This window comes from Dipodomys ordii, unplaced genomic scaffold, assembly GCF_000151885.1.
Source record: "Dipodomys ordii isolate 6190 unplaced genomic scaffold, Dord_2.0 Scaffold97, whole genome shotgun sequence".
Taxonomy (NCBI): Eukaryota; Metazoa; Chordata; class Mammalia; order Rodentia; family Heteromyidae; genus Dipodomys; species Dipodomys ordii.
The window spans coordinates 837246-981424 of NW_012267313.1; the positions used below are offsets into that span (position 1 = coordinate 837246).

The following is a 144179-nucleotide window of genomic DNA, read 5'->3' on the forward strand; positions in this document are numbered from 1 at the left end:
TGTCGAGTTATATTTTTTCTAACAGGTTGAGCTAAACAAATTTAAATTATGCATCATTTATATAGTGATTATTCATATTTTCTGTAACTTCATTAATGCATGTTAACATTTAAACTATTATTTTAATAAGGACATGGTATCAACTCATTGTTTATACTATTGAATTACAGTTAACATTAATAATTTATTCTGGTAGTCATGCTTTAGTTATTACTCTGTTTTTGTCATTAGTCCATTTTTCTATTAATACTATTTTGTTCATTTGATATTAGACTTTATCTTCATTTGCTGAAAATGAAATTGTTCATTTACATAAAATTTATTCTTCAGATGACAATCAAAACAAAACACATGACAAAAAAGAGAAGAAGATGGTGGTTCAGAAGCCCCATGGTACCATGGAATATACTGTAAGTATAAACAAGATTTTATGAATGTTGTTAATACTATATCATGTAAGCAGAATGCTTCTCCTTGACTTAACTTTGACTGGTAGCTCTATTGTTCTTGTGTACCCATCAAATAATGAAGACTTTTAAGACCTGTTCTAAGCCATTTCTTTTCCCTTTATGTCTTCTCTCTGGGAAAACTTTCATTAACCAACAACTTCAAAGGATGGATAGGAGGATGATCTGGCACACAAACACACCACACTGATCACTAATAATGTGTAGTGTGTGGATTGTTCTGGCTGGCTAGACAGGTGTCCACTTCCCTTATCTGAAGCTGGGTTGAAGAAGATGATCTTTCTTCATAGAGAAGACATTTTCTTTCAAGGGTGTCCTAGTAACTCTGCTCCTCTGCTAGGGCTTCCAAATCAACTGATGACTATGACTTTATATGAAAGTAACTACTGATCTGGGCACTGTTGGCTCACACCTGTAATCCTAGCTACTCAGGAGGCTGAGATCTGAGGATTGTGGTTCAAAGTCAGCCCAGGCAGGAAAGTCTATGAGACTCTTATCTCCAGTAAACCACTAGAAAACTGAAGTGGCGCTGTGGCTCAAGTGGTAGAGCGCTGGCCTTGAGCTGAAGAGCGCAGGGACAGTGCCCAAGCCCAGAGTTCAAGCTCCACGACCAACAAAAAAAAAAAAAAAAGAAAGTGACTACTTTCTTCCTATACCTCTGACATCTTCTTGGGTATAGAGCTCCAGATTTTTAAATAAATACGAGTGCTGTATATATACATCCATTACAAGAACCACATACTGTGTGTTCTGTACTTACCTTTCTCATTATAACAAGGGCTCCTGGAATCCAGGATATCTTATTTATCCTAGACTTTGCATAAAGTGACTACTGAGTGATAGATCATAGTTTTATTGTTTAATTCTCTATGAAATAATGTTGATGAATAGTCCCTTTAACTTCTAAGAAGAAATGAAGTGCTGTTGTCATTTTGAGTCTGAGGATAGTGGGTTTATAATTCTATTCTAATATCTCTACCTTCAATCAGTCTACATTCTCCTTCATCTATCTCCTCAAATCTCTACATAGTCAAGGCCTAGATGCTGGAGCCAGTTCTGCATACAGGGTCAGCCAATAGTTTCAACGTAGGGCCAGAGATGGGAGCTCCTCGTGCTACTCTTCCCAGTGACTTCTATCCTACATTCCATCCTGTGAGACTCTAGATCATCCTGAAGATGGATGTGACTTGAGCCTTCTGTTGTTGTTTAGGTTTTTGTTTTTTTGTGTCTGTGTTTCCCCCCAGTCCTGGGGCTTGAACTCAGGGCCTGGGCACTGTCCCTGAGCTTCTTTTGCTCAAGGCTAGCTCTCTACCACTTGAGCTACTTCTGGCATTTTCTGTTTAGGTAGTACTGAGGACTAAAACCCAGGGCTTCATGCATGTTAAGCAAACACTCTACCACAAAGCCATATTCCCAACCCTGGGTTGAGCCTTTTTACTGTGAAGTTTCTTCTTACTTACCTCTCTTCCTGATTCTCTTCAAGTATAGAAGGAAGTGGAAGTATACACATGGAATATAATGTGGCCATAGACACTTAATATTTTGATGACAGAGAACATAATTTTTTAAATTATGGTACTGGGGCTTGAAGTCAGAGCCTCTCTTTCTTTCTCTCTCTTGGCTTTTATACTCAAAGCTAATGCTCTATCACTTAGTCAGACCTCCAGTTACAGCTTTTTGCTGGTTAATTGAAGATAAGAGTCCCACCGTTTCACCTCAGTCTTCAGATCTTCAGTCTTCTGAGTAGCAAGGATTACAGACATGAGCCACCAGGACCTAGATACAGAGAACAATGTTGGATAGCAAATATGAATTTCTTTCAGAAGGACTTGCCCTCTCCTGTATTTACTTGTTAATGACTTAAGTAGTATCTGTGTCTTGCACTTCTGAGCACAGGGAACACTGAAGAACAAGCCATTGGGCAGTATTGATTGTATAATGAAGTGAAGGAAAATGGAGAGAAAAATTGGAGAGAAAAATTGTAGCTCTGTTTCCCTGTGGGTGGAAAGGGTGTTATATCTGTTTCTATTTAGAATTGTTCCAAAGGGAAAATTAGACATCTACTAACAGACAGTAAAATTTGAAGATGAGGGAGCCCAGAAATGAATTGTATTTAAGACTTCTTTTATATGGTTTTATTAAGAACTAAAAGCTTATTCCCTCTTTTGCATAGTACATGTGATGTGGATGGAACTATTCATTCACTTGTATTGTGATAGATTAATATTTCCTGAAAAGAGGATATTTTTCTGCTTTATGTACTAAATCTTGTTTGTTTGATTGTTCTAGGCTGGAAGTCAGGACACACTAAACTCCATAGCACTGAAGTTTAACATCACTCCAAACAAATTAGTGGAATTGAATAAACTTTTCACACATACTATTGTTCCAGGCCAGGTAACTACTTTCCTGGTTAATATTACCTTAGACATTTTGCATTTATCTTTTGTTGTCATATAAAATGCCTGCTAATGCCTTACTATTAGCATTATAGTTTTAGAATCAGTGAGAATGTATGTTGATTCCATCTCTTATTTCCCTTAGAGCCAAGAATTGCAAAATCCTCTTAGTAGTTGTAAACTGTTGAGAGATTAATACTTCACAAATGATTAACACAGTTCATTATCACTACTATTAACTTAATTGAAGGTATTTCCTATAGCAGTAAGAACAATTCTGAAGTAATGTCATACTTCTTTTTATTTACGACACAGATATTCTTACAAAACTCAGTTTGGAATTGTAAGTTACAGTTTAGCCTACTCCTCTGAAGTGACTTACAGTCATTCATTGTATTTTAAATTAGGAAAAGAAAATGCCATCCTTGTCTCAATCAAAAACTAACTACCCCAGTTTTATTGTAAGTTTTTAGTACCAGATTTGTTCAGTGGAATGAAATTGACAAACAATACAATTAATACTTTGAGTAAAACGTTTGAGTAGCTTTTACATAATAAGGCACTTTAATATTTTTATTCTAAAATTTTATCCAGTCCGTAAATTTAAATGTCTTAGTCATTCAAATCACTTAACTGAAGACAAATATCCAGTCTCATCCGTAGAAGTGCATGGCTGCCTTGGTCATATTTAGGTTCCATTGATGATACTGTCTTGTGCATTTCTTTTAAGAATAGCATGTGAAGATAGCAGTGCCACAAATTGGCCACTTAGTGTTTATCATACTTAAGGTCTCATGAAAAGGAGAAATTAGTATACTTCATTACTTGATAGTTAGAGAGAAAAATCTTAAGTAAAACCTTTCAAAAATGTATACATTTTATTTCCATGAAATAGGTGTTAATGTCTTCATTGTTAGGCCTATTTATAATTTGGTATGGTGGACCCACAGCAGCGAGTCTGAGCAAGTATTTATTTAATCCAGCTAGAGATTATATTAGTAAAATACTTTGGGGGGTGATTATTATAGTATGGCAATAAACAAAATAGTTGATTCATACTGAACCAACAAGGCCAGTTGCTAACACATGAAAAGGACTATTTTGAAATGTTTACCATGCTGGTTATTGAAAAAACAAAACAAAGAAATCTCCACTAGAAATGGAAGCTCACTTGTCTTTTTGGATCTCAGTTTCCTAATATGAGAAGTTGGCCAACAAGTTCTCATGAATCCTTTTTAGTCTCTGTACTAAAAGAACTAATGGAGCTTATATACTGCTAATAATTGTTCTAGACCCAAATATACTGGATTTTTTCCTGTTATTTCTGGCAAAAACAAGGAATTGAAAAGAGTAAATAGGTTGAAGGGCTTTAAAACTTTAAACCTGTAGATAACTTTTTGTTTTCAAGGACTTTTAAATACTTCATTTTGGTACTTGGGTGGGTAAGTATCTTGCATCTCAATAGATTTTATAAATCAAAGCTATGGATTAGTTTGCTCTGGTCACAGAAAATTTGAGATTCTTTCTAGAGATTGCTTGATAATCTGCTTGAATGGGGTTTAAATAACTAAAGTTAAACTAGAGATTTAACTGGAAACTGGGGAGATACTAAAAAAAGCAGTATTGGTTTGAGATCAATTGTTTCATGAAAAACTCTGAATTCACTTTTATAATATTAAACATCATTTTAAGATAATATTTGATGTATGCCAAAGTATATTAGTCTAATTAAAAGAACATTGTAAGGCAATATCCTAATAGTATTTTGGAAACTAGTATATTTTTCAAAAGGAGACTTTATACAACTTGCAGGAGTAGTTTTATATAAACCAGACACAAGTGGAAGAGAAAGGATTATTATAGTTATTACTTTGTCTAGTTCATCATCCAAATACCTTACTAATTTGAGGCTGAAGGCCTGCTAGAAGTAGCAAACCTAGATTTGTTCCCTTTTTACCTGACACAGTTCTTACATTTAGAACCGTGCCTGCATCTTGCTCCTTTATTCCCATCTGTCGCGGGCTTATCATCTGCAGCATAATCTACAAGTCAAAAAATATGAAATCTGAAATGCCGTAACATCTGAAATAGTTTGATGCATTTGAAGCACTTCCATATTAGGAGTGCTCAGTGGGTAAAGTCTGTGTAAATATTCCAAACTCAAAAATTGTGAATCAGAAACATTCGTGGCCTCAAGGATTGCAGGCTACAGACCTTCAACCTTGTATTCATCCTCATTCCTGAAAGGCTCTTCTCTCCTGCCTATCTAGTTCTTATTGATTTAAAGCTTCACTTGGACCTTATTGCTTCACATAGCTTGCCAATAATATTCACTCTCCTATTCCCTCTTTTGTGATCTCCTTCACTATTTAGAGGTATGTTCAGTACCCTGTGCACTATTGTTGATATTGTTTACAAATGAGGGGCTTCATGCTGTATATGAATTCCATGAAGGCCAACTAGGTCTTCATCATGCAGCAAGCATGGTGGTGTGCGCAGGGTGACCTCTCTGAAAACAAGGTAGGGGCTTGTCTACTTGTCTGCTCAGTCCCTCTTTCCCATTCCCAGGTTCTTTTTGTGCCAGATGCCAACTTTCCTTCCAGTACCTTAAGGCTATCATCATCCAGTCCCGGTGCTACTGTCTCTCCTTCATCATCAGATGCAGAATACGATAAGCTGCCTGTATGTATGTTATTCACTTCATTCACTAAAGTTCATTTTCACTGAGAGATTGATTGCAAATTGAAGAATGCAGTGTTTTCCTGTACAAGATTACACACCTGAAATTCTGCCTTGAAGGGGCTAGTTAGGCAAGTTATCATTAGTTTAAAAAAATGTACCCTCTCTAAAACTTGCCTGTTTGTAGGTAAGTTTCTCAAAGGTAAAAATGCATGCTTTATACAAAAATATGAAGCTAATTTCCACTCATGTGGATAGATCATTTGTACTTCTTTTTATTGAGAATCTGAATCAGGGGCCTAACATGATTCTTTCATTTAGGTTATTTTTGAAGGCATTTAGTGAACTAGTTTCGTGGGTTCACACATAAATGCTTTTCTTAAAAGAAACTATTTTATTTAGATGCCTATTACTACATTTGTGCTAGTTTCAAAGGAAAAAGAAGATATGCCTTTTTAATGTTTAAGTTAAATAGCAATAGTGTACATACAGGGGAACTTGTGTGGCTTGTTTTATACATCCAAATTTGTTTTTAAAATGTGCTTTTATTTAGTTCTGGAATTTTTTTTTTTGCTTTCAAAAGGATGCTGACTTAGCAAGAAAGGCCTTAAAACCCATTGAAAGAGTATTATCATCTACTTCTGAAGAAGATGAGCCAGGAGTGGTTAAATTTCTAAAAATGAATTGTCGATACTTCACTGATGGAAAGGTATATGGCAATATTATTTGTTTCCCCCGATGAAATTCATGGAAAACTAAACAAGGTTATACATTACTAGATAGAAGGCTATGTTGGAGGCTTAGATTGAGAGAGAATTGAGATTCTAGGCCAGCCCAGAAATAAGACAAGTGGGTTTACTCTGTTTACCATCCAGAACCCAGCACCTAGCACTGCATTCTTTCAGCTTGTTCCGCTTTCATAGAAAGTGATTATCACATAGGATACCATGATTCACAAAGCCATGGAAGTAGCAATATGAATTAATTAATGCCTTTGTGGTCGTAGCAGAAAGTTTTTATGCCTGGAGTAATTCTGTCCAATCTGTTTCTTCTGCAGGGTGTGGTTGGAGGTGTCATGATTGTCACTCCTAACAACATCATGTTTGATCCTCACAAGTCTGATCCCCTGGTTATTGAAAATGGGTGTGAGGAGTATGGCCTCATCTGCCCCATGGAAGAGGTTGTTTCCATTGCCCTCTACAATGACATCTCCCACATGAAGATCAAAGATGCCTTGCCATCGTAAGAGCTATTCCTTTTCTTTTGTTTTTAATGAGAAACAAGGAGCTGTTGAGAGAATTAAGTTAGATTTAAAACTGAGGACATTTGTAGGAGCCAAGGGATTCTTGGGGATATGGATTTCAAGGCAGAAATTTTGTGTAGTAAAGTTAAAAATAAAAAAAAAAACAATGAGCAGTAGAAATGATAGCATCAATGATTTAAAAAAATCTGAACGGGAAAGAAAGTTATGGGAGAAATGAATTACAGCGCATAGAAATTTTGAGAGATAGTGTGCATAAAATCCCGGTTCTCACCTTTAGGTTTTGTATTTTTTTATGCATGGAATATTTTGTGACTCTAGCTGCCACAATCAGTAGGAACAGAGCAACTGAAGAGAGTATTGATCATCATTAGGTACTTTGCTAAGTGTAAAAAAACATTAGTAAACATTGCACCAGCTGACATTACTCTGTACTTTGCCCTAGCAGTGCCTGGCAGCTGCAATGCAGAAAAAGCAGTTGGTTAAATGAGTCCCAGTTAGGGAACTGGCAACGTGGATTAGGTAGCTGAACAAAAAGGGAGAGGTAGACAAGTTAACCGATAAGGCTAATAACAACTAACTGTGAAGAATGCATTCTTTGTAGGGTCAGGCTCCATCATGGAGGAAGCAGTGAGAAAGGGGCTCTCAGGTGCTTGTGGAAGACAGCTTTGCTTATTAATGAAGGCTATGAAGCAGAACTCTGAAAGCCTCGAATATACCAAATTACATTTTAATTCCAATATGGAGATTTTGCTCCATGGGATTAAGTTATTTGACTCTAGAGCCAAAGCATCTTTTCAATCTCTGGGATGTGCAGGGTCAGGCAGAACATTTTCTTTTTTCTTTTTTTTTTTGTCGGTCATGGGGCTTGAACTCTGGGCCTGGGTACTGTCCCTCAGCTCTTCAGCTCAAGGTGAGCAGTCTACCGCCACTTCCAGTTTTCTGACTGGTTTATTGGAGATAAGAGTCTCACCAACTTTCCTGCCCGTGCTGGCTTTGAACTGTGATCCTCAGATCTCAGCCTCCTGAGTAGCTAGGATTACAGGTATGAGCCACCGGGGCCCGGTGAGGCAGAACATTTTGATATGAAACACCTTTGGAGAAATACTTAGTCACAATGATATTTTGGAATATGGCTCAGTGAGTATTTGTTGAACAACAATGAGTGATAATTTTAAAGAAGCACTTTAAGGCCCGTATGAGAGTCTATCAATTGCATAGATTTTTACTTAATATTGGAAAAATCTTAGATATTCTATGCACATGAAAATAACTTTAGGGAACTGACATGAGAAACTGCCTGATGCTTCATTGTTTTGCCTGATCATTTATTTTATAGTCAGAATAATAACATAGTTCTTGAAAATAATCTGATCTGAATAGAAAATAAAATGGTTTATGAAATTGATTTGTTATATTTCAAAGGTGATCTTATATCTCTCTGAACCAACCAACGGTAAATGAAAATGCAGGGTTACTCCTGATACTTCCAATCATGGTTTAAAACACGTATGTTCTTGACAATTTATTTTGACCATTTTATTTGGAGCTTGGAAAGGTGTGTTTATTGCAACACATAATTCACATCTGTGTTACTAAGGAAAAATGATGGATTGTCTCCTAGTAAGAAAGTGATAAATCAATTGTCAAAGTAAAGTAGTATGGTTATAAAATTTTTTAAAGTTTAAAAAATTTAAACTCATTATTATAGGTAAGAGCTTTTTAAGATTTAAGATTTTTCCCTAAAAATTTCCTTAAAAGCTAATTCTCCCATCTCTGTTGGGAATAGTGGGCTTTTTATCCTAACTGCAAGCATCCAGTTGTAAGCCAGAAAACAAAAAATATAGCTAGAAGTAAGTCATTTGTAGACAACAAATAAGTAGTTATGAAGTCTTTAAGAATTAATCTGGTTGGCGTATACAATAATTTATAAAAAAGCAGAGTTTTGAATACCTAATGAACTGATATATTTCCTCTCCTTTATCCTTTCCTTCATAAAAATCAGAAACATTATTGTCTCATATTGAAAAGTCTTCTGGGTAACATCTGCATGTTCATATATCATGTCCAGATCTCCACTCATGTGCTTCTAGTAGAATATGCAGTTCACCTGGTTTGTTCATTTGCCATTTCCTTTAATTGATTTATGTTTCATCTTTAATTCAACCTTTAGATATCATTTTTTATTCTTAAGTCATTATAACATAACTTTAAGTTGTTGTGTATTTTTGTTTTGTTTTGCTTTTGCCTTTCCTCCATCTTGTTTTTTATTTTATTTTAACATTCCATGTGCACCCACCGTTTTTGCCCCAACAGTGACCTACCTCAGGATCTTTGTCCTCTGTACAGGCCTGGAGAATGGGAAGACCTAGCTTCAGAAAAAGATATCAACCCATTCAGTAAGTTCAAATCCATCAACAGGGAAAAACGACAGCAGAATGGAGAGAAAACCATTGCTTCAGATTCCAGATCTGCAGGCTCTTTGGAGGAGTCCACAGAACACTCCCACACAAAGCCCTCAAGCAGCCCTCTCTCAGGGAAATTAAAGAAACGGGAACCCTCTAGGGAGACCAGGAGTGGATCTCCCCTAGTGACTCAGCTCAGTAAGCCACCTTCAGACACACATACCGCATTTGATTCTGCACCCAAAGAAAACTCCCTTTTGGGGGAAGATGATGACTTTGTAGACTTGGAAGAGCTTTCTTCCCAAACTGAGAGTGGAATGGGCAAAAGAAGCACTTCAAAGAAACTCCTTGCAGTTGACCCAGAAAAGCAGAAGAAGTCTGAACCAGCACAAGTAATCAATTCGGCTGTAGAACCACAGTTACAGTCATCCCTGGACTTTTCAGGAACAGAGAGTGATGCTGAATTGAAGGGGACCTTAGACATAGAAACCTGTGAGAAGCAAGACATAATGCCAGAAGTGGACAAGCAGTCTGGATCCCCAGAAAGCCAGGTAGAAAAACCACTGAACATACATGAAGATCTAGATAAAGTTAAGCTCATTGAATATTACCTAAACAAGAGTAGAGAAGGGTCTCAGTTACCCGAAAATGTTCAAAAGGCAGAATTAAGTGATGGCAACAGTGTGGAACCAGTGGGAATAGACATCACCCTGAGCAGTTCTCTTCTCCAGGCAGGAGATTCGCCAACTGAGGGCAATAAAAAAACAGAAAAGGCCTGCCTGAAAGAAAGAGAACCCCTGCCACTCAGATTGGACAAGGACACAGAAGACAATGTGATCAAAGATAAAGAGTCTCTAGATCCGCTTTTGGAATCTGCTCTGGATAAAAGTTGCCAAGGTGCCCAAATGGATAATAAATCTGAGATTCAGTTGTGGCTGTTAAAGAGAATTCAGGTTCCCATTGAAGGTAAGATGTCCTTTAATATTTTTAGATTCACGCTTCTAGAACTTGCACATGTAATAATAAAAGTAGTATAATTATTTGAGAACAATGTTTTCTCACTCAATAGGATACAAATTTATAGAATGTATCTATTCTGGAACTTTTATTGTGATTATAAAATACAGAATAATAAAATACAGAATTGAGTTATAAAACTCAGAACTTGAATTATAAAATACAGCTATTTCAGAAGTTATTTCTCCTCCTCCTCCTCCTCCTCCTCCTTTTCTCTCTCTTCTTCTTTTGGTGGACCTAGGGTTTGAACTCAGGACCTTATGCTTGTTAGATAGAAGTTCTTCCACTTGAGCCATACCTTTAGTCCTGACTTTTTTTTAATCTTTCAAGTAATTTTTTTCCTAGTTTATTTTTACCTACTAGAGTATGAGCTCATGCTTATTAGCAAATACTCTACTACAAGTCCCCACACCTAGCCTTTTTTATTGCTTTATTTATTTTTTTAGATAGGAACTTTAGTTTTTGTGATTTCATCTGTGTCTCCAAGTAGCTGTGTTTACAAATGTTTACTACTGTGTCTAGTTTGTTGGTTGAGGCATGTAGTTCTGTTGGTTTTTTGCCTGAGTTGACCTTAAACTGATTTTTCCCATCTTTGCTTCCCAAGCAACTAGGCTTGTAGGCATGAGCCACCCTAACAGGCTTTTTTTTTGTGTATTACTAAGTTAAAAGAAATATCAATTGCTTTTGAAAATTTTCAGTTCTAAACTAAATTTGATTATGGTGTTTGGGGGTCCTGGTTGCTGTTCTTTTAATATGTACTTGTGAATTGTCTGATTTCCACCTTATTGCTGTTGCATTGATTTTTCTGCTTATTTCTAGTATGTAGTATCTTGTGTGTTACATGAGATATAGACCAATTGGAAATAACCAAATCTTTTTTTTTCTACTGTGCTAAAGAAGGTCTAAAAAAGTTATTAGTAATGTAGCCAAAGGATGTTGCTCCGTAGTTTTGAACTTTCTATCCCTGGGAAAGGCTAGCTTTTACTCTTTGTGAGTTGAAATTTCCAATGTCACTCATGCTGTTGTTACTGAGGAAGAATGTTCATATGCTTCAGATATACTTCCCTCAAAAGAAGAAAAGAGCAAGACCCCACCCATGTTTTTGTGCATCAAAGTTGGGAAACCAATGAGGAAATCCTTTGCTACCCCAACTGCCACCATGGCCCAGCAATATGGTAAACGAAGAAAGCAGCCAGAGTACTGGTTTGCTGTTCCTCGAGAGAGGTGAGTGTCGGCGAAAAGAGAATATCTGGGGCTGGGAAGGTGGCTCAGTGGTAGAGCACTTGCCTTGCATGCCTGAGGCCCTGGGTTCAGTTCCTCAGCACCACATAAGCAAAAAAAAGAGCCAGAAGTGGTGCTGTGGCTCAAGTGGTAGAGCGCTAGCCTTGAACTGAAGAGCTGAGGGACAGCGCCCAGACCCAGAGTTCAGGCCCACAACCGGACCCAAAAAAACAAAAAACAAAAAAAAGAATAAGACTACTGGCCAGGCACCATTGGCTTATGCCTGTAATCCTAGCTACTCAGGAGGCTGAGATTGAGGAATACGGTTCAAATCCAGCCTGGGAGAGAACGTCCATGAGACTCTTCTCTCCAATTAACGACCAGAAAACCAGAAGTGGCCCAGTGGCTCAAGTGGTAGAGTAGTAGCCTTGCGCTGAAGAGCTGAGGGACAGTGCCCAGGCCCAGAGTTCAAGCCCCATGAACCGACCAAAAAAAAAGAAAAAAGAAAACTAGGAAGAAATTGAGCTGCAGATTTAAGACATTGGTATGTTTGTGTTGCTAGGACAGAATACCACAGACTAGGTATTTATACAAAAAGAAGCTTTGTTTCTCATGTTTCTAAGAAGCTGGAAACCCCAATATGAAGGTCCCCACCCAGTTTGAAGGGTCTCTTAGCTGCATTGCCCCAAGACAAGAAAACAACAGAGGGGCTGGGAAGGTGGCTCAGTGGTAGAGTGCTTGCCTTGCATGCCTGAGGCCCTGGGTTCAATTCCTCAGCACCACATAAGTAGAAAATGCCAGAAGTGGCACTGTGGCTCAAGTGGTAGAGTGCTAGCCTTGAGCTGTAAAGCTGAGGGACAGTGCCCAAGTCCAGAGTTCAAGCCCAGGACTGGTAAAAAAAGAAAAAAAATTTAAAAAGAGAATATCTGCTGCCTAGATGAATTAAAGTTGCATTTGGATATTAGTTACCTTAAAATATTTAATTTTAATCTTAAACACAAACATTTTGGGTGGATATTGGATTACTTTGTGATGTAGCAAATAAAAAATTCACAGTACAGTCTTCTGAACCATTCTTTTGTTGCCCAACTGCTTTTTAAATGAAAGATTTAGATATTTTCAGATGCCAGTAATAGGAGGTACTCTTCTGTTGAGAATAAAGGAACATTGTGGAGCCATTCCAAAGCGATATAAGTGCAGAACAGACTACAGAGGCATGATTGATTGTAATTTTTAAAGTGCTTATAATAATAGGAAACTAAAGTCTCTTTGACCTTATGCGTAGCATCTGTGACTCAGCAGGGTGAAAAATGTGGCATATAAGGCTGGGAATGTGGCCTAGTGGCAGAGTGCTTGCCTAGCATGTATGATACCCTGGGTTTGATTCCTCAGTACCACATACACAGAAACAGCAAAAAATGGTGCTGTGGCTCAAGTGGTAGAGTGCTAGCCTTGATCAAAAGAAGTTCAGGGTTAGTACCCAGGCCCTGAATTCAAGTCCTAGGACTGGCAAAAAAAATGTAAAAATGTGGCATGTTACACCCTGGGGAGGTTGGGGGCTTATATACTTTTAGAGAGAATTATATTGATTTTAGCTTTTTATTTTATTTTATTTTTTTATTGTGAAAATACCATATAGAGAGGTTACAATTACATGGACAAGATAATGAGTACATTTCTTATCAAGCATTGTAGCCTCCTAGCTTATTTTTTATTGTAATAATTGTACATACTAATGAGGTACAGTGTAATATTTCTGTACATGAAAACAATGTGCAATGATCAATTCAGAGTGATTGATATATCAGCTCAACTATTTGTCATTTCCCTATGTTGAGAGCATTCAAAATCCTTTCTACGCATTTTGAAATGTACAGTTATTGTTTTTATTTAACCTATTATACTATAGAACACAGGACTTACTTCTTCTATCTGGATGTAATGATAGACATGTTAACAAACCTCTCACTAGCTAAACTCACTTCCCAGCCTTTTACTCTTTTCTTCTATGACATTTACTCAATTTTCTTTTCTTTTTACAATTTTATTCTTTTCTTTTTACAATTTTATTCTTTTCTTCTATGAGATCAACCTTTTTAACTTCCACATATGAATGAGAATATACAATGTATATGTATATAACATATTCTATATATGTGTATACAGAATATACAATGAACATATAATATATACAATAATTGATTTTCTGTCTCCCTCCCTTATTATAACATCCTCTGGGATTAGTTGTGGTTGGAAGTGACAAGATTCCTTTCCTTTTATGGCTGAGTAATATTACATTGTGTGTATATACCACATTATCTTTACCCATGTATCTTTTATTGAGAACGGGAACTCATCTAACACCTTGGCTATTATGAGTAATGCTGTAATAAACAAGGAGTACAAACGAAGAGATTGGTAAGTTTTGATTGACCGAAGAAAATACTTTTTTGATTATGCAACAGCTTTGGATAGTCCTGCATGGAGAGAATACCTGTACCATAAAAATATCTTAGGGACAAGCACTAGTGGCCCAGGAAGCAGAGATCTAAGGATCATAGTTTGAAGCTATCTTAAGCAGGGAAGTTCCTGAGATTCTTATCTCCAATTAACTGCCAAAAAAGCCAGATGTGGAGCTGTGACTCAGCAGTGGAATGCTTAGCTTTGAACAATGAACAAGAAATGCTCAGGGACAAAGCCCAGGACCTGAGTTCAAGCCCTATGACACACACACCACACACACACACACACACACACACACACACACACACACACACACACAGAGGATAATAATTAGGAAATATTCTTTTAGAAAAAATAACTAGGAAATACCTTTCTGAGAAAATAATTCATTTTCCTTTTGAATATATAGTAGAATTAAAAATACTTTTACAAAGGACTCAGAATTAATTTTGACTATGAAACCCACTAATTTTTCCTTTTCTTCACAAGTCATCTGTTTTCATTTCCAGGAGCAAACTCACTATCAAGTTTTCCCATATGAATTCTCTCAAAGCTAGGTTAAATTCTAAGCCAAGGGCATACCCCTCTGGTGATACTACCCAGAATGATAACTCTCAGGAATTATCATGGCTTGTTTTAATTATGGTTTAATAAGGAAATAATTGAATTTATTAATGGTAATGGATTTCCTTCTCTTAGATACCTACCTACATCAATCTGGACAGAAAACATGATTTGTTTTTCATTTATGTGATGCTCCCCTTTACCTGTACCTGCAGTCCCCACACTAACTCATGGAAATTTTAATCTCATAATAAGGAAGAGAGATGTGTATCTTTTGTTATTTTTAAAAAATATTTCAAGAGAAGCAATATAAATTTCTGAAGTCCTGTTAAGATTGGAATACTATAACTGGAATTGTACAACTAGACAATACCTTAGATTTAGGTTTATAGGTAAGAAAAACAGCACTGAAAACTTATAGCCACATTGTGGTTGGGTGACTTTCATCCTCCATGATAAAAAATGGCTTGTTGTATGTATTCCCTTTTCCTTAGAAAATGGATTGTTTATAATAGTAGCAAATGGTGGATTTGTTTTTCAATGTATTGTCTTTAATTGGACTGGGTGTTCAAAAGATTCTGTAGAATAATTGTTAGCAATCCTACACATGTAAATTGTTTTACTGTCATTGTCTAACCCAGATGAAATCTTATTGCTGAACTAGGACTTATCTTTGACCTCTTACATAAGAAGTCGTTTTTTAGTGCTTTTTAAAGTAGGTCATTTGTTGAATTCTATTATATGGTATTTTATAGTGTTCTTAACATTTTTGTCTTTGAGACATAGTTTTCATTCTTGACTAGTTATTAATTAACCAAATTGTTGGAGGCAATACATTTTGCTCTGTTAATGATGATAGATTGTGTGTGTGTGTGTGTGTGTGTGTGTAGAGATGTTATGAAACTTTGGGTATAATTGTTTCCTTTTGTATTTCCATGTCACCTTTCCTTACAGTAACCCACATGTTAGCTTGAGAGGGGATAGATGGAGCAATCCTGTAGTTAATTCACACCAAGACTTCCAAGTGCATAGAATAGATTTAAATTCATTTTTTTGTCTGTCATGGGGGTTGACCTCTGGGCCTGATTAAATTCAATTTTTTATTCCAGTTTGTGAAATTCTTCAGAACTGAAGGCTCAAGAGAAGTCTTTAAGGGGAAAATAAGATGTGGCCTGTAATTCTTTTCTTATACTAATGATGTTTTCTGGATTCCTTTGCTATAGCACACAAAACTCTCCTACTTGCTCTACTATGGACTGAATCCATGGATCTGTAGGAGTTTCAGCTGAAGGGTGAAAGCCCCCTGGTGTAAAATACCTTCCTATTAGCCATACAGAAGTGACAGATGCTCTTTGAGGTACATTTAATACATCAAAGCTCCTTGTCACAAGAAAAATTGTACCTTGATGTTGACAGAACTTAATATATGTTTTGCTCTTCCTCTCTACTTTTTTGAAAAACATGTTTGTGTTCTCCTTCTTTAGTATTATTCTGAGGAAATTTAACTCAACCACATCCTCTCTTTCCTTTACAATGTGTGCCATGGCTTACTTGACTCTGTGATTGAATGGATAGTTTACAAGTAAGAAAAATGGAGAGGGTGGAGGGCAGGGGAAGTCTATGCTGATCTCTTTTGTTTGTCATGCTGTTTGTTTCCTCCAGCAATTCTTATTAAGTTTCAGATTCTATAAATTGGAAATATGAAGTAATTAAAAACTGTTTAAATGCATTATAAATCCAGATAAGCTCGCAATTTCTTCTTGAGCAACTGCACATCACTACTTGAAGCATACTCAGGTTCACTCAAGATTAAGTGCTTATCAGTCTAAATCCTCCTGGCTTTATTGTAGCATCTGCTAGAAGAAGTATGATAGAAGGATACTTGAGAGAGTTACAGAGTTTCCAGAATTCAGCTTACAGAGTTCTGTCATTTCCTCCTCTCATTCTTAAGGCTAATTTAACCATGACAACAATGTATAATTCCACTCTATTTTAACACTCTAGTACAGATGGGAAACCAATTGTCTGAAATGTTTGGGATCAGGAGTGTTTCAGATTTCAGGGCTTTTTGGATTTTGAAATAGTTTGTCTAGACTTTACAAGATGAATATACTTAATCCAAGAATCTGAAATGTGAAATGCAATACTTGAAATCCAAAACTTTTAAAGTCCTGACATGACATTCAAAAAGTATCACATTTCAAAAATTTCAGATTAGCAGTGTTTAACCAGTGTAGGATTTCTCAACTTTGGTACTGTGGACATTTCTGATTGCATGTTCTTTGTTGTTGGGAGTGAGATGTCCAATACCTGTGGCTTCTACCCAGTAGCCACCAATAGCTCCTCCAGTTGTGACAAGGAAAAGTGTCTGTAGAATTTGCCAAGTGTCATTTGGTAGACATGATCACTTCATACTGACAGGTAGTGGTTCAGTGTTGGACTTGAGCCTCTATGCCATACTGAACACGGCTTCCAGCCACAGTGCAATGTAATCTTTTTGAGTTTTTTGGTTTTTGTTTTTATTTTTTTTGATGCTGAGGTCTAAACCCAGGGCTAATGTCCTGTACCTCTGAGCTACACGCCCTCCTGTCCCCCAGCCATACTGTAATCTTATTCTGATGTTTCGAAGGTGAGAATGTTGCTGGTAAAAAAAAAATCCAAAGGGATTCGTCATTCTCTCCTTATGCTCTTCTTCCCCCTCTTTCTTCCCCTTCCTCTTTCTCCTCTTCTACTTCTTCCTCCTCCTCTTTCTCTTCCACCTAGTGAAACTACTAAATGTTATATGTTAGTTATTTATATCAATCTTTATTTATATATTTCTTTATATTATTTATTTATCATATAAATGTTTTCAGTTCTACTTTTTAAAAAAATATATCAAAGGTTTTAGGGTAGTATTACTTGATCTTTGTTCCTTTCATGGTCACTAGATGTTTGTTTCATATATTGAAGTTCTAGGAATCCATCACCCTCCAGATGCACCTTATTATATAGCCATTCTAGAATAACTTAGGTAACTAGCCTTGAAAAATATCTTCAGTCATTTATTGACTGTACAACCAGACTTGCACTTATGAAAAAGAACTTCCTTTGTAATAAGCAAGCTCTTCACCAGGGTAGCTATGCTTTCTAGCAGAGGAGCAAGGTTAGCACTTTGGAGCATAGCTTGAGACTCATTTGCACTGGAGGCTACCAAATCTCTGCTAATGAATGCTATACGCAGTCTTTGGGAGCAGGTATACAGAAACAGGAACGTCAGTAATCCACCTTATATGTGGCTTTTGCCTTCCGTCTTCTGTGATCACAGCTACCTGTTGTTAGCCACTGTGTGAAAACATCCTGTAGTTCATATGGTACTTAGAGGACAGAGTCAGAAGAAGGGAGGAAGGAATGAAGGGAAGGAAGGAGGGAAAGGAAAAGAGAACATTTATGTAACCTTCACTATAGTATATTGATCATTCTATTAATGCTATCTTACATTTTAGACATCCACTAAGGATCTTACAGAGATGGGGGAATTTTTCTCCTGCAAACCAGGCTAAGAAATATGTGCAGGGGAGGCATGGAGTTAGGTCAACTTTAGAGCTTGGGCTAGGAACAGCTCTCATCAGCTCTCATCAATCTCTGTACCTGGATGGAAATATGAACCCGATGTTTGTAAATCTTGTTGCACCATCTTTCTGTCTCTTTTCAAAAGAAGCTGAAATGTGGATTATGTGTGTCAGATCTCCCGAGCCAATGAACATAGTCTAAGTCTAGGTTCTAGAATGCAACCTGAGGGCTCCATCATTGATTTAATATAAACTTTGAGGTTTTTCTTATTTTTGAGGGACTTCTTTTTATATAAATACACTTTTGTTTTAAGTAGTCTCAAAGACCTTTGCTTCCATTTTGGCAAAGCAGAAGAATATAGTGTATTTTCCCCAGATTTGTTGAATCAAGCATTAAAAATTGTCTATCTTTCAGATGTGCAGCATGCGGATTTCACCTTTGTGTACCTTGTAAATATATACTTCAGTCAAGCTGCTAATATGTCTACTCCATCACATATTAAGCTTGGTTTTTTCTCTTTCCTCTGACTCTTTCCTTTGTATGTATAGGCAGAACATTTACCAAATTGCAAGTATTGTAATATTCCTTTATCTATATTTTTACGTTCCAACATTTGTTAACTGTGGTCAACTGTGATTCTTAGCTATTAAATGGAAAAACTCCAGAAATAAACCATTCATAAATTTTAAATTGCATGTAGTTCTGAGTAGTGAAAGGAAATCTGCTGCCCCCTGCTTCTCCTGGCTGGAACACGAGTCATTCTTTTTCCTAGCATATTTGTGTATGTTCTACCTTCCACCTCCTGATTACTTAATTGTTGTCTGAGTTATCAGACTGACTGTTACAGTGTCTCGGTTCCTGCATTCCAGTAACCCTTACATGGTAGCCTGTGTTATATTGAAACACCCATGCCATTCATCTCACTGTGTCTCATGACCTAGACTTTGTATCGTTTCACATCATAAGAAGAAGAAGCCTCAGTAGAGCATAATAAGGCATTTTGAAACAGAAAGGGGGAGCACATTCATGTAATTTTCATTATAATACACTGGTATAAAATATAATATTTACTAGTTATTATTGTCAATTGCTTACTGAGCCTAACATAAATTAGGTCTTAGGTCATATGCCTCATGTATGTGGAGAACATTACTGTGTTTAATGCAGTGTTGTTGACTACAGTCACATGGTTTTACAGTGGATACAAAGAAGTATAAATAAAGTTTTCCTTTGATAGACTGTACCTTTTAAAAAAATGAAGAAAATACCAGACCACTACTAACCTCTGCTCTAAATTGGAGCTGTAGAATATTCAGACTAAAATGGACCTTACAGAACAAGGAAAATTATCATTGTCTGTTAAGGACTTCTGATTGGGCCATGGTAGTATTTTTCCAGCAACAAACTCTGTGGTGAGGAATGCTTTATCTTACTGGGATCCTGGTGTTCTGTGTAGAATGGAGCCTCTGGAAGATTTAGACTAAAGTGCATTTGAATAATTTATAATCGACAGTACAGTGAACAGCTCATTTATGAGCACATGTACCTCAGCTTTCTAAGCTACAGTTTTTTCTTCCTTTCTTCTTCCCTGCCCTGTAAATTCTCTTTTAGTACCCATTTTCCAATCCTTTTCCTGTTTGTCTTTGCCATAATATACTCCAAAGATGTTTTAGTATGATAGCTACTAAATTATTTACCACTTCCTTCTTATAATTATTTGTGTGTGTTTGGTGCTGTGGATTGAACTCTGGACCTATGCGTGCTGTGCACTTGCTTAAGCACTGAGTTATACCTACAGCCCCTCTCACTTCTGACTTTTAAGTTGAGTAGTTTATGAATTATATTTTGCTGCTTGTAGCCCCAGTTTCTTTCCCCAGCATTCAAATGGCCTTTAGTAGGAGAGCAGTGACTGAACTGCCTGTGAGTTACTTTGGTCAGGTTTATTGGCTTATGTGGCATCAGAAGAAAGGATCTAGGCACAAGAAATATCTAAAAGCACAATCAACTTCACACTTAAAATTCTTGACACCAATAAGGGAACTAGGTTTTCTTACTTCATGTTAGAAGCTGAGAGAGTTTGAGGAACTTCTCAAACCATGCATCTAGAGCCAGTTTCAGAACTAATGTCTTTGACCTAGAATCATGTTCTTAAAAAAATCATTTACCTCTGTGTTTTGGGTTTTGTTTGTTTTCTTTTGTTTTCATAGTAGGAGAACTATGCAGTGGTGAATGCCTATATAATCAAAACTACTTGAGTGGCTGAGGTAGAGGAAACACTGGGCCCAGGGATTTGAGACTACTTTTTGCCCTCATTCCATCCCTCCCTCTTTATGGTATCATAAAGAGGGAGGGATGGAATGAGGGCAAAAAGTGGACATGGAGAAAGCCATCTAACAATAAAGTAAATCTCATCATAAATAGTTGTCACTCTTGTTCAAGAAAATAGATTGTCATCATACCTAAAGTGCATGTTCCTTAGGTATGAATGGTAGAGTGAAACTTGGTTCCAAAGATCAGCTCCTCGATGGCCCATCAGGTTTTCTATCCTTTACTATACTGCCTTGTCAGAGACAGGGTACTATGAACTAATAAAACTAGGACAAATGGCCTGACCACAAAGGAAATGCCAAAGTGTATTAGTTAAGACTATGAACTGACCTGTTGCTGATTGTGGGTCTGTATTTGGTGTTCTTTTGTAACCTAGGGTCAGCTGATCTGTGCAGTGTATCAGTATCTTCATCCATTAAATAGGAATGATAATTTGGGATTATAATGAAAATAAATGACTTTATCCATACACTAAATCCATACACTAAATGCCATTTCCCCTTCCCATTGTAATGGACTTCCTCCTCCTTCCACATGTAGTTTGACCAAGGCTATAAAAATCTTTCCCATAACCCAGCCTTAGACTTGTCTCTGCAAGGCTTACCTTTCTCATCACTCTTACTGAGGCAGTAGGTGAGGGCAGAGACGGAATGGCTGCTGAACCAATATGGTGGAGCATGTGGCTGGAACAAGGGGTACAAAGCAAAACAAAGCTCTCAGTTGGTTCTGCAGAGTCCCCCCTATGGGGGGACTTTAGAAGGGTTTTATGCAGTTTGGTGAAGTGATCAGATGTATATTTTATAAGATCATTTCCACCACTCTGTAATTTTTCTTGGCCTCTTTGGCTACTTCCTCCTTAAAGATTAGCCTTTCCTAGAACCAAGTACTTGACCTAGATTTCTGCTAACACATTATAGCACCCATTGTTCAGGACCATTTAGAAGTCTGGGTGGTGGTAATTACTGAAATTGTTCAGTTCTGGCTCTGCCAGAGACATTGGACAGTGCTGAGGCAGCTGATTCATCTGAGACTACAAAGTGAATCACTAAGGGAATTTTTTCAAGCCATTAACTGGCTTTTCATGGTCAAGATTGATGGTAGAGATACTGTTGATTTGAATAATTGGTGACTAGAGAAAATCAGTTTTACTAAAATGTTGAAGGAAAAAACAAGATTTTAAAAACTGCCTCCTCCAGACAGTATCTGAGCCAGGTTTTATTTAACAAAGGGCATATACTAAAGGTTAATAAAATCAGAACAGAATAATTCAGGAATGAAAAGGAGTTAGAAAATATGCTAGCCCAAATGTTATCCTCTGAAGAAAAAGTTAAGAATAGAAGGGACTTTAGAAAGAAACAAAACTCTAGAAACTTAACGATGGGGACATATAAGCAGATTTATATATCAAGATGATGATGACAAAAAGAGGGAAAGGATGGAAGAGCCAGGTAAGAATAATGAAAAATTGCCAAGGAATAGGATTATCCACAGTACAGAAAGAAGGGTGAAGCTAGGTAAGAGAGGAGGGTGTTCTGTAGAATTAGAGGAGCTACTAATGACTGGGAATACACAGAGACTTTTCCACCAGAGTTAAGTGTCTTGGCTTTGTGGTGGATTCATAGAAGTGGATAAACACCCAACAAAATCACCCCAAAAGAGGAGGTAGAAAAATGACCCTGTCTGTTTTCATTGAAGTGTTTTGGGAAGGGCAGTCATAGAGCAATCCAAGCCATAGGCTGCCTGTGGGGTACCAGCAAGGGTGAGAAAAGATGGGCCTGAAAGTTCTTAAGCCTGCAGGGGTCAAATGGTTGGAGAAAGCAAGAGAGGTCAAGACAGGAGCACAACAGATCTAGTCAGAAGGAAGAAATAGGCAAGATATGCCAAAAGGCAGAAGGGGGAATTTCAAAAGCTGAAGGTTTTTTTATTCAGGTCTTTCTCCAGAACCTGATGTTTTTAGAAAGCTGGAAACTACCAACTAGGACAATCCCTTTAGCCAAAGAACCGAAACAATCCTTTCAAGAATTTGGCAAAGTAAACTTAAGGGCAGTTATAGGCTCTTCCTCCCCAGTTAAATAGTACAATAGTATAAACAAGGGTAGAGAATTGAGCCAGAGTAGAGTTGGAAAGAGAGACACTTATTCCTTCCATTTGGTTCCCAAGGGACCTTTGACTTTAAGAAACTACAATCCAAATGAATTCTGATTTTCTCTTATGGAACAGATCGTTTCAATTCTTTGTTTCTTCTGCCTTCATTCTCAGAGAAATGAGGGAATATTGTATAAGATGGTAGTGTTGAAAGACACCTTGGTGTGTTAGTGCCATGAGTGTTTAAGAAAAAAATGACATGACTATTTCCTGTCAAGGTGACCTATTGTAAAATCTGCCTTGTGATTTCTCTGAAAGGGGAACCTGAGCCTTCCCAGGAAAGGGACAGCTCTGATAGTGGATGAAACAGAACCTTCTGCCCACGAGAGGAGGAAAGCCATTCTCTAAGCATGGAGCAGAGTGCTGACTGAATAGTTCCAGGGGTTGAAGGACAGTGTTGTGAACCTACAAGATGCAAGAATGAGCACTGGACATGCACTCTAAGGGCCAGTTGGGACATGTTGCTAATATGTATCTAGGCTTCATGGGTAAAACTCAAAGTCAAGGAAGCAATTGGCTCATACTAAGATGTAAGACCTCTAGAAATGGACAGATAAAAAAATATACTTGTCCCCCTGCAGTTGCCAGCATGTTTTTTAAAGACAGTTTAACCTGACTCGAACATTTCAAGGGATATGACATATATTTGATATCCCAAGACCTCAGTATCTCAGTTTCTGATCTTTACATTGGGTCTGATAATTATTGTCCCATAGAGCCATTACGGTTTTAAACCTTAAGTTTTATCCAGCTTTACTTTTATTTTCTTATTTTTAATTTTTTTTTTGGCAGTATGAGCTTTTCTGATTCAGGTTGATGTTCTGCCATTTGAACCACAATTCTCCTTCTGGCTTTCTGGTAGTTAATTGGAGATGAAAGTCTCGTGGACTTTCCTGTCTGGGCTGGCCTCAAACCCTGATCCTCAGATCTCAGACTCCTGAGTAGCTAGGGTTACAGATATCAGCTACCAATGTCTCTGTGGTTTTCTTTAAAGGTAACCTTATATTTTATTAGCATTGGTTAAAGCAGAGGCTGTTTTTGTATTTAGTAGTAATATTTTTATGATGGTGAACATCTATTGTATGGTCTGAGAACGTCTTTCCCTTTTCTAGGGACTGACTAAGCACAAGAAGCAGTGTTCAGTCACTGTTTAATGGGCCCTGGCTGCTCTTGACCATTGGTTCCTGCAGTGTAGGCACTTTAGGTACAAACAAAGATTTGATTTACCACTCACTGAAAACAGGTCCCCAAAGGAACCTGTAATAAATTCTCTTACCTGATCATCCCAGATTGTTGCACAGGCTGAGCTATCCCTACTAGAGAGACTGACATTTGGTAAGCAACAGTGTTTTATACCAAAATTAACCATTTAACCCCACCTCCACTTGTTATTGCTCCCAAGAAATACACACATACATATGTAGCCATTTCCTTCCATAGAATGCCCAAGTATCAGGAAGCTCAGTCTAAATTGCAGCATTAACAGCATAGCATGACCAAATTTAGCTCTGACAACAATTATGACCAGACCCGAGCACTTCTTCCACTCCCTTAGAAAATTTCCACTTAGGAATGATGGGCAGAGAAAGGGATATTATCCTTTACCATAGCGGGCTTACCTTTCTTAGGACAACTGGAATTTATCAGTGAAATTCTAGTAATATTGAACTTCCAAAGAAAGGTATTAACATTAGATTCTTCGTTAGGAACTCATCTAGACCTTACACAAATCATTCTCTCACCTTCTACCTCATCTGCCTTCCCTTTGTGTTATAGGAGTTAGTTATCTTCATAAAGCAGGAAACATCCAATTATGTTCTTATTTTACATTAGTAGATGTAAACAGGACAGATCAAATTGTGTCCCTAAGCACTTAATATCTTTGTCACCAGAAAGGGACAGTTAGTAAGATAGCATCTTTCTGTTAAATCTATATTGACTCATGTATTTTTTTTTACAATTGACATTTTCCTATGTGTAAGAAGGATTGAAATCTAACTCCAAATCTGTGAGTCATTCTCATTCCCTTGCAGACATGCACAAGAATGTAAGATAACACAAGCTTTTAGCATTTCTCAAAATGTTTGTTCCTTTATGTTAATCCTGAGTGATGACTTCCCTTTGAGAGTAAGATGTTAAGAGTTCAAGTGAGTAATGTATCATGGAAAATAGGCCCAAAAGTAATGAAAGATACTTGTGTCATCAATAGGAAATAACCTGGAAATGGTTCAGAAATCATTGTGGGGTGAGGAGAGAATTTTGTATTCTGGTCAAAAGAATCCTGATTGACAATCCTAGGAGGTCTAGTCCTGCCTATGATATGGTTGGTTTTCCCCCAAAGCCCTCATTTCTTTATGACTAAAGAAAGTCAGTTAAATTAAACAATATCCATCATCCCCACCAGCACTTATATTCCAGAAAATAAGCTTCACCAAGACAGAGGCTCAGACACATGTAGATTCCCAGGAATGATTATTAAAGAGCTGGGCCTTCCAGCCAAAGACCACCATGGGCACACTGAAATTTAATTAGTTGGATTGTCTCAGTCAGTGAGGAAAATGCCGTCTTAGGAAACCATGGCCGGCTCAGTAAGAAATTGGTAAGGGGTAAGGGTACATATAAGTAGTAGAACCCTTGCCTAGTCTGCTCTTGGTTAATACTCAACACTAGGGTAAGAGTGAGAGGAATCAGTAGTGTTAGCAAGGAGTTATATGAACTGATGATGGTGCTACATGCCTGTAATCTAGGGAGCTGAGAGGAAAATCACTAGTGATCTTGGTTACATAATGTGTGAGTTTCAGGCCAGACTGCATGACATTATAGGACTCTTATCTCTAAAAGAAGAGAAGATAGGAGAGAAAGAAGTTACAGGAGTTAGGTTTGATGGTGTAGGGGAGCACTTTGCCCTAGCTGGTATACTGTTTGGCAGGATGGATAATTCTGGAGTTGGCTATCCAGACAGAGGAAGACTAGTAAGATGAATGATGGAATCATTCATAATACTCAGATGAGGGGGGTTGTTTGCTCTTTATTGTAGCTGGATAGTGTTTGTGGTTTTATCTGTGTTCACAAGACTGGTCTTGTTTTCATCTTGATTCATGATTGTCAAAGGTTGGCCTCTTCTCACGTTTGTGTTCCATGAAATTATTTATGTCCAATAGAAAACATCAGAGCCTAGCTGCAAATAGCAGGCAGGCTTCTAGCAGTACAGAGGCTTGTCAATCGCAGCAGGTTAGAATGCAAATAGTGTCTTTTCTCTTTCCATAAGTAAGCTAGAAATTAGGAAGCCATTTTTGTTTTTCACATTTGAATTTTCCTAATGTTAATATTTATGTCGTGAATGTTGTGACTGGAGATAACAATTATCTACTGTATATCTCAAAAAGCTAGACGAAAGGCTTTGAATACTTTTGCCTTAAAGATATGAGACATGTTTGAGAACATAGGTCTGCTTACGCTAATTCAACATCATATATATATATATATATATATATATATTATGTATGCCTGTATAAAAAAGTAACATAATATTCCATGAGTACATACATCTTCATGTTTTTCATATCACTTAATTTTTTAATTTTATAAAAATAAGCTAATAAAAATAAAGTCTCCCATTCCAAACTTTAGAGTGACATATATTTAATTCTCAATTCTGCTCCAAAATACTCATTAGCAAGTGGACTAAATATTAATTATTGAGAATAATAAGAGTTAAAGCTGTGTACTTATTAAACCTCTCTGGGGTAGTGATTTACTTTGTTTTCTCAGTTAATTACTAATAGGGGGCAAAGATCATCCTTATACTGAGAAATTAGTTAAAATATGCCTGTTTACATAATTGTATAATTATAATTGTATGAGATTGTTTCTTTGAGCTTCACAATCCCAGTTTGGGGGATGTATTCTGTAGATCTACCTGTATATGTGCAAAATGACACATCCAAAGTCAGTTCATCACAGAATTATTTATTACACCATAATCCCAGAAACAACCTATGTGTTACTACAGAGAATGATGATATAACTTACAGTAAATTCACCTGGTAAAGTACCGGGTGGCTATAAAAATAGAATGAGGAAACCATCTATATACTGCTATGGAACTGTATCGAAGATACTTTGTTAAGAGACAGAATACTGGAGGATAATAAAAGACTAAAGGGGAAAAGTTATACATTCATGTTTATACCTGTGTAAATAATACCACAAAGTACACATAATAGTCATCTTTTTTTGCAAAATGGGTAAGAGCATTTTCCCTATATACTTTTATAATATTTTTTGAGCTGGGCAGCAGTGGCTCATATCTATAATCCTAGTTACTCGGGAGGCAGCAGTCTGAGGATCACAGTTCAAAGCCAGCCTGGGCAGGAAAGTCTGTGAGACTTTTATCTCCATCTTGAGTTCAAGCCCCACAATGAACATAAAAGGAAAAAGGAAAAAATGAGACTCTTATCTCTAATAAAACACATAAAAATGCTAGAAGTGGAGTTGTGGCTCAAGTGGCATGTAGACCACTAGCCTTGAGCAAGAAAAGCTCAGAGACAGTACCATGCCCCGAGTTCAAGCCCCAAGACTGTCAGCAACATCTAGATAAGTAGAGATAGGAGAGAGAGAGAGAGAGAGAGAGAGAGAGAGAGAGAGATTTGAGTCCTTAAATATACTACCTATTCTAAAATTAATTTAAAAGTATATGTGATGGAGACTGTCTTTATCTCACTCCATTCCCCAGAGGTAAGCATTTTGATCAGTGCCTTACCTGGTCTTTTATTGTTTTCCTCTGAAAGAAACAAAACCAATAGGAAGTAGCTCATGTGATTGTGGGTCTAGAAAGAACTAAAATTTCAGGGTAAGCCAGTTGACTGGAGACCTGAGAAGAGTTGTTGTTGAGGTATCAAGTCTGAAGAGGGTCTAAAGGCAAAATTCCTTCTTCCTTTAGATCTCAGTCTTTTTCTGTTCAGGCCTCCATGTGGTTGAATAACCCTCACCCCCACCCAACCCCTCACACAGAGATTACAAAGTGTAAACTGTTTTACTAACACCTTGTGATTTAAATATTTTTAGAAATTACTTTAACATAACTAGGTTAAGTTGGTTGATCCGTGTAATCCTAGCTAGGCTGAGATCAAGAGGGTTGCTGTTCAAGGCCAACCCAAGCAGCATAGTTTTTGAGACCTCCATCTCAACCCATAGCTGAATGCAGTAGTATGTGCCTGTTACCCACGCACCTACAGGAAGCCTTATGTACACAGATCATGGCTCAGTCATGTGTATATAAGGAGGGTAAGACCTTACTCTAAAAATACCCAGTAAAAACTAGGGCTGGAAGCTGGGCGCTGGTGGCTCACACCTGTAATCCTAGCTACTCAGGGGTCTGAGATCTGAGGATCAGGGTTCAAAGCCAGCCCAGGCTGGAAAGTCCATGAGACTCTTATCTCCAATTAACCACCAGAAAACTAGAAGTGATGCTGTGGCTGAAGTGGTAGAGGGCTAGCCTTGAACTGAAGAGCTGAGGGACAGCAGGCAGAGGCCCAGAGTTCAAGCCCCACAACTAACAAAGAAAACAAACCTAGGACTAGAGACATAGTTCAGTAGTAGAGTACTAGCCTAGCAAGGATAAGGCTCTGAAAAGTATAAGGTGCTTGAGTACCTCAAAAGAAAAAAAAATAATAAATTACCTTCACAGAAACTTGAGGCTAGTTTTGACCAAAATGGTATGCCATGCTCAACCAAGTTTAACTATAATCATCACCATAATCAGCAAATCTCTGTTCAAATCATAGTGTATCAATATGAATATAAATTTTTAATAAACTGGTAATATATAGCAACTTTGGTACACGGCTTTTCTTGGATAACAACTTTGTATGATGTATTGAAGGAGACAACTAAAAGGAAATATCCTTTAAAAAATATAAAGACCAGTGGTTCTGTACTATGAAGAGTAGGAAAGGGAAGCAGTAGCTTCAAAGAATATGTGATTTTAGTTAATAGTTACGTTTCATGAAAGCTCACACAAATTGAAAAAGGAAATATTGATACCACAAATCACAGATAGAAAAATCTACAAAAGAATGGCTCCAACCAGGAAGCATCCATTGAAAATGTTCAACTTCAAGGAAAAACAAACTGACCCAGGTTAAAAAAATAACAGCAAGCTTGTTTATTTAAGAAAAAAAGATAAGCAAGATTGTTATGAAACCTCTATACAATCTATGGTCCTGGTGTTAGAGTATACTAGTCATCCATTCAAAATTAGTTTGTCACAGTTAATCTTAAGTTGTAAAATCATGCCCTTTGGTCCTGAAAGCCCTTTTCTGGGAACTAATCTTGAAGACATAATTCAAAAGATGCTACAAGGCATAGATTGACATGTTCTTGTAACATTATTCATGTAGTCTAAGAAATCTACAAGCTAAATATCCTGATGTCATAAAAGGACTTATTACTTCATTAGAATGTAGACATTAAGGAGGAGTACAAAGACTAGCAGTGAGGTGAGTATTATATATTGCTGTATGTAACACAATTATGACTTAGCTTTCTGATAACATTGTGTAAGTAATGTGAAAATAGTCAAGAACAGATAGAAATGTGGAAAGCTACAAACACTTTGCTCCATTGGTATATCAGAATTGTTGGTTCTCATTAATATTGTTATAATATTTTTATATACTATTAAAAATTAGTAAGCTTAACATTGTTACAAATAGTAGCCACAACAAGAATTATTATTTTGTAGAAACAAGAGACTTCAAGAATCATGTGATCCTACCTATTTCCCTCTGCCCTGCTATGGTGTTTTCGGTAAAGAAAGGTCAGAGTGCTTGTGACTGTCATACCTGGGGACAGGCACCAGCGAATAGGAATAGAGGTTTCCAACTCTCTGCTCAGCCATTTCCTCTGTTGATTAAACCTGAAGAGAGGCCACAGAACCTCCATAGCCTAGATATGGAGACAAGAGAATTTGAAGGTCAAGCACATTTCAATGTCAATAAAATTAGATCTCTTTCTAATATGGAAATAATAACTAGTATTGTTACTGATACTTTTTAGTTTCCAGAAATGTTTTATTTAGTTATTATATAATAGCACTATGCCTTGTAGCATCTTTTGAATTATGTCTTCAAGATTAGTTCCCAGAAAGGGGATTTCAGGACCAAAGAGCATGATTTTATAACTTAAGATTAGCTGTGACAAACTGATTTTGAAAGGATGACTAGTGTATTCTATTACCAGGATCATAGATTGTATAGAGGTTTCATAACAACCTTGCTTATCTTTTTTTCTTTAATAAACAAGCTTGCTGTATTTTTAAAGCTGTAAACTCCTTTTGGATTGTAGTTCATCTTTGTGCCCAGCTGAAGCATATAATCTGTTTTTGTTTTTCAATGTCCAGTAAAGGAAAACAATGAAGAGAAAACACATCTAAATTTTTCATTGTGTTTTTCAGTTTTATTTCCCATTTCTTGATCTTTCCCTCAGATAGGACTAACAATTTCCCAGTGCCTAGGGGCCTGTGTTTTCATTTATCAGTTCTCATTTTCTAAAATCTGGAAGCTACTCATAGACAGATCTTGACAGGAGAAATTTCCTCATTACAAACTAGATTTGCCAGGGTGGATACAAGTGCTGTTATGGACTCAGATCCCTTGTTAATAGTGCATGTTAGGAAAGGGGACTTGGTGCTAACTGCTCTCTGGAACTTGCTTTTTCAGGGTGGATCATTTGTACACCTTCTTTGTTCAGTGGTCTCCTGATGTCTATGGGAAAGATGCGAAAGAGCAAGGCTTTGTGGTGGTAGAAAAGGAGGAGCTGAATATGATCGACAATTTCTTCAGTGAGCCAACAACCAAGAGCTGGGAGGTGAGCATTGCAGCAGAGGGGAGGCTGTTGTGGCCCCTAAAATACAAGACACAGCAGAAATGGCCTTGTATGCAGATTCTAATAGCTGGCTGATAATGATCTTATGCACCTGCAAAATTGCCAGGGAAAGTAACTTCATTTTGTTTGATACTGGTTTTGAGTATCCATACATGCATACGTGTGTGCCATTCATTCTGATCTCACTCAAAGGATCCAGTGGTTATAGTAAATCAGCAAACTTTTCTGTAAGGGCAAGATCATAATGTTCTTGACTTAGCAGGTCAGATCTTCTCCACAACAACTACTCACCTCTGTTATTGTAGAGTTAAAGCAACTATAGACAACACATAAGTGAATGGGCATGGGTTCGTTCCATTCATAAGTTACTTTGTGTTACAAAACATTATTCTTGGAGCTGGGTGTGGTTTACAATCATAATCCCAGCGACCCAGAAGAGAGACATAGTAGAGTTGTGGTTTGTAGCCAGACTAGTTAAGAATAAGCTAGTGAGGTCCAATTTCAAGGAAAGCCAGGCATAGTATAATGCAGCTGCTTGAGAGTCTGGCCCAGGCAGGGGAGAAAAAAAAGGAAGGAAGGAAGGATTGGAAGGAGAGGACTGGAGTTGTGGCTCAACTGATAGAGTACTTGCCAACAAGAGCAAAGCCTGGAGTTCAAATCCCAGCATGCCAATAAAAATAAAGCATTATTCCTTTGGAATTTTTTCCCAACGATTAAAAGTACATTTTAATTTTTTCTTACCTTGTGCGCTGTACAAAAATGGATGGGGGTGGCATGGTGAGTTAGATTTACTTATATGGCAACCTACCATTTCCTAATCTCAAGTTAACTTTCACCAATCAGACAAGCATATATTAAGTACTCTATTGAGACAGGGCCTTGCAACAATGAATTTGGTGAGACAAACACTGTTTAATAAGGCTCCAAAACCAAGAGATAGGCTTATTATCTCCTGCTAATGAGCAAGTTCTTCCTTCCCACAACTGCCTTTAGTGTTGATTCCATGCCTCCTTTGAGTTCTGTTTCTTTCCTATACTCTTCAAGCCTTTATCTCCAAGCTTACATGGATAGCAGATAAATTCATGAACATCCTTCTTAGGATACATAAGATGCTCAGTCTTTCTTCCATCTCCCAGTACCCATCTAGCTGCTTGCTGCCCTGGGAAAGCACCCATTCATACTTTCTCTGCTCCCAGGAGGCCATTCATTACCATAGAAAACATGTCAACCAAAGGTAAGCATTGCAACATGTATGCCTGTGGTCATAGCTACTCAGGAGACTGAAGAAGAAGGACTGTTTGGTCCCATGACTTTGAGACCAACCTAAAAATATAACTAGAGCCCATTTCAAAAAGCAAAACAGCAACACACAATAACTTGTACCATCATATTCACATGATTTCTTAATTCATCTGGATCCTCACACATGATTAGAAATCCCTTTTTGGGTTGGGAATGTTGCTTAGTAGAGTACTTGCCTAGCATGCATGAAGTCCTGGGTTCGATTCCTCTGTACCACAAAAACAGAAAAAGCCAGAAGTGTCACTGTGGCTCAAGTGGCAAAGGGCTAACCTTGAGCAAAAGAAGCTCAGGGACAGAACCCAGGCCCTCAGTTCAAGCGCCAGAACTGTAAAAAAATTTCCCTTTTCATACCTTTTAAGTTCCTTCCTTTTCTAATCTCTTACACACATTTAAAGCTCTCTGGCACACTTCAGCCTCAGTGAATTTCAAAGATTGACCTTTTTTTCACATTGCAAGAGGAGGCCATTGGACAAGTTTTCTCATCTACACTTATTTTTTAAAATTTTATTTTATTGTAAAGATGCTATACAGAGGGGTTTCAGTTACATGAGTAAGGCAATGAGTACTTTTCTTGTTGAGCATTGTTACCCCCTCCTTTGTTGTTCTCCCGCTATTCCTACGCTCCCCTACCTCTCTCACTCCTACTCCCACCCCTGAAGTTGTAAAGTTAATTTCCAACATAGTGTCTTGTGGGTATCATTGTTGCAATGGGCCATTTTGTGTCCTTGTTTCAGTGTTTTGGTATTCCTCAACCCCTCCCCAAATTAGATAAATGTATATACAAGATGCAGGGTACCAAATCAAGTAAATTGACAACAAGAGATATACCATAGGGAGAAGAACATAAAAAGGAAACAAAAAAAAACACATAGTTCATTAAAAATAACAACAGCAAAGAAAGACTTCTTGTGTCCATATCTTGAGGTTCATTTTGCTTAGCATCATCTCATATGGTCATCTGTACATAGCTTTTGAGCTTCTCTGCTCATCAGTTAAAATTATTCTAGACATATAATAATTATTGCAAATGAGGGAAACCATGGGACCTATATTTCTTTGGTTCTGGATCACTTCATTTAATATGATTTTTTCCACTTCTTAATTCACCTCTTATCGTACCATTTATTTTTGGCTCTGGGAGCGAGTATCTTTCTGCTCACAAAGGCTGACTATTGTTCTGTCATTTTTGACTATCCTTACATATGTCACTACTTTCTCTTCCTTGATGGTTCCTTATGTTTCTCGAGGGTGATTTAATAATTTTCTCCCCTTTTACCTTTCTTCTTTCTTTTATTGTACAAAATAATGTATTTCAGGATGGCTTTCATACGTGTACACAATACACTTGGAGCATATTCACTGCCTTCATTATCCACTCTTGCCACTCACCTTACCTGATGGTGCCATCCTGTTCCCAAGTGGCTTCCTTTCTACTTTCATGTTAAATATTTTTGTTTGTTTGTTTATTTATCTATTTATCCTTAGGTAATTGTACAAAGGGATTCAGTCTCTCAGTTTATGAGTACAAGGCAACTTCCTCTCTTTCACCCCTCCTATCATTCTCCCTCATCCACTGCAATCCTACCCATTCCCTAAGATTACCTGATTTTTCCAAGTTGTTTCCTACCTTCTTTGCTATCACCATCAAAATTCTTGATTAAAAAATGGAAGCATATTAATTGTCTTCATTTTCTCAGCTACTCTTAATTTCTTACCATGTGGTAGTCCAGTTTCTCCAATCACTATTGAAGTCACCTCTACAGTCTCCATGGACCCCCCAATTTCCACCATCATTCTGTATGCATGTCCATGTACCCCTCTCTCCCAAGGTATGGTATTCCACAGCTCATGATGGGCCCCTTTGGGCCCTCAGGCAAAGGTTACATGACTGACTAAGGGACACCAGAATGTAAACTCCTGTCCTCACCTAGTCATTCCTGCCCAAGAGCCTCTCATGAAATATGAACACTGAGAAATCCAAGCCAGGGAAAGTGTCTTTTTTAACAGAGATGTGACTTTTACCCCAATACAAAATTCTAGAAAAAACAATTTAGACCCATGGAGGATTTAATTGTTCCCTGACAAGGCCTCAATATCTTCAGTCAGAGCAGCCTTTTGAGTCATATTTTGCCATGACAATTTCTGTGGGAGATGAGGGCCATACACACCAATGTAAGGGCAGAGTGAGAAGGTCTAGAGAGAATCCAGAAGTCTACCCAAGACCTTCTCAGGGACAGCCAGGAAGATGAAAAAGAAGGCAAAGTCTTCTGGAAGGTAAGTGTCTGGGCTTGTAGATGAGAAGAGTTCAGAAGGAAGAATCAGTGAGTTGACCTTTTCTAAGTTCCTGGTGCTCTTGCCAAGGTTTATAATGTGGGAGAAAAATACCAATACTAGTTATATAGGGAAAGATATCTGGAAAGAGGTGACTGGACTGGTTAGGCCACTTATCTCTGCTTTCCTTCCACATGGAAGACAGAGTCCAAAAGTGCTGTGAGTGGGAAATGCCGTCCACACCCAGGTAGAAGCAAGCTCCACCCACTGGCATGCTTGAGTGATCTCAGCATTACAGTATTTTCTGCTTTAAAAAAAAATTCTATTTGGGGGCTGGGAAGGTGGCTCAGTGGTAGAGCGCTTGTCTTGCATGCATGAGGCCCTGGATTCAATTCTTCAGCACCACATAAGCAGAAAAAAACCAAAAGTGGTGCTGGCTCAAGTGGTAGAGTACTAGCCTTGAAGTGAAGAGCTGAGGGGCAGCGCCCAGGCCCAGAGTTCAGGCCCCACAACCGAAGGCCCCCCCCCAAAATTGTATTTTATTTTATTGTAAAGATGATGTACAAAACAGTTACAGTTACATAAGTAATGAATGAGTGCATTTCTTGTCAAATAATGTTACCTCCTCCCTCATTTTCTCCTACTTTCCCTCCCTCCCTCTGATTTTTCTATCTTTTGTAGGTGAAGCTTTGCCTAGAATAACTTTCTTCTCTTTATGGGTTTATTTCTATCCTAGAATCTCAGGGATTTTTCTACAGGGGATAGCTTGAAATTTCAGCTCTTAGATCTCAGCCTCCTAAGTAGCTAGTATCGTAAGTGTGAGCCACAGGCACCCAGCTTCTATTTTGTTTTAGGATGCTTTCTAGATGTTGAGAGAACATATCTTTCTTTTTATTTTTATAAAATGAGATTTTGCTCTGTGTTGTGTACCTGGCTTTATGCTAACTGATATGTTTTGAGGATTGTATCATTTTAAGGATTTTTTTTCATGATTGCCTTGTATTTTTATTTTAGTTTATTTAACAATGGCTTGCTTTGAATCATTAAGTGGGTTCACACTTTTCTCAAGGATGAAATGATTTACAATCTTTTTTATTCCATTAGTACCCTGGAAATGAGTGTTTTAAGGCTCCAAGTTTTTAGTATAATAGCAGCTTAATTCAGCAGTAATGTGAGGGAAAACCTTCTATGTCTCTGCTGACAGTAAGTGTTATCATTACAATTCCCTTCATCCACCCTAAAAATGTTTGCTAATTTGAAGTGAAAATGTGATAACTTAATTTTTATATCCTTGACTAGTTTTTATATCCTTGAAGACAGAATGATTGTAAATATATACATATGTATGTATGTATGTATGTATGTATGTATGTATGTATATATATATATATATATATATATTAGTCACTTGTGTTTTTTTCTACTATGCTCTTTTCAATTTTATTTATGGATTTTATTTAATTTTTCCATTTTTTTCAGTACAAAGGATTGAACCAAGGGTTTCATGCTTGATTGGCAAAATCTTCTCAATATAAGCCACACTCACAGCCCTTTAGTTTGCATTTTGTTTTTGAAATAACACTGCTCTCTTTGCGTGGGCTAGCCTCATACCTGCAATCTTTCTACTTCTGTCTCCTAAATGCTAGGGTTATAGGCATGTGACACCACTCCTAGCTTTACTTCCAGTGGTTTTATTATAGGTGGTTCTATAATCTCAAATTAAACAGTGCTCAATCTATAGTTGATTTTCTTTTGGTGTTTGATAAGTGATTAATTTAATAGTATTTATCTCCCACACTATTGATTAATTTCTGAGGTTTCCAATATCGTATTAAAAGGTCTTATGTGTACTATTCTATCTAATTTATCGTTTAAATATATAAGTATACTCATATATTTCCATGCTTAATGCCCTTAGTACCCTTATCCCTTGACTATAGTAATTACCTACCTAGTTCATTTGTTAGAATAGACGATTTATTTTTAAAACTGAATACTTGATTCTTATCAGAAAAGATTAATTCAGCAGGTGTGTAGGAGAAATGATGGAATTTGTATTTTCCAAAGTACCCATCTCAGATAATTTTGAAGAACAGATGCATTTTAGACATTGTGAGCAATTAGACAAGTTCTAGGCCTCTTCTCTTACTCCTTCAACAGATTTTTTTCCCTCTCATACTGGGGTTTGAGCTCAGAGCCTCATGCTTGCTCTACTTTCTTGTTCATGGCTGGTGCTTTACCACTTCAGCTACAACTCCAGTCCAGCATTTTGCTGCTAATTGGAAGTGGAATCTTGTGGACTATTCTGCCTGAACAGGCTTCAAACCTTGATCCTCCAAGACTAGCTCTAGAGTATCTAAGGTTACCAGTGTGAATCAACAACAGCTCAACTTGTCCTTCAACAGATCTTATCCCTCTGTCTCATTTCTCTTCCTTTCCTCTCTATTTTCCCGCCATATCAACCCTAGAATCTACCTCTGAATTCTAGCTATGCCCTCCATATCGCACATCTCCCCACTTCCCATTCCCTCCTTACAATTCCAGCCACCCTCTTCTCCGTGAACAAGCCATCTTGGCACACCCCAGCTGTCCCCAACCTCTTTTGTGCTTCTGGAGTTTTCAGCACCTGTATCACCTGGAACGAGATTCACTTATTTCTGCTTTCTCTGTACTGTTACCCTGTCAGCCATGGGAGACTGTGGCCTGCTTTGTGTCCCAGTATCCCTGGCAAAGCACTTGGTACTCACTATCATATAGTGTGCTGTTTATGCTTTTTCTTGACAAAGAATGCCAGTGATTCTGCCCCAGGCTCCTGCCAGGAGGCTCAGTTCTGGCAGATCTATGACTGATGATTGAGTCTGCCAGAGACCACTTTGTAACTTACCATGCTGGCTATGCAATTAGTACTGTGATCTCCCGCATGGTGCTGAGAAGGAAATGACACTGAGATCTAAAAGAATTCTGGGGAGATGGGTGAAAATTGATCTAGCACGGATCTCCGTTTCTTCCCAGCATACTGACATCTGAGCTGAGGAGGCGAGGAGGGCTAATCATGTTCATTATTTGCCAAGGCTAATTTTAAAATGTAAAGAGACAAATATTAGTTGGGCAGCTGTTTTTGCAAGATGCATCTAGTATGACAGCTTTTACATCCTCATATAACCAGATGTTCTCCTACCCTTTTATGTCCCTCACTCAGTAATTCTGATTGATATTGAAAGCGTTCACTGTGATGAACCTCCCTCACCTGAAGTCTGTGTTCAGTCTTGACTTAAGAGTCAAACACATGCCAGGCACAGAAGAAGCATTTTAAAATGGAGCTTCAGCTTTAAATTATGGTATACGTAGAGGATCCCAGTGGAGTAACTCCTTTGAACAGTTAACTTACAGGAAGCTGAAACATGTTGTTGTTGTTTTTTAATCTTTAGAGTGGGTTAGGGATTAAGTGGAGGGAGAAAGACACATGGAAAGAGGACGGGTGGGCAAATACAACCGTAATATTAAGTATACATATGTGAAATTGAGCCAGGTAATTTGAGGAAATTGTGATCGAAGAGGTGACATTGATCAAGATGGATTATACACATAAATTGACATGTTAAATACAACCCTTTTGTACAACTACTTAAAGAGAATAGTAAAAATTCTTACAAGGGGGGAGGACGGGAGAAGGGGGAAGAGAGAAGGTACTGAAAGAAAAGTGAAAAGGCATGGTGAGACAAGCGAAGTTGCCCAGAGGGCAATAATGAGGAAAAGCACAAGTGTGGGGGGAGCAAAACCCTCAAACAATAGGGTTTTATTGTACTCTTAGGAAACTACCCTGGCAAAGGTGAAAGTGTCATTTTACAGCCTGAGGAGAGGCTGTGTCTGACAGGAAGTGTGTTGGCTCTAAATCCTAATTTGGGCGTGTTCCTGTAGAAATGCTGAACCAAACCTCCCTCCTGAGGGAAACAGAAACTCAATCATGCAGGAAGCGAGATACTGAAAAGCAGTTGTAGCTCAGCGTGGCTGCAAGTGACTGTGGTGTGGGGAGCAGCAGCTAGAGCAGAAACCTGTTCCTCATTAGAGAGTGAGCCAGTAAGCGGACACTTCTCTCCGGTCGCAATGAGAGGCCAAAGACTACCATTGGACACTCAGATTCTCTATTGTGCCAGACCTGACCAAGAGCCTTTTGTGAAGGTATGTTGGAGTGTGTCCCCAGGGATGATAAGGTGCAGTGAAGGCTCAGCAAGCTGGCACTCCATATGTTTTGAAATTCGTTCTAATTGGACTGAACTGTGCTAACATTTCAACCAGAGCAGATTAGTGTATTCATTGTGGAGATGGATATAATGTGGTTGCCCCTTCCTTTTGGAACTAGAATTGTAAATTCGGGTGCTTGCTTGCTTGCTTTCTTCCTTTCTTTCGTTCTTTCTTTCTCAGCTTCATTTTGTCCTTTAGCATGTACAGAGTTTGCCAAACACACGTGACTTTATTTAATACATTTAAAAACTAGATTTGTGATTCTTCAAGTTTTTCTCTCTCTCTGTAAGTTCTCCATCAGAAGAGGGCAAAGTTTATAAGCTAGCTGATTTCCCTATCAGTAATCTGGCTCAGGTGGCAGTGGATTCTTTGTGTGTGTCAGTGTGTTCTTGGTAATTAACTAATGCATTTATCTAATAGCTTTCACTAATTGTAACTTAAATACGTTTTATTTTCTGTGTGTTATAGAAGTCATTAGTAATGGTTCCCAGTGATTTTGGTGTAATTAGTTGCCTTATATAGCAAAATTTCAAAGCAGTTCAGTGATATATTTAGAGTCTCTTAAAGATCTAAAAATGGATTTTAAGCTGAAGATTTTGTTGGTTTTTTAACATAGCTGCAGTTAAATGATAAATATTATGTACAATTTAATGTCTGTCGGCCTAGAGAGAATACTTTGGCTATTTCTGAATCATATATAAAGAATAGCTATCCAGTCATAATTTAAAGCTCCCTTCTCCTGTTATTACTCTTGGTAGCTGTTATCAATCATTATTTCTATTAGATTTAGTTTCTAGGTACACAACCTTAGGAGAAAACACCAGAAACCTTGATTAAAAACTATCTTCATCATTCTAAACTCCCTATTTATAAAGACTTACCAAGCAATCTCTGATTACTTCCTTGACAACTCAAATTTAGATGTGGGCTAAAGGAGAATAATTTAGAGCATTTGCAAGGGTATAAATTGCTTGTGGAGTTATAAACAGTTCTCGTGCAAGGATGGAGCAATCAGCAGCAATAGCAAAACTGGAAAACTGGTGACTTTAATTCATGCACATTCAATGCCTTGGCTGTCATGTGTTAAATTCTCCATTTTTTATGGTTTAAAATTTTTTTTAGCTTTTTCCAAAAGTCTTGCTTGATTTATCTCCTACTACTGAGGTGGATTTTGTAGCAATTGAGGAAAAGCAAACCTCATTGTTTCTCCTGGATTGTTCATTACCTCACCCTAGATCATCACTGTGGAAGAGGCAAAGCGCAGGAAGAGCACGTGCAGTTACTATGAGGAGGAGGAGGAGGAGGGGCTGCCAATCCTGCAGCCCCACAGTGCACTCCTGGAAAACATGCACATAGAGCAGGTGGGTTTTCCTGTGTCTTAGCACAGGTGTCTTCCAGCCCTTACAAAGTGTTCCCCATCCTTGCCTCAATTTTCTCTTGTCACTCAAGGTGAAGGGTGAGCTAGATTAGAAAGGAAGAACATGGTCACCTAATCAAGGGCATCTCTCCTCTGATTCTGTTACACCAGCTCTCATGGGAATAGGAGGAATTGATCAAACAGTATCATCTATCCAGAAACCTAAAGAAAAAGCCATTTCTTAAAAAAAGAAAAAAATGATGGTGCATATCTATAATCTTAGCCCTCAAGATTCTGAGGCAATAGAGTGGCAAGGCAAGTTCAAGCCTTAGTTACATAGGGAAACCTTATCTAAAAAGGAAAGGAAGGAAGAGACTTCCTTTTTTTTGTTTGTCATTTTCTTTGTATACCTTATATCTTCTGAAAATCTCTCAAATAAATTTGATGAAGTAGCATGTGATTATATCTGAACCCTAGTAAGAAGTTTTTGTACTTCTTATACTAATTAGCTTAGAAATCTGAATTTCAGAAACCTAAAAACAATCAGGTTCTGGCTCAATTTACCAATGAGTAAGGGAAGACCCAGGAAGGTACTATGGCTTGACCATTTGGCTATTGAAATAGGATCCATGCTGCCAGTGGCTATAGCTGACTTTAAGCACTCTGAAGATTTAGCCCCTCATAGCTTCCTCTGATAATATTTTTGAAGTGATATAAATTATTGGTATTTATGACAGCTAAGTTTAAGCTAATTATAGCTATAGATGACAAATTCAAGATAGTCTGATTTCTTACCAAAAATATATTTTTTTTGTTCTGTGGGAAGCTGTAGTTGTCTCTAGCACCTTTGAACCTATAAAGAGAAAGAATTGAAATAATGTGAAGTGTTTGGCAAAAGTCAGATTAAATATGAAGAAGTATATGTGTCTAATTCATAGGACTTTCACTTGATCTTTATCTTCAAATGTATAGTCACAGGCTGCATAATGATATTTTGGTTAGTGAAGGATTGTGTATATGGCGTCATTACATTCCTTAGACTGAAGTCATGGCTCAAGTGGTAGAGCATCTCTGTTTTGAAACTTGAGGCCCTGAGTCTAAACCCCATTATCACCCCCCCAAAAAAAAGGAAGAATACTTTTTTTTAAAGATTAGTTACATTATGGACACCTTAGTTTGCATTGGTACACCTGTGACATTCATATAACCACATTATCTGATACCACATTTTTTCAGAATATATATCCATTGAAAATCAACTCATGACTGACTGTACAATTCACAGAAGCCCAAAGATAGGCCCAGTGTGGGGGAAGCAGGCTTTGGGCAGCACCATTACCAATGTGAACATTCTCAAGCATTGGTTTTTCCCTTCTCTTACTCAGTTTATGGTGATAAATACTTGATGGTGGTATGGAGGAGGACTATATGTGATTTTGAATCTGAGCCATAGGCCCGTTTTTATGCCACCAGTTCATGATGATTGCAGTTGAGCTGTTTATTTACATCTCCTTCTTTGGATTGGCAGCTGGCCCGACGCCTTCCAGCAAGGGTGCAGGGGTATCCATGGAGACTGGCCTATAGCACAATAGAGCATGGAACCAGCTTGAAAACTCTCTACCGGAAATCAGCATCTTTGGACAGTCCTGTCCTATTGGTCATCAAAGATATGGATAATCAGGTGAGGCCTGTTCCGCTCTTGGAGAACATGTTCTAAAAATTATTTTTAAGTCTACTCAACAGTAGATTAAAAATAGTAATGCGATGAACTCTGGTCGTCTAGATTCCAGAACTAGCTGATTCTGCCACATTTACTTCATCTCGTCTATCATTGCTTTTTTTTTTTTTTTTGCTATGGTATTTTGAGGTAAATTCCAGTTGCTGTATCATTTCTCTTCTACCTATTTCCCACAAGTTACCACTTGGTTATGTGTATTCTCTCTTGGTGCAGGTCCTCAACATCTCATGTCTGTCCATGTTTAAGAGATCCAGTGTAGATTAAACAATTTCATTGTATATATAGGCTTAATGCCTCTTCCCTAAGTAAATTAATAGAAGAAATGATAATAGACATTTTGTGCAGAATCATAGTGCTGTGGACCTAACACACTAACAATAATTCTCTAGTATCATCCATTCTTTGATTCTTTCCATGATAGCTTAAAAAAAGCTTAGCTGAGAAAATACTATTATATACAGAATCTAAGTAGTTTTTCCTATGGATTCATCTGGAAGAGATCCATCTTCTACCAATGGCCATTATCCTTCTTGCCGTATTTTAGTATCGTGCTTTCAAAAGTAGATACCTACCTGTTTTATTTCAGTTTTGATCAAAAGATCTATAGAAGAGAGAAAAAGAAATGTTGATGTTTTGTTAGTTTTTCTTTTTTTCTTTATTGTTAGCAGTTCTAGAGAAAAGTTTGGTATCAGGAACTATGAAAATAAATGGTTAGAATTTCTGCACTTCAGCTCCAATACTTTCTATTGTAAGCATACCTAATGAAGACACACCACTGTTTTGACCCATTTGAAATAATTTTGAGAAAAATGTGAGCTATATCAAACAGCCTCCATTTAAAGCCATGATTCTGAAGTGGGATTTGGAACAGAAGGCATATGACTCATGAAGGCACATTTTCAAAATGTATATGCTCACCCCAGCCAAGTTTCACCCCTGCAAATACTGACTGTGATCTGAACAGGACAGGAAGCTGAGGCAGTGGCCCTTGATGTTCTAAAAACACTACTCTTTGTATAACTTGGTTCTCTTTCCACCTCCTATCAAGAAAAAGTCAAGAACCCTTAGTTTAAACCACATCAAGATCATATTTAAAAGCTTGTAATATTGAAGTTACTTTTTTAAATTAAAAGTCAGATATGCTAATCGGTCATATTTAGATTATAGTTTTGGTAAACACTGATAATTCCTTGTTACAAATCAGAATGGAGAAAAATTTATTTTCTTTGAGGAAGTGTTTCCCTATGATTGTCCTTATAAAACAATGAGATATAACTGTTCTCCCAAGCTGCCATTTCCTTGTATAAGTGCATCTTCTTGTCTTTCAATGTTTCAATGTGTTGCAAAAGAAACCTATGTCCATGATGGACTTTTAAGTTGGTACAAATTATTGGCCTTTAGCAAACAAGTTCTCAGAGCTTCTCTGATGGATATTCCATATACTTGAAGCTTGACCATTTGGGTTCCAATTAGAGCTGGAGACGTTTTGTTGATTGGTTTGGTGCTTGTTTCTTTCCACTTAAGAGTTCCAATGGTGCCATTGGCTTTCACCGTAATCCTACATATGCAGGAGGCTGAGATCTGAGGTTCAGAGTTCAAAGCCAACCCAGGCAGGGTCAATTAACTACCAAAATGCCCAAATAAGAGCTGTAGCTCAAGTGGTAGATACTAGCCTTGAACAAAAATGCTCAGAGATGGGGCCTAGGCCCTGGTTTCAAGCCTCTGAACTGGCACACACACACACATACACACACACACACACACACTCACACATACTCACATGCACACACACACACATATACACAGAGAGAGTTTCAATTTATCAATAGTGTCTGCCAAAAGAGGTCCAGTGAGGTCTCTGAATAAGACTGTCAAAAATATTTAAGAAAGCCTTTCAATGGGAAGCTTTGAAAAGTTTTGAAAGTATTTAACATTTTTTTTCTTTTAACAGATTTTTGGAGCATATGCAACTCATCCTTTCAAGTTCAGCGATCACTACTATGGCACAGGCGAAACATTCCTCTACACATTTAGCCCACATTTCAAGGTACCCAGCTGGGAGAAGGAACAAGGATAGGATGTCCAGATACTGGACAAGGAATAATGCTATCACCTCCTCTACATTTATTCCAGATTGGATCAGGTCTATATGACCATAGCACACAAAATGTTTAGGGTCTCCACTTAGGAGTTGCTTAGCATGGGATTTAGAAAGAGAATGCCGATGAGAGTCAGACATCACTGAAAGGTCTTTCCCACATTACTACCCCTTGGCAATCTCATTCTGGTATGGGCTAAGATTGAGAGTCAGGAGCTTCCTCAGAGAAGAAGGTGGTTCCCTTCCATACAACAGTTCTAAGATGGCCTGTTTGTTAATTCTCCAGATTGAAATGTCTGTGTACTGTTTTGTGTTTCTAGGTTTTTAAGTGGAGTGGAGAAAACTCATATTTCATCAATGGAGACATAAGTTCTTTAGAACTTGGTGGTGGAGGGTAAGACTTTTGTTGCTCTTTTGCCATTTAACCTGAGAAAATGTCTATTTTAACCCAAGGTAATTAAAACGTTAATGATAGTTGACTTCAATTAGTCTGTGTGCATAGAATTATTAGGATAGTGAACTAACACTTGACCCTAAGAAATCAAAGATAAAATTATTCCTGTGCCTATGTTAGAGACTACTATCTTTAGGAAAAGTAGGTCATTTAAGTGAAATGCAAGAAATAATGCTCTTTATTGGGCAAGCACTTTTGAGGTTTGTCTGTGACATAAAGGAAAGAAGATATGACAGTGGAAGACAAAAGGATGTCCCTCAGAGGTTGTAAGTATTTAACCATTTTTTTCTTGTTTTTAGGGGACGATTTGGTTTGTGGCTAGATGCTGATTTATACCATGGTCGGAGCAACTCATGCAGCACTTTTAATAATGATATTCTTTCCAAAAAGGAAGACTTCATAGTTCAGGACCTAGAGGTATGGACATTCGAGTGAAATTCAGACTGCCTTAAAATATATCATTAAATAGACTGGGTTGGCTCGGCCCTCCTAAAGCTGGCTGAAGACGAAGCTCCACAGCAAGTGTCCCATCCTATCACAGCGCTTGCTTTCTGCCATCATCTCCGAGCATGATCACATCGCAGAAAGATTCTGAAAGCTACATGTGGAGGGCAGACACTGAAGAAAGGAATTGGAAATCCAGATTGTCGAAAGACTGTACTTTCCACTTCTTTTGACCCCATATTGTGAAGATTCAGAATGTTTATAGCTGTATAAGGTGAATGCAATTTTTATTTTTGGTAACTGTGAAAAAAAAGATACTGTGGAAATATATACATGCCTTGTGTATTTATCAGCATCATTTTCATTACCAAAATGTACAGCCACGAAAAGGTTGGTCTCAGAAAAATTGAAAGGACATAGCACTTAAAGGGAATGTATGATTTTTTTAATGTTTTATTTATTATTTCTAGTATGTTGCTAGAAATGTGTTGGTAAGTTTTTTTTTCTTTTAATGTGTCAAATCTTGAAATAAAAAATTTTGTGCTATGTTTTGGGAACAAATCCTTGATTTACACAGTTTTCTATTGAATTTTCTTTGCCCTGATTGTTTAGGGTGATAGGTTTTTGGAAGTAAATATATCTATATCTATACACACACACACACACACACATATATATATATACACATATAGATATAGATATAGCTCATTATCAATGTTTATTGATTTGACTCTTATAGGCCAGCTTCTCTTGTTTAGTCATTAAGAGGTACACTGAACATATTTGTGCAAGGAAGAATATACCATTTGTCTTTCACATCATAAACTGGTATTTATAGAAATGGAAACCTTTATGAACAGGCCCCGCTTCTGAAAGGAAAATGTTTCACTTTTTATGAAATCATGTGTGTTAATAACAAAACCTTAATTTTCATGGGTTTTTTTTGGCACACAACTTCTCTCGAGCAGTTATATTAGTAGGAAGGCCTTTCTTAAAAGGAACTAAGTATTTTAATTTCTCCATTTTTAAGTTGAAATGATAAATGTCAAATTAGGCCAATTTTCTGGGTTTCCAGAATCTTCTTTGAGACAAATCAGTGCAAAGAAATACATTCTATCCCAAATTGGAACAAAATGAAATCTATTTTTTTCAAATACCAACCCAGTTTCACACCATAAAACATCTTCTGTTAAAAAAGTAATAAAACCTTGTTGAAAACTTAGCAAATATCAGTAATTGTCAGACTTTTATAAAAGCCAAAGACTGCTAATAGAAAAAATTTAAATAATAGCCAAAGCTGGTAGTCATCACAAATTATTTCCCCAGTGATCTTTGAAAGGAAGTTAATAATGAAGAGCATTTACACCTCTATTTTTAAAAAGAAAATACTCATAGAATATTTCTTTTAGATTACTCTCCTATTTTAAACTATTTGTAAGAGAACAAACCAATTGACAGATCAACAATTATTATACTACACTCCCATTGCTATAAAATTTTAAATCTGTAGCCCAGACATACTTTTCACACATTCTCCTTTTGAGAATTAACATCCTTTTTTGGTTAACAACATATTGGCAATTTAACCTTAATCTAGCCATTCAAAAAATGAGTTGATGGAGATACCAGAAATCTCTTGATCATGTTTACCATTTATGCCATTTGTAACCATATGCTATTAATGAACAAAATGGTCATTTCTTTTGCATATAGCTTACTCTTATCTAGTTGAGTCTATGATACTATACTCATGAGAGTATATCCAGATGCTTTGTTCTCTATTTAAAACAGTATTGTCCAACAGAAATGTGTGACCCTTCATTTATGGATATTGACTATATGTAATGCAGTGCTATACCAATATTTTCAATAAAGGAAATTACGCATTCAGTGTGATTCTCTTTTCCAAGGATTCATTTATCATGTATTTATTGGGCACAAGTGTACCTCAGAATCATTGAAGCTTTGTGCCAGACAAAGCTTGCTGTGAGTTATGTTTACACTCTTATGTGGTCTGTTAAGCATTCTATAACATTTAAAACAAACAATATACATACCTTCATTTAAAATGCTTCACTGTTGAAAATGCTGATTGATTATCTGAGTGGCAGGTCTTGCTTCAGCCAGGGCTGCCATAAAACCTTCTTTATATGAAAAAATAGCAAAATGTTATATGAGCCACAGTATGACAAGGCTTGCCAAGATGAGGGGCTTTTTACTTGTATGAGACAGTGATGAACAACCCAGGACTAAACTAAGTCCAATGCTTAAGTTTTCCTTGCTGCTCCAGAAACTCTCTCTTCATTCTCTGAAGTCACCTTCCTATTCTCTTGTCAGTTTCTGGAAACTGCTCCTGTAATAGTTGCTAAAGACAGCGTTTAGATTTATCTCCTAGTTTCATCTTTGTTCTTAATCTTTCTAGCTATTTTATGAATACTAACCTTTTTACTTCTGTCTCAACCTATTTCCCAATTTCCTTGAGGGCTGTTTTCCCCTCGGATAACTTTCTGTCACCTAGCTCCTACAGATCAAGGTGCCAGGTGATCTTCATTGTTTCTTAATCCCTCATTCCTTTAAGTTCATATCAAAAATCAGGGGAGGGGGAAAGCAACCAAATGTTTGTTCAGACTGTGTTGAAAATGATTTGGATTCATTCCCATGCTACAGACTACCAGGTAGACCATAAACCAATGTGAAATATGTTCTTAGTTTGATCTCTTGATTCCTAAGTTTTAGAGAAGACAAAGAAAAGAACTATTCTGCTTTTTGCATTGAGAATCCAGTAAAGCAGAAAGTGGTTCCCAGATCAATGTCATTCTCAAAATAACTAACACAAACAGCAGTTTAGCCAGATAGAAAAAGATAAAGAGGTCAGGAGCCCAGGGAAGCTCTAGAAAACTCAAGATAAGGACACTTGCCCCTATATAATATCGGAAGTATCTGTGACCACTTCCTGATGCCCAGTAGGAGCAGATTTTCTTTCTCATCTAGAAGAATCTTTAGCCCTGAGCACTATTTCCTCTTTTCAGCTCCACTGTCCATAGTGACCTCCTAATAGAAGATCCACCATTACTGAAAAAATTAAACCCTACAATTCACACCAAATCCTAAGGTCTCATTCCCTAACCAATTTCAGAATCTCTATTGATTCAGTATCGGATTTAGGGCTTTCTTGATCTGGTCAATCAAGATATAACAATAGTGCTTCTTAATAGACACGTTTCAAGTCTTTTATTTACCTTTTCGATGAGCACTTCCCAGTAGAACATTCTGTGATGATGGAAGTTTTACACTAATTTCACTGTACTTAATGGTAGCCACAAATTAGCAAATAAATATGTTGACCACTTAAAATGTGCGTTGGGTGACTGCATTTTAAATTTGAGTAACTACATGTGACAATCAGTGGCCACATATTAAACTGCACAACCTTAAGTCAAGATGTTAATGCCAAGACTTACTTCTTCCAGCTCTGAGTTCCTCAGTAGAAGACAACTTCAGTTTCAGGCACTTTGATTTGTCTGCCATTATTGACCTTCCTGGAGCTTGGCCCTTCTAAGGTTTTAGTGTGTCCTCCTTTCCCACTATTTAGTGAGCAAACCAAAAAGATGAGTTGCCTGAGAGTCTTTGATAGTGATTAATACTGATTTGTTACTACCGGATTACTGATATACTCCAAGGCCCAAGTTTAGACAAGTGTAACCCCTTGTCTCAGAGAAAGTTTTCCTTGTATAACCATTACACAAATTTTGTTCCTATTCTGGAGATTCCAGCTCTGTAAGGAAGTCATATCTATTCCATACCAGGCACCTATCCACAATGCTTTATGGAATGTGGAATAGTAAACCTGAAAGAAAACTTAACATCCAGCACGGGACCATCAGGAATACTAGAAACCACCAAGACTGTTTCACACAGTGCTTGCTGTTCGATGATCAATCATCCTCGCCAAGTTAACCAGCTAGGATACCCACTTGTCACATGTATACTCAGAGAACCCACCTGCACATACAGAAAGTTTTCAGTATCGTCTTGTTGCAATGAAAAGCAATCTGGAGCCGTGGGGTAACTTTTCTTTTCTGCAGCAGTGCTTTATTTTCTCATATACAAGAGCCACATGGAAAACTGGCATTGGGAGGATCAAGGTTCCAGGCCAGCACAGAAAGAAAAATCTACAAGACCATCTCCACAGCGGGAATCTGGACATGATGGATGTGTGCCTGTTGTCTCTTCCAACTACTGGAAGCCTAAAGTAAGTGGATCTTGGTTAGGGTTACTTACAGTTTTGGGACTGGCTGTTTTAACTTATGTTACCACAATGTTTTGCAAAAGTAATCGCACCAAAATATCTCACTCATGATACTATACGACTTCTTAGTTTTGGCCTTCCCTTGAATACTGGTGAAGGTGAACATTTTTAAATATGTTTCTTAGTCATTCATATTTTCTCCTTCTGTGAATTGCTACTTTTCCTCTCTTCTACCTAATTTTAGATCTATTATTATTACTAGTGTTTTTGGCTATGCTATCGATTGAACTCAGGGTCTCATATTTGCTAGGCAAGGACAATACCAATTGAGCCATACTCCTAGTCCTGTCTGTCTGCTTGAAAACAGTTACATGGTATCCTTGCTATTCTGGCCAATAAAAGACAGTAGTCAATGTATCAATCCTATTTATAAACTGAAGAGGAGAAATAGTTAACATGGTATCAGATGATCTCAGGTTCTACAAAGGTATTGTCTTGTCTCCCTTAAAGTGATGATAGTGAATTGGTCAATGTGGTTTTCCTTTACAGAATGGAAATGTATATTCACTTATTTGGTTATATGATTTATTTTTAAGAAGTAGCATCATGCTGGATACTGGTGACTTGTGACTGTAATCCTAACTATCCAGGAAGATGAGATATGATCAGCTTTGTTTGGGGCCATTTCAAGCAGACAAATCTAAGAGACTCTTATCTCCAACTAGCCAGCAAAAAGCTAAAAGTAGAGCTGTGGCTCAAGTGGTAGAGCAACAGCCATGAATAGAAAAGCTAAGCAAATGAGGCTCTGAGTCAAAGCCCCAGTACCAGCATAAAAATAAGTAATAAAACTGCATGATGGGGCTGGGAATGTAGCTTAGTGGCAGAGCATGCATGAAGCCTTGGGTTCAATACCTTAGTACCACATAAACAGAAAAAGCTGGAAGCGGAACTGTGGCTCAAGTAGTAGAGTGCTAGCCTTGAGCAAAAGAAGCTCAGGGATAGTGCCCAGGCCCTGAGTTCAAGCCCCAGGACTGGCAAAAAAAAACAACAGCATCATGTAGAGCAACTGGAATATTTTCTTAGTACTTAGGGACTGCGTGATATTCTAAGCACTTTACATATATTGCCAGTCTTCATATTAACTTGTGATAATCTCTAGACAGATACGACTATTATTTTTTTAATGAGGTGGAATCACTACAAAATGGTTTCTTTCTTAAAGCATCAAATTGAGATAAGCCAATTCTTTTTTCCACAATGTTAACCCACAAGCATAACCACAGTAAAGAACAAGTTGGTTGGGGAGTTCCCAGAAGCAATTCAAGGAATTGGTGGTTCTTTGAGTGTGCTAGGTAGGAAAGAATATGACAATGGGGTAACTGAAAATGTTGAAAGATAAAAATCAGAAATTACTAGGAAACTGTGTAGAAATGTAATTATGAAATCCTGCCACTCCATAACTAATGCTAAAGTAAGTTAATAAATAAAACTGAATTTAAAAGTTACTAGGAAATTAATGAGTAAAAACGTGCTAGTACAGGTACAAGTGTAAAAGGTCATCGAATTTCAGGTTTATGAAGAGTCTTGGTGGCTTAACATGAGGAATTTGCCAAATGAATGAATTGTATCAGAAAAGCACGTAGGCAAAGGGTGTTAGAACTTGGATGTTGGAGAGAGTGGGAGTCCTGGGCTGGTGTAAGATGGTGGTAAGAGTCAGGTGCTGAAGATCTGGACCCCAGAGAATGATCTAAAAGTCAGTGCATATTGGCACTATGCTTCATGCTACAGAATGATGTTCCAAAAAGCAAGCAGGGCATTGGGATTGGCATATGTGGGAATGAAATCACCTGGAGCTGGCACAGAGAAGCTAGGAAAATACCAACCTTGCTTCCAAATCTCTCTCAGTATGTTGAGATGTGGGGAAAACAAGCAGTTTTTGTTTGTCAGGCTTCAACAGATAGTGATGATGATCTCAGAGAAAAGGCAAATTTCAGGTAAAGCAGGAAAATAAATGTATGGCTATGTGAGGAGGAGGAGGAGGAAGAGGCGGAGGAGGCAGAGGAGGATGTTGATAACTCTTTACAATGAAAATGTGGTTTTACAGTGGAAAGAGTTCCAAAGGAGGTTGGCAGAAAAAAAGTTTGAGGAAAAAAAAGAAGCAAAGGGAAGTTTAGACTTAAGTTACATATGTTCACTAACCCCTAAGCAAGCTAAGCAACCTTAGGGGCAAAATGCCTATGTTAACACACCTTCAAACACAACTTCTTTCATTTCCTTTCACCTTAAACTTTTTTCTTTCTTTCTTTCTTTTGTTTTTTGTATTGTGAACATACTGTACAGAGGGGTTACAATTACATGGGCAGGATAATGAGTACATTTCTTATCAAGCATTGTAGCCTCCTCCTTTGTTTACCCTTCACATACCTTCCCAGCCTGCCCCCGGCCGCCCCACCCAATCCTCCCCGGCCCCACCCCCCTGCACCAAAGTTGTAATGACAACTTGTACTTCTCATTGCTGCAATGGGTCCACCTGTATCCTTATTTGAACGACTTGTTTTTCCCCTTCCCCTCCACAAATTATACCAACAACAAATGCAGTGAAAGCAGGGGTTATACTGTGGGGGAGGGACATACAAAGCAACAAAGAAATAATCTTATAAATGCATTAGAAACAAATGCATGAAAGAAAAAAACATTTAAATACATATCTTAGGGTTCATTTTCCTAACATCACTTTATCTGACCTTTTCTGCTTGACTCATACATATACTAGATATTGCAAATAAAAACCATGGGACCTATGTTTCTTTGGGCTTGGCTTACTTCACTTAATATAATTTTTTCCAAGTCTTTCCAGTTCCTAACAAATGGGGCAATGTCATTCTTTCTGATGGAGGCATAGAATTCCATTGTGTATATATACCACATTTTCTTGATCCATTCATCTACTGAGGGGCATCTAGGTTCACCTTAAACTTTATGATGAGAGTTGGACATGCTTAAAGGTAGTCCTGTTTGACATTTTAACTTTTCAAACATGCTATGTGACTTTGATCTAAGCATACTCAAAATAGTGGTAGTAGTAGATACCACCTTTCCTTCTTGAAGCTATGTCCATAAACTGAGCTTGTTCAGAAATCTTACCATCCCTGAATCTGTAGTCTACACAAACATCTCCTGTGCTCTCCTTAACTGCTTTAGGTATTTTCCTTTTTTGGGGGGGGGATCCAGTTGTGGGGCTTGAACTCTGGGCCTGGGCGCTGTCCCTCAGCTCTTCAGCTCAAGGCTAGCGCTCTACCACTTGAGCCACAGCGCCACTTCCGGCTTTTTTCTTTTTGCTTATGTGGTACTGAGGAATCGAACCCAGGGCCTCAGGCATGCAAGGCAAGCGCTCTACCACTGAGCCACCTTCCCAGCCCTGGTATTTTCATTTCTTAACCATGATTTTTTTCCCACTCATAGAGATGTGAACTCATTGCATTACTTTGCACCCACTGTATTACTTTGAAGGGACCAGTAAGAACCGAAGTGAATAGAGATTTACTGGCCTTGAGAGTATGAGAAAGTATATGCCAGTGTGAATTTAATAAGACAACTAACGTGGGAGGTGTGCTAACTTATACAGTAGCAGTTCCCTGTTACTTTTGGAGATATGGGAAGTAACTCTCTGCTAATTTGTGTGGGCATGCAGACAGACTCCTCATCATCTAAATTATTCAAATGAAGCGGACTTATCCTGTGTCACATTTTTCTGTTTCTAAATTGGGAGTAACAGTATTCTCATTTTTTTATGAAAATCAAATCAGTGTAACCATATAAAATGCTTTAGAGAACTATATAATAAGAGAAAGAGTGAGTTGGAATTATTATATTGTTAGTCCCATCCAAATTTGATCAGCCGGGCGCTGGTGGCTCATGCCTGTAATCCTAGCTACTCAGGAGGCTGAGCTCTGAGGATCTCGGTTCAAAGCCAGCCCGGGCAGGAAAGACTGTGAGACTCCTATCTCCAATAAACCACCAGAAAACCGGAAGTGGCGCTGTAGCTCAAGTGGTAGAGCGCTCGCCTTGAGCTGAAGAGCTGAAGGACAGTGCCCAGGCCCAGAGTTCAAGCCCCATGACCGACCAAAAAAAAAAAAATGAATAAACTGAACTCTTTACTGAGCCTATAAAATTCAAGTATACCCTTGTTCCTGATTTTATTTTAAAAAACAATTGCTTTCACCTAGGGATCTACCCTGAACAACAGAAACCAGTATACAAAGACACATAAACCTCCATGTATGTTGCAGCACTGTTCACAATAGCCAAGATTTGGAAACAACCTAGATGTCCCACTACTGATGAGTGGATCCAAAAATTGTGGTACCTATACACAATGGAATATTATGCAGCCATTAGAAAGGACAAAATAATGGCATTTGCAGGGAAATGGATGGAACTAAATTATTTTGAGTGAGGTAAGCCAAGAACAAGGAGACAAACAGCACATGGTCTCTCTGATATGTGGATGCTGAAGCCAAAATGCAACAAGATATGACAAAGTAAACAGGACTTGAGAAACAAAGGACAGCTACTCATTTTGTCATATCATCACTAAATGACTCCATGTTCTTGACCATATATATGGTAGATATATGCAGTCAATGGAGGGAAGCCAGGAGGAACAGAATAAGTAGGAAACAACATACAACAAAGGGGTCCATCAGCTGCACTGGACATAGAAGAAAAAGAAGTAAGCAACCAAGACAGCAGTGGGAAGGGAGGAATGAGAGGGAAAGGGAACAGCTTACACTAAGCAAAAGGAAAGAAGTGTAAACATCCCCTGCTGTGGAAGAAATAATTTTTATTGTCAAAGCTCATAGAATTCACAAACTATATATACCATGATAATGATAATTTGCCTTGTGAAGGTTAAAATGTGTTTGTGACTTTAACTAAGTATCACTATTCCACAATACTGTGAAACTTGTGTAATCATCTATCTCAATTTTTTTATTTTATTTTTTTTATTGACCTATCTCAATTTTTTTAAAAAAGTGGGAGAAGGGATGGATTAGGAGAGATGGATGACAATGTTGTCAGACACCTTGTATTCATATACTGTTTTGTAGAATGGGAACTTCTTTGTGCAACTACTTAAAAATAATAATACATTTTTAAAAAAAGAATTATTTTCAATGTTTGCTTATTTGAAGACATGCCTTTAAATAAAAGGAATATAAAAAGGCAGAAGTACTTGCATTATATTCTAGAGACAAGTAAAACAATTTATCAGGGAAAAGGCAAAAAATGGGGAAGTTGTTATAAGAAGGGATGTTTTGTTATTCTCTCCATTACCAATGCTTCACATTGCATCCACTTAAGGACATTGGGTCAAAACTTTCCTGTTGAAACTTGAGGCCACCTGCAAATATTTACAAAGTGGCTTTGTAATCAGAAACTGGAAATTTCTCTCTTTTTTTTGCCCATAAGCATTTGATTTCCTCCCTTTACTCAGACATTTTACACTCATCCCTACAGATAAGACCCAATATACACACAGTACTTAGTATCAAGCAATAGCACTGCCTTAAATAGTTCCTTCCTTATTGTTGTACTTATTCAGGAAGAAATGTGTTCACGCTTGTTTTACTTTCACCTTGGGAAAAAAATCTAATATTCCTCAGACTATGGTGAAACAGCAGAAAGTTTACTAAATATAAGCCAAAGTAGGTCTCTGTGTCTGTGTTTATGTCATTTCTACTTTGAATGTGGAAAAAAAACCAAACTAGGTGTTGGTGGCTCACACCTGTGATCCTAACTACTTAGGATGCTGAGATCTGAGATTCTCAGTTTGATGCCATCCTGGGAACATAATCTAAAACACTCTTATCTCTAACTAACCAGCAAAAAAATCCAGATGTGAAGGTTTGGTTCAAATAGTAGAGTGACAGCTTTGACTGAAAAAGGTAAAAGAAACTGTATAGAGAAGACTAAGGACGAAATTCTGGAACAGTCCAACACGTAATAGTTTAGAGGGGAAAAACTAATGAAAAATGGAGAAAGAACTTAGGAAGAAAAGAAAATCAAAAGGATAACACGATTTGAAAAAAATGATCAAATTATTTCAAGGGGACAGGAAATAATAAAAAGTGTCAAATGCTGATTGGTCAATAACGAAGGGACTAAGAATTGGTCACTGAATTTGGCAATGTGCTCATTTGTCATCTCCAAGAGGAGTTTTGATGGGGTAAAAGTTAGTTTGGGTTGAGCACCAAATGCTGGTGACTCACACCTATATTCCTAGCTATTCAGGAGGATGATACCTGAGAATCGCCATTCAGAGCCAACCCATGTATGAAAGTCCATGAGACGCTTATCTCCAATTAACCACCAGAAAACCAAAACTGGTGCTGTGGCTCAAAGCGGTAGAGTGTTAGCCTTGAGCAAAGGTGCCCAGGGACATCGCCCAGGCCCTGAGTTCAAGTCCCATGGCTGACAAAAACAAAAAACAAAAAAAAAACCCAGAGAACTAAGGAAAGAATCTGGGGAGAGGTAATAGGGACCCTTCTTACAAGGAAGTGTTCTGCAAAGAGAAATACATAGAATAGGTGGAGAAAGTAGGTGCAGAAAAAGCTTTTTTGTCTTTTTTTTTAAGCTAGGGAAATGATAGCATGTTTGCAAGTAGATAATAAGATGAAGTAAGGGAATAAGACTGGTGACATAACAAGGGGATTTTGCAGTGGTGTTTTGAGTAGGCAGGAGAGGGCAGGATCTAGCATGCAAGTGGAGGAATTAACTTCGAAGTGAACACAGACTGTTTATATTTGAAAACAGTCAGGAAGGCCAAGCTTATGAGTCATCATTTTGAAAAGTGTTTGTTCTCTTCTGATTGCTTCAATTTTCTTATTATGTCTTTTATCCTTACTCATTTCAGCTACACAGAAAACATCAGAATCCTAGGCTGCCCTTCCTTTACAACTCTCTCATAGAGCTCTGAACTTCTTATAACCCATCTTCCCCGCTCCTCACTCCTCAAGTCTTCCATGATGTCATCAAGAATGTATCATTTTAATTCTGTATGTAAGTTTTTATTACCTTCACTCTGTCAGTACTGAGTGCTATTATGTAAAGGAATCTGTCAGTTTGATAGTGAAACCTGTCATAACATTGTTATGTGATGTGATTTCTCATAAAGTTGAAAACATTTCTTATATATTTGTTGTCTAAATTTTCTTTTATAGATTACTTGCATATTATTAATTTTCTTTTTTTCTTGTTGCTGTTATTTGTATTTGTGATGTGATTTTGCTATATAGCCTAAATTTACAATCCACCTACCTTGGCCTTCCCCAAGGCTGGGATAACAGACATGCCCCACTAAAGCTGGCTCAATGGCTTGGTTGATTGTTTTGTTTTTGTTTCTGTTTTTACTGGGGGTTTCAATGTGTTCTACTTTAAGAAATTCTTCCTATATTAGGATTATGAATCCTATTTCTCATGAATGCTGAAAATACAAAGTTGTCATTTGTCTTTCAATGTGATTTTTGGCATTTATAGTTTTTTCAATGTTATTTTATATAGACGGGTTATTTATTTTATGGTATGGAATCTATTTTGAGTGCTTAGAAAGCACTTCTCTCTCAGATAGCATGCTGTAAGAGGCTATTGAGAAATACTTGGTGCTAATTTGGCTGGGTCCCTATTCCAAGGTAACCTCTTCAGTTTTGGGCAGTTTGCCAACAACAGCTCTATCCAGAAGACTAATATTAGCTGATCACTAAAGCAGTCTAAATAACAAGACTGTACATTTGGTTCCAAGGAGAGAAATGAGAATCTGTAAAAGGCAAGTTTAACTAAAGATTACAATCCAAGTAGTGATGCCATTGAGAAAATTCGCATTTGCTAAATGTGTATAAGATACAAATCTATTCATCTAATAAATTAGTATTTTTTTGTTCCCTACTGTGTGCCAGATGCTAAGTTGAATGTTACAGTAAAAAAGGCCATGTCCTACCAGTCCAGATGCCCCTTAGTAGATGAATGGATCAAGAAAATGTGGTATATATACACAATGGAATTCTATGCCTCCATCAGAAAGAATGACATTGCCCCATTTGTTAGGAACTGGAAAGACTTGGAAAAAATTATATTAAGTGAAGTAAGCCAAGCCCAAAGAAACATAGGTCCCATGGTTTCCCTTATTTGCAATATCTAGTATATGTATGAGTCAAGCAGAAAAGGTCAGATAAAGTGATGTTAGGAAAATGAACCCTAAGATATGTATTTAAATGTTTTTTTCTTTCATGCATTTGTTTCTAATGCATTTATAAGATTATTTCTTTGTTGCTTTGTATGTCCCTCCCCCACAGTATAACCCCTGCTTTCACTGCATTTGTTGTTGGTATAATTTGTGGAGGGGAAGGGGAAAAACAAGTCGTTCAAATAAGGATACAGGTGGACCCATTGCAGCAATGAGAAGTACAAGTTGTCATTACAACTTTGGTGCAGGGGGGTGGGGCCGGGGAGGATTGGGTGGGGCGGCCGGGGGCAGGCTGGGAAGGTATGTGAAGGGTAAACAAAGGAGGAGGCTGCAATGCTTGATAAGAAATGTACGCATTATCCTGCCCATGTAATTTTAACCCCTCTGTACAGTATGTTCACAAAAATAAAATAAAATAAAATTTTAAAAAAAGGCCATGTCCTATTTGCAGGAACACATACAAGGAACATCTAAGAAAAGTCTGTCACAAATATAAAAATGCTAAATGCACATGATAAGGGACTAATTATAACAGCTCAGGAATATCTTAATGAAAGCATTAGAAAATAAATATTGGAAACTATGCATGTATATGATAAAAATGGAATCAGAAAAATGGTGGAAAAAATATGGCTGGTGGATTAGTGCAAAGTGATATATGGGGACTTTAGCTTGAGTTTTCTGCATGTGGATATCGAGTTTTGCCAGCATCATTTGATGAAGAGGCTATCTTCTAGCAGATGATTTTTGCCTCCAATATAGAAGATTGGATGGCTATAGGTATGTGAGTTTGTTTCTGGGTCTTCTATTGTGTTCCATTAATCCTCAGGCCTATTTTTGTGCCAGTAACAAGTTTTCATTACTATGGCTTTGTAGTACAGTCTGAAGTTTGGTATTGTTGTTCCTCCAACACTGTTCTACTTGCCAAGGATTGCTTTTACTATTTTGAGTCTTTTATTATGCCATATGAATCTTTGGATTTCTTTCTCTATCTTGTTGAAGAATGTTTTTGGGGTTTTGATAGGTATTGCATTGAATTTGTAAGTTGCTTTGGGCATTATTCCCATTTTCATAATGTTAATTCTTCCAATGCAGAATCATGGAAAGCCTTTTCATTTCCTTAAATCTTCTTCAATTTCCTTTCTCATTTTTAAAAAGTTTTCACTATAGATTTCCTTCACATCTCAAATCTCTGGCCGTTAATTCTCAGGATTTTTGTTTTATTTTGGCTATTGTAAATGGGGGGTTGCTTTCCTGATTTCTATTTGATCAATTCAAAATGAACCAAAGACTTCAATGTAAGACTGGGAGCCACAAACCAATTGCAGGAAGGGGTAGGGAAAACATAGGGCTCCTGAGCACAGGTAGAAATGTTCTGAATGAAATTCCACAAACAGGAAAAATATCAAAGAAAAACTTGATAAATGGGATTGCATCAAACCTAAAAGTTTCTACATGCAAAGGACATAGCTAACAAGCCACAAAGAAAGCCGTCAGAATGGGAGAAGATTTTTTTAACCAACTATCCATTAGAGACCACTCTACAACCCAGCAATTACACTCCTGGACATTTATCCAACAGACACAAGGCCATAAGAAAGCCACCAGCACAACCGTGATGGTAGCAGTATTAATTACCAACAGACACAAGGCCATAAGAAAGCCACCAGCACAACCGGGATGGTAGCAGTATTTATTAATTACCAACAGACACAAGGTCATAAGAAAGCCACCAGCACAACTGTGATGGTAGCAGTATTAATTATCTTTGCAGTGCCCTCCACTGGCCCTCAAGACCCAGTCTTCTTGTTTCTCATCCTATTACTTGAGCATTCTCTTTTACTTGAAACTTTCTGCTTTGCCTCTAGATCTAGTTCTTTCTTCATTGTTACACGACACTCGTCATTCACATTTGACCATTTCTCTGACCGTTTCTTTGACTGTTTCCCTGATTTGAAAACATTTGGGTGAGCCCAGTTCAGACTTGGAACTTTTCTCCTTTCTATATATGCTTATTCCCTTGATGATCTTATTTTAAGGTTGTAAATAGTTTACACTGACCATTCTAAAATTTGTATCTCCAATTTAGAATTATGAAACCTCAGGGTCAGACACTCAATACTTTTGAAATTGCTACTGGGCTGTCACATAGGCATCCATAATAAACTTTTTTGCTAAAGATGTTTATTCTCTTTTTTCAGAGCCAGCATTACATTTAACCTTTTGGTCTGATGTCAGGGTTGGCTCTGTAAATTGCTTTGGACAATAACATGTGACTAGAGGTGATATGAACTCTTTCTGAAGAATGTTGTAGTCATTATTTTGGCATAACAAACTACCCAAGGGTAGTTATCTTATAAAGAAAAGAGATTTATTAGTTCACAGTTCTGGGGTTTCAAGAGGATGGCACCAGCATCTTCTCATCTCTGAAGAGGGTCTCAGGGCATTTAGTATTACAATTGTGGCAACATGTGTAAGAGTGATCACATAGGAGGCAGGAAGTAAGAAAGGTGCAGTAAGAAAGGTTTGCTCTTTTTATAGCAATTCAGTCATTTGGGAACTAATTGGGACCCTATGAGAATGACACTAAGTCTCTCTGTGAGTTCCCCCAGTGATTCCATTACTTACCATGGGACCTCATTTCTTAAAGAGTCTGCCACCTTTAAACACTGTCAAAATGAGGGTCAATCTGAAATACACATTGAAACCAAAATCAAACCATTGCAAAGCCTTGAATAACATTGGTTTCACTATGCTTTCATTTCCCTCTGTACAGGGTCTTGCTAGGTAGAGGCTGCTCATTCAGTCCATGTCATCAAATGAAGTTGGAGTTGTCAAATGAATATTTCCATAGTTAAATGCTGGAGTTTTCCAATTTCCAGCCCCAAACCTACAAGACCAACAGAACTCTGCATCTAGTGAATCTGAATCTCATATTCCATGCATAGGTACGTATCATACACTGATGAACAAAGCAGGCACAGAAGATAATAACGAAGATTATATTCAATGAGAATGAAACAGATGGTAGTGAACTAGCATACTAAGTTTAATGTGTAGTATTTAATATAATGGATATTATATAATAGTAACTGTTAGATTTAAATGTGTAGAAGAAAATGCACGTGTGTTGCTCAGCTTTTTGTCACTTTGACAAAATGCCCGAGAGAACAATTTGAACAGGAGATGTTTATTTTGTGTCATGACTTCAAAGGGTTTAGTTCAGGGTCACTGGCCGCATTGCTTTTAGGCCAGTTGCAAAGCAGAAATACCATGGCTGAGGAAACTGCTAACCTCATGGTGGCTGGGAGCACAGAATGAGAGAAAAATGGAGATATATACCCTTTAACCTCATCCCTCCAGGGACCTACTTAAGTCCTCTAGCCAGGCCTTACCACCTAATGGCCCATTCAACTATGAACTCCTCAATGAGTTAATCTACTGATCAAAAAGAAAGACAAACCAGGAATTAACAGAAAAGATTAATTTTTGTGAAGCTAGTGCCATCATGATCCATTCATCTCTCAACAGCACCAAAAGCTAGGGACCAATTCTGTAATATGCTAGGGTTTTAGGGGAACACAGCAGCATAACAACAGAAAAAATATAAAATAAGGCAAAGGGGAGAAGGATACCAGGTATAAAAGTAAGAGGGTAGGTTTTCCATGTTCACCATAGTTGACTTCCTTGAGGAAGAAATATTACAGCATAGCATCAAAAACTGTAGAATTCTTGGCCCATAATGACTCTATCCAAACCCTGTAGTCAGAGAAATCAAACTCTTATACAGAAGTATGCAAACATATCTCCAAGGCAATTCTAGAGCAACTGCCCCCTACTGCAGATGCTAATTTAGTATCTAGTGCTACTAGAACTTACTGTTTGTTCTAGCCAACACCCTTCAACAGGTTTTTCTTATACCATTTGTGAAAAAAGGCCCCTTTTAAAAAGCCCATTTGTGAATCTGTATTTCCTATAACTCTGAAGTATTTTCTCAAGGACTTGGAAGTTATTCCTTTGAAATATAATCATTAGGTAGACAGGGCCTCATCTCCCAAACTCAGTGAGAAGAGAGAGCCTAATTTTCATAAGTGGCAACTGGTAGACACAGCCTAGTCCCATTTTTACTTAACAACTCAGTGTAATGTTCCACTTCTCTGAGTACTTGAGTTTTCACATCACCATTAAGTTTCACCTAGTCTCCTAGGCACAAATCAGTATTCAGGTAATTCTACCCTTACTTTTAGTAATTACTCAACAAAATCTGCTTGAATAGCTTTTTTTTTTTTTTTTTGGTCGGTCGTGGGGCTTGAACTCTGGGCCTGGGCGCTGTCCCTCAGCTCTTCAGCTCAAGGCGAGCACTCTACCACTTGAGCTACAGCGCCACTTCCGGTTTTTTTTCTGGTGGTTTATTGGAGATAGGAGTCTCACGGTCTCTCCTGCCCGGGCTGGCTTTGAACCGCGATCCTCAGATCTCAGCCTCCTGAGTAGCTAGGATTACAGGCATGAGCCACCAGTGCCCGGCTGCTTGAATAGCTTTAACTGATATCTATGTGTGTTTACCTTTGACAATCTTGAAAAAAGAGCGAGACTCAAGAGTAAAGTGTCTGAAGCAGTGGCACAGCCAGTCCAGAAGCCAAAATTCAGGAGCATGCCTGGTCTATACAAATAATAGAATGCAGTATGGTTGGAGCAGAAGTGATTGAAATATTGGTGGAAATTGCTATCTATGATATAGAATGTAGAAACTCATAGGCCCTCTCAGACAGGAACTTTTAACTTTTATTCTTCAGTGGGACAGGAAGTCATTGGAGGATGTTGAACTGAAGGGTGACATGATCAGGCTTAGAGACCACTGTGTCATGTTGAGATTTGACAATAACAAGAATGGTGAACTTAGAAGATCACTAAAATAATTCAGGTGAGGGGTAATGTGGTTCAGGCACAGATAGTAAGTTGCATTAACACAGGATTCTTGATGCATTTTATTTCTAGATGTGTTGGATATGAGAAGGTAGGATTTCAATATTTTTTGGGGTCGTGGGGCCTGAACTCTGGTCCTGGGCGCTGTCCCTCAGCTCTTCAGGTCAAGGCTAGCGCTCTACCACTTGAGCCACAGCGCCACTTCCGGGTTTTTTCTTTTTGCTTATGTGGTGCTGAGGAATCAAACCCAGGGCCTCATACATGCAAAGCAAGAGCTCTACCACTGAGCCACCTTCCCAGCCCCAGATTTCAATATTTTTTATCCCAATCATTTAGCAGAAGAGAGTGTGCTTAAACTAAGATTTTAGTGGATTTTATTGAGGACAGGGGAGAGGAACTCAGCTTCAACAATGTTTGCAACATCTGCTATACAAATGCATGAGCTGGTTGAGCAGGCAGTTGAATATTTAGGCCTAGAGTTTGAAGTCTATGCTTCATATTTTCATTTGGGAGTTGTAAAATACTTTGTGTTGGACTGCATGAGATGACCACAGGAATGAGCCTAAGTGAAAAGCTAACTTGGTTACCAAAGCTGTCAACATGAACAGGTTTGGAAGAAGCAGCAGCAGCACAAGAGATTGAGGATGAACCGAGCCAATCAGGTAGAGTTTCAAAAGTTTGATTTCTTGGAAACCAAGAGAAAAAAGGTTTACAAAGGAAAGTGAGTAACAACTGTCAACTACCAAGATGAAGACTGAAAAGTGACCTACCGTGTTGGGTGAGTGAGGGAAGACCCTTTGAGGGAGTATGGAGTACAGAGAATATTTTGAGGAATTTCTTTGCATTAACAGAGAAATAGGCCAGTGAGGGGGGAAACGATGTTCGTCGGCTCTTCTTACACCTTCTATGTTCAAACAAGGTGATACTCTGATATCTGACAGTCCTGCAGAGGGCATCATTGCTGTAGTCATTTACCAGGTGAAGAAAGAGCAAGCCTCCTCACAGGAAGACAACTTGTTTTAAAGCTTCACAGATGGGATTTCAAATGATCAACAGCTAGTTCTCAAGTAGATCTACAGTTGGCTTATTGAAAAACCACCCGTGGGGGAAATGATCGACACGCTCATGGGTAAATGGCTCGGCTCGCGTACACACAACGGCGCGCATTTCCGGACGAAGTCTGTTCCCGAACTACCGAACTGACACGGGGCAGCCAATCAGTTACCGCGCCGCGGTGATGTCATCACGAAGCGCGGACGCATGCTGTGCGTCACTACCGACGAGACGTGTGGGGCGGTTCCTGGTGAGCGCCCTCGCTCACCCCCTGGCGGCAGCGGGCTTCGCCGGCCGTGGCCGCGTCGCCCGCCCTCTTCCGGCGCTCAGGGTGGCCAGCGCGCTCCCTTTTCTGCCTGCCCCAGCGCCGCCAGGCGAGGGGCGACTCCTCGAGGTGACACGGAGGCGGTGCGGACGGCGGGCCCCGCGCAGGCCCAGTAGTCCTGGAGAATCCGGGCCTGGGCGGCTGGGGCAGGTGCGATGGCGGAGGAGCAGGTGAGCCCCGGCTTGGAGTCAGCTCCCGACCCTAAGGAGGTGGCTCCTGCCGGGCCTGCGGTGGCGGCGTCGACGGAGAACTCCGGCGCTGCCGCGAAATCACCGGACACCGGGGACTACGACGGCAACTGTGTGTTCTGTCGGATCGCCCGGCGGCAGGAACCCACGGAGCTCCTGCCCTGCGAGGTGGGCGGCGACAGCCGCGAGGGCGGGCTGGGACTCTGGGGAGGGAGGGAGGGAGGGAGGGAGGGAGGGCGGGCGGGCGGGCGGGCGTGTGTGTGTGTGTGTGTGATGGGTAAGGGACCCTGACTGACTTCACTTTGAGGACAGGGGTGTCTCCTCTCTCTTGGAAGGAAGAAAAGGTAAATATTAGAGTCAAATACTTGTGCCACTTTTGAAGGTATACCAAGTCATGAAGTAGCATTTTATTATTTGTGTTCTCTCACTCTTTTTAAAATTTCTTTCTCCTTTATAGTGATTTTAAATTCTTCACACACTGATTCCAGGAAGAAAACTGTAAATCGTAGTAATTGTGAAAGCAGATAGTTGGGAGTACATCTGGAGTGGGTGGAAGAAAGGAGTGGGTTTGAAGTCAACCTGTTACTTACCAGCCTCCGATTTCCACTGAAGTGTTAGCTGGGATATGTGGAAAATTTCAGATTGGAAGACTGTCCGGATATTCAAAAATACTTATCTGGCACACATACACATGGTTGTACCTGTTTTTAAAGGAACCACCTTCTGAGAGAATCAGCTCCAGAGATAGTATAGTTCTAATAAATTAAAAAATAAATCAAGTCTTGGGGTACAGTGGCTCTTGCCTGTAATCCTAGGTACTCAGGAGGCTGATCTGAGGATAACGGGTGTAGCCAGCCTGGACAGAAAAGTCCATCAGCCTCTTATCTCCAGTTAATCAGCGAAAGGTGGCCTGGCATTCTACCTAAAGAAGTAGAGTGACAACCTTTATTGAAAACGCTAAGGGACAGCACTCAGGCCCAGAGTTCAAACCAAGTACCAGCATACAAGCAAAATCAAATTCCTTTGAGCTTGCCCACTATGAACTGTCCTAAACCATGGTGGTTATCAGAATTTGATTTTGCAATTGCAGGACAAAAAATTCCTCCCTTTTAAGGTTTTATCATATTTTATTTTTTTGGCACTGGATCACGCAGGCACTTAGCCACGTAAGCTAGGCCTCCAGCTTCTTTTTGCATTGGTTATTTTAGAGGTAGGGTTTAATTACAGTTTACTTTGTCTGTCTTGGGTGACAGTCTTATTCCTGGAGTTTCCCCAGGTCTCTGGGGATGACAGATGTTCAACACTGTACTCTTCCCCTGTAGCTGGGAACCATATACATCACTGCCTACCTAGCCTTAGGTTGAGAATGTGTCTTGGAAACTTCTATGCATCACCCAGCCTTGAACCAGAATCCCCGTCTCCATTTCCTAAATAGCTAGGTTTTCAGGAGCTCCCTTGAATCCTCCTTTTCAGTTGATTATATGTGGTATTTTGTAGCAGTGGTGGAAAATAGTAGCCTCCAACGTCATTTCTAATTGAATATAGGGGAATTCATCTGCACTCAAGATATTCATCTGTACTCAAGATATTTGGCTGAGAGAAAGTATGCTTTCTGACACTGAATTTAATTTTGACTCTATATTATTATATAGAATACTGATTAATGTCATTTAAGGAAGATATACTTTTCTCTTGGAAAACCTGAAACTCCAGTGTGTTAATAGACTGAAACATTATCTTTTTTCTGTCCTTTTCTTTTTCCTGTGTGGACTACTACCAACCAGAAAATGGATGCCACACATGTGGATTGGGCTCATAAATTATTACAGTAAGCTGGAGTCTGTTTAAGCTTTTCAGTATTCCTAATACTAGAAAGGGGCAAATATACATAAAGCAAAATTATATGTAATTGCTTTAAAATGTTTAAAAAGATAATATTGTATAAGTATGTGTTAAATGGTAGTCTTGCTAGAGTTAAAGGAAAAAGGAATTTAGTAATTTGTTGCGAAATTACTGCAAGGCCTTTAAAAGTACATACAAAGAGTGAAGTAATCTTTAAATAGGGGTTGGAAAATGGAAAATGAGATGTAAAACTCTTTGATTGTTGGTAATGAAGTTTTAATGAACTTTATTCTTAGTTACTTTTTGAAATAGACTTATATAAGAAGATGCTTTCTGTTTTTTGGAAGAAATGAGCATCTAATGACAGAAACTAAGGATTGATTTTGAAATTCATATATAATCCTAAGATGTTCAGAAGGGGCTAGAACCTAGAAACCAATACCCTTTCAAAGATCTCTGATACTTAGATCAGGCAAGAGAGCGTTACAAAACCCTAACTTTTAAAAATTTACTGACATCCTTTTCTCTTTAGAATGAAGATCTAGTTTGCTTTAAAGATATCAAACCAGCAACAACTCATCATTATCTTGTGGTACCAAAGAAGCATATTGGAAGTTGCAAAGATCTAAACAGAGATCAAATAGAACTGGGTAAGATGATGACAGTATTATTTTATTATTAAGCCATCCTGAATTTCATCAACAAGGGCACTGATGATTATAAGGAAAAAAATCTGGTAGATTTTTTTTTTTTACCAAACTTTCCATTAGAAAAAATATGAAGTATACATAAGAATAAAGAAAGTAAGATATTTATTAACTTCTTGTATCTAACTAAAATTTTATGTTGTTGGACCAACCTCCTCCCCTGACTGTTAGGAATCTTACTGCAGTGAACATACTGTCTTCTTAATTCAAACTATTTTTTTGTTGAGCTAGTCTCCTGACTAGAATCATTGGTATCAGGTGTCTTAAATAGCCGCTTGACAAATCTTCTCAACAGCTGTCCAAAATGGCCTTGTATGTGTAGCATTTTGTGATGTTGCTCAATTTTAATCTTCATGTCAGTTGTTGATTAGCAGACTTTCCAGTAACCTATAGTTTAAATATTTACCCATTTTACATGACTTTTGATCTTAAAAACCACAATAGGAATTTAGTGACCTTTATATCTCCCGCAATATAATGTATTTTCTTTCCTGTTTTCTAGTTGAGAGCATGGTAGCTGTTGGAAAAACCATTCTTGAAAGGAATAATTTCACTGACTTTACAGATGTGAGGTATGTGTATGTTCTGGAAAGAAAATAATAATACACATTATTGATTTTTGAAATGTTAATTTACATTGAGAAGGGAAGCAGTCATAGCAAAGTTGATAATTTTTTCTGAAAGTAAGATTATAGTTCATTGGTAGTATAACTTCATACAACTTCCAAAAATTCCCACTTATACTTTAGATGGGCAAGTGTGTGTGTGTGTGTTTGTGTGTATGTATGCAATCAGTAGGTAAAATAGCTATTGATACTCTTTTTTTTTTAATTCTACATGTTTAACCATATAAGTTGTTTGTAATGTGAACTTTTAAAAACTTTTATTGATTTAAAAATATATTATCCAAGTTGGGCATTGGTGGCTCATGCCTGTATCCTAGCTACTTAGGAGGCTGAGATCTGAGGATCGCAGTTCAAAGCCAGCCCTGGCAGGAAAGTCCATAAGACTCATCTTCAAAAAAACACTTAGAAAACTGGAAGTGGCACTGTGGCTCAAGTGGTAGAGCACTAGCCTTGAATTGAAGAGTGTCCAGGCCCAGAGTTCAAGCCCCACATCTGAATATATATATATATATATATATATATACACACATATATAATATATATGTATATATACATTCCAATAATATATATGTATATATAATATATTCTATTTGATATACATGTATATACAATGTATATATATGTATGTACAATGTGTATATATATACACACATTCCAATAAACTACTCAAATAAAACAGAATTGGCTCTGTGGCTCAAGTGGTAGAACATTAGCCTTGAACAAAAGAAACTCAGGGACAGCACTCAGGCCCATTATTCAAGCCCAGGACTGGCAAAAAAAAAAAAAAAAAAAAGTCAAGACTTGTAGCATGAAATTAACTTGAATTTGTTGCCTCCTCACCTGGACTGTAGCATTTAACAAAGTTTGAGAAAAAGCATGTGTTGTTCAATTAGCTGTTAAATTAATATAAATATCTTTCTTTAAAAAAGATTATTAAGCCAGGTGCCAGTGGTTTATGCCTGTAATCCTAGCTACTTAGGAGGCTGAGATCTGAGGACCACAGTTCAAAGCCAGCTCAATCTTCAGTTAACCACCAGAAAACTGGAAGTGGCAGTATGGCTTAAAGTGGTACAGCGCTAGCCTTGAGCAAAAAGAGCTTAGGGGTACATCCAGGCTTTGAGTTCAAGCCCTATGACTGACAAAAACAAAGATAAAAATATACAAAAATAAAGAAGATTATTAACAGCTGGACTCTGGTGGCTCACGCCTGTAATCCTAGGTATTTAGGAAGCAGAGAAGCGAGGATCATGGCTCAAAGCCACCCTGGGCAGGTAAGTCTCTGAGATTCTTAGTTCCAATTAACTACCAAAAAGTTTGGAAATAGGGCTGTGGATCAAGTGGTAAAACACTCTGTATAGCCTTCATCAGAATTGCTTAGGGACATTGCCCAGGCCCTGAGTTCATGCTATAGAACCAACACACACACACATACACATACATACACATGCACACATGTATATACACGCATCACTTGTATACTGTATTTGGCACTAGCTATGGTTGCATAGTTTGTACTTTTTTCTGAATGTAAGAACATCGTTCTTTGGTAGTATGAATTTAATAACACTTCTTTCTATCATGTCTAAACATCTTCTAAAAATCTCTAGTAATATAAACATATATATTAATGAAATGGCTTTGGACAAGTTATTTTGCCTTCCAAGATAATACATGCCCTACCTATCTGTAACATATAAATGTGTGAAAATCTTCTTAAAACTGTTAATGCATTATTCAAGTTTTATGACAAGGAACATAGTATTTGAGACCTTTTGACTTGAAGCACAACAATCTTTTTTAGTCACGGAGTGTTTATTAGAACTCACATTGGAAAATCAAGAGCCCCGAGTTTCCTTCCTAGCTCTGTCACTTATTAATTGGAATCAGGGTCTTAAAAACTTTTTTTTGGATAGGATATTGTTATTGCCTGAGAACTCTTGGACTCAATCAGTAGTCCTTCTCAATCAGTGCCCCATAATTCCCCCAGCAGTAGCTGGGACTATAGATTTTAACAACTACACCTAATTCTTAAACATTTTTTCTTTGCTTTCCTATCTTTAAAATGAAAATGTTGAGTGGACCATTGAGTTTCTCCTAACTTCCAGATCACTTGCTTACATTTCTTATGATTCTTGTTTCATAGTCTGTTCTATTAGGTAATAGTAGGAGCTTTTCAGTATGTTCTTCATATCTGAATCTACATTGTTAGGCCCAGGGAATTGCAGCTACTCTTTAGTTCTTCTGTGACTTCTTCCCACACTTCCAGACATTTATGGTTTGATCAGGCAAATATTTCTAGGTTTTAATGTAGATCTTTCAAGGTTTTATTGTTACAGATATGTTTTGCTCCACTCATCATAAACAGACTTGCAAAACTGTAAACTGAATTTTAGGAAGATAAAACAGGTTTAAAGTGTTTATTGTTTTTCTATTAAAAGTGTTTTATAAAGTGTCTATAAATGTCTTACAAAGCAATTATAAATAATTACTATCTAACTTAGTAGTAAAGAAAATTAGGTGATGATAGAAGGTTTTTTAAAAATGGTAATATGATTGATTTTTACTACTGAAATGATTGAGCACTTCATTAAAGACAAAAGTATGCCATCTACTGGCTAGGCTTTGTAATAATGGAATACTACTTAATGACTATCCAGTGAATTTTTTTTAAGACTCACTGCAGGAGCATATCTTAGTACAATTAAAGCTTAATATGTTAAAGGCTATAGTGACTAGAAAATAATGTCACATCAGAATTCATGGAAGCTATACTGAAGCATAATATGTTGTTAAGATCCTCCTACATAGTTTCTATTACTTGGAATTTCAACAGGAAAAGAAGAGGAATGGTGTAATATTCTGAAATATTTAAAAGAAAAATAGTAAAAGATCTATGAATAATAATCTGGCTACGTGAGGTAATCTGTTTTGGATATCTTTGATAGTTACATGATATAACCTGAAAAGTACTTTTAAACTATTATAAAACTGATTTGTCAGTCATTTCTTACCTTTCTGTTTTAGGATGGGATTCCATGTACCACCATTCTGCACTATATCTCACCTACATCTTCATGTTCTGGCGCCAGTCAAGCAATTTGGCTTCCTGTCAAAGTTGATTTATAGAGCAAATTCCTATTGGTTTATCACAGTAAGTGTTATTGTTATATCAGCAACATGCCAATATAAATTTAAAGTATTTGTGCTTTTGGTTGTAGTTTTATCATTTGTTGTCAACACTAGGTATTTATGATTCTTATAGGTGTGACCACTTGCTTTAATATACTGCTTTACATACCTACTACATATCTATACCTATATAGACAAAAACACTGAACTTTTTTTCTGTTCTAGGACTAAAACCCAGGTTTTTATGTATGCTAGACAAAGAACCTACAACTGAGTTACATCCATAGACAATACTTGGTTTTTTTTTTTGAGAGAGAGAGTCCACAGAGTCTTATTATGTCACCTCCCAAAAGACAATGTGAATTTCTTTAAATTTTTATTGATTTAAAAATATACTATCAGCTGGGTGCTGGTGGCTCATACCTGTAATCCTAGCTAATCAGGAGGCTGAGATTTGAGGATAATAGTAATAAGCCAGCCCAGGCAGGAAAGTCTGTGAGACTCTTATCTCCAATAAACTACTCAAAAATGCTGGAAGTGGCACTGTGGCTTAAGTGGTAGAGCATGAGCCTTAAGTATAGAGAGGCTCAGGGCTCTCAGCTCAAGCCCCAGGACTGGCAAAAAAAAATAATTTTAAAAAATATATGATCTGTTAATGGGTCATTTTGATTATCTGAACTCTTAAATCTAGAACATTGCCAATAATATATGAGGCTGAAAACATAAAGATAGCAAAATTTATTCTAAAATCTCTTTGTTTTTCAGCTTATTAAAGATGATTATAAAAGGCTTTCTGAAATGATGTAACTCAAAGACATTAATTAAAAAATAGATTTTATGTTTTAGAGAAGGTTTAGGTTCTCTGCAAAATTGAATGCAGAGTATAAGGTTTTATGAATCCCCTGCCTGCATAGTCTTCTCCATTGTTACACCCTCACCACAGTTGGACGCTTGCAGTCATCTCACCTAAAGTTCACAGTATATTTTAAAGTTCACTCTTGGGGTTATATATTCTGTGGGTTTGACAAATGTATAAAGATGTGTCTCTCCCACTGCGGTGTCCTAAATAGCTTTACTACTCTAAAAGTCCTCTGTGTTCTGCCTGTTCATCCCATCCTCTTCTAGGCCCTGGTAGCCAGTGATTATATTCCTGTCTCTATAGTTTATGTCCTTTTCTGAATGTCTTTGTAGTTGGGATCATATAGTATATAGCCTTTTCACATTGGCTTCTTTCATTTAGTGATATGTGTTTAAGTTTCCTAGTTTGCTTTCTAAAACATTATTATTATGTTTGTTTTCTTTGCTGCATTGAAATTTCTAAGTATGTAATTAGCTTCCAGTCTATCAGTATTAAATGTAGAGTATCTTTACTGTAGTCAATAAAATTGAGGTTTTTTTTTTCACCTTTTTAAAGGTGCTACTGAGAGTTAGAGGGTTATTAAAGTCAAGGCCTTGTACTTTCTAGGCAGGTGCTCTCCACTTGATCCACAAGCCTAGGCCTTTGTGCTTGTAGTAATTTTTTGAATAGTGTCTTGTATTTATGCCCAGGCAGTTATGGATTGTAATCCTATTTTCATATCTAGCTGTACATTTTACCTTATCTAGCTTTTTATTGATTAAGAGGGATCTTGTGAAGTTATTACCTTGGCTAGCCTTGAACTGCAGTCCTGCAATTTCAGCCTGCTTACTAGGATTACAGGTGTGACCCATCATGATTTTCTCTATAAGATATTTTTAGGTACAGAATATGTATTACCATGTTCTTCTGGAATCCTTACTATAATAGGGATACCAACAAAATTATTAGATAGAGGCACTAGCATCTAGAATAAAAACATATGTTTGTGTGTTTTCTCAAAATTACAGGCGGATTATTTGATTGAAAAACTAAGAAAATGAAAATATCAACAGTGGAAGATTTTCCTAACCTTGGCTCAATATGAGCTAATATTTTGGTCCTTTTGAAATTTAATTGTAATTTTAAGATTTATTGGTCTTTATGAAAAACTATTACTGAGGAGTCTTAACATCATTTTTGAACAAAAATTGTTATATGAATACTTTGTCACTGATTTTATTTTGATGGTTATTTTTGTAAGGGTTTATGCATAATATGTAGCTAAATTTCTATTTAAAAGAAATTTCATCAGTGGAGATAGGCTCCATGTATCTTAAAAGTTCAATCTCACTTTTCAGTAGTATTGAAAGTGATTTATTATGATGAGGAAGCTGGTAAATGAAGTACTTCATTAGAATTTTTATTACTAAAAAGGTGCAATAGAAAGGAGCTATTTCTTGTTAATCTATAGTTTTCCCACATAAAATGTTAAAACAAATACTTAGTAATAAAACTAAGCAAATATTAAATAATATAAATTTATAAATACTAAGTATTAGTACTTAGTAATGTCTGATCTTGCTGATGAAGCAATTATGTATAGATTACATCTTACTCATTTTCAGATGTTATTTTTCAATTTGTGAATCCTAGTATCTTTTTTAATGAATTGGTTTGAAAGTGCAGGTACACATACACACTTCATTACCCATCAGGATATGATGTTCCAAGACTCAGAATGTATGAAACCCAGGCGAATAATAAATCCTTTATATACGCTATTTTGTCCTCATCCATCTATGATGAAAGTATCATTTATAAATTAAATATAATAGGATACTATAATAATAATAAAATGTACAATTGTAACACAAATGCTGTAATAATACCAACATCACTGTTGTACTTTAGGGCTATTATTAATAAAATAAAGCTTAATAAGTATACTATGACCATTTGATAACTGACAGGTGGATAATGTGTACTGTGTCAACTCACATCCCAGGTGGGATGGAGTAAGATAGTAAGCTTTTATAATGCTGCTTAGAATTGCACGGAATTTAAGATGCTTGAATTATTTCAGGAATTTTAGTATAATATTTTCAGTTGGCCACAGACTAGAAAGGCAAACCACAGAAAGTGATACCTTAGATAAGAGATCACTACTATGTTATAATTTCTGACAGAAAATTTCAATATGCAGCAATTTTGCTAACAGAATTCTGAAATGGAATTTTACCTGTAAAAACATAAGAAAAAAAAGCATAAGATGGTTTTATTAACATAGTAAGACTGGCAGAAATTCTTGCCTCACAGCATGTTTTTTGCACCAAACAGAATTAAGAATAAAAAGTGGTTAGATCTAACTTTGATTATGAAAATCTCTGACCTTGAATAGTTCTAGACTTAGATAAGAAAATTTAATAACCTAAAATTAATATTATTGATGTGTCATTTTTTTTTGTTGGTTGTGGGGCTTGAACTGATGTGCCATGTTATGAAGCATGTATCCCTAGAAATTGTCTTTTGGTGCTAATCTACAGTCACAATAATGAATGTGAATGAAAAGTAGATACTTAAAGCTAATCCTGTATCATACCAGTGTATAATAGTGCCAGGAACACAAGTAGGAATGATCATAAAGATGAGTGCTTTTTGGAAATAGGCTGAGATTACAAGTTTGCATTCCTTGTTTGGATATGATATTATACATAATTCCAAATAGTGAACTACTTTCTGAAATATTTAGTTATAGGCATACAGAATCAATTTAGTTTAGTTTATTCATTATTCACTCAGCAAACATTTCTTGAGCACTTAACATGTACCAGACACTGCCAGGATCAGGAAATAACGATTGCTAAGTCTACACAGGTCACACCACACAAAATCAATGAGTAGAAATTTGTGAAGTGCTAATTTAGTGTGTCGAGTACAGTAATGTTCTGAAAAGGTGGTGGAGGAGCACAACTCCTGAGAATAGCTGGAAGTAGAGCTGAATATTCAAGACTGTTAGGCAAGTAGACAGTGGCAATTTAGGCTGATTATTACATATGTACCTTCCATATGTTCTGCCTCTACTATTACTTTACAAATGATGTGGATGTCCAAATCTTAGGGTATTTCCCTGAGGTGGGAAGAGAGATTTACAAGTAGTTGTTATGGCTCTCAAATTTAGATGATAGACTTTTTAGCATTGCTTTCTAAAATAGCTCAGTCAGCACTAAGATAAATGAGTCACTGTAATTTTCTATAACTGAGTTAAAATATGACCAGCTTCAAGGAAAGAATCTTCATCATATGTACCTTAGAATATTTTACTATGTGAATGTGCAGTGATATAATTGGCAATGTTATGACAATAAAAATGGAAGATATTTAAGGAATTCTCAAATGCCTTATTGATCGTTGAAAATGGGATTAGTTGATTTAATGTAGATAGGTTTATGCATAATTTTTTTCATGTTGGAAAAACCCTTGTAAACACATTTTTACAAAATTACTGCAAATCACTGCAATTAAAATTCATTTAACCTTTTTTGTTGGCAGTCTGTTTTGGCAATTCCTTATCTATAACATTAGTTTAAAGCAAAGCTAATTCATAACTTGTCTTTGGAATGTCCAAAATAGTAGCGAGTGCATTATTTGTGCATCTTTTGACAATTTGCATGTGTACAATTCTGAAACTGTAAAATTACTATAATGAACTCTTTCATCTGTGCCTACTTATACTAAAATAAAATAAAAATTAAAGAATACTGTGTTAAATTTGTCTCTGGACTCTTTTATTAAAATCACTAAAACCAGGTTTGTACAAAAGGTGTTTGAAGAGCTATGTGGCTGAGCCACATAGCTGAGCCAGAGTAGATGTGAGACCCTGAGTTCAAACTCTAGTACTACACACACACACCAGACACTAGTGGTTCATGCCTGTAATTCTAGCTACTCAGGCGGCTGAAATCCAGAAGATAGCTGTTTGAAGCCAGTCTAGGCAGAATAGTCTTCAAGACTCCCATATGTTGTTCACTAACTAAAAGCCTGGACGGAAGTGTGCCTTAGGTCTAGAATGAGAGCTAGAGTAGGACACCAAGCTCAAGCTGTAGTACTACATAGTTAAAAAAAAAGTCCATATTTATAAGATGATTTCTTTTTTTTTTTGTCGTGGGGCTTGAACTCTGGGCTTGGGCGCTGTCCTTGTGCTCTTCAGCTCAAGGCCAGCGCTCTACCGCTTGATCCACAGAACCACTTCTAAGATGATTTTTTATATGATTTTCTCCATGATATGACCCCTGCTTTCACTGTATTTGATGTTGGTATAATTTGTGAAGGGGAAGGGAAAAAACAAATCGTTTTAATAAGGATACAGGTGGACCCATTGCAACAATGAGATGTACAAGTCGTTATGTTGAAAAACGAACTTTACAACTTTGGGTGGGGGATATGCGAAGGGACAGGAAGGGGAAACAAAGGAGGAAGCAACAATGCTTGATAAGAAATGTACTCATTATCTTGCCCATGTAATTGTAACTCCTCTATACGGTATTTTCATAATAAAAAAACTTTTAAAAAGTCCTTGACAAATTGACAACACATTTTGTAAAAGTTTCACTATTAAGAGATGGAGATACAGCTCTTCTTTTATAAAAAGAATCCAGAGGCAGTCTTTATTATTTTAACAGTCATGCTTCTAGATTTTTATGTCAGAATTAATGTATAACAATTGTTGATGGCTATTTTTCTTTTTAAAAATTTTTTAAAGTTTTTATTTTTTGGCTATTTTTTATTATATGTTCTATACATCTATTCAAATTCACTACAATGAAGATGATACTTTTTGATTACTGTAGAAATACAAATGTTTAAAAATCTCTGACTCAAAAATACTTAAGACCACCTCTGATTTTGGAGAATCAGATCCTCATTTTATGATTAGTTGCTTAAAATCTTGTAAGAAATGGATCCATGATTAGGAATCACACAATACATAAGCCAGATACCACTAAGAAGTTACGGTATTACAGTGCATCTTAAGCTTAAAATGTTTCTCTTTCAGCCCATTTTGTTTTCCCAACAACTTTGTTAATGGCTGCTCTAGTCAGTTGTTTGGGCCAAAAATTGTGGCAGCGTCTTTGACTTTTGCTTCTCACACTTCATATGTAACTTTTTGGCAGTTTGTTCAAGATAATCAGAATGTGATCACTTCTCACCACTTACTATCATCTTGCCGAGTTATTTCTTGTCAATAACAGCAGCTTCCTCCTGATCTCTCTGCTTTTATCCTTGTTTACTGTGTGCTCAACATATTTGCATTAATAAAATGTGATGTGCCTGAGTGTTCTCTTAGGCCTACAAACTTTTAAAGCAGTTTAACCTCAGATATACAAAGTTTGGCACTAGGGTCTCACCTTGACAGGACCTGAACCAAAATCAGTTAATTCTCTCACAACCTAGTGTCTCTCTGCCTTTTCTCACACTCATGTTCTCTTGAGGAACCTAAGCAACTCCATTTCACTTAAGACCCCCATCTCAGTTCTGCAACTTAACACCTGAGCCACTTCAGCCCCAATGCCTGGAATTACAATATCTGAAATTCCAGAACTGCCCCTCCTGGGGTCTGGTGACCATTATCTAAACCGGACACCCTGCAGTTTAGGACCTATGCTCTTGAGACTCCCCTGTGGTGCAAGCCAACCAGTTTAAAGTAAGTCAGCCCCCTTGATCTAACCAACAACTTGTTTCTGGTCCTTTCCCGCTTTGTAGTGCGCCAATCATACTATAGAGTTGTTTTAGGATTTTCCCACAGTTTGTAGTTATTTGTTACAAGAAGTTATGATGTATGCAAAGCTCAAGCTTGCAATAAAGACTCCTTTGCTTTTACATTGGTGACAGTCTCTGGTGGTCTTTTGGGTAAGGATTTCCGAATCCGGCTTTACACTCTTGCCTTGGATATGCCTCCCATTGCTAACACAGCCTCCATCACAGTTCTTCAGTGGTAGTTTTGAAACTAGCAGTGAGAAAGAAATGACTGAGTTGGTTATGCAGTTAATTTTTTTTTTTTAAATAACCTCACCTTTTACCCTCAAGATAATTCATTAGCCTTCGCGGCTTTCTTTCCTGCGCTTGGACCCAGTGTGTCAACCACATAAGGCGCGTGCCACTGTAAGGTTTTCAGAAAAATGAAAAAAGTATATACCACATGTTAAATGGTGCTGGCGAGTCAGCCCTAGAATCCCAGGATGCGGATAGGAGTCGGTACGTGAGAAGCTGACGTTTTGGTCCAGGTGTGAAAGCGATGTGGAAGAGCCAACTCCACAGGAGAGTCGGGAATACCCCTGGGAAGAGGGCTCGGGCGGGCGCTCCACCATTCCGGCCACAGCGCCACTTCGGACTTCGTCCGCTTAAGTGGTGCTGAGGAATCGAACCCAGGCTAGGCAAGCACTCGACTCTTGAGCCGCCTTCCCAGCCCGCCAACCTACTCTTAAAACAACTCATCTCCTCCCACCGTCTACCCGAGCTGGAGAAACGAGGCCCGGCGGTCAGCACACCTAAAGCCAGGACCACCCGCCTCGCCGTGCTTCCGGTTCCGGCTCTCCGGGTTCCGCCCCCGCCGGAAGCGACTCGGAGCGGGGGAAAGGGGTGGGGCCGCTCGGGCGCCGCGCATGCGCTTCCCAGGCAGCTGCAATGGCGCCATCCTGCCACCTGAACAGGTATCTTCTGCTCATGGCCCAGGAGCACCTGGAGTTCCGGCTGCCGGTGAGTGAGGCACTCTCCCCAACCCCGGACCGGAGAGGTCAGCCTCGGGCGGGGTGGGTGGAGTCATGGGTGCATTCCACCCGCCTTCTCCGAATACACGGCCGTTCTGGGGGTCCCCGCTGGTTTGAGCGGATCACACACACGCGCACACGCACACGCACACGCACACACGTTTACCCCCCCCCCCCCATCCCCGTTCCCGCCCTTGGACCACTAGATGGGGGTCTGGACTGGGCGGAGGGTGTGTGCGGGGAGACCGAGACCCGATTGATTGATCGGCGCGAGTTCCTGCTAGCGGCCCTGGGAAGGTGCCCATGCGGGCCCCTCCCTCCCGCCGGGGCCTGCCGCGGCCCGGGGAGGACGGAGGTGTCCCACAGGAGTGCTCTGCGTCGTGACTTAAGGGTCAGAATTTACGGTCCAAGCTCGGTGGGGTGCTGGGGGCGATGTTATTCAGATGGTAGAAAACTCGAGAAGTGCCTTTATTCAAGTGACATTTTCAGAATGTCTGTAATGGAATGTGGGGAACTTTTCTTATGCTGCCCCCCCCTCTGCCCTCCCGCATCGTGGGGGTAATCTCCTTTAGCTTTTCGTGGCTAGGATTACAGGTGTGAGCCATGGGCATCCGGATCCTGGGTTTAGTTTTTGAATAAGTGCCAAATGTATTAGTTTTAGTTTTTGTTTTTTATTGGACTGTGCTGGGGTTTGAACTTACACTTGGCTTGTTTACTTGACAGGTGTCGTACCACGTGAGGCATGCCTCTAGCCCTGTTTTTTCACTGGTTATTTTGGAAATGGGATCTCACAGATTTTTCTGCTCAGGCTGCCCCTACAACTATGGTCCCCTACAACTATCTCAGCCTCATGAGTAGCTGAAGTGTTAGTCACTGAGTCTGACAATAGGGATACAGGTGGACCCATTGCAACAATGAGATGTACAAGACGTTATGTTGGAAAACGAACTTCGCAATTTAGGCGGGGGTGGGGGGTGTAGTTGAGGATGTGGGAGGGACAGGTTGGTAGGGGAAAAACAAAGGAGGAGGCAACAATGATGGATAAGAAATATACCCATTACCTTGCTCATGTAACTGTAACCCCTCTGTACAGTATTTTCACAATAAAAATCTTATTTAAAATTTTTTTATTTTAAAAAGGAATCCCACCTTATTTTTTCTTTTAAGTATGATTCTGTTGGCCTTGCTGAATTTTTCCAGCCACTGGACTTGAGGGATGGTATTACTCTTCATCAACTTGATTTCCTTAAATGAATAGCCTGAGACTGTGTATTTTGTATAGATATCTTAACTTCATAACATAGCTGTAATTTTTATTTACACATGAGAAAACTTACAAAGGAATTGATTTTCTTGATCTGAAAATTAATTTGTCTCCTAATGTCTACTATTCAAGTTTGTTGCAAATTATCCTTTGGGCTATCTTCACTAATTTACTGATAATAACTATACTTTTTGTGTAGTTGAACTGAATTAAAATCTTTCTAATATAAGATATGATTGGATGTGTAGTCCAAGGAAAAATAGTGGTGTTGGGTGCTTATTCTTTTTTATCTTGGAGTGGGGAACTTGGTAGTATGAGTGTACTCTCTCTCGTGGTTGCTGTGGCTCACAGTGGGCTTGGAGTAAATAAAGTCTCCTTGATGGTTAGCAGCCAGCCCTGGGGATACTTAGTTCGCATTAGGTTACCTGTTCCACAGACCTGTACAGAGGAATGGTATTCTACTTGGTTTATGTTTTTTAGGGAGACAATTTTAGTGGTACAAATTGTATTTTTGTAAAGTCATCTCATGTTTTTAGTATTTCATGACTGACTTTAAGGAAAAAATACACTGATTCGATTTCAGCTTTGCAATCCTGGTGCACTTAAAGTACCTGTTGAGTTAGTTTTCCTTCTAGTTGCAGGATGAAGAAAGGTTAACTTAATGTACTTGTGCTTAATGACTCTATGGTAATGATTCCTTTCTAAATGTCCTCAAATCATGTTTACTATTTCATTTTATTTTTTGTTAATTATCAAGCTTACTAATCATAATGTCTGTAATCTGTTCTTTTGTCCTTTTCAAAGTGAAGATTCTTTTTTACTTTTTAAGTCAACCCTCTTGTTTAAAGGTTTTCAGAAATTACTTAACCATTATTGTGACTATAAAATGACTTCTGAACCTGATTTGAAACCTAAATTCCTTGGGTAGATATCAGTGTCAATATATATTAGATTGATATTAATTATATTCAACCTATTGCTCTTAACAGATATTGAATCCGTGTTTATAATATGTTCTATCATATTTCCAACACAGGAAATAAAGTCTTTGCTTTCTCTTTTTGGAGGCCAGTTCACCAATACTCAGGAAACTTATGGAAAGGTGAGGTAAATTTTTATTAGAGCACATATAGTCTACTTATAAATAGATTTAATGAGAACTGTAAAACCTAAATTACTGTTTGGCGGATTATTTGTATCTGTAAAGGCATTGAATAAAAAAGTTATTTTAGAAAATATTTTGGCTTTGGGAAGTAGCTTAGATTTACTTCCATTTTATTTATTTATTCCTTTCTTATTTTCTATTTTTTCACTGCTAGGGTCAAGTCTAGGGCATCATACATTCTAGGCAAGTGCTCTACAATTAAGCTACAAAACAAGCAGTAGTTTTAATTTCTCATTCAACAGTTACACAGTAATGTATATCCTTTCATAGATAAAAAGGGACAATCACTAATGAGTTATGTTCAGAATTAGAATTTAGGTGAATTTTAGGTGTATATTGGGACTCATTTTAAAAATCTAAAATTATGCTGGGTGTCTGTGGCTCACGCTTTAATCCTAGCTACTTAGGAGGCTGAGATCTGAGGATCGTGGTTCAAAGCCAGCCCAGGCAGGAAAGTTCGTGAGACTCTTATCTCTCATAAGCCATTCAGAAAATTGGAAGTATTGCTGTGGCTCAAGTGGTAGAGTGCTCGCCTTGAGCTGAAGAGCTGAGGGATAGTGCCCAGGCCCAGAGTTCAAGCCCCATGACTGACAAAAAAAAAAAAAATCTAAAATTATGCATTATGTAAGGTTTTGAATTTATGAGCTTTCTACTGTTTTGCATTATAGGTTGTTAGTGTTTTAGATAAATTTGGAAAATAGAAAATGAAATTCATATGTCTTCCTCTTTGACATAACTCATAGTTTTGGGGGTACTGCTGTCTTTTAGTCATTGTCTTGTACTTCATTCTTTGTGAGTTGTAACATGACTTACTGTGAACTTCTGCAATATACAGTTTTCATTTGATAGTATTAATATAGGCACATGTGCCTTCATCACTAACATGGCTACATATTTAGATCTATGAAATTTATCTGACTTTTCATTTAATTCAAGTTACATTAACATTTTTTGTAATTAAATACTACTAAAGTGATCATTTTCTTCTGTTTGGATTATTATTATTATTTTCTGTAGCTAGAGTAAATACTGAAAGAAGAAAGCTGAGGTATGACAGAGATTAATTAAAGTTCCAAATTTTAAGTCCTCTGGTATTACAGTTTTATTTCTGAGTGTCTTCCTTATTGAAAAAAGTGAGATATAAGTGGATGAGATGATGAGCTGAGGTGGAGGTACTCCTTTGCTTGGCTGTGTTTTTTGGCAGGGGTTTTCAGGGTAGTTCTCTCCAGTTCTTATTCTCTTGGGTCTTGAGACAACATGATTGAGAAACTCTTCCTAATCCACCTGGAACTTTTTTGTTCTTAGACAAAATGTAAAAAAAGTTAATGATAGTAATAGACCTCATGACTTTCTATTTCCTAGGCCTCTTACATACCTTTCAGGTGGCCAGAACTAGAAAAGGCTACATAACTCTAGTCCTAGCACTCAGGAGGTGTGATTTCAAACTATGTTAATTGGGTTACATAGTGAGAGACTCTTTCTCAAAAAAGCAAATCCAAACTACACCAAGAATAAGCAAGAAACAAACCAGAAAAAGAGACCATTTAATAATTTAAGGCATATCTTTAAGAAGTTAAAAATAAGTTGGGTCCAGTGGCTCATGCCTGTAATCCTAGCTACTCAGGAGGCTGAGATCTGAGGAATGTGAAAGTTAGCCTGGACTGGAAAGTTTGTGACACTCTGTTCTCCAACAAACTACCAAAAAAAAAAAAACTCAAGTACCCAGGCCCTGAGTTCAAGCCCTAGGACCAGTATAGAAAATAAAACAACTACATTGTCAGAAATGATTCCCAATGATAAAAAAAAATTCTACAACTGTACTATGCAGCATAATGTTCATTAATTCTGTAGCCAAGCTTTTAACAGCACACAAAACTATCCTTAAGATTAAATTAGTTTAAATTAATTTATTAGGATTTTCGCTTATAGAGTTATTTTTAAAAGGGTTCTTACAAGCCAGGTGCCGGTGGCTCATGCCTGTAATCCTAGCTACTCAAGAGGCTGAGATCTGAGGATCGTGGTTCAAAGCCAGCCTGGGCAGGAAAGTCCGTGAGACACTTATTTCCACTAGAAAACTGGAAGTGGTGCTGTGGCTCAAGCAGTAGAGCGCTCTCCTTGAGCTGAAGAGCACAGGGACAGCGCCCAAGCTCAGAGTTCAAGCCCCACGGCCGACCAAAAGAAAAAAAAATAGGTTCTTACATTGCAGTTTATTATCCTATTAAAATAATTTACCTTTTTACTGTCCATGATTGCAATTTTGATTAGAATCCGATCAGGTATTACATGAAGGTAGAAAAATAGGACTTTTTCCTGTTGACTTCTTGAATCAAAGCATATCAAGTTTATAGCTGTTAAGAAGTAAAGAAGTTGTTATTTCTTTCAGTCTCCATTTTGGATTCTTAACATTCCCTCTGAAGATATTGCAAGAAATTTAATGAAACGGACAGTGTGTGCCAAGTAAGAAAAACTACACCATGTTCTCCTGCATGTTTGTATACCATACTTCATGTAACTACTGTGCCCAATTTTTTTTTCCCCATACAGTACAATGTAAAAAGGATGATTATGGAGAGGAATAAGTTTAGCTTTCAATCCCATGCCTTTCCTGTGGATAGGGAAAGGAGGAGGGTTAAGTACTGAAACAGAGTGAGAAGGGAAATGTAGAAACTTGTCTTCAGAACTTTTAAACAGGATTATACTATGAGATATATATATATTTTTACATAGGCTAGTTGCTAAATTTAATTGTAACCAAAGGAATAAAAATATCATTTTTAGTTGGGTGAGCAGATTGGTAAACTGTAAGATGACAAATGCAACGACTGCCATGAATACATTCAATTTTTTTTTGCTAGAGAAATAAATTCCAGTGATAATTCATAGTATGAATTAATCACGTTTCTCATTGTTCTAGATTTTGTCATTGACATCTATTGTTTGTTCCTTCAAAATTGTTTCTTTGATCAATATTTGCTTTTATTTTTTTCCTGAACCTGTTGGCAGATGGTTAAAAACCTTTTCTTTAGAGTGTATTGAATAATACAATGCAAGTAGGAATTTGTATATATCTACTTTTATTAAAATGGTTTACAATGCTATTAAATTGGCTACCACCTCAAATCTTACCTCTTAAATGGAGATTTGTTAATGGGTCTGTTTATTACATAAGAATGACTAGAGGACTGATGAGAGGGCATAAGTGGTAGAGTGCATGCCTAGCAAATAGAACTGAGTTCAATCCCTAGAATGTAATTAAAAAATATCCTTCGAATAATTAATTACTATTATGTCTTATATGTGCTATGAGGTGCTTCCAAAGATAAGGCTTGTTAGGCTTAAAATAGTTATATGAGTACAAAGAAAAAAATCACTATATACTTAAAAAATTAAATTATCCTAAAGTAGTTGTACAAGGGAGTTTCAATTCAACATGTCATTTTATGTGTACAATACATCTTGATCAGTGTCACCCCTTCCATCTTTCTGATCCCATCTGTCCCAGTCCCATCCATCATCTCAATATGCTTGGTTCCATTTTCACATATGTTACATCCTTTTAAAGCTCATGGCTTCTGAGTCATCTATTTGATGATCAGTAGAATTAATAATTGCATAATATTATGTCATGTATAATGATTTCTGGTTGTATATCTTTATTGTAATTTGTCTTGCTGAGGCATACATGAAGAAATTCTAAGTAAGAATAGTATTATTGCTGATACCTATAATCCTAGCTATTCAGGAGGCTGAGATCAGAGGATCATAGTAGAAAAGTCCCTGTGAGACTCATACCTCCAATTAACCACTCAAAAAAACAGAAGTGGAGCTCTAACTGTAATTGGTAGACTACTAGCCTTGAGCAAAAGAGCTCAGGGATAGCCCAGACCCTGAGTTGAAGCCCCATGATGGACCAAAAAAAACACCAAAAAAACATAATATTACATGATAGTGTACACCCATAATCTCAGCACTTGTGTGGAGGCAAGAGGACTGTAGCCCACATGGGCTACATAGTAAGGCCTATCTAAAATATATACAACAAAGGAACAACAATGTAGTACAACTGTGGAGGTCTTTGTCCCACAATAGTAAGAAAAAGGGGCGGGGGGGCAGGAAGGATGGGGGGTGGAGAATGGGAAGGGCAAACAAAGGAGGAGGCTACGATGCTTGATAAGAAATGTACTCATTATCTTGCCCATGTAATTGTAATCCATCTGTACAGTATTTTCACAATAAAAAAAAAAGAAAAAGGGGAATTCACTTTCAAGATTATATTTGCATAGATTTCCAACATTAAATTGAGAATTTTTCATGATAGAATAGAAACTGAGAATTGAGTCTCTAGGTACCTACCTTTGTTAGAGATCTCAATATTTTGTTACTTAATAAGTATTAGCAAATAAGAATAAATGTTAATTGTGCCATTTTTATGATTCCTTTTTGTCTTATGAGGAAAAATTGGACTTCTTTGTAACTTTTCATCCATTTTACTAAAATACCTTGTGATTTTACATTTAATCTAGTGCAAAAATACAGTGATGGGCCTATCTACCTTGGGCTTATTCCCTAGCAATTTTATATTGAATGTCCCTCTTTTATGAGTCAACTTCTTTGTGTAGCTGGGACTTGTTATATTTGTTTCCAGGATATGTGTTTTTCACTTACAGCTTAGAAACATAGTAATAATTGTTTAGTTAAGCAAGCATGATGAGCTAGTAAAATAATTGTTATATATTACTGCCCAAACTAACTTCTTTACTGAGGTTCCAATTATTTATTTCCTAGGTCTATTTTTGAACTGTGGGGCCATGGAAAGTCTCCCGAGGAGCTGTATACATCTCTTAAAAATTACCCTGTGGATAAGATGGTGTGTAGTGAAATGTGGTTTTATATGGGCATAAATGTGTAGATTCTGTAGAATTCCTAAGTTTAAAAAACTTAACCTATTTCTGTTTTAGGTTCCATATCTACATTCAGATTCTACGTATAAGATAAAGATTCACACATTCAATAAAACATTGACACAAGAAGAAAAAATCAAAAGAATAGATGTAAGTGAATTTAGCAAAACCAAAAAAATTACAGATTTTATGTAGTCTAGATATTATTGATTTAGCAGAGTACTTTATCAAAATACGAGAATATGAAATGTCTGTGAAGTATGTATATTTTGTACTAAGCACTTGCATGTTTTATTTTACTTAATGCTGACACCAGGTGTACATGGTAGGTATTGTTAGATAAAACACTATTTTTCTTGTAAATTTTCATAGGACATTAGAATGATTTTTATTTTTATTTTTTTAGGCACTTGAATTTCTGCCATTTGAAGGAAAAGTAGACTTAAAGAAACCACAACATATCTTCTCTGTTTTAGAGGACTATGGTTTGGACCCAAATTGCATACCTGAGAATCCACATAATATTTATTTTGGTAGATGGGTAAGCAAGTGTTATTTCTACCCTATCTCATTTTGTTCCTTTAAAAGCTAAATGTGATTGGACACTTGTGGCTCCTATCTAGCCTGGGTAAAAGAATTCCTGGAGATTCTTCTCTAATTAATCAGCAAAAGGCTGGAACTGGGGGTGTGGCTCAAGTATAGAGCTTGGGCTGTGAGTGAAAATGCTGAACAAGTATGTGAGACCTTCAGTTCAAGCCTCAGTCCAGGAGAAAAGAAGCCAAATAGCTCAGTGGTACAGCAATTGCCTAACATGCATGAGGCTCTAGGCTTAGTCTTCAGAGTTGTAAAATAGAGCAGAATAAAATAAAAAGTGAAATAAAATAACAAAATTAAATGTTTTATATGTATGATTTTAAAGGAGCTAAAATTTTGGAATTCTTGTATGGATTCCAATCAATGAAAAACATGTGATTGTCATTTTCCACAGGTTCCTGTGAAGTATAAGAGTCTTACAGATGTAAAACCTAGAAAGAAGGTTAAATGGTAATATTAAGAGAAGATTTAAAGGGCAGTTTACCCAGAAAATCTAGACTGTCTTTTCAAAATAGAGCAGAGGAAGGCAGAGTGCTATGATCAAGGCTTTAGATCCCAAGTCTAGGTCTTCAATCCTGAAAACAAATGGGATTACTGCAGAATAGTTCTCGTTTTCCTGAAGCTGTAAGTGGGTGAGTGAAATGTGAGACTTAATCTTGTTGATTGTTGTTATTAGGAAACAATAGGTGGGGAAAGCCTATAGTCAATCCCTGGCAAGAAAAAAGTATCCATAATTGTCTTAACCACATTATTTTAAAGGAAGAAATTTAGAGCAGTAGTAAGTTAAAAAGAAGTTCTTACCAGCACAATGCTGTAGTTTTGTTGTGAACAGTTATTTTAAATCTATTTTATGTGGTTGCACTATTGTGAAAAATATTTTTGGTCTAGATTGCGGATGGACAGAGAGAGCTGATTGAGTCATATAGTGTCAAAAAGAGACATTTTATTGGAAATACAAGCATGGATGCTGGTTTATCATTCATCATGGTCAACCATGGAAAAGTGAAAGAAAATGACATTGTCTTTGATCCATTTGTTGGAACAGGTATTTTATATTCATTATTAGACTATAGTAGAGATTTCACTTGTGTATAATAGTTAACATTTTGGTGATAGATTAAGTGGACTGAATCATCTTTTGTCACTGGTTAGTAACTAAGAGGTAACCTCATACATATATAATAGCCAGTATGTAAACACTTTTGCTATTTCAAAGATGATGCTGATTAGAATTTTGTAGGTCTTACAGGTCTTATGCCATGCAAGCCACTAGAGGGAGCATCAGGATAATTTTTACAGCAGAAAACTTTCAGGAGCATACTTTGTAGGAATGTTGTAAAAGCCTTAGAAGTTATTAAAATAGGAAAAGCCTTGGAAGAAATAAAGAGTTGAGTGAAAAGATTAAGAAAGAAAGACACTCATGTTAAGTACATACCCATATATTTGGATGGAGAATAGTTAAAACAGTTTATCTTTGATTTGGTTTTGGGAATTTATAACTAAGTATGGAAATAAATGGACTCTGTTATTAGTGGACTGGAGCTTCCTTCTGTGAACATGATCTGGGCTCTGCCTACATTGGATTAATATGTTTGTATATAAGATGTTGAATTTCAAGCATTCTTCATCTGACTCTGAAGAGTTTTCCCTGCTTGGTGTTATCCATATTTAAGAAGTACTCATACTTAATTTGTTCTGACTGACCCCAGGTGATTCAGTGTATTGTTAATGTTTCTCCCCCTCCAGCCATCTTTCTCTGAGCAATGAGGATACGATGCTAGTATTTGTGGAATGGTAAATTTGTCGTAATTTAGGCTGTACACTCTGTTACTCTCTAACTTAACTCTTGGGACAGCTAATATGGAGATACTTATTAAAATGTTCTGAAGGAGGAGAGGGAGCTTAAGTGATATGGCCAAGGGGCACAATATATGTATTTCAAAGGTTGAAACTTATGTAGTCAAACTAGAACTCACACTCTTAACCTCTTTTTAGTGTTGCTTCTTTTCGTACTAGGTCTTTTTCTGCCAACCCTTATATCACAATGTGACCATCGATGACTAGGAAGAAATTATTTCTCATCAAGAGATTTCTAACCAGTGTGAAAATTTTCAGTATTGGTTGTTGAATTAGCTCCTTAGTAGGGGGTCTCTGTACCTTACTCTACTAGTATCTCCGTATTTCCCACCCTCAGCATGCTGTTTTTGTTTTTGTTTTTTCTTCTGTCTTTATTACCCTGTGTTGTCTTCGCTCCCATATTTTAAGTTTTCTGTTGGAAATAACATCAAACTTATAGAACAGTTATAAGAATGAAAGTAGAAGAAAGAGCGAACATATAGTCTAAGCCACTGTAAGCTGTTTTTAACATTTGGCTTCATTTGCTTCTCATTATTCTAGTTTTGTTCATATACATAACATTATTTTCTTGTACCATTCTCAAAAATCTCAACAAAAATTACTTAAAATATAGATGTATGCTTCCACATAGCTATAGTGTAGCTTGCAATATTAGTAAATATATTGATCCTTAATATATTTTTTTGTTTTCCCCATTCCCATATTTGTATGTACCTGCTACTATAGGAAGAACCCTGGTGCTGTTCACACTAGCACTTCTCTGCTATTCTCTAATATATCTAAAATAGTTGCAGAATTTCTGTCTGTGCCATCAAAAATAAAAAGCAGAATTCAAAATATGTTTTCCACTATCTACCCTAAGGAACTATAAAGCTAAATACTGTTCTTGGTTTGTTTGTTTTTTTCTTCTTCATTTAAAATTTAGTTGGATCATTTGTTTCAGTTTGCTCTTAGGTGTTAGTTTTAGATTTTTAATCTCCTGCCTGTTTTTGTTTTATTCTGTTTTTAAGTATATAGAACATTAACTGCTTTGATAAGGTAGAACTGTATAATAAGGTGCACTGAAAGGAGAGTCACTCTTCCTATTCCCTCTCCCCCCATCTTCACTGTTTTCTGGTGGAGTCTTAGTTTTTCTGTTAAGAAACTGATACAAACACACACAAACACAAACAGATAGTACCTTCTGAAGGATTCGAGAAATAAATATCTCTCTGCCCTCCTTCATGGCCGTAGGTTATCATAAAATATTTGATGATGTTTTTACTTTTGATTTTATTTTTAAAGAATATTTTAAGTTCAAATATAGCTATTCCTTTTTACCATCTTGCTTTTTTTTCTCAAGTCATGAGGCTTGAACTTGGGGCCTGGGTGCTGTCCCTGAGGTCTTTTGATTTTCTCGTGGTTAATTGGAGATAAGAGTCTCATGGACTTTTGTGTCCGGGCTGGCTTTGAACAATGATCCTCAGATCTCAGCCTCCTAAGAAGCTAGTATTACAGGCGTGAGCCATAAGCTCCTGGCTTCCTTTTTCTACCTTGATGGTACAAAGTTGAAATGTATGCAGTCTCTCAGTTGTACCCATGGGTTACTCAGTGCTTGTGATTTTCTGGTTATAGAATAATTTAGAAATTGTCCCCTGACTCAATACCTCTGCTTTTTCTTTTAATTTGCTACTATGTTTTTAGAATGACATTATGATCCTCAGAAAACACGCTTTCATTTCTGTTTTAGCAAACATATTCTCATTTCAGTCTTGTAATTTTTTAAAAAATAATATATGCCTCCGTTTTTCAAACAGGAAAGATATATACCATTGGGTCAGCTCTCAGCAGTTAGAACATGCTACTATTCTGATATGAGAATAGCTAAAGACATAACCATCATGAATGTACAGAATAGCTATAATGGCCTAGTCCTTCTGTGATATGGTATAAGACTTGATATGCTATACACAGTTACTAACTTACTGTTTCACTTATTTCAAGTTGTTTAATATCAAATCTGCTATTGTTTATCGAATTGGTATGTTAGTAAGCCTTCTCTCACTGTAACAGAGTACCTGAGATAATTAACTTATAAAGAGACAAGATTTATTTTGGCTCACAGTTTCAGTCCATAACCAGATGGGTACATTTCTGTTTGCTTCTTATTGGGTGCCAGAGGGCAGTGTGTGGAGCACATGGTAGAGCAAACTGCTCATCTCATAGCTAGGAAGAAGAGAAAGAAGAAAGGGCTAGAGTGTCCCAGTCCCCTTCAAGATCATACCCCACAATGATCCAATGACTTCTAGCTAAGCCTCACCTCCTATAGGTTTTGCTATCTTAGAGTTTTAGCACCAACCTGAGGACACAAAGCTTTAACATATTGCAGGGAGGGGGAAGTTATTTAATATCCAAAGTACAGAAGCAAGCTAATGAATTCTTATTACAGTTGGTGCTGACTTCAAAAGAGTTAGCATAGTATAAAGAAAGATCACATAGGATAAGGTTTGACATATTTATGTACACCTGATACTTAACTTTGGGCAAGATTCTTTACTTGTCTGGATTACAATTCCATCTTCTTTAAGCTGGCAGTTGTGATGATTATGAAGATTAAATGACGTAGATAATTAGATAATATTCCTAGGAGGTTGCCATTTTTAGGATGTTAGACATTTCATAAACAATGGATATCATTTATTATTATTTTGTTCAGCACTTAGATTCCTATTTGGTAAAAGACTAAGGTACAGCTAATACTAAATGATGATGATTAAAAATTAAACTGTGAACTGATTTTCTAATTTCCTTTTTGGCTAATTTGAAAAAAATACTCATAATTTGCAGCTGGTGTAGCAACAAGGAAATTGAGGCTTAAAATCATAAATGAATATTTCTTTGTTCTAAGTAGCATAAGGCTCTGATGCTACAGGTTTGATTCTTTCTTATCTCTTAAGTCAGTTCTTCTAGTAATGAGAATATACTCAGGATACTAATACATATTTCTTGGCCTTCTTGACCTCTAAATAACTCATAGGTATGAGAAAAAGAGTTTATAGTTCCTTCTGAATTTTGTCATTGCAAAATGGATAGACAGCCACAGGACTCAGGTGTTAGGAAACTGGCTTAGTCCTGTATCAGACTACAGGAAAGAAAAGGGGCTAGTGTGTCTCAGTAGGTCTTTGTAACATTATCTGCTTCATTTTGTGTCCACAAGTTTTTGTATTCCTCTGTTCCTGAATCTTTAAGTTTAATTCTCTAAAGAGAAAAATCATGAATTAATTTCTTTGTCATGAAATAAAGTCCACTTACCCGATTTTTTTTTTTTTGCTAATAAGATATTCCCCTAACCTAAAAATGGTTCCACTTTAAGCAATGAGCTATTGAAACGAGTTGTTAGTCTACATCACTTATGAGGTATTTTTACTTTTGATAACATAAGAAGAAATGATGAGACCCATTACTTGCCTCCTCAACATCTCACCCTCTTGTTTTATTGTCCCTTTTTCTACCAAAAAGCTTCTAAGAAAACTCCAACTGAGGTATAATGAAATTCAAAAATGTTTCAACTTAAAGAACTACTAAATGATTAACAGTGAGTTCACAGTCACTAGTTCAGAGAAGCCAATTTATTGCAATTTATCTTAAATTAAAAGCTTAAAAGGCACAAAGTTAACTAACAGATGTAGTCTAACAGATTATTCATCTCCTTTCAGCAGTGTACTGTAAATTGGGTCTTCTCAAAACTCACTGTAACCAAATGGATAAGGTTCTGTTTAAGGAAGCACAGGAAAGCTTATCTGTTCCCCTTGACAACTAGTTCTTCTAGGTGAGTATCTGCCTTAATTGGCAGAATTGTAGTAATTCCTGATTTGGGTGAAATGACTTTGTGAGTATTCCAAGTCATCATCTACAGCTCCTTCCCGAATTATGAATCATGAGATCACATGATTGCACTCAGTAGGTGGAGAGGAACCTGTTTTGGTTTCTGCTCTACTTTTAGTTCTCCATTTCTCTTCCTTAAGGGCTCTCATCAAAACTAGTCTGCATTATTTTTATGAACAAAGTAATTCTAAGTAACATTACCAGACTGTGCTTTAAGTAGCTATGAAAGGAACATGACTCATTTGTAGATGTTGACCCTCTGGAGGCACACTACCCATCTTAGGACTGCTGAGGTTAAATTTCAAAAAGATGTAAGAAAAGAACCCCTTGTCCTTTGTCCACATCTGTGTAGATCGGTAGTCTAAAAATACATTTCTGACTTCAACTAGATGACAGAACTTTGTATATTGAGCTAGTTAGGATTTGCTCAAGCAATAAAAAGCATTTTAATTTGAATGAATAAAAATATGAATGAAAAGTGCAAATTTTAACCTTGTGATTGTATTTCCTTGGATTTCATTTAAAAATTATGACTTTGTGATTGAATTGGTTTTATCTGTCAAATTATTTAAGAGTGGTCAAGTTGTCTTAGGACATTTGTTTTTATTCTATGCTTACAAATGATAAAACATGTTTGATAATAGTTATTTAAAAGTTTGTATTTTAGTTTCTACCAAAGATAATTACCTGGTTGTTTCACCATATAAAAATATTTTAAAATAGAACATGTATTAACTTGTAGAACTGGTATTCTACATAGGAATTACGGTGTCTTTTGTTATTTGAAACACTATTTAGTGGGAATTGAGCTCAATTATCAAAATTTACTTATTTATAGCTCTTTGTAAAAGTAGCTTTATATGCTTATTTTAAAGAAGGAAGCAAAAAAGGTACTTTTACATAAACCTCAAAATAATATAAAAATGCCTAAATATACATTATTTTGAACAAAAAAAGCTGATGTTCTCTATGTGGTGTGTGTGAAGTAGCAGTGCCAGAATAGACTGATTTGTAGCCAGTTTGGTGAGTTGAGCTTAGGGGGTTATTCCTTCTTTCTTATTTTAAAGCTTACAAAGGTATAGCTGGGACTGGTGTTGTTTTGGGGTGCTCTGCCCGAAGCTAGGCTTTAAGACTCTGGATCATTTAATTGGGAAAGAAGGAATAGTGTGTTACTTTTCTGGTTAACAGATGATAATTATGTGATGTTTCAGGTGGCCTTCTGATAGCTTCTGCTCATTTTGGTGCATATGTATATGGGACAGACATAGACTACAACACAGTTCATGGCTTGGGTGAGTAGAACTTGCAGACAGTGGTACAGTTTTTACTCTTGAATCAAATGCGCCTTTAAAAATCATAAAATTGTACATAGCTTTTGACCACTTCTGCTTGTCCTAGACTTATACTAATTATTGAAAATAAGAAAAATCACGGGACCTATGTTTCTTTGGGCCTGGCTTACTTCACTTAATATAATTTTTTCCAAGTCTTTCCATTTCCTAACAAATGGGGCAATGGCATTCTTTCTGATGGAGGCATAGAATTCCATTGTGTATATTTACCACATTTTCTTGATCCATTCATCTACTGAGGGACATCTGGGTTGGTTCCATAGCTTACATATGATGAATAATGCTGCAGTAAGCCTAGTTATGCTGGTAGCTTTAGTATGGTCTTGTTTGTGATCATTTGGGTAAATGCCCAAAAGTGGGATTGATGGGTCATAGGGGAGCTCTATGTGGAGTCTTTTGAGGAACCTCCATACTACTTTCCAAAGTGGTTGAACAAGTTTACACTCCCACCAACAATGAAATGAGGATAGAGGATGACCCATTGTAACCATGAGATGTACAAATGATGTTGAAAATGAATTTTACAAGTTTGCTGGGGGGGTAGAGGGGAGGCGGGGATGTGGGGAGGAAAGGGATGGGAGGGGAAAAACAAAGGAGAGGGTAACAATGCTCGATAGGAAATGGACTCATCCTTGCTCATGTATCTGTAACTCTTCTGTACAATATTTTTACAATTAAAATATATATTAAAAACACAGTTACAATAAATACTATTCATAAAATATCATAAACGTTCTCTATGATATTTCAGTGTTTAAAACACAAATTTACTATACAGTAAATATAGTTTTCCTTTTTTTTATAGTAAAATTTTATTAAATATCTGCATTCCACACCTACTGGGTGCAAAATGATTTGGGAAAACACAAGTATGAGTAACAAAAAGTCCCTCCATGTCCCAGAGCTATTTACAGTAGTAGTAAGAAATGTTTTGTTTTTATGAAGTAGGCAAGGTATGTTTAAGGTTATCATCATCCATTTAGTCAGTCATCCTACACTGAGTGCATATTGGATTACTACTTGCTAGACAAGTAACAGAAGTTTTCATTTTTGTAACTGACCAACATATCTTTGAAATGCTTTAGAGGACAGTAAATTTAACTGAGATTCACTTGAGATAAGAAAGAAGCTATTTTGGTTTTGACGCAATCGCAGTAAATGTTTAAAATTACAAAGATTTCACTAGTGATGGAATTGAGTTAAATTATATATTTCATTTTATCTGAAACATAAAAATACCAAGATTTTTCCTTTATATTGTAGCTTAAATACTTTTTTTCTTTTTTGTGCTAGTCCTGGGCACTGTCCTGAGCTTTTTGCTCAAGAGTAGTGCTCTATCACTTTGAGCCACAGCACCACTTCTGGCTTTTTGGTACTTTGGAGCTAAGAATCTCACAGACTTTCCTGCTTGGGCTGTCTTTGAACTGTGATTCTCAGTTCTCAGCTCTCTGAATAGCTAGGATTACAGGTGTGAGCCACTGATGCCTGCTGCTTGAATCATTCTTCACTCAATACTTGTACTGTTGACTTTTTTTCTCACCTTGACCCTAAGAAATTTGAGGAAAAATGAGTTAATATTTGTAACAGTATACATAAGTAGGCTCACCAGAAAGGGATGGATAGTGTTTGCGTGCAGTATGTTAGGCTAGGCAGGGGGCTACTTCCGGTCTGTTTTTAGTAGATGCAGCTTATTTGCTGTAAGGACGTCTGTAAGGTTTGGATTCAGATTTAGGATCATTTCTTCAGACTATATCCAATGTATTCCTAGTAAGTTCTCAGTTCTCCCTGTGTTCTAATGTTTTTATATTTCTCCCACTTTGGAAGATCAGGGCCTTTTCTGTTAATCTTACAGGGCTCTGTTAGTTATCCCTTTGTTTTCCTCTCTTGCCAAAATGCTTCCTGAATATTTAGTATTTCTCTTTTTTTTCTCATTCTCTTTCAACCATTAGTTTCTAGCTTCTATGACCACTGTTCTGCTGAAAACAGTTATTGACCTTCATAAACCTTGGTTCCCTAGACAATGTTTCATCAAGTGGTGCTTTTACTTTTCTGTTTTATCTCTTGTCTCCTTAAGACTTATGATTTCCTTTGATCTCTATTTACATACTGCTCCTCTCCAGTCATCTGTCTTTGCCCCTTCTTCCTATCAGACTGCATGATATTCAGTCATATCATTCTTTTGATTTTCAAGTTTTGTTTTTATCATCAAATAGGTCATAATACAAGAGTATATCAATGTATAAGAATAACTATAGAATAAGTTCTTATGTAATTCACATCTAGGTCAAGAAAAAAATGTCACTTATTCTTACACATTTAATTTGTTTATAAACTGATATCACTCTGTGTATATGTTCCAGACTTCAGAGCTTACTGATTTTCTATCTCTTTTAGCTGAATATCTGAACGTTCTGAAAGTACCTAAAGGTATATAATGATTATCTCAAGCTGTTTGCCTAAGCTTGTTTTTCCTTCTGGTTTCTCTGATCTAATCATGGGTTCCACTTATGTCTCCTAAGCTGCAAGCTTTGAACTTTTTCAGCCATCTCTCAACCCCCGCTTTTCATCAGTAATGTTTCCATTTTGCCTGCATTCTTCATGGTCACAGCTGCTAGGTTTCCCAAGTTAGCTTTCTTCATTTCTGTTTCATATATCTGATCCAGTCCTCTCTCTTCATGGGACTGTTTATTGCTGCAGGAAAAGGCCATATTCTGCTCACCTAGTAAATACTTTATACTTAGGAAGTATTGAATATTTTAGGACACTTTTACTTGAAAAGTGACAGAACAAGATCAATTAGACATCGGTACATTTTACTGTTTAAAACTGTTTTTGCAGTTAAAAAATTTAAAAATATTTTGTTTTATTCACAAAATTAAGCTTTTAAGTAAAAGCAAATTTTATGTGAATAAAAATGGGTTTAGTGAATTAAAGCACTATGTTTAGACAAACAACAAGAAATAAAAATGTTCTGACTGATCTAATACTCTGCCTTGCTTTTTCTTGCTCTGTAGGAAAGGCTAGTAGGAAAAACCAGAAATGGAGAGGACCAGATGAAAATATCAGGGCAAACCTTCGTCAATATGGTTTAGAGAAGTATTACCTTGATGTCCTGGTTTCAGATGCAGCTAAACCTTCCTGGAGAAAGTTTGCATATTTTGATGCAATTATTACCGATCGTAAGTTTTTTTTTATACAAAAGTAGGAATGGGATTAGTTTTCTGAAGTCATTTATCTTTCACCTACAGACTGTCTTAGAGTATATGTATATATTCCTTTTATTCTCAACTCCTTCACTTAGTAAAGAGGAGGAAATTATGAATGTGAGGCAAGTTATTAATTTAAGTAGAATGTATGCTTTATTTTTTAACATATATTATCTATTTGTGTTTATGTCCTTAGATATTAATTTGTCACCCTCTTTTCATTTCATGCTATCTTTTGAGATGCATATTTGCTTTTATATTGACTACAGTTAGTTACTAGTATACCAATGAGCACTACAGTGTCATTTATACTTATGGTATCGAATCTCAAGAGTTTCAGATACCACACATTTCTCCAGATGCAAGCTTTTGTGGTTTTTTTAATTGTGAAAATACTGTACAGAGGGGTTACAATTACATGGGCAAGGTAATGAATACATTTCTTTTCAAGCATTGTTGCCTCCTTCTCTGTTTCCTCTTCCCATCCCTTCCCATCCACCAGCCCCCCCCCAGCCAAAGTTGTAAAGTTCGTTTTTCGACATAACGTCTTGTACATCTCATTGTTGCAATGGGTCCACCTGTATCCCTATTTAAACAATTTGATTTTTCCCTTCCCCTCCACAAATTATACCAACATCAAATACAGTGAAAACAGGGATTATACTGTGGGGGAGGGACATACAAAGCAACAAAGAAATTATCTTATACATATGTTAGAAACAAAAGCAAGAAAGAAAAAACATTTGAGTCCTTAGAATCCTTATCTTGGGGTTCATTTTGCCTATCATCAACTTATCTGACCATTTCTGCTTGTCTCAGACATATACCAGTTATTGCAAATAAGGGAAACCATGGGACTTATGTTTCTTTGGGCCTGGCTTACTTCACTTAATATAATTTTTTCCAGGTCTTTCCATTTCCTAACAAATGGGACAATATCATTCTTTCTGATGGAGGCATAGAATTCCATTGTATATATTTACCACATTTTCTTGATCCATTCATCTACTGAGGGCATCTGGGTTGGTTCCATATCTTAGCTATGGTAAATAATGCTGCAGTAAGCATAGTTGTGCTGGTAGCTTTAGTATGGTCTTGTTTGTGATCATTTGGGTGAATGCCCACAAGTGGGATTGCTGGATCATAGGGGAGCTTTATGTGGAGTCTTTTGAGGAACCTCCATACTACTTTCAAGGTGATTCAAAACTTTGGCAAAGTAGCAGGATATAAAATTAACCCTCAAAAATAAATGGCTTTTCTGTATGCCAACAATGAGAAAAGTGTGGCTGAAATCAGGAAAGCAGCTCCATTTGTAATAGCCTCACAAACAATAAAATACCTAGGAATTAACTTAACCAAAAAAGTGAAGGACTTCTATGATGAAAACTTTAAAAACCTGAAAAAGGAAATCAAAACAGAGCTTAGAAAGTGGCAAAACCTCCCATGCTTTTGTATTGGAAGGATCAACATCATGAAAATGGCAATACTTCTCCAGGCTATCTACAAATTCAGTGTGATACTTATCAATATTCCAACCTCATTCTTGAAGGAAATAGAAGAGGCAATCCAAAAATTCATATGGAACAATAAAAAAAACCCCGAATAGCAAACACGATCCTTAACAGAAAGAACAGTGCTGGAGCTTTTGTGGTTTTGTAGTGCCTATTTTCACTGGCATCTCTGTTAAAGACTTGAAAAAATTTGGAGTTTTGTGAACCACTGAGCTTGTAAACCCAGTAAGCTTCAGAAAAGTACATGACAACTTACTTTTCCATGCTTTATGAGGTCTTGGGCTTTTGCAGTGGTCTGTAAGAATAGACCCGCCTTTTCTATAGAATTTGACACTAAATCTCTAAATAATGGCAAAGTTAAAACCTTTTATTTCAGCCCTCTATTGAGAGTGAGTTAGGCACATTGTAGTACTTTACCCCTATAATTTTAGTGTGTATTTCTTAAGAACAGGAATAACATTTTAGAGAGCCAAAGTGCAGTTACTAATTCAGTAAGTGAATATAATATTTTAATCTGCAGTTTGTCATCTAGTTTTGTTAGATTACTTTTCATAGTCTATATTATTTTTTTTTAATTCAGTACAAAAATCCACTCCAGAGTCAGGTCCTATATTTAGTAATAATATCTTTTGGGCCTTACTGTTTTTTTTGTTGTTGTTGTTGTTGGTTGTGGCGCCTGAACTCTGGGCCTGGGCTCTGTCCCTCAGCTCTTCAGCTGTAGACTAGCTCTCTACCACTTGAGCCTCAACCCCACTTCAGACTTTTTCTGCTTATGTGGTACTGAGGAATCACATTGAGGGCCTCAGGCATGCAAGGCAAGCACCCTACCTGAGCCACCTTCCCAGGCCCTCTTTTGGGCCTCCCTTAAAATACATCCACAAACTTAATTTATCTTTTAGGACATTGACATTTTTGAAGAATACAGTTCCTGCTTATGCGACATTTTATGTTATGTATCCTTAGTTGAAGTCATGTAGAGATGGATGGTATTGTGTCTTCTGGGTGTCACATATGGAGATACATGATGTTTATCTGCCCCCTCATTAGAAATTTGGTTACTTTCATCTGTCTGTATTGTGTTTTCTGTCTAGCTCCATATGGTATCCGAGAATCTACAAGAAGAACAGGTTCACAGAAAGAAATACCAAAGGGGATGGAAAAGTGGTAAGAGAAATGAAAGTATGACAAGAATCTACTTTGAGGACCATATTTCTTATTTTTAATTGACTTAAGCAGTCTTAAAATTTTCACTGATTTTGAAATGTTGTCTTCTCTATTAGTCCAGAAAGCCACGTTCCTGTTTCCTTGAGTTATCACCTGAGTGATATGTTTTTTGACCTATTGAACTTTGCCGCTGAGACCCTTGTATTAGGGGGAAGACTAGTCTATTGGTTACCAGTGTATACACCAGAGTACGTGATCTTAATTTTTCCTTCAATTTCATCCTGATTTTTATCTCTAATTTTATTGTTATTTTTGTACTTAATATATATTGATAACATTTGTTTACTTACATATATGTTAAAAAAAGTCTCCTTCCTCTTATTGACTCAATTGTTTTGACCTTTTTATCAAAGGTCTTTATATCATTTATGTTTATTTCAAGGATTGTCAGATCTTAGCTTGTGAGCCAAGTATGGTTCTTAACTTGTTTTGGTAAAGTCCTTGAATTAAGATTACTTTTTACATTTTTAAAAGGTTGTTCAAAGCATATTATACAGAGGAATACATAACAGCAATATATATATACATACATATATATATATGTATATATAAATTTCACAAAAATTTAAACTATTCACCCTCTGGTTCTTCACATGAAAAGTTTGCCAACCCTTGTTGTACCCAATCTTAGCTCAGAGCCTAGTATATTCTAGTTGTTCAGTAGTTATTCTGCCTATCTCAAACATAAGTAATTTTCAGCAACTTAGCTGAGGGCTTTGTATATAGCTACTTCTAATGCTAACTTTCATACATATTGTTTGCATGTAAGGGATTGTAATTACCTTGAATGCAGTAAATCTTTTTTTTTAAAGCTAAGACCAAATTAAAAATTATGGGTATATGAAAGTCCTATTCAGTTCAAACATTGGTTTGAGTTTTATGACTCAGCAACTGTTAAGGAATAAATGGGTATGTACATCAGCAGTGAATGATAAAATGCTTGAACAAGATATGTAAAGATAGCATCAAGTTCAAACATAATTTCTTCAATTTGTCTTGGAAATTTTTTTCAAGTTAATTCCTGAATTTTCTGTTTATACTTGCTCAAAAGCATTTTAGGACAGTGATATATTGTCTGTGTTTTTTATAGTGGTGAGTGGTCCTTCAGCATTTGGAAGCTGTGTGGTTTTTGTTTTTACAAACTGTTTCAGAAATGACTGGCTTACCTGTAGTCATGTATTTGTTTATCAGCATTGGCAATATAGTTTTGTTGCCAGTGAAAATTTCATTTTAACCCTTTATTTTGGAAATGAGGAAAATGAATTTCAAAGACTGAAATGACTCATCTAAAATTAAAAACTGGGGCTGGGAAGGGGGCTCAGTGGTTAAAGCGCTTGCCTTGCATGCCTGAGGCCCTGGGTTCGATTCCTCAGCACCACATAAGCAAAAACAAAAAAGCCGGAAGTGGCGCTGTGGCTCAAGTGGTAGAGCACTAGCCTTCAGCTGAAGAGCTGAGGGACAGAGCCCAGACCCAGAGTTCAGGCCCCATGACCGGACCCAAAAAAAAAAAAATAAAATAAAATTAAAAACTATCCAGCTTTCGCTAATTTGTTTCTTTATTTCTTATTCTATGTTCATGTAATTCAACAGCTTGTTTGATAGCTCTCATAACTGACGTGTGAAATGATAGGCAAGATTTTACTAATATTTTTAAAAAGGCACATATATGTTCATTTCTATGAAAAACCCCCCACCAATTGCTATCCTAGACAAAATGTATTCTAAAATGTTTTAATATCTACAGAACCTTTTCTATTTATCATATTGTAGCTCTCTACCCACCATTTTTTTTTCCCCAAATGCTGCTTGACAACTAGTATTTGTTTGCTATCTCTTCTTCCTTATATTTCTCTCTTCTGACTATAATAGGTACAAACCAACGGCCACTGCTTTTTCCTTTAACTCACTTTCAGTGTATACCATCCTAAATTTTTCTTTTTAAATTAACAGTGTCAGGCTGGGTTTGGTAGTCCTTGCTTTTGATCCCAGCACTCAGGAAACTGAGGAAGGGTGATTGCGTTTAAGCCTGTCCAGGGTTACATCTTGAGATCCTGTCTCAAAGCAAAAACAAAATGAAACAACTTCATGATATGAAGAAGAATTTAAGGGTAAAATCATCTGCAAAAGTTTGAAATGGTATTCTTGCTTCTTAGTTAAATAGTGTAGGATTTACTTAGGTTGTACTGGAAAAGTAGATTTTGTTAACTTAAGAATTAAAAATTTTTATTTAAATTGTACCTTAATACAGCTTCATATCCTGTTAATTGATGCAAGTTAAAAAATAATTGCACATTAGAATCAAGTGCCACTATAGTTAATCTAATCTCAGGACATTTTAAAAAGCACAGTTAGATAAAAGCTCAGTTGTAGTTGAGAAATGGTGAGAGCTGATAATTGTTAAAGGATTTTCTCATTGATATTTAAATCACAGTGAAGAAACAAGTACCTATAAACTTCTCTGTTCTTGTAGCTTAGACTTTGTAGTGTGTCTGATTTTTTTTCCACCATCAAAATACTTGGTATCCTTTATATTGTCCCACTTTGTTTATTCTGTTTCTCAGCCTTTTTTAATTCATCTAGTACATTTCTAATCATTTCCAAGGACTGGCATAATTCTTATCACTCTGGGCACTTTTTCTGCCACTTCTCAGGAGAGGTAATGAGTCCTTTCCCCATGCTCTATAGTAGTTCTTACAGACATTTCAAGAGACTTTGTAAGTCTCCTTGCAAATAACTCTGAACATTTAGGTTCTGTCCTTAGAGACAAAAGTTGTTTCATGCATGTGATGTGAGTGTGTATAGCTGTGTGCTCAAGTTTTATGTCATAGAGCGATGGTACCTGACTTCATGACATACAAATAGCTCTCAAGCTGATTAGAAACTGTTTATTTGTGAAAGATGACCTTTAATGGCAACACAACTGCTAGCATTGGTAAAAGTAATGACTTGCATACATCAAAACATAACATTGTGCCCCATAATTATCCAATTTGAAAATTTAAAATATATGACCAGAGTGCCTAGTAACATGCCCCATAGTAGGCAGATCATGTCTCAGATCAGTGAAGAAAACATTTTCCATCTCCTATCTAGGAAATAGGAAGGAGTGATTACTTAAACCATTTTCAGTAAGTGTTCCAATCAGCCTAGAATCTGTTTCTCAAATGACAAATGTCATTTAGGAAGTAATTACATGAAAGTTCAAAGGAAAATGTGTGACTACCTGTATTGATTTAGTGAAAAGCTAGAGGCCTCTATGGTTATTTTTGCTTTAAAAAATAAGTTAAGAGACAAATTATAGTGGTGCATACCATTAATTCTAGTATTCAGGAGGCTGAGGCAGGAGAATTTTGAGTTTGAGATCAGCCTGGGATACATAGGGAGTTCCAGGCCATCCTAGAGTAGATAGTGAGATATCACAAACAAATACCAAATAAGCAAAAAGATGGATAAAATTTATATTCCTTGAAATTTCCCCTTCTCCATGAATTTTATTATATTCACAAAGTTGTGCAGCCATCAACACTATTTAATTCTGGAATATTTTCATCACCCCAAAAGAAGCTCTGTAGATATTAGCAGTCATCATTTCTTCTGCCTTGGGCAATCACTGATCCATCTCTAGATTTGCCTGTTTGGGCTGATGTTAGTTTTAAGTAGGTAACTTAGCCTGTAGGGAAGCAGTAATAAAAATAGAGAATTAAGATAATACCATACTAGTCTAGGCATAATATGGATTTATAGCTTCTAACAGGTTGCAAATACCCCATCGGTATGATCTGTAAGTAAATACACAGTAAGGAATTTTTTTTTTTTTTTTTGGTCCGGTCATGGGGCCTGAACTCTGGGCCTGAGCACTGTCCCTCAGCTCTTCAGCTCAAGGCTAGCACTCTACCACTTGAGCCACAGCACCACTTCCGGCTTTTTTCTTTTTGCTTATGTGGTACTGAGGAATCGAACCCAGGGCCTCAGGCATGCAAGGCAAGCGCTCTACCACTGAGCCAACTTCCCAGCCTGACAGTAAGGAATTTTTAAATACTATTCTAAGATTTTTTTGATTTTTTTTTATAGTAATTTAGAGGAACATTGTTAAGTTATGACTTGTTACTGTAGAGTAGTCCTTCCCTATCTGTGGGGTTGGAAATATAGTTAGGCCTGAGAATGTTGTATGTACTGATCTGAGATTTTTTTTCTTGCCACTATTTATACAGTACAGCATAGCAACCATATTTGTTATATGTTCATTGTGTTAGGTATTATAAATAATCTATAGGTGGTCTAAAGAATCCAGAAGATTGTGCATAGGTTATGTGCAAACACCTTACCATTTTAGTTCATCTTTGTATTATTGTATCTTTCAGGGATGGGGGGGGGTCCTAGAATCAATTTTCTGTCGATACAGAGAGATTATAATACATTAGTGATTACAAGTTTCTTAGTGGTGATGACAGTCCACATGATGTGTCTTTATGCTTAAAACTGGAGCAGACCAAAAAGATGTTCTAATATGTTAGAATATGATAATATGTTATTTAATCAAATGCTGTGGTTCATGTTCACCCAGGGGTACAAAAGGAAAAGGTAAAGAAGGCCCAAGCTGTGTGCTGGCTGTTCATGCCTATGATTCTAGCTACTCAGACTGAGATATGAGGGTCATGATTTGAAGTCAGCCCAAGCAGGAAAGCCAACAAGACTCTGACCTCCAATTAACCATCAAAAATCCAGAAGTGGAGCTATGGCTCAAGTGGTAGAGACTAGCCTTGCGTGAAAAAGGTCAGAGACAATGTCCAGGCCCTGAGTTTAAATCCTAGGACCAGAAGAAAGAAAGGGAGAAAGGGAGTGAGTGAGGAAGGAAAGAAGGGTGGGGGAAGGAAGAACAGGAGCACAGGCCACATTCATATCATAATGTTATTTAACATAGTGATTTTGTGCTTTTAATTTTTTTATTTTTGCAAAGGATATCAATGTAGAAGGAATTTATATCTTTTTGCTTAAGTGATATTTTAATAAAAATACATCAGACTCATTAGGAGGTTTTTTTTTTCTTTAAAAGGCACTTATATATAAGGTACTTTACATATATAAAATATATTATATACATTATATATTATAATGTATATTATATACATTATATATATTATACACAATAAATATAATATATACATTATATATATATACATATAGTGTGTGTATATATATATATATATATATATAGTCCAGAGTATTGCAAGTTTAAAGCCAGTCAGGACTACAGCATGTAGCGAGACTGTTTCTCTTTCATAGCTCAAGGTGCATTTCTAACGTTGACAAGCATTGTTTCAGCATTCACAGATCTTGCTCTTTCCAAGCTTAAAGTCAAAGCTATGTCTTCTCTGTTTCCGTTTTTTATTTTAGTATTTATCATGATGTAGTATATGTACCTTCATGTTACAAATTCATGATACAAAAAAATCCAAATTAAATGTCAACTACTTTTATAAGAAATATATTTCTAACTATGTAATGTACATTACACAATTATTAGAGGAGGGAAAGCCTAAGTGGCTATTGCTTGTTGGAAAGCTGTAAGGAAGGAGGCAGAGAAAGACTTCAAGAGAATTCCTTCCACTGATAATCCAGTGAAGTGTAGTATGAACATTGATTGGTAAGTGAGTGGTGAAAGTTCTGAGCATGTGGCTAAGGTAGTGAAGAAGAGCTTCTGAAGGTCAGAGAGACCTAGGAAAGTCAGTAGGAATGGCGGTAAACACATTGGTGACACAATAGAACAGCCAGTTTCAGCTGGAAGTGTAGCTCAAATGGTAGAGTTCTTGGCTTGCATGCACAAAGCCCTGGGTTCAATCCCAAATCTTATAAAAACAAAAACAAAAACCTAGAACAGTTAGCCTCCCTGTGGTTTTTCATCAGCATTCTCCTCATTTTGGATCAGAACTTTAAAATGACCCACAAAAAAATGCCCATCCAGAAAGACAAAGATTTACAAAGGAAAATTAAAACAGTGTTCTACAGGTACCTATATCGAGTGAGCCCCTTCCCTTCTGTTCTGCATTCTGCATCAGAGCCATTTCCCTAATGTCTGTCACCTATGACTTCTGCCAAGACACCAGGTTCTTAACTGATGAGCCTGAATCTTCTGTTTCTAGGTATCTTTGTCTCCATCATGTGGTACTTGTGTTAAGACTGCAGCTGTCTCCATACAGCTTCAGTATACTTCCTGGTTGATGTGAAAGGACAGTGGATATAATCTCTAGTGGTTGTTTTATAATTGAATAGTTGTGTGAATAACTTTAGTTCTGTACTTATACATTTAATGCAAGTTTCAAGATGTAATTGAAAGGGGCATAATCTTGTAGAATGTACCATTGCTCTTTTGGGATCCTTCAGGGTAAAATCTTGTATTTTTGTGGTTTACAAGGTTAAAAATTCCATTTTTTAAAATACGAGAATATTAAAATACTTTGCCTTTGAAATATAGGTAGGCTATTTATGGATTATGTGCATCCATCACTGGCTAGCCCTCTGCTCCTGTGTGTCTGTACATGAGAATGTTGGTGACACCCAGTTCTACTTTTTCCAGATACACTGAAGAGATGGTGCCCTGGCACCCTTGTCTGAAACTCATTAGTAACTGCGAGCAAAAGCTTTCCAGTCACACATCAAGACGCTTGATCACAATGGAGAAGGTGATGAAATTTGAGGTAAATTGCTCAAGTAATTTTTAGAATAAATTCTGGAAGAATCAAAACTAGATTTTTCTATTTTTTTCTGTAGTGGAGAATGGAAATATTAATACTTCAGTTTGTCAATTTTTATTTTTTAACTTATTTTGAGGCAATCTATGTATAGCTCAGGCTAGCCTGAAACTCAGTGAGTAACTCAGGCTAGCCTTGAACTTGAGATCTTTTTGCCTGAATCATCTGAGTGCTGGCATTACATATGTAACCCACTGCTGACCACCAGCCACATGCATGCTTCTATAAGCAGTATTCCAAAGAATTAGGCAAAGACAATGAAATGATGTTATAGTTAATAAAAGCAAATATTAAATCAGCTTTCTTTTTTTGATGGTACTAAGGTTTGAACTTGGTGCCTTCCACTCTTTGCTGCGTTTGTTTGCTTAACTGATGTTCTACCACTTGAGTCATACCTCCAGCCTGTTTCATTTGATAGTTATTTTGGAGACATAGTCTCTTAGATTTTTTTTGTCAACAATGCCTTTGAACTGTGATCCTGCAGATCCCAGTCTCTTGAGTAGCCAGGATTGTAGGCATAAGCCACATCTGGATGGTCATTTCTACTTTAATGGAAATGTTTTTAAAGGTTAAGATTTATTATGGACTAATTCCCCATTTGCTTCTAATTTTTAAGAAAGTGTAGTATTTTTCTTTCAAACATATGATATTTTTGTAAGCAAATTGATTTTCAAGTTGAGGAAAAATAAGCTTTTGCGAGTTTTCATTCTACATTAGCATGATAAATAATAGTTTTCCTTGTTGGTATTTTTAACCTGGAAAGGTAGTCTTGGTTTTGTTGGGTTTTCTTTTTTTTATTTTACTTTTAAAAACTGATTTAAAAAAAAATAAGAAAAAGTGTATTGTCCAAGTGATTTTTGGAAATGGTATTACTTTGTAAGAAACATTAAGTAGTTTGAACTGCTGTGAAATTTGCTGTGGCTGATCCTATTAACCATGTTTATTTGTTAATTGATTACTTTATTTATCCCCCCTGTTTATAGGGAGATAAATATGTAGAATTGCAATTCTTTACAGTGCAGGTAATGACATGACACTGTCAAACAGCACTTATACACTGCTGACAGATTACTCATAGATTTGTTCAGTATTGCTGACCGTGGCAATGGAAGACTATTAGTTTTAGATTTTTATACTTTTGTACATTGTCTTTTTTCACTTTTAATTTGTTGCTTGTTAGGTTAACTAGTCTACATGATATATATTGTTACCAAGTATCTTCTGTCCCCCCTCTTTAAAACATAAGCATAAGTTAGGAAAAAAATATCTAGAGAATATGGATATTTTATACAGTCTCTTCATCTTCACATTGTTGGATGTATTTTTGCAATAGTGAAGAAGTGAATTCTGACAACCGTGTTCACATTGTGGATGTCCACAGTGGCAAGACAAGCCAGATTATTTTTGTCATTGTTTCCACTGATATATTCTGGAAACTAAATAAAGGAAAAGTAACACTCCAAGAAGTCTTAATTATTTACAAACTTTTCCCCCCATTTTTGAGTTAAGCAAGTGGCCTTTACCTATCCCAGTTATTTAAATAGTAAGTGGCAAGCAGAGTTGAAAGCAAAACGGCTTTGTACTTCAAATTCAGTGCTTTTTTTTTCTTTTTGCCAGTCCTGGGGCTTGAGCTCAGGGCTTTGGCACTGTCCCTGAGCTTCTTTTGCTCAAAGCTAACACTCTACCACTTGAGCCACACCACCACTTGCAGCTTTTTCTGTTTATGTAGTACTGAGGAATCAAACCCAGGGCTTCAGGCTAGGTGCTAGGCAAGAACTCTACCACTGAGCTACTTTCTCAGTCCTCAGTATCTTTTTTCTTTCTCATCATATTGCCTCTTCTCTCTCTACCAAAACATTCTACCTTCAGAATATGCCAGTGTTTAAAGTTATATATTCTATAGTCTGGCGATATAGTTTGGTGGTAAGGTAATATGCTTAGGTATCATGTTCAAAGTCCTAGGTCTAATCAATCCCTAACACTGCAAAATTATATAAGTAAGTAAAAAGTAAATATTCTTAATTAGTACATTACTGTTTTTTCTCCTCTTTTCCTTCTCTCCTTTCTCCCTTCTCCTTTCTTTCCTCTCTCCTGTCCTTTCTAATCAATGTGATGGTAGCTTGCTTGGCAGGCACTCTACCACATAAGCCACACCTCCAGCTGTTTTTGCTTTAGGTATTTTTTCAGATAGTGTCTCATATTTCCTAGCTAGCCTGGACTTTAATCCTCTTATAGTGGCAGGTGATGAAAGTTCATTCATTTTTTTATTTTGGTTTGAATAAAAGTATCTAGTATCATGGAGGTGATGAATACATTAATGAGTATGAGTATTCTAGAATTGAGGGTTTTTGAATAAAAAAATAAAAAAATATTGAACTTGTTATGTGTTAGTGGCTCATGCCTGTAATCCTACCTACCCAGGAGGCTGGGATCTGAAGATCGTGGTTTGAAGCCAGCCTGGACAGGAAAGTCCCTGAGACTCTTATCTCCAATTAAGCACCAAAAAGCTAGTAGTAGAGAAGTCACTTGGTAAATCACTAGCTTTGAGCAAAGAAGCTTGGGCCCAAGCCCTGACTTGCCAGGACTAGCACCAAAAATGAATAAATAAAAATAAAGATGCAAAGGGAAAACTGAGGAGGGTAGAGTATGGACCCTGATAAAATAATTTAAGGTTGACTTGAAGTGGAGAAATTATTCTTTATAAGCATAGGGTTACATTTTTTAATTATATTGTTTCTATCATAAACTTGTGTTTTACTGACTTAATACTTTCACCTATTTTCATTAGACATTATTCTAGCTATGCTTTGAAAATAGTTTCTTCTGACTGTCTTTTGCTTCTGAAATATTTTTTTTATTTTTGCCTATATTTCCTAAGGACTATATTTCTCTTTGAGTAGATCTATGAAAAGGTAATGATTAGGTTGAATTATGAAGCTAATGTTTTTGGTAGGATATAGATGATAATTTATTTAGTGATGAGAAACATAAGGCAAGAGGATACTATATGGGAACATAGTAACTGAACATAAATCCAGTGTAGGTCTACAATACTCATTAACATCATTCAAGTGAGAATTGTAGAGAACTTTGTTTGTTTGTTTTAATGCTAGTCCTGGGGCTTTTCTGCTGAAGGCCTAGATGTTCTCTCTAAGCTTTTTTGCTCAAGGCTAGTATGACACCACTTGAGCCACACCCCTATTTCTGGCTTTTTGGTGGTTATTGGAGATAAGAATCTCATGGACTTCCCTGCTGGGCTGGCTTCTAACTGATTTTCGAATCTCTGTCTTCTGTGTAGCTAGGGTTACAGGAGTAAGCCTCTGGTGCCTAGCAATAAAGAACATTAAAAAATGAATAAGAAGTCAGAAGGAAACTTGTATTTCGTATATATTTTTCCTTCTGAGGAATTTGGAAGAATTTCTTGGAAGTTGATGGCAACTGTGGTGCTGCTGCCTGAGTACACTTTTCAGATTTTTAAAATCTGCTTAGTTCCAAATGAATTTGCTTTTGCTGCTAATGCTACTTTTTCTTAAGTTTAGGTCTTGAAGAGTCCTCATTTTTTCATTTTGTACTTTTGTAACAAAATGATTTTTTTTCAAACTATATTACTGTTTCTGGTAGCTCAAGAGAAAGGAAAATCTGCAACTACAGGAAAGGGTCATTAATGAAGGTATCTGGGTCATGTAGTAGATGATGGATGCTTTTTCATTGTAACTATATTGTTTGTGGGAATAGCAGTTCATCGACAGCAGAGAGAAATATGGCTCCAGCTCTAACACTTATATTTTTAAGCATTGATAATAAAATAGTTTTAAAACTTATTGTAACAGATTCTTAGGCATAGAACAGTTATAAAATATAAATATACTCGGAATTCTGAAGAATGGATTGGTTAGAGAAATGGGAAATTTTAGTGTGGAATCAATATAATTTTCTGGAGTATCTGTTCTACTTCTTTCTTTTTTCTTTTTTTTCTTTTTTCTCATATAGATATGTGACTTGACATTTATTTTTGGTGCCAGTCCTGGGGCTTGAACTGTGTGCCTGGGCACTGTCCCAGAGCTTCTTCTTTTTTTATTTTTTAATTTTTTTCATATATATTTTTTATTGTAAAGATACTATACAGAGGGCTTATAGTTACATGAGGAAGGTAATGAATACATTTCCTATCGAGCATTGTTAACCTCCTCCTTTGCCAGAGCTGCTTTTGCTCAAAGCTAGTGCTTTATCACTTGCTCTACTTCCAACTTTTTCTGAGTAGTTTATTGGAGATAAGAGTCGCAAGGACTTTCCTTCCAAGGCTGGCTTTGAACCACCATCCACATATCTCAGCCTCCTGAGTAACTAGGATTACAGGCATGAGCCACTGGTGCCTGGCTAACTTGAGCCTTTTTTTTGAGTGTTTTCAAATTCAAGCATGTACTTGTATCTTATTGCTTGATCTTCTGATATTCCAACCCAAATGCAAATGCACAGGTAAATGAATAATATAAAGTGAACATCTGTGTGACAACCACCAGATAAAATTGCACAGTAATGCAGTACCCTAGAAACAACCCCATTGTGTGGTCATCTGTGATCACAAATACCTCACTCTGAAGGTTTATATATTATTCTGACTTTTGTGTTAATCATTTTTTACTTTCATTTATAATATTGTCACTATTAAATTTCTCCCTAAGCAAAATAGTTTTGCATCTTTTAAAAATACATTTACATATTGATTTTTTTTGTTTTGTTTTTTTGGGGGTCCGGTCGTGGGGCTTGAACTCTGGGCCTGGGCGCTGTCCCTCTGCTCTTCAGCTCAAGGCTAGTGCTCTATCACTTGAGCCACAGCACCACTTCCGGCTTTTTTCTTTTTGTGTATGGTGCTGGGGAATCTAACCCGGGCCTCATGCATGCAAGGCAAGCGCTCTACCATTGAGCCACCTTCCCAGCCCTTACATACTGTTTTTTCTTTTAGTACATTTTAGAAAACTTGTAAAGTGACTTATGAAAGGAATAGTTTCCAAATGAAAGCAGAAGATGTGTGAGTGTATATGCCTATGTATGTTCTCATCTTTTATTCATCCTTTACTGCTTAAGAAGGTAAGCAAGATTTGGGTTAGTTTTAATTAAATAAGAGATACAATAATTAACAGGTAACTATCAAAGTTTTATCTACTATGATGGCTCTATTCTCTTAATATTTCAGATTGAGTTTTGACTTTTATAAAGCCATCCATTTTAACAAATAGCATGTAGAAAATGCTAACACTTCAATATCATCATGAAAAGCATAAATATCAAAATGTTCTCTTTAGATTTAGAACAAAATTGTGTGCTGAGTGCTCTTTGTCAAAGTTTAATTATAAATTGTTACTTTCAGACTAGATATCAAAATTTTAATATGCATTCAAATATTTTTATTGACTTAATATTTTACAGAGTAATAAAACATTTTAAAGGGCAAAAAAAAATATAAGTAACTTGGTGAAGATTTCAACCCTTACTTTGGTTCCATTAAGAATAATTGTGTAAGAAGTGATGCTATGGTTCAAAGTGGTAGAGCTCTAGTCTTGAGCACAAAAGCTCAAGGGCAGTGCCCAGGCCCTGAATTCAAGACCCACGATTAACCAAAAAATAAAAGAATCATGAGATAGCCTTTTCTTGATGGTTTGGTTGCCAGACTTTTGACCTACCAGTCCTGGGTTGGAAATAGCCCAAGGGTATTTGTAGTTATATAACTTCAGTACAAGTGGTTTCTATAGCTACTGTTCAGTACAGATGTAGAACAGTGGGAAGCTTTGATAAGGAGAGTAGGATTTTTAAGCAAACACAGGACATGGGTTATTATCCTGAAGCTGAACTGAGGCCCTTTATATTCATCACTGTCATTTACCTTTTATTTCACTGTCTTTCTGATTAGAAGAAACAGTATCAACCTGCTGTTCTTCTCTTCCGTCTTTTTACCTTTGTCCTCCTACTTTAAGTATGTGTATCAGAGCTTAAATATGTTCCATGAATCCTAAAGTCTTTTTGATGACGAGAGAGATGAGCACACTCAGTGAGGTGCTTTCACTACGGTTGTGACTTACCATGGAATAAGTTTTGTGAAGCCATTTCCACTCAGATGGAATATAAATAGGTTATGGAATATAAATAGGTTAATGGTAGCGAGGTAGACGAAATCTATGAGGACCTGTCAGTGAGAAAAGAACAACTTACGCAACTTAAACCTGTCCTCCAATTAAACAGAAGCCATGTTTTCTTTTGTTAAATGTAGATCTCTTATTGGTACAGAACAGTAATTTTGTAAGTTCATACTTAGCTAAGGGATTCTACAAAATTAAGTCTTGGTAGTGAAAGACAATGAGGTAGACTTTCGGCTATATTCAGAATGTGGGTGCGCAGTGGTAACAGAGGAAGTTCTAGAATTAGATCAGTGGGATGGATGCTGGAATGGGGAGATGGCTGGGAACGTTCGTATCTGATTACTGTAAGTTTTGTTGAGAGTGGATAAACAGGGATTGTAAGATTTAAAAGACGGATGAAATGAGAAAAGATGCTCTGAGAAGTGAGAAGAAAAAAGAAGTCATTTTAACAACACTATAGCTATATATTTTTCCCATTTTTGTACATTTCTCGTTCCTTGACTAGGTTTCATGTTACGCAAGGGAAAAGCCATGGCTTTCTCCACTTACATATTTGAGACCATTTTTTATTAACTTTTGAGACTAAACGGACAAGGCTTGGTTCTTGCCATTAGAGAACTTGTACATCAAGAGAAATACTCAGACCATTCCTTCATAGATCACCCAGAACATTCCATCACAATGTGTAGGGTTTTGTAGTGATTTGTTGCATGAATATGAGAAAGCTCTTGGTACTTGAGGCAAAAGAGGTGGGTTATTTGATAGGGAAGTTATTAAGCATGGTACAGAGAAAGAAAAGGGTTGTGGTACATATGGGGAACACTGGATATTTCAGCATTACTAGAATCCTGATCATCTGGGAGATGAACAGCTGGAGATGACTTGGGAAACTAAAGGGATGCCCAGTGTTGAAGGACCTTACATAGCAGTTTCATAAATTAAATCTAGCTTCCACATACAAGGGAAAACATGGATCTTTGTCTCTGTGGACCTGACTTAACTTCACTTAACAAGCTTTTATCCAAGTCTTTCCATTTCTTTACAAATGGTACAATGTCATTTTTTCTAATACACGAGTCCATTATATATACCACATTTTTTAATCCATTTGTCTGTTGAGGGGCATCTGTGTTGATTTCATACTTTGGCTCTGGTGAATAGTACTGCAGTAAGCGTGGTTGGGCTGGTTGTGTTTTGATATATAGTGTTTTGTATTTCCCACCAGTAAACAAGTTCTGTGAGCTCACCCCCCTTGACTCGTGCTTACCAGTAAATATCTAAGAAGTGAATAATAATTGTGCAGCTATTGTTTTGGGGCCTTCTATAATAAAAGCAACCGTAGTCAACAGTATTTAAACTATCTATTGGAGGAATAATTAGATGAGATAATTATTACTAGCCAGAAATTTGAAATACATGAAATTTTGTTATTACCCTAATATTACACCTTAAGGAGTTGTACACAAAACCATTTATAATAATAATAATGGTAATTATTATTATTATTTTTGATGATCCTGGGGCTTAAATTCAGGGCCTGTCCCTGGGAGCTGTCCTTGAGCTTTGTTGCTCAATGTTAGCATTCTGTTACTTAAGCCACAGCTCCAGTTTTGGCATTTTGGTGGTTAACTAGAGGAAAAAAACTCACTGACTTTCCTGACCAAACTGGCTTTGAACTGTGATCCTCAGATCTCAGCCTCCTGAGTAGCTAGGATTATAGTCATGAGTCACTAGTACCTGGCCCATTATTATTATGTTTGATGCTAGTCCTGGGGTTTGAACTCAGAGCGTTCATGCCTTTGCTTGGCTTTTTTGCTCTAGGGTAGTAATCTACCACTTGAGCTTTACCTCCACTTCTGGCCTTTTTTTTTTTCTGTTTAGTTGGAAATAAGTGTCTTTTGGATTTATCTGTTCAGGCTGGTTTTGATCCTTGATGTTTGGATTTTAGCCTTCTGAGTGGTTAGAATTACAGACATGAGCCACCAGCAGCACCCATTTCATAAAACCATGTCAGTCCTGTGGTTCCCTAGGCCTCATTTCCCATAAGGATCAAACAACAAAAAAGCAACTACGTAACATACTGTGGAAATCCTATCATTTCCCCTTATTTAACAGGGAGGTGGTGGTGGCATGTTTCTGAGAGAAGTCAGTAATAGAGGAGATAGTTTTCCCTACATGGATTGTTCAGTGAATTGTTAATTCCTTTATAGTCTGAGTAATTTACCCTATGTAGTTTGAGAAGCACTTCTCATTGTACAGTTCAGTGTCATTAGTGCCACTAAAATGTCAGTTTCAGTGTTACTACAAGCATACATTTTTCTTTCTTTTCTTGAGGATTTATTCCCCTTTAAAGCTTATGAAATTACAAATGGCTGAAGTACTTTCCTTTTCATTCTTTTTGGTGCTGCATTTTTAAATACAATTATAAAAAGTAAGGACTATTGAGGTAAGGTGGTGCATACCTGTAATCCCAGCACTTAGGCACAAGTGGCAAAAAGACATTATATGAATTCAAGGCCAGTTTGTGCTATAGAGAGAGATCTTGTCTCAAAAAAAAATTTAAAGTGTGTATGCATGTGTGATTAACTTGAATATAGGCAAGTTTATGTACTTGTCTTATTCTAGAAGTTGGACACAGATGAGTGATATACCCTTTAGAATCACCAAGGTGAATATATTTGTTTATTTGTGCATCATTCTTTAGAACTTAAGTGGCATGAATAAATGCTGATGGTGCCTGAGAAAAAAGCTGTCCTGGTTATGTGGGGGTTGTGTGATTCAAGATGGTTACAACAGGTGGGTCTGAAAAACAGCTAAGGAGACAGTGCTCTGACTGTTGTGACACATGACAGTGGTCTGCTTTGCTTCAGCCAGCAGAGGGTGGTGTGCACGTAAAAGTGAACTATTGATTTGTGAAGCTTCCTTTGGATTCTTTGGCGGGTGTGTTAGAATTCCTAAAGTGGTTTATGTTTAGAATTAGCAGTACTGATAGGACAGGAAATTGGTTGGGTGGAACAGTGGTTAAGAGGTTCTGTCTAGAGGTTTAGATCTGAAATATGTTCTTCCATAATGTTACTGTTCAGTGAGCAATGTCCTCTAAATGTCAAACTCTATTTTGAAGGACCCACTAATCTTCCGTATGGAATATTAACTCTTTAGCCACTGTTTAATGTCATTTGTGCTTTAAAAAATGAGAGAAAGATAATGAAAAAAGCATGAGCTTTTGAAGTCTGATTTAGGCCACAGTTCTGACAGTGCTGCACACTAGATGTGTGACTTGCGGCAGATAATTTAAACTCTTTGAACCTTTGTTTCTCCATCTGCAAAATTTAGATAATGTGCTATGAAAGATGCTTAAATTAAATAATTAACTTATGTGAATCACATAGTTGAAAGCAAATATATTCCTCTTTTGAATCAACGTGTGTGCATATACACATACATGTAAATGTATATACTTCTATATATGAATACATTTTCTGTATACGTGTGTGTGTAATTTTTTGTACTAGTCCTGGGGCTTGCTTGAACTCAGAGCTTGAGCACTATGTCTGAGATTTTTTTGCTCAAGGCTAGTGCTCTACCACTTGGATCACAGCTCTACTTCTGGCTTTTTGGTGGTTAATTGGAGGTAAGAGTCTCATGGACTTTCCTTCCCAGTTTGGCTTAGAACTGTGATCCTCAGATCTCAGCCACCTGAATAAGATTATCAGCATTAGCTACAAGTGCTTGGATTAAAACTTGTATATATTCTTGTAATATATAGTTTTTCAATGATGAAATGCTATTCTATCCATTATGTAGTAATTTGTAGCTAGGACAGATTTTCCTATAGAAACTTAATTTCTGGTTAAAGAAGGATGATAGGCAATAGTATAATCAATCAACATTTTTTTCTTGTCTCCTTTATTACTACTATAGTCCTGAAATTTAGGAAAGGTATACCAGTTTTTAATCTTTCACCTCCATAGTTTTCTCTTTTGACATGTTCTACTTCTTGTTTGGCTTTATTTTAAATCAAGCATTTCTTGTTTACTAAAAATGTGTGAAACTCAGGGTTTATGATATATAAATAAAACTAGAATTGATAGTGGTAGACAGACTCAGAAATATTAGAGAAAGCAAATTCAGAAACTCCAGGCATGCTTGAGTGAAAGGAGGATGAAACACTATATTGCTTGACTATGCTGTTCTTTTTTAAGTAAACACTTTTGGCCTTTGAGATACAGAATTTTAAAACTACAGATATTTCTGGTGGAGAGGGAGAGGGAATGTGGCTAGAGAAGAGTGATGAAAGGTGATGAAGCATCTGTAGAGTTTACCATCATCATCCTAAGTGTTAGTCTTGTGGAAGTGAACCGAAGATAGGAAGAGAGAGCCAAAGAAAAGAAAATTGAATTTGCCATTTTCTTTAGCATTCTGATAACATAAATTCTGAGTACTACATGTAGCACTCAGTTCATATGCATTTTAAATGTGTGTTGTTTGTAGCTATATATTTACATGTTTGAGAGCATGAATGTGATCAAAGACACACCAAATGTTTCCTGAGGACCATTTTATGAACTGGAACCTTTCCACCTAGTTGAACAGAGTAGCTGAAGTCTCTGGCGTATCTGGTTTATCCTGAAGCATCACTTAACTGTAGGTGGTAGAACGGTTCCAACCAGTTCCTTGGCTACACAAGGGATTTGGAGCTTTGGGATTTTCTAGGAGTTTCTGTTATGAATGTACTGTTTCACAATCAGGGAACAATTGGTCTTGTAGAAGGAAACATTTCATTACAGAGCCCAAACACACTTCATATGCATTTTCTTCCAGAGAGAAGAAAATGAGATTCTCTCGGGTCACACTGTTCCAAGTCATCAGTAATATGTATGACTTTGCCACTGTGTCTGTGCTACTGAGCAGAATGCACAGCTTATTTTGCCTGGACTGTATTCTGAGGGAGCTGAGAGGTCTTAAGCTATTCAGTGAAAGAATGTGATAGATAACGATTTTTTTTGTTAACCATTTGCATAGGTCTTAAATGTTTTACTTATTTATTTTTGATGTCAGGACTGCTATTTACTCCTTCTCTAACATGATATTTATATTCCTTGTTCTTTTTGTTTTTGCTGGTGCTTTATTACCTGTTTATTTCCAGAGCTATTGCTGCTTCCTAAGTTGGGAAACACCTCTCTTATTAATATGTCATTAAACAGATTTGTGTCCAAACCCTAGCTCTGCTTCTTCCAGCTTTGTAGTGTAGGCCTGTACTTGTAAATAATTCTTCATAGGCAAAATAGTGATGAGAGTGTGCATATAATTTAGAGGTAATAGTTTTATTACATATTATGTATAAAGTGTTTAGTATGCTTTGAGACCCATGATAAATACCTAGCAGATGTAAATTACTTTTCATTTAGTAGTCATTCATTGGATTTCTACTTTATGTAGCCTAACAGCAGTCATTTGGCATGATTTCATGTGCTTAATTGGAACTGTAGCATAATTAGTGCCATAGAGTTTAAGTACCCACCTGTTTATTTTTGATATATCAAGAAATCCAGGTATTTGTTTCTATCTATTTACCTATTTGTTGCATTGCTAGAGATCAAAACTGGGCCTCACACATGCTAAGCCAGTGCTCAGCCACCTCTCCAGCCCAAATTATGTTTTACTTGGTTTTGCTTTGATTTTGATTTTACAAAGTATCTAACCCTGGGACTTGTACAGCTAGACCAATACTCCACTATTAAGCTAGATCTCCAGCAGTTATTTTTAATAAGTGTTTTATATATAATTAAAAAATAAGTGCTACAAAAATAATTTCTTGATGAACAATTGAGTCAACATTGTTTGATCTAAGCATAGGATTTGATTAAGGTTAAGGGAAGAATGAAGATACCCATTTTACATAGGAATAAAGAAATATATAAGATTATTTTATTGTTTTTGTCTACCATTTTGATACTGAAATTAGGATTAAAAAACTAGGCATCATACTTCCCAGGAGTCTTTGTCTTTCTTCAGAATCACATTAATCCGTGTATAACTGAATATGAATTTACACAAACATCAAAAAATAAGATTTTATTTCTAATCAGATTTTTTTTCAGTTTGAAATGGATTTTGAACTTGGATGAGAAGCTGATATCTCAGTGTGTCTTGCCACTCATGTTTTCTTCCCTCAGTTTTCTAAGCCAAACTATTTTTAACATTCTAACCAAGACTGACTTATTCCGAGTCCATTGAGAGTGAATCTGAGCACCAGCCAGTGTTGGTCTGAAAGTCTGAAAGCATATCTGTCTCTTCTTTAGTCTCTGTCTTCTACTGGTTTGGAAATCCTCTATTACATTAACAGAAGATGGATATAGCCCTGAAAAGTTGTACGTGGTTATATGACAATATATGATATCAAACAAATGACCTAAGTTTTGTATATTACCTTTACCTTGACTAGATAGAAGCTTCTTGGTTTGATCATTCACATCTTTAGTCTCAGATAAATTTGGTGTACAGTGAAGTTGTTACAGTTCTGACTGTGTTACCAGGAACAATTCTCTTTGTCCTTTCTGAATAGTTTTATTTTCACTATATATATATATGTGTATATATATATGAATATATATATATATACACACATATATATAGTGAAAATACTGTACAGAGGAGTTACAATTACTTGAGCAAGGTAAGGAGTATATTTCTTACCAAGCATTGTTGCCTCCTCCTTTGTTTCCCTACCATCCCTTCCCTCCCTCCCTCTACCACCCCAGCCAAAGTTGTAAAGTTCATTTTTCGACATAATGTCTTGTACATCTCATTGTTGCAATGGGTCCACCTGTATCCCTATTTAAACAAGTTGTTTTTTCCCTTCCCCTCCACAAATTATACCAACATCAAATACAGTGAAAACAGGGGTTATACCGTAGAGGAGGGACATACAAAGCAACAAAGAGATATCTTATAAATATATCTGAATAGTTAGCTATGCATAGTATTATTGTAAGGATTTAGTGAGATGAAGCAAATGAAGACACTTTGAACATCCAAGTATGATACACATATAAAATAGTTATATATTTGCAATTCAGGTAATAATGAAGATCAAATGTATATCAGAATGTGACTTTCTTAGAGAAAACGGCTATTTTGATTTCAGGCTAACAAAAGAAGTAACTTAAACATCTTTATATTTTGTTTTCCTACCAATTAGAACCAGGACCAGTATGCACATCTGCTAAATGATCATTTTCTACTCTACCAAGGCCATAATTCCTTCCGTGAGAAATATTTCAGTGGAGTAACAAAAAGAATTGCCAAGGAAGAAAAATCCAACCAAGAATAAAAATTAAGATTTTGAGCAATGAAGAAGGATTGCACGTATGATGGGAAAGACCTCGGGACATGGGTATTTGTGTATAATATAGACACATGGGCTGTTTGAAATTTTTTATAGGAAATAAAATATTACAGATTAAATAGAGAATTTAATAATTATCTTTGTTCTATAGACTTTTGTTGCATGTGTTGTAACTTATATTTGTACTGTCAAGTGTTATTAGAAATTGACTCAACAGTGTATTTTTTTACAATTAGTGTACAAAGAATATATTGACTTTTAAACTGTATCTACCAGATATGTTATGGGCAATTAATAGTAGTTAAGAATTTATTTATTTATTTGTTCAATTTGTTTTTACTTACAATTGATTTGCATTGCTACCAATAAACTTCACAGAAAGTTTCTAAAATCATGTAGTATTTAGTTCTTTTCCTCTGGGGAGGTGTAATGAGGTAAATGAATATTTGTCCAGTTTGTTCCAGACAAGTACTAACAGTGACAGTGGTGATGCTAAGAAAAGCTAGGACCTGACAATCTCAAAAGATTCTAAACTCCTTGAGGCCTGAGTACATCTGAAGCTCATCTGTACCTTGGATTTGCTATTGCATTCCTAAATCTTGACTGTCGCTCAAGTTAACTACCCTCAATTTTTGGTTTAGAAAGTCACATAGTTAAAAGCAGTAACAACAGCACAAATCCTTGATGGTTCCCTAATGGTATTAAGCCTAATCAGTGTTCTTTGAAATACAAGCTGTATTTTTCTTGAAGGAGAAACTTTGCTGAGTCTACATTGTGTCCATCATGGAAATATCTTGTTTGAAAACCACTATACCCATTAATTCTGGATGCTAATAGCTTTCTGCCTTCGGTGGTCAAATGTACCTCAGCAGGGCGGCAGTAAACGGATCCTCTCTTTTTAACCAAAGCCTATTTTTATTTATGTTATTATTATTATTTTAGTGTTACTGGTGATTTTTATGAACTCACAATATTAACTTACATGGCTGCAGAGCTCCAGCAATGAGAGGTCAGACTATCTGCTTCTTTCTCCTTTTCTTCTCTTGCAGCTCTAGATTTCAGCAGCAGATCTCAAACATTTCAGTGATTAAGTTTTGTTTGGATTTCTGGATGTGATTTGTGGTACACTGGGGAAAATCTAAAAGTATCCAAAGATGATTTATTTTCAGTATTTCTCTTATAAACCATCCTATTTAAATTTTTTTGAGGTTATAATGGGGGGTAAGTATGAAGTGCTATAGCTGACTCAATCGGAATATGAAATTTTTTCACTTAGCTACTTTTTGGATTGTTAGATAAATTAGTCCAAGTAATGTTCTGGAAATTTGCAACATCAATTTTAGTCACTTTGTTTTTAGATATTACCCAATGTAGTAAAACCCTCCAATTATTTTTATTAATAGTAATTTGTCTCTTAAAATTCATCCTGTTGTGGCTTTATTTTCATATTTGTCAATGAGTTAAGGTTCATATTCCTGAAATATTACCATATTCAGAGTGTGAATCTGTGTATTTTTTTTAAAAGTTTGATACTCAAAATGAGAGAGAAATTCAATTACTTTCAACCAATTTTGAGTTTAGAATATAGGTCTTAAGGCTCTTTTATTCTAAAAAGAGAGATTCTTACTTTATGGCACGGTGGTCGTTTTGTTTTCTGTGTAAGTGACAAGTGGTCATTTCCAGGATTGCTGTAGTTTCCATGTGATCTCTCTGTATTTGCAGTTACTAACAGGCACTCCACCTTGCAAGATGTCTGCATTTCCCATTGTCCTGTACTTTAAATTCATGCTGTAATCTGTGAGGGAGCTCTAGGTGGTCTGTGGATTGGCCTATTTAATGTTTATAATATGACAGAATGTATAATTTTGTCTCTGGCATATATTATAGAGCCATAAAACCAAGACAGTTACCTCGGTGGTAGTACATCAGAAGTACCTCCTTCCTGTCCATTCTGCTGAGCACTCTTTTTTTGCTGTGATAGCTAGGAGGAAAAAGTGGAGTAGGTGGTCTTGGATATGTTTAGCCAAAGTGGCAAGCAGATTAAAAAAGTTCAAAATCTGCTAAAATGTTCTCAGCCACTTCCTGCCCAGCGTGACCCAGCTCTGAGCCAGCTCACCACCAACCTCCTTATGACCGCTTAAATATAAGAATGAAGCAATAAAACAAACTGTTGACGTTCTGGGAGGAAAGTGTTACCATTATTTCTTTGTTTTAAAAAAACAACCCTCAAATATGAGATTTTCTTCATCTTGAAAACAAGGGATAGTTCCAGTTTTAAAACAAACAAACAAAAAAACCCTTGTTTCAAGTTTGGTAGAGGAAATAGGATATGAGCTAACATCAATAGATGTATTGTAGTGAGTGTGTTTCTTTCTTTAGAAAACATGCTATGGAAATTTGAAACATGGAAATAGCTTAAAAGATAATGTGTTTTATGAAGGAAACAGAGGTTTGACTTTTTTAAACACCAGAAGATTAGATGTTAAGGTTGAATTTTCTAGATGCCAATCTGCCTCTTGAGTAAAATGCCTGAGTTGTCTGCCGTTAGATGAATTGCTAACAATATGCAGGAAATATTACCAAATATTGTTTATCCAGAGAGATATGGAATAAACATAATGTTTCTTAAAAACTGAAGGTCAGTTTTTCAGGAAGTGATCTTTCTCTACCATCTTAATTGCCCTTCAAGAATGTTCAGTGGAATTAATAGTTCCAATAGGTGAGAAAATGAAATGATTTGAAGAACTGAGGATAAAGCAGGGCAAAACAAAACAAATACATAAATGTAGCATAGGAATGGGAATGTAGGTAGGCATTGCCAAGGAAGTTGATGACCTTATTGTTGGCCTGTTTGACAAAAAGAGAATAAATTATACCAAAATAAAGGTTTTGGCTCTTTTTCACAAGAATATGGTTTCGCTCCATTACAAAGTTATTTAGAAAACTAAACATTTAGTTCAAGCCCCACAACCGACCAAAAAAAAAGAAAACTAAACATTTGCAGGAATCATTTTTTCTTAGAAGGATTGTATTCATAGAATAAGTGAAGTTTACTTTCATTTCCAACTCACCCAATTCCATTTTTCTCAGATATTTATCAAGTAATGTGGTTTGTAATCCAAACAAAAAGAATGCCTTAATCCAGAGCATACACATGGACACAATAACATCAGACTGATGGTGTTCGTACTTTACTAAAACCCTGGGATATTCTCAAAGAGTGGTTTGAGAACATAAGGTCTAGAGTATAAAGAATTATAATGATAAACATATCTGTGATTCTATCTAGCCATAGAATCAGAGAAACAGCACATTCCTGCCTATCCTTTGGGGTGAAAAATCTTACTAGGGAACCTGACCCCATTTCCCTTAAAAGGGGTCTGTCTCAGGATTCCATATGTTTCATTGTGTGGGAAAAGTACACTGACATTTAGACATAATTGAGGCCAACCTGGAATTTGGCTTCTATCCCTACCTTCATAAGCCATTGTAGACAGGCTCTTAGGAGGATGGAGGTTTAATTGTTATGGCAATCAGTTAAGAAGTCTGGGTCATGAAATAGGGCTTAATAGATAAATGTTACAATAAGCCAGCTTTTCTTATATAACTAGACAAATGTTAGAATAAGCTAGCTTCTTATATAACTACTAAGCCTGTTTGGGGAGATATTAGGATATACTTAGTATATTTATGTGCAGGAATTTGGAAGTTCTTACTAAGAACTGTAGTCACGCCAGAGAAAATTGCCTAAAAAGTAGAATGCATTGACATTTTAATCTATGGTTTTAAATTAAGTTTAATCTACACGTTAATCAGGTCTCCCTGACTCTCTCCTGAGGGGTTTATATGAATGGCTTTGCTTTGACTAGCATTCAGGAATGAAGATTAGCTGGGCCTAAGTGTGAAGTTAGTCAAATTAAAAGAAAACAAACAAAAAAACCTCAGGAGAAAATAAAAGTTTGAAATGTAAATGGTGCTCAGATATTGAAGTTATGCTTTAGTGGATATTCAAAATGTTTTAAGTTGTTAACTTGGGTCCAGTGGGTCCGAGTTAGAATTGCTGAAGCTCTGATAATCTGTAGGAGTCCCTTAATATTTGTATAAAATTATAATGTTTGTAGTTGTGCACACTCTGTAATCTCAGCACTCAGGAGGCTGAAGCAGGAAGTTTGAGTTTGGCCAACCTGGGTCACACTCACTGTAAAGCTCAGTGTCAAACACAAAACAAAAAGTAATTCATGGGTCTAAGTACTTCACAAGTCTAAGTACTTTATTACAAACATCAAGTGTATGCATTTCGTGCTTTCTGATTTGGAGGTTTGTATTTTTAAGACAAGACTCCATAGACCTCTTGCATTTCTGTTTGCCTTTCTCAGTGAAGCCAAGGACTCCCTGTGTCCATCCAAAATGTATGTATATTGTGCTAGCTACCTGGAAAAGAATGTTGTTTCTCCTCCCCACCAAATCTTAGAGCAGAGGTGAAATTTGAATATAACCTTGGAAGAGAGTGTTTCCTTCCCTCCAGAGTTTAAGACATGCTTACTGCCCTTGATTTAAAAAATTGAATTCTCTAAGGCTTACATTTTCTCCCTTGTAATGCAACCCCATAGAATGGGTAGGCACTCCTTTGTGGCTCTCCTGCCTGAGCTTACCATTCTGGGGTTTGGCTATAAGGAAGAACATAACCGTGAACTATGCTTTATATCTGACCCAGAAGTCAAATATCTTCTACTAGTGTCCATGAAACTGGTTGGTTAGCTTGTAACCTTAAAGTAGAGCGAACACTCAAATTGCTAATGGTTCTTGAGAGTTTTAGCAATGGAAAAATGCTGAAAGGTATCTTTCTGGAAGGGGCTGAGGGTTTTGTGGTCAATTAGTAAGATACAGAGTGCTAGCAAAGAGTGACCAACCTGATCATACATGGTCCTCAACTTTACTGGCTGTTAGTGAAGAGGAGTTCAGGCGGTAGTTATAGAGCAAGTATGAGGGAAATTCAGGTTGGCACCTGTGGCTCAGGCCTATAATCCTAGCTATTTAGGAAGCTAAGACCTGGTATATTGTGGTTCAAAGTCAATTGGGGAGGTAGAGACTCCATCTCCAAATAACCAACGCAAAGCTGGACACATGGCTCATGTGATAGAGAGCCAGCTGAGAGCAAGAAAACAGTATGAGTAGGGGACCCCTGAGTTCAAGTTCTGGAACTGAAAAAAGAAGGAAAGTAGGTACAGAGACAGCTACCCAAGTGCCGATAGCTCCCTGAGTTGCATTTTCTGTGATGGGAGGCAAGGGTGGGCTTTTGTTAAACTACTTTGCCAGTTAGTTCTTGGTCTATTCCACTGGTGCAATTAGCGTTAAAGTTCCACTTGCTTCTAGACCACAGCCACACAGACACACTACAAAAGGGGAAGTTTGTGATCCCTGTAGGTAGAAAGGCAGAGGTAAATTATTAGAACCTGGGTCATGTTGCTTGGGAGATAAGGTGGCAATGTGCATAACTTCTTTTAAGGAAGAATGTCAATAGCTAGGTTCTATACAGCTGGTTTCATCTGGACATCTGTCATATAAACCTTATAAAGTTTCAGCATGTTATTAAAAAAGCCACCTCCCTCCTTCACTCCCTCCCTCCCTCCTTCCTTCCTTCCTTCCTCCTTCCTTCCTTCTTTCCTTCCTTCCTTCCTTCCTTCCTTTCTTGCTTCCTTCCATCCTTCCTTCCTCCCTTCTTCCCTCCCTTCCTTCCTCCCTCCCTTCCACCTTCCTTCCTTTCCTCCGTTTGTAGTGAGTCCTTGCCATCTGTGAAGATTGTCCTCTCAGATATCACAGGAACAAACTCCAGTGAGAAGAAATAGGTGAGACAATGACTAGTGCCTGGTCTTTTATTGATGTTAAGTTTACAACACTGATGAAGATGGCCTAGTAGAGAATAAGGAAATAGGGCTGGGAAAGTGGCTCAATGGTAGAGTGCTTGCCTTGCATGCATTAGGCCCTGGGCTCAATTCCTCAGCACCACATAAGCAAAAAAAGCCAGAAGTGGCGCTGTGGCTCAAGTTGTAGAGCTCTAGCCTTGAGCTGAAGAGCTGAGGGACAGCGCCCAGGCCCAGAGTTCAGGCCCCACGACCAACCCCCCTCCCACCCACCAAAAATAAAAAGAGAGAATGAGAAAATAGCCCAAAGAATTTTAGGTAAATTCTTATAGTTAGCCGCATCACCCTAGAAAACCCTACTTTTCTGTTAAAACCACATAAAAACTTAAGAGATAATTCTTGGGGTAGATAGCTAATGGGGTGGATGCGGATGATTAAAATTAACTGCCTCCCAGAGCTAAAATTGATATTGTCAGATGATCTTGCAGAAGTAGACCAACATCACTGGAATTCTTTCTTTTCTTTGGCATCCCTTTTCTGAGCTGCAAACAGCTGCCATACTACTCAAAACTGAATATCATTTTTCCCATTCTGCCTTTTTCTTCCTCTTTAACCTGGCTTCTGTTTCTTTAAAGATTATTTAGGAATAGAGCTGATGTTTTCTTATTTGAAAGGCCACGTGTACCCAAATGAGCATGCTGGGAGACTTTGAAGAGCAAAGGGACACAAACTTTTGTGGCTCTGTTGGATATAGTGCCCAATTCACCCTTGTACTCAATCCTGGCACTAAGTCAATTGATGGGGCTGGTGAGGGTTCACAGTTAGCAGGGGAGGCTAACATGGCCTTTTGCTTATGGCCCTTTGAACCAATTCAGTGTACTACTATTCCTTCTACTCATGGAAGTTAGAAGTGACAAGCTACAAGCTTAAGCGTTCTGGCTCATATGTCAGAGAGGATACTATCAACCATAAAGAGATGTGTGTGTGTGTGTGTGTGTGTGTGTGTGTGTGTGTGTGTAAAAATATCCTGTGGCTGATGATTTTCCTGATTGTAGTCACTGTGAAAGGAAGGCGGCAGCTAGCTAGAGGTGCCCTTGTAGTTTTGGACTCTGAGATTTGACATGACCATGTATACCCCTTGTGAAATACAAGTATATATACTAATAGGCTCTTGTCATAACTGAACACCTGAGCCATCCAGCCTACTGTGCCTGTTTTAGGATGACGCAAAGAGACTTATAAACACCAAGATGGGAAGATCCCAGAATGCCTACCTCCTTAACTGGAATTGCTACATGAAAGAATGTAGCAGTCTTATCCCTAGTGGGATTTTGGATTTGCATGAAAGAGTGGCAGCTTTCTGTTGTGTGTCACCTACTCTATTGTGGAAACAAAGGTTCTGGCTCAAGTCATTCTTTTTTTCATGATGATGATGATGATGTAGTTGTTCAAAGAGGTTACAGTTCCTTAAGTCAGATTAAAAGTACAATCTTTCTCAATGTTACTTCTTCCTTTGGTGTCCACCATTTCCTGCTTCCATCCCTACCCTCAAGTTCCATAGTTCAATTTGTACACAATGTATACTGAATATAATGACTACATTTGGTCTCCCTTTCTCCATTCATGTGCCCTCTCCTTTGTCCCTCCCTACATACCCAAGCATGCTCCCATTCCTGGTATTCATTTTGATAAACAGTATATTAGCTGTTCAGAGGGGTTAAATGACTGAATTCCTCCCCTAAATGTACTGTCCTTCAGATTGTTTGTATGCATACAACCCTGTATATGTTATCATGCATGTTTGAATTTTAGATTTATCTTCCACATATGAGAGAAGATGTGTCAAGTCATTCTTAATTCATAAAAGTTACATTTGTGCTGGCGGGGGGGGGGGCGCGATTTAAAATCCCTTTTGGTACTTAGGAGATTCCTCTAAATCATCGTTACCCCTTGCGGTACTATCTTGGTTGCGTTTCAAGGGGCTGCTATGTCCATTTCACCCCAGTACCAGGTAAGCAGAACTGAAAACAGTCTGTGGAGAACTCAAGACCATTGGCACCTTGAAAATGATACGCTGTATGATTAAACCTATGCATGCATCAAATAGTGGGAGAAAAATGTAATAGCTGATATGGCTGTCTGGCTCATTCATATTAACCATCATTGAAAAGGCCCAAGCCCTCCTAGAATCAATGGGCTGGTTGAGCCAATGCCCCTTGGTGGCCATCCTTGTTGTCTGGTTTCATGGTTGGAGTAAAATATAGGTTTTCAGTGCACAGGCTGCTGTTTGGGGCCAGCCTTGTGATTCCTGCCTAACACTGACCTGGTTGCTTTGTGGTAAGAGAGACCTTACTGCTTAGGGTGTAGTTTGCTCTTACTCCTGGAGATTGATAACTTCAGACCCTCTTGTAGCTACTGGTTTTTGCATCATTGCTACTGACACTTTCTCAGGTTACAGTGGTGCTATTCTGGTCAGATCAGTTGACTCCAACCTGATGTCTTGTGTTTGGGCTTCTGAATCATTTGATATGGCAGTGGTGTAACTTTTATTGAGAAAGCTATGCAACTGTGGGCCTGATAGTCAAGGTATTTGGTAGACTTTCTGTGATCTCTTATCATGCACAGGCATCTGGAATTTTTGAGTTTTTAAAATTTGCTCTACACTTGTTATGTATTTTCTTTGGCAGTTCTTTACCAAGCCTACTCTGACAGGCTTACCATATTGTTCAAGTTAGTTCTGAAACCTGCCGCTGGTGGTTCATGCCTGTAATCCTGTCTACTTAGAAAGCTGAAATCTGATGATCCTGATTCAAAGCCAGCCTGGACAGAAAGGTCTGTGAGATTCTTCTTTCTAGTCTCCCCTTCCCCCCCACACAAAAGGGTTCAAGTGGAGCTGCAGCTCAAGAGGTGGAGCACTAGTCTTGAGCACAAAAACTCAGGGACAGTGCTCAGTCCCTGAGTTCAAGCCCCAGGACTCACGCACACACAAATTAGCTGTGAATAGATTATTTGATGATTGTTAAATACCTTTTATTCTTTTATTGTTATATTCCTTTTATTGTTGGGCTTCAAATCAAATAATATCAATAATATTTCAAGTATCAGGTTGAAGCTTCTCCCAAACCAGTACCTAAAAGGGAGCTATAAATGCCAGGTGAGAAAGGATAGTTTCATCTGGTGAGTTCCACTATTGCTATTGAAGCAAGCAAATCAATATTTCAGTTGTGTTTTTTTTTTCCAAAAAAGATGTCTTGCTCTCTTTACATTGTCCTTTAGGTACCAAAAAGTGTTATTTTCTTTAATATTTCATTTTAATGACAACTATTATTCCTTTGCATTAGTTGTGTGTATGATACTACTTTAATGTATATTCTAAGATTCGTCTGTCAGTGACAAATCCTTACCCCTGGGGACTCTACCTATAGGTTTAAATGATCCAAAATAAATTTGCAGTTTGACTTGGGAAGTACAATCTTTGTGCAACAACCACATAGAATTGGTAAGTACAAGAAGCATCAATGGAACTTGGAGGGAGGAGAATTTTCTTTAGAGAATGTAATTTAATAAAGATTTCACAGAAAATGTGGTCCAAAGGAGAAAAGGGAGCAGAATGAAGATAAGGAGGGATGTTAGAAAGTTGATGCAGTTATCCAGTTAAAGAGAAATTTTAGGTGGGATCAATTGGAGAAATGTTTGGAGATGAGTGAAGTCCTAGGACAGGGATGAAGAAATAGGGATTATGTCTAGGATTCCAACTGCAAAACTAGCTGGATGGCACAGTACAGAATGAAAAAGAAGATGGTGGGAAGAGCATGAGTTTATCATGAACTTAGACCATGTTACTTAATTCTCTTATTTTGTGACAAGATACTGGCTAAAATCTGTTTAAAGAGAGGAAAAAGTTATTTTGGCTCATGCTTTTGGAGGTTTTCTTCCATGGTTCCTTGGATATATTGCTCGTGGTGAGACAGTGCATCATGGGAAGCCCACAGCAGAGGAAACCTATTAATGGCAGCCAAGAAGCAAAGAAGGGGACAGGAAAAGACAAGGGTTCAATATCCCTATTCAGGATATGCTCCCAGTGACCTAACTTTCTTCAACAGGCTCTACCTGGTAAAGATTTCACTGCCCACCCCATAATTCCAAAGGCTGATGAATCAGCCTTTAACATATAGCCCTTGGGGAACATTTAAGATCTTTATTATAAGAAAGACCAAAGCAAGTGAGTACTTGCTTATGCAAAGAATAGAAAGAATAGAAAGTCCCTGAATAGGGCAGTCATCACTCTACAGCTCTAAGATAATATTCTGTGGCATTGCCGGTGGCTCTCACCTGTAATCCTAGCTGCTAAGGAGGCTGAGATCTGAGGATCATGGTTCAAAGCCAGCCTGGGCAGAAAAGTCTGTGAGACTCTTATCTTCAATAAACCACTAGAAAACAAGAAGTGGTGCTGTGGCTCAAGCAGTAGAGTGTTCACCTTGAGCTGAAGAGTGCAGGGACAGCACCCAAGCCCAGAGTTCAAGCCCCACGACCAACAACATCAACAACAAAATTCTGATGCATTTTTCTCCCTGCTTGATATGTGTGTTTGGCTGAAAGAAATGATGTGACTCAACACTCATGAGACTGATCAGGCAATTCCAAGTTATTACAAGAAATGGATGCTAGGATTGCTAATGGCATGAAATTTCACTGCAACACTTGAAGCTGCAGAGAGCAATCCTGGTTCTGTGGGTGATGTGCTTTTCTGCTTGAACCAGATTGGTAGATGCATTCCATTTACCATATAAGCAAGCATGTTGCATCACAGAGTCAGAACTTAAAGAAGTTGATAAGCTGGTTATTGTGTCTAAGGAAAACCTGTAGAAATAGGCTACCACTGTTTTGGCCATAGGATGTGGAAAAAGAAAAATTTAGTTTCTTTTCTTCCCTTTAGCCTTTAAAGTTAAAAAAACACTTCCCCTTCCTTTCTCTTCTTTAAGTAGCTACATAATAGCTTTTGGGCAGCAACATAAAAATTATAGGGCAGGCTAAAATATGAGGAAAATTTTAATTAAATCTGGGTTTCCATTTGTTCGTTTTCATTTAATAAAAAATATTGGGCCAAAAAATTTTCCAATTTCCCTCCCCATCCCCCCTTTTATATATCCTTCTGTATTTGGCAGTGCTCATGACAATCGTTTTCCCAGCTGTAGAAAAGCCAACAGCCTTTTCTGAAGTTCCTACTAATTTAGGTGAAAAAATGAATGGGTAAAAGCTTCACACAGAAATACTGCCAGAAAAGTCATGAGCTCCCTTACACTTAATTATGTAGTCTTATCTTTGGGAGCAAAATATATGAGTAAAAATACAGTTTTTGATCTTGCATTTGTTTGATTTTTTTAATCTTAGTTTTGGAAAAAAAAAACAGATCAAGAACCTGAAAACTGTAGAACCTAGATTTTGTTCCTCTAATCTGGCTTTCTAAAGCCAATGAGAAGACCCTTCACACAGTGGTAAGTGGGTTCCTAGAATGTGAAATGAATTGGGCTTTTAGGGAAGAGATGACCTTGTTCCACTGGGGTGGGAATATAAGTGGTCCCAGAGGCTCAGTCCTTCAGGAGGGAATATCACCTAATGCATCAGGTCCTAGAGCTACACCTGTAAGCCAGTCATATTGATCTGTATGGATTTAGTTGTCATTTTCAGCAATGAATAAGAAAGTCCTTCCCTGTCTTTAAGAACTTGAGGTCTGGAAGTGAACGGTGGTGGGAAACAAAAGGAACTAGTGTAGTGAGTCCTTCCTTAGAACTAACAAGCCTAGGGTGTGCTAATGGAGCACCTAACCACTTCCAACTGGGATGGAGTATATTAACCATGTGTTTCTGATATTTTGACATCTGGGGCTTTGCTGACCCTGGTGAGACTACTACTACTGGGGCCAGCTAATTCGTTAGAAAGAATTCACTTTCTGTAAGTGTGTTCAGATACACACCAATCAATCCAAAGCCCACACACAAAGCTCCACCTACTTTAACAAACTGAGCTATTATTTCCTTGACTTAATCATTTTAGGTTTAAGTCTTTTTACCTCAGAGTCTGCTGAAAGTCTAAATTCTTCAAGCTAGCTAATTCTAAGTCTACTTACCCTGCTTTGCCTGTTCTTTCCCATTGGAACCACAATAAAGTCTTTTTTCTTCCATTTTCCCCTCAATTCCTGCTGTGTGGCCATTTATAGCTGGTGTTCCTTAGGGCTCTTGAAAACTGCAAGAAACAAACTTTTTTCAGTGGTAATTATCTTTTAGTATGTTGGTCAGACCAGACTGGAATAAACAAAACCTACATTTTAGAACACAGGTGTAGGAGAGGATTAGATCAAGGAAGACTTCTGAGAAAAAAAAAAAAGCATCTAAATTAACCCTCCCCACAAACAGAAGTAATGAGATCCTGTAGAGAGGAGGTTCCAGGAAGAGGAATTAAAACCTAAAAAAACACATTTGGACAACTATGCAAGCAGGCCTAAGCCCGGCGGTAAATGAAGAGGAGAAATGGCGCTGGAGATATCCAGAGGCCCAGATCCCAAAGGATGTGCAAGCTGTGCTTCAGCATCCACATGTGAGCCTCGAAGAAGCTCACTGCCTGTGGCTTCCCTCCCCTGCACCGATGTCAAGGGTCTTAGGAAAGTTTTAACTTCTTTCAGAAACGGTGTCCTTGACTTCCTTGATTCTTAAAGGCTTGTGTGGAGAAGGCCTTGGTGGCTTTGCCATTGCTATAATGTTTTCATCGTCAGTTTTAGGTCCCACTCAATGACCTCTTCTGAATTGGGAATGCTACATACTTCAAGGCTGCCTGATGCAAAACATTTCCACCCTTGGTCTTAGTTTCTCTACGTATAAAGCCTTATTTCTTCTTATACTATGGAAGAGATTTCCCAGATAATTGCAGCTGAAACTTCCCTGATCCTGATTGTCATAGCCTTGCTCCAGAGCCAAGAAACAGTCTTGAGTTGGCCTCCTGGAGATGGTTTTTATTGATTTCCTTTTTCATGCAGAATGGATGATGTGGGCCTGCAGAAGAGCAAGCTGATGAAAATAAAGATTGTGGATTGCCAGCTCATATCTGCCCTTATCTCCAAGGGAAAACAGACACTGTCTCAAGGAGCTGACTCTCCACTCCAAGACAAATGAGCTGTTGAAGTGTCATGATTTTGAAATCTCAGTGATACACCAAAAGCAACCAGCTGTTTTTGAGTCATCATGCCTAGGCAAACTTTTGGGGTATGTATGCTAGTACTGGGGCTTTATCTCAGGGACTTGTGCTTTCTCTTAGCTTTGTCATACAAGGCTGTTATTCTACCACTTGAGCCACTCTTCCACTTTAAGATTTTTGCTGGTTCATTGGAGACAAGAATTTCTCAGATTTTTTGATCATGACTGGCTTCAAATTGATCCTCAGATCTCAGCCTCCTGACTAACTAGGATTACAGGGATGAGCCACTGGTACCCAGGTTAGGTAAGCTTTAAAAACACTCTTTACGGATGAAAATAATGCGGCTTAGTGGTAGAGTGCTTGCCTAGCATGCGTGAAACCCTGGGTTCAATTTCTCCATAACACATAAACAGAAAAGGTCAGAAATGGCACTGTGGGCTCAAATAGTAGGAGTGTTAGCCTTGAGCAAAAGAAGCTCAAGACCAGGCCCTGAGTACAAGCCCCAGGACTGGCAAAAAGAAAAAAAAAAAAAAAGAGGGCAGGATAGATTCTTGTAGCCCTTGTTTGTCACAGTTTTCCCTTTCTCTTGTCTTGCAAGTCCATCATATGCCAACAGGCACAGAAGTACAAAGATGGATATAAGATGTATTCTTTAGGCTGAATAGCTACACATAGCTTTTGGTTATACTAATTTCTGTCCCAAACTGTCACTTTAAAATAAACACACAAATAATAAGACTTCCCTTTATGTTCTTAAGATCAGGTAGTGGGAGATGCTGGGTATGGTGAGGGAGGAAGGGGTAGTTGCTTCATTCAATCTTAGATGGATTAAGGAAAAAACATTTTTCCTTTAGTATGTATTGTTTCTTTTATGTCTGAATCATGTTGAAATGTCCACTTTCTTCTTAGAAATTTCGACAGCCATCCATTTCATGTTTCCTCTGTGCTCTATAAGGTTCTACGATGTGTTTTGAAATTGTTCATTTAAAATATTTGAACAGGCAATAAATTGATATGTCTTGATATTCAAAACATTTTGAAATGTTCAAAATGGGCCTCCAGAGAAGAGTTTTCCCCTCTCCCTTTTGCCCTGCCACTAGAAGCCTCGATCAACAGTTCCAGGTCCTAAGACAGCCATACCATGCATGGCTTAGCTCAATGTTAAATAGTTCTTAGGTTGGATGTGAAGCCACAACTATAACAGCCACGCTGAGCAATGGTGAGGGGAAAGCACCAGGAGGAGGCAGCCCAGCCCAGTCCTAGCAGCTCTGCATTCATCTGTGTTTCTTTTTTCCGTGCAAATATAAAAGTAATCATCTTCCCTTTGCTATCTTCTTCAGAATAAGCATCTCATATGGATGCATGCCTTCTGGAAAGTTGTTACAGAAGGATTATAAAGATCGGGAAGAGAAAACTCAAAGACAAATTAATAGTGAACTCCATCAGGTAAGGTCCTGAATCATGATAAAGAATTGTCCAAGATGTTGCTTAAGAAACCTTTTCATTTGGGTTCAAAGTTCCCACTGCAAAGAAATAGAAGAGTTTATGGGGCCCTACAGAGAAGGAAAAAGGTAGATTTATTGCTTATCAGTTTTCACATCGATAGCTAGAGCAGTGGTCTCTTGTACATGCATACCTAAGCAAAGAAAGGGATGCCTTTTGTAACTGCCTAATCTACCACCCTTGGGGTCATCAGAGGCTTATTTCCTGAGTTGCTAGATTGCTGTTTTTGTTTGTAGAGTGGCTTCCAATCCACTAAAGATAAGGGTGTGGGCATGTGAGTTCGGAGAAAGCACAGGCCGTTAGAGAGCTTCAGGCCTGATGTCACCATTGTCCTTGAGGCAAAGCTTGACATTTTACTTCAGAGGAAGTTGTACTTGGAGAAGGAATGCAGACCAGCCGTGCAGTTCAGTGTGCACGTGTGAAGAGAACTGGTCTGATAGCTTCGGGCTGGAGCCCTGGTTATCCACAGAAGATAGGAAGCACATCTGCATGTCTGCACCTGGCCCTAAAAAAGCTATGCTCATGAGATAGGAGCTCTGAGGCTGTCTCCTTCTGTCTGGATGGTAGGGTAGTTGTGTAAGAGAACAAGGTTCTTCATTTCAGTGAATTCTGCTACAATTATATCATGGGAACCTAGAGCTTATGACATTTATTGTCTTCTTTATTAAGTGTTATTACTATTGCTATGACTCAATAAATAATAAACTTATTTTGGGCATTGTTTTTCCTTTACAAAGTAGCCTAAAAACTGTCCCAGGGTTCCCACCCAGGAGAATGAACAAGGTTAGCAAGTCTCTGTGGCTCTCTTCTCTCTCTGTCTCCCTGTCTCTCTGTCTCTCTGTCTCTCTATCTCTCTGTCTCTCTGTCTCTGTGTCTCTGTCTCTGTCTCTCTCTCTCTCTGTCTTCCTTAGTCCCATGGGGCAAGAAGGAAATATCACTTCATAGCTAACTGTCTGCTCATATCTATGGTCATTTTGGTTTTTGGATGCCAGGAGCTCAATTCTTACGTTTTACTTAATCTTTGAAGTTATTTTTCTTCAGTGTTAGGGAAAAAAAAATCACATACTTTGTGAAGAATATTTGTGGTAAATTATATATCTGGGTGGATATTGATTCTATTTGCCAGTCCAGTTAGAAACTTCTAAAGTGTCTCACTGATTTGTAGGGATCTGTGGCTTTTTGGTGAACATGGAATATAAACCAGAATCCCCAACATTATAATCCCAGGAGAAACCCAGTGGGCAAAATAGGCTTTGTTTAACAAGTTGCTTAAACCCCACAGACACCAGGAACTTTGTAAAGGGTTTGGTCCAACTAGTTTAAAATAGTTCAAGTGCTGCTGCCCATCCAGCAATTAGTCCTTAGAGAAACGAAAATGTATCAGTGACACCATTGCCTTCAGTCAGTCAACCTTGCCATTTGCACATGAGATGGTCTTAGCATTTTGACAGCTGTGAATCTCAGGGAATCTAGGTCAAAACCTACTGGCCTAAGAGATTACCTTCTTATTGCCTTATTGTCTTCAAAGTCTTTCTAATAGAGCATCTTTGCTAAAGGCCTGATGAGACTGAGGGGCTTGTCAAGGCAACTCCATCTCTCCAGTGGTATTTCAAAAGGCCCGGCCCCTGGGGAAGGCTGAGCTGGCTGAGTTTTGTTAGGAACATCACACAGGTGGAGGAGCCTGCCTTGGATCTTAAGATTATTCCTATATTCCTCTGGAAATGAATCCCAGAATGAATGGGCTCCTTGTACCTTTGCTGTCTTTACTGACATGTTATATATTTCTGTTGATGACCAAGGACTATAACTCTAAAGTGGCTTTATTGCTAATTATTGCTAAGTTTTGGATCTCAAAGGACTTTTAGAGTTAGTATTAGTCAAGAGAAAACCCTGCTATTTGGAATGTTCCGTCCTACCCTCCCAATACATTTTGGGTAAGGTAACATTTGGTCAAAATGAAAAACTATGATAGCTTTTTGTGAATAGAGGCAAATTGTGAGAGGTATGAAAAGCATATAGAACAGAGGCGGATGTTAAGACTAAGTGCTACATATGCAACACTGTATTAGTTACTTTTCTGATCACTATAATGAAATACTTAATTTCAGAGAGGAAAGGTTTCTTTGAGGTCATGATGTCAGATAGTTCAGTCAATGGCTACAGAAACCCATGACAGTGGGAATGAAGAGTGGAAGCTTCTCTTCACTTCTTGATGGACAGGTAGGAGGTGTGAGCATGCATGACGGAGAGAGGGTGAAAAAAGACAGAGAGATAGATAGACAGAGACAGACAGACAGACTCTGAGAGACACAGAAAGAGAGCAGGGAGGAATGGAGGGAGAGAAGATGAGAGGGAAGGAGAGGAGGGAGGAAAGTTGGGAGGGAGGAAAGGTGGAAAGAAGAAAAACCAGGGACAAGATATCCACAAGGACTCAAAGACCCCTTAGATCAGCATCACCGCCTCGAGACCAGGTGTTTCAAAGATAAACCTGTGGGGAGATTTCATACTTAATCTGTAATAGCATGTTTTGTGTAGTGTTTCATTTTCTCATCATTTTATACTCTAGAAATGATTATACACATGTGGAAACAGAAATTGTCAGAGATCAAGGATGATCATGTTGAAGTAAGGTTTGAACTTATGCTTGGTAAATGGTATCTGTGCCTCTGACCATGATTCCCTACTCTCTATCCCTCTTAACTGTGGCCTCCCTTGAACTACATTTATATACACACAGATACACACACAGTCTCTCTCTCTCTCTCTGTCTCTCTGTCTTTCTGTCTCTCTGTCTCTGTCTCTCTGTCTCTCTCTGTCTCTCTCTCTCTCTCTCACACACACACACAATGGCACAGGATGGCCTTGCTCGCAAGATGTGGTGAGTCACTGTTGGACTGTCTCTATCCAGAAGACACTTAATGGATGAGTTCCTCATTTATTTTGATTGAGAAACAAGTCTGAGTATAGATGTACCTCCATTTAAATAGTAGCATTTATCTTTCTCTTCTCAATGCCAGGTTGTATAGAATGAAAGTCTCCCACAACTCTGAGGCTCTCCCGTTGAGATTCAATTGATACAGCCATGTCCAGAATTAGCTCTATGAAATTGTTCAGAAAAGTTTTCTGGAAGAAAGACAGGGAGAAATCATGGCCAATGGAAACACAGACATTTGTTTCTGGTGATCATGTTGAGTGGTCCATGCACCACTACAGTAACAAAAATGACTTAACAAAGACCACCAAGAAATGCAAGCCCTCTAGATATATTTGAAAACACTCTCTTTTCCTCTTTGATTGATTGTTTTCTTCTCCTTTTGTTCATGATGCATACTTAATCTAGGCCCAGGTGTAGGAGTTTTATTACATGTCTTAAACTTAGAACCTCAGGTTAAGAATTCAAATATAGGGGGGAGGGGGAGGCTGGGAAGGGATGTGAAGGGTAAACAAAGGAGGAGGCTGCAATTCTTGGTAAGAAATGTATGCATTATCCGGCCCATGTAATTGTAACTCCTCTGTACAGTATGTTCACAAATAAAATTAAATTAAATTTTTAAAAAAGAATTCAAATATAAACTCAGGAATTGTCCTTTCCTTACAGTTAGCTACTGTTTTAACTAAAGACTCTGAAACTAATGCTGCACCTCAGAACCTGACAGAGATTATTTCTTTTCATTTTTATCTTATCACTAGCTCTTGGGCTGAAACTGTCCACTAGGAGAAGTGAAAGGCCAGAGGAGCTCTATGACTGCCTCCTCTCTCATTTAGGCAAGGTATCTCCAGAAAGAAAGGACATTGACACACTCTCCCATCACTCAGTGCATCTGAGACAAGTGCGGGCCAAAGAATGTCAAAGAGGCAGGCATGTGTAGCTCATATTTGTAATCCTAGTTACTCAGGAGGCTGAGATGTAGAGAGTCACAGATTGAAGCCAGATTGGGCAAAAAAAAGTCTGTGAGATTCCATTTCCAATTAACCAGCAAAATGCTAGACTGCAGGTATGGCTCAAGTGGTAGATTGCCAGCAGTGTGTTGGGGAGAGGAAAGGGATAGTAGGAGTAAAACAAAGGAGGGGGTAAGAGTGCTCAACAAGAAATGGACTCATTACCTTACTCATGTAACTGTGACCCCTCTGTACAGCATCTTTATAATAAAACATAAAAATGCACAAACCAAAACAAACTATAAAATAAAGACTTGTGAGAGTGTGAAGCATACATGCAAATTTTGGCATGGGCATACATAATGCACGCACACACACACATACATACACACACACACACACACACACACACACACACACACCATTGCACAGGATGATCTAGCTCACAGGCTGTGGGCAGCCACTGTTGGACATGAACGAAAGTCACACAATGGATTGTTTTCAAAGTTTATCATCTTTTATTTTGATGAGAAATGACTCTGGGTACAGATGACCCCCCCATTTGAATGGTGGTGGCAGAGTAGGTAAGTCTAGCGGCATTTTGAGGATATATGCATTTACTATATGTGTGCTTTCAGAACTGTTTATGAAGTTTTGTGCTTAAAGACATGGGATCAGGTGGATGAACATAATCCACAAATCTCATTGTAGTGGGTGATTTTAGCCTCCTCCTTCCACAAACACTCCTGAGAGCTGCCAACAATGGCGTCTTGCTACTGGAGGGGCTGGAGGGGCTGTATGAAGGATGGCATTTGTAAAAGAACCCCAGATCTGCACAGTAGGGAGGCCTAGGGACTCCAGTACTTTGCTAGTGTTCTTTGTGGATGGTTTCATCAGCATGTTCTGAGCTTATTAGAAGTGCAGAATTTTAGGATGCATGCCAGGCAGGCCCAGTCAGAACCTGAATTTTGACAAGATCCCAGATCAGAATTATCTGAACATTAAAATTTGAGAATCAGGACTGCGAATATAAAACAATCACTAAATATGTTACATGTCTGCCAGCAGAGGAAAAAGATGACAGGGGTTGTTAACCTTGTTCTTAAACTTCTGTTATCAAGGTTAATTATTTGTTTACTTAAGCTAAAATGGCCTGCTGCCTCTGAAGCCATTTATTGTGCCTAGTAGCAGCTTGCTGTATTTAACTCATGGGCTTCCTTCTTTCCTACTGGCTTGATAGTTTGGAGAATGAATTAAGTATCATTCAATTCTTCTTCTTTTTTTTTTTCATTCAATTCTTTTAGCTGTTGGTCTTGACTCTCCACCTAGCTATTTCTCCTTCATTTGAAAAAGGCACCTTAATGGGTGAGGCCATCAGCCTAGGTCTGCTTCCCCTCCTGGCCCACTAGGAGTTGCCATGGAACTGGGGGAGAGCTATTCAGTTCTCTCTGTGACTGAAACTTATTTATTCTCTCATAACAGCTGAAAAAAAAAACATCATTGGCCAAACAGATCCTGCCAGAGTGTCTGGATTTCTACCCTCCTTAATACCTGGTTAGTCATGTTTTTCTGCTGTTCTATTCTACGTTTTATAATACAGCCTATTTTTGTTTGGCTACACTACCATACCATAGCATCACTTTGTACTCATTCAAATGAAAGGTCACCAGCTAAGCTGAGAGTAATAGCACATGCCTTCAATCCCAGCATTAGGGATGCTGACATAGGAAGACCACAAGGTCAAAGCCAGCCTGGGCTAAAAAAACCTTAAAATGCCCTCTTAAAAAACAAACCACCACTACTACCACCAACAACAATAACAAAGATATAAGTTGACAGATTAATTGGAAACAACTTTGTACAACTATTTAAAGATAATTGAAACAAAGGACTTTAAAAAATTAAATATATTTTCAATCTTATTTCACCAAAAAAGAAACAATAACAATAACAAAACAATCAGAGCTGAGCAAAGGAATCTAAATATAATTGACATTATGAACAAATCACATTTTTTTCCTTAAGACAGGGCACAGAAAAATCACTGAACCTTATCCTTTGTCTGTTTGCATAGATCATGTACCACAATTATAATGATGTTAACATTTTATCTACCATATTCTCCTTTACTTTGTCATTGCTTATTATGTGTGTGTATTTCTATAAAAAGACTAAATATTAACCAAGAAGATATAGGTAGTCCATGTTTTTGTGGACGATATAACTTCAAACTTAAACTTGTTGTGTTTTTGAGTTTTAAAACTTATGACTTTGTCTTCACTTTTTTTAGGGCATTCAAAGTGAGTTACAAATTGCCTGGGACAAGAAAGAACACACGAATAACTTACCATCTATATTATATGGAAAATATCAGTGTTGGTACAGGTCACTTCATTTATGTACTATGAAAGGATATCTCTTTTTCTTCCTATTTTTTTATTGTGAAAATACCATACAGAGGGGTTACAGTTACATGAGCAAGGTAATGAGCACATGTCTTATCAAGCATTGTTGCCTCCTCCTCCTTTGTTTCCCCTCCCATCCCTTCCCACCTTCTTAATCGATAAGCTTTGCTTTTATCTGTATATAGTGCTGCATTAAAATCCATACACCTTTCCTATGAATACAAAACATTAATAGGATTGAGCCCCAAGTATAATTAACATATAAAGCATCTAAAATACCTTTGGTTTAGAGAAAAACATGTAAGTGAATCCTGGTAACAAACTGGTTGATTGAATGTCCTTGGCTAGGAGTTACCATTTGTTCTTTTTTTTTTATTGTAAAAGGATCATACAGAGAGGTTACAATTACATGGGCAAGATAATGAGTACATTTCTTATCAAGCATTGTTGCCTCCTCCTTTGTTTTCCCTTCCCATCCCTTCCTATCCTCCCCCCTCTCCCCGGCCAAAGTTGTAAAGTTCGTTTTTTCACATAACGTCTTGTACATCTCATTGTTGCAATGAGTCCACCTGTATCCCTATTTAAATGATTTGTTTTTGCCCTTCCCCTCCACAAATTATACCAACATCAAATACAGTGAGAGCAGGGGTTATACCGTGGGGGAGGGACACACAAAGCAACAAAGAAATCATCTTAAAATATGTTAGAAACAATCTCATGAAAGAAAAAAAACATTTGAATACTTATCTTGGGGTTCATTTTGCCTGACATCAACTTATCTGACCGTTTCTGCTTGTCTCAGACATATACTAGTTATTGCAAATAAGGGAAACCATGGGACCTATGTTTCTTTGGGCCTGGCTTACTTCACTTAATATAATTTTTTCCAAGTCTTTCCATTGCCTAGAGAATTTACAGTTATGAAAGTCAGGTATTGAGTACATTTCTTTTTGGACAATGTCCCCATTCCCTGGCTCTCTCTGTTTTTCCCTCCCATCCCCACCCACAAGTTGTATAGTTCATTTTGGAGTTATCATGCTTAATGATGTTTAAAATCATTCTGAGCCAAAATATTTTTTAAAAATCAAATAAATGGTTGGTAAGCAAAAGCTTTCACAGCTCAGGTCAGAAAGTTCTGGGGATTTGAGCCTTCTGGATCTGGGACTTGAATGTTTCATCACTGTGGAACTGTGGCCAAAGGATGTTCAATCAGATTGGCCTAGGAGGTTGGCGTAGGAGGGACCTCAAGGGAACCAAAGTCATGCTACCAACAGGGCTATGTCAGGCAGGATTATTTGATAGAAGCTCCATAGCTGCTGCTCTTCACTCAAGGGGTTGGAAGAAGCTAACAGTTGAAACTTTTTGCAGAGAGGTAGTGGGAACAAGAGGTGAGCTTTTGAACCTTGTTGAGAGGGAAGAAGAAGAAGGTGGTGAAGACTAAATGCTACTGTAGGCACTGGCTGCCGGCTCATTCAACAAATGAAGAATCCTGACCCCTGGTGTGTATGATTGAGCACTGGGGTGTCTGAAACTCTGCCTGGGTGCCTGCTGATACCTGAGCTAGACTGGAGATTCATTGACCGCTTTCAAGAACTTATTTGCTGAAAGGCTCAGTACTGGCTTTATTCTCAAGAATAAATTTAGCATGCAGCTGTCAGGGTAGCCCTGAGCTGTGATTTCTTGGATTGTGCTTGCACAGGGGACATTGAGGCAGGAACTTGTAACTCATACTTCCTGATTGATTTGCATGTTGAATCAAGGAAGCCAGTCTCATAGGAAGGAATTAATCTGTCTTCAAGATACAATAAACATTGCAATGAAAAATTAGACACAATTCTTTGACACTGTGTATGTAATAAAGTGTGACAATTGCCGAAAAGAGAACAACCCTCAGTAAACCATAATGTGCAAATTCTATTTTGAGAGCAAATACCAGGTCAAAAACATGGTTTTTGCAAGCCAAAGCAATCAACTTAGGCCCATACCATGGAAAAGGAAGCCAGGCATAAATGTGGGTCCCTTTACATCAGTGGCTGACTCTTTTTGAAGGTCAATGTTTCCTTAAAAAATTTTAATCTGTGGTGATAGGTTGTTCTTCCTAGCGGTAGTTTTATCTTCTGTTTCATTTCTTGTTTGTTTGTTTTGCTGGCTTGTTTTGTATTTGTTTAGTCAGTATCTTTGTGCAGAGCAAGGGATAGTTCAAAAGGATAATTATCTGCAATTGCTTGATAGGAAATCCCACTTTTACTTTAGAAGTGAAGGATCCTCCTGGCTCCACTGGGACCCTGGTTTGAGTGCAGGAGCACTGAAGTTCATTGCTGGGCAATTTGGCTTTAAGTTAATGGTAGAACTCTTGCCTGGCATCCTGGGTTTTATCCCTAGAAACTCTAGGCTTGGGAACTTGGAGGACCTACTCAGGACCTGTTATACAGGTGCCTAATAGGAGCAGGAGCCAAGTCCCTGGCCTGAGAGGACACAGCCATCAGCAATGGAGGATGCCCCATCCACTGAGAGTAACCTGCTCTTGAGAAACACAGAGATTCTACCCTTGATTTCTTTAATTCTGTGATTAGGCTAGCTTGGTTCAGATAATTACTTCGCCATAGTGTAATTACAAGTTTCTGAGCAAAGTAGTTTTATCTCTCAGCCTCCTTCCCCTCCTCTTCCCTTCCCTTCCCTTCCACTTCCCCTTCCCCTTCCCTTTCCCTCCACCTTCCTTTTCCCTTTCCCTTCCTTTCCTTCCCTTCATTTCCCTCCCTTTCCTTTCCTTCTCTTTCCCTTCCTTCCCTTACCTCCTTCCTACCCCTTCCCTTCCCCTTCCTTTCCTCTTCTCTTCCCTTTCCTTCTTCCCTTCCCTTTTCTTCCCCTTCCCTTTCTTTTTTAAAATTACAGAATCTAGCCGGGCGCTGGTGGCTCACGCCTGTAATCCTAGCTACTCAGGAGGCTGAGATCTGAGGATCGCGGTTCAAAGCCAGCCCGGGCAGGAGAGACCGTGAGACTCCTATCTCCAATAAACCACCAGAAAACCAGAAGTGGCGCTGTAGCTCAAGTGGTAGAGTGCTCGCCTTGAGCTGAAGAGCTGAGGGACAGCACCCAGGCCCAGAGTTCAAGCCCCATGACCGACAAATAAAATAAAATTACAGAATCTCACTATGTAGCCAGTTTACCATTGTACTCAGAATCTCTCAACCTTCCTGCCTCAGCCTCCTGAGTTCTGGGATTACAGGTATGTGATTCACGCTCCGATTCTGATTTTCTCAACTGTGAAACAGGAGTAACAAAATACTTACCACATAGGATTGTTGCAAGAATTATAAAATAAATACATGTAAAATGTTTGGTACATAGCAAGTTCTCAATAGATAATACTCAAGAGAAATTATTTTATTTATTTATTTAGTAGGTTGTGGGTCTTGAACTCTGGGCTTGGGCACTGTCCCTTAGCTCTTCACCTCAAGGCTAGTGTTCTACCACTTGAGCCACAGCACCACTTCCGGCTTTTTCTGCTTATGTGGTGCTGAGGAATCGAACCCAGGGCTAATGTGTACAGGCAAACACTCTACCACGGAGCCACTTTCCCAGCCCGAAATTATTATTTATATTTCTATAGTGGCACAATTGTGGGCAAGTTGTTTTGTTTCTCTGAAATTGTGTTTTATATACACAATGAGGATAATAGAATTTATTCATGCACCTTATGTTCGGATTCTATAGACAGATGGAGCTTGGATGCTGTGGGAAAGAGTTGGAAGACCATGGGTGCCTGCTTATTAGCAAAAATATAGACTAGATTTCAGATGACTTTCTTTATACTTCCTCAGTCCATGCTGGCTGTAGGGACTGTGTTCAAGGCTGGATTATGATAGTAGATGAACCAGAACATCCTCTGGAAGCAACTTACTTTGCAGATCAAGAGTAAGACTGGCCTCCACCCTCAAGAGAGGGTGTCACAGAAATGCTCTGGGCTTAACTTCACCCAACCCAGTCCTGCAGTGCCTCTTACTATATGGCTGAGATGATTCTTAATACTGTATGAGAATACCATAGGTCAAATTTCTTATGGAGAGACTGGAAGTCTGAGGTCAGGGTGCAAGAAGGATTGTATTCTTAGTGAGAGTTCTTTTCCAGTTTACATCTTCACATACACTTCTTTGTAAGAAAGGGAGAGGGATTGCCAATTTAGTTGCTTAGACCCTTATCTAAATCCTGAACTTGGAGACAGCCATGAGCTACAAAGCTACTTACTATCCTGACTCTTCTTCTTTAACAACTTCATGTTGTCATGTTGGCGACTCCCCATTTTCTGCTGACAGGATAGAGTTTCTGTTACTGGAACCTATGGTCTAAGACTTACCAGCATTCAGAGGCGTTGTATTCTCTGGTTACTGGAGACCACCAAGGAACAGTCTTTTTTACTTTTGAAGGTGTGTGTGTGTGTGTGTGTGTGTGTGTGTGTGTGTGTACTGGGGCTTGAAATTAGGGCTTAGGTGGTACTCCTTAGCTTTTTGGTTCATGGCTTGTGATTTACCACATGAGCCATAATTCTACTTCTGGCTGTTTTGCTGCTTCATGGGAGATGTGTCTCACAGATATTACTGCCCAGGCTTGCTTCCAACCTTGATCCTTAGATCTCAGCCTTTTGAGTAGCTAGGATTACAGGTGTGAGCAACTAGTAGTTCATTAAGTTTTTAAAGGCTTTACCAACAGACAAGAAGTTAGAGACATTGCTTTCTGTAGATGGAAGCTTCTGAATGGTTTCATTGAAGAAAGAAAAAAATAGGATCTGTCACAAATGCTCTGCTTCTATCACTTTTATTCTTGAAAATTCAAATAGAGGAGTTAAGATACCAACTTATTTAAATTTCAGTTCATCCCTTGAGGAGGGTTTGGAGCAGTTAGAGGGTGCTACAAAGCTAAATGTATGAATCAAAATAAAATTTAACACAGAGGTCTTCGTAAGTGGGGGGGTGAGGGAGGTGGGGGAGGGAAGGGAT

General features: G+C 37.5%; 3 protein-coding genes and 1 long non-coding RNA gene across 8 annotated transcripts in view; 3 read left to right on the forward strand and 1 right to left on the reverse strand.

Moving 5' to 3' along the window:
• The window catches only part of Ncoa7 (nuclear receptor coactivator 7), a 64488-nt gene extending 18298 nt beyond the window's left edge, over nt 1-46190 (forward strand). The window contains exons 2-14 of one of the 3 annotated variants that reach the window (XM_013026841.1): nt 331-410; nt 2757-2864; nt 5435-5548; nt 6129-6254; nt 6603-6787; nt 9123-10177; nt 11284-11452; nt 30223-30370; nt 39439-39564; nt 41089-41241; nt 43250-43345; nt 43717-43790; nt 44150-46190. In XM_013026841.1, the coding sequence (XP_012882295.1) occupies nt 372-410; nt 2757-2864; nt 5435-5548; nt 6129-6254; nt 6603-6787; nt 9123-10177; nt 11284-11452; nt 30223-30370; nt 39439-39564; nt 41089-41241; nt 43250-43345; nt 43717-43790; nt 44150-44285 (2529 nt within the window). In that variant the 5' untranslated portion in view covers nt 331-371 and the 3' untranslated portion in view covers nt 44286-46190. Of the gene's footprint in view, nt 1-330; nt 411-2756; nt 2865-5434; nt 5549-6128; nt 6255-6602; nt 6788-9122; nt 10178-11283; nt 11453-30222; nt 30371-37934; nt 38141-39438; nt 39565-41088; nt 41242-43249; nt 43346-43716; nt 43791-44149 lie in introns of those variants that run through there. The other 2 variants (XM_013026842.1, XM_013026843.1) reach the window with 2 other exon arrangements.
• Nucleotides 46191-48313: 2123 nt separating this feature from the next.
• LOC105993566 lies at nt 48314-60541 on the reverse strand. The gene is made up of 3 exons (XR_001175462.1): nt 60459-60541; nt 59414-59474; nt 48314-48541 (listed from the first exon to the last, which is right to left on the reverse strand). It is a non-coding gene; the product is annotated as an uncharacterized LOC105993566 (long non-coding RNA).
• Nucleotides 60542-63088: 2547 nt separating this feature from the next.
• Hint3 (histidine triad nucleotide binding protein 3) lies at nt 63089-74184 on the forward strand. Its single transcript, XM_013026863.1, has 5 exons — nt 63089-63442; nt 65649-65766; nt 66326-66395; nt 69474-69600; nt 71445-74184. The coding sequence occupies exons 1-5, from the start codon at nt 63242-63244 to the stop codon at nt 71475-71477; spliced, it is 549 nt and encodes a 182-aa protein (XP_012882317.1). The 5' UTR covers nt 63089-63241; the 3' UTR covers nt 71478-74184.
• Nucleotides 74185-77069: 2885 nt separating this feature from the next.
• On the forward strand, nt 77070-118484 carry Trmt11 (tRNA methyltransferase 11 homolog (S. cerevisiae)). Of its 3 annotated transcripts, XM_013026859.1 has the most exons (13): nt 77070-77169; nt 79481-79546; nt 81993-82066; nt 84395-84476; nt 84568-84660; nt 84917-85051; nt 85993-86149; nt 92037-92117; nt 95192-95356; nt 97986-98058; nt 98175-98306; nt 104693-104813; nt 118203-118484. In XM_013026859.1, exons 1-13 carry the CDS (start codon nt 77098-77100, stop codon nt 118332-118334), a joined length of 1383 nt encoding a protein of 460 aa, XP_012882313.1. In that variant the 5' UTR covers nt 77070-77097; the 3' UTR covers nt 118335-118484. The 3 variants fall into 3 exon arrangements, with proteins under 3 accessions (XP_012882313.1, XP_012882315.1, XP_012882314.1); XM_013026861.1 differs by lacking the exon at nt 104693-104813 and having other exon boundaries at nt 118203-118320; XM_013026860.1 differs by lacking the exons at nt 77070-77169; nt 81993-82066.
• Nucleotides 118485-144179: the final 25695 nt, after the last annotated feature.

Bases quoted from the DNA above. Each gene is read 5' to 3' on its own strand.
- Hint3 (XM_013026863.1), top strand. From the start codon at position 63,242: ATGGCGGAGGAGCAGGTGAGCCCCGGCTTGGAGTCAGCTCCCGACCCT. The intron at 66,396-69,473 runs GTATGTGTATGT...TTTCTGTTTTAG, and splicing joins ACTGACTTTACAGATGTGAG to GATGGGATTCCATGTACCAC. The intron at 69,601-71,444 runs GTAAGTGTTATT...TCAAAATTACAG, and splicing joins ATTCCTATTGGTTTATCACA to GCGGATTATTTGATTGAAAA.
- Trmt11 (XM_013026859.1), top strand. From the start codon at position 77,098: ATGGCGCCATCCTGCCACCTGAACAGGTATCTTCTGCTCATGGCCCAG. The intron at 84,477-84,567 runs GTGTGTAGTGAA...TTTCTGTTTTAG, and splicing joins ATTACCCTGTGGATAAGATG to GTTCCATATCTACATTCAGA. The intron at 95,357-97,985 runs GTAAGTTTTTTT...TTTTCTGTCTAG, and splicing joins TGATGCAATTATTACCGATC to CTCCATATGGTATCCGAGAA.